At 37.5% G+C, this 144,179-nt stretch overlaps 2 protein-coding genes across 5 annotated transcripts; both read right to left on the bottom strand.

Moving 5' to 3' along the window:
• Positions 1-55,498: 55,498 nt before the first annotated feature.
• Positions 55,499-68,731, bottom strand: LOC129417202 (transmembrane protein 229b). 3 transcript variants are annotated; one of them, XM_055171710.2, is made up of 3 exons: positions 68,458-68,731; positions 62,339-62,439; positions 55,499-57,627 (listed from the first exon to the last, which is right to left on the bottom strand). In XM_055171710.2, the coding sequence occupies exon 3, from the start codon at positions 57,589-57,591 to the stop codon at positions 57,049-57,051; it is 543 nt and encodes a 180-aa protein (XP_055027685.1). In that variant the 5' UTR covers positions 57,592-57,627; positions 62,339-62,439; positions 68,458-68,731; the 3' UTR covers positions 55,499-57,048. The 3 variants fall into 3 exon arrangements, with proteins under 3 accessions (XP_055027685.1, XP_055027686.1, XP_073721020.1); XM_055171711.2 differs by lacking the exon at positions 68,458-68,731 and adding an exon at positions 67,899-68,420; XM_073864919.1 differs by lacking the exon at positions 68,458-68,731 and adding an exon at positions 66,568-67,293.
• Positions 68,732-69,410: 679 nt separating this feature from the next.
• Positions 69,411-139,224, bottom strand: LOC129417201 (metastasis-associated protein MTA1). Of its 2 annotated transcripts, XM_055171708.2 has the most exons (19): positions 139,058-139,224; positions 138,862-138,969; positions 122,142-122,209; positions 121,785-121,878; positions 97,975-98,101; positions 93,660-93,723; positions 89,586-89,703; positions 88,274-88,376; positions 88,025-88,124; positions 84,532-84,720; positions 83,179-83,253; positions 83,026-83,084; positions 82,784-82,911; positions 80,644-80,795; positions 80,197-80,386; positions 76,250-76,339; positions 76,009-76,161; positions 73,336-73,490; positions 69,411-70,278 (listed from the first exon to the last, which is right to left on the bottom strand). In XM_055171708.2, exons 2-18 carry the CDS (start codon positions 138,887-138,889, stop codon positions 73,381-73,383), a joined length of 1,848 nt encoding a protein of 615 aa, XP_055027683.1. In that variant the 5' UTR covers positions 138,890-138,969; positions 139,058-139,224; the 3' UTR covers positions 69,411-70,278; positions 73,336-73,380. The 2 variants fall into 2 exon arrangements, with proteins under 2 accessions (XP_055027683.1, XP_055027682.1); XM_055171707.2 differs by having other exon boundaries at positions 138,862-139,224.
• Between the last annotated feature and the right edge of the window lie 4,955 nt (positions 139,225-144,179).

Here is a 144,179-nt window from a genome sequence, read left to right as displayed (position 1 = left end):
CTAGGGGAAGCTGGTAGAGCCTGTAGGGCAAGAGCTTGCATAGGATTGTACTTGCTTGATCAATAATGCTATTAAAGCCTAATTCATTAAACGGCAGGCAAACCTAATTTAATACAGCGGCCCTGTTAGGAAGCAGGAAGCAGTAGCACATCAAAGACAGGCTTTGTGAAGAGAATCAGCAAATAGGTCCAGTGACGCAAGGGAGGGGGCCTCACACACACTCACACACATCCTGAATGGCCTTTCCTCCTCTTAAAGTTGTCGCTTTGGAGGGCATTATACTTTAATATCTTCCCCCTCTTTCACCCTGTAAAGAGACCACATAGGATGACTAGTTAATTCTAGTTTAAGATTATCACCACTGGACAGTCTTGGGAGTAACGCATTACAAGTAATGTGCATTACGTAATAATATTACTTTTCTGAAGTAACGAGTAAAGTAACGCATTACTTTTTAAATGTACACATTAATATTTGAGTTACTTTTTCAAAAAAGTAATGCAAGTTACTTTTTTAGTTTAATTAATTTGATTTAAAAAAATATATATGTACTGAATTCAACTAAACATAGTCACATTATGCACTCTATGCGTACACGCCTGTGTGGGAACAGTTTGAGTCCGAAACTGAGATGACAGGCCAGAGCTCGATATTTTTGTGATGAAATATGCAATTTCTGAATGCAGAACTTTTCAGTCATAAAAAACACCTGCAAGGCCTGAAAGAGATCAAGTCTCCGCTGAGAAAAAGTAACGCAAAAGTAACTAAAAAGTAACGTAAGCATTACTTTCTATGAAAATTAACTAAGTTATGCAATTAGTTACTTTTTTGGGAGAAACTTAATATTGTAATGCATTACTTTTAAAAGTAACTTTCCCCAACACTGCCACTGGAGGGAATAAAACAAGTTTTTTGAGGATATCATTTATTAGAATTACAGTAAATTACATTTTAAATGTGATTAGGATGATTGACACATATATTCAAAGGTTGTATTCAAAATATGTAAGGCACAATGACGACAGCAGTATCTGTTTTTATGATGGAATTATTTGTAACAAGTTCCTGTGATTTAATTTTCGCTTCAATCTGATTATGTACACCACATTATTTGGGTCAGTCCACATGACATTAGAAAGCTGCAGCATGCATTTTTTTAAAAGAGTTACTGTAAAGAGTGAACTCATTAAATAATGAAAGACAGTAATGTGACTGTGGCGAGAATATGAAAGCCGCATTATGTTCTCAAGCCATGTGAGTACATTATTTGATAATGAAACCTAGAAATTTCTAGCTTGTTTACTGCAAAATGTTATAGCCATATACTTTTTAGCATGAAATCTGAAATGTATAATGAAATCTGAAATCTTTAATAATATGTACTGTATATAATTGTATATGTTGTAATACTGTAAACCTGCTAAATAACACAACAGAAAATAATGGGACTGTAATGGCATAAAGTTGAAATCGTGCTTTAAAAAAATGTAGTGACATCATCAGATTTGTCTCTATGTCTTAAAGAGCACCTATTGTCCGATTCACATTTTTACATTTTCTTTGGTGTGTAAGTGTGAATTAGTACATGTTAACCTTATATAAAAGGTACAAATCCCAAAGTAAACGATGACGTGAGTTATTGTCTCCAACGTAAATCTCTTTTCTTGGACTCTATGATCTAGAGCTACAAAAATGTATGGTATGTAAAAAAAGTGTTTTTAACCATAAACCATGCGAACACATTTTATTATACCAAATACACAAAATATTTTTTTTAGCAATGAAATAGGTGCACTTTAATATTTACATTATGCATTTGTCCAAAGCGACTTACAGTGCATTACAAGCTATACATTTTATCAACAGGTGTTGTCTTTAAAGCTATGACTTTTTTCACTGCTAGTGCAATGCTTTGAGCTACTGTATACAGCCGGGAGCACATCTGTGTGTACCATAGAAAGAGCATTGGTAAACAGATTTAGTCACATGATGTTTGGTGGGACATGTGCTGACTGTGTCTCAGTCTGTTTGCTGGTGGTCTGCAAGGCCAGCAGCTTCTGACATCATTCAAGTGTTACTCCATTGTTCTGGTATCAGATGAAACAGCAGCTTTAAGAGTAATACCTGGAGGTCAGCCAACGCTGATTACACATTGAGCGAAAGTAGGACTGCTTAAGGAAGAAAACAATGCAGTACTTTCAACAATGTCACTTCCCGCCAAAGAACACCAACAAAGCCTCTTCCTTTCTGCATGCCCCTTGCATGCGCCCTCACTTCCTGTTTCGGTGCAGTGGCGGCGCTCAGACATGCGCCTGACGCCCATGCTTTTACGCAACGACCTCTCGCTACATATGCACATTTAACCCTATGACTCACTCTATTACGTAGTATACTACTTACAATACATCAACTTACATACGCACTCCCTAAGACCTTAATTTAGCCTAAAACCATTTAAATACAAAAACCCTCATTAAACCTTATACTTCAACATAAATGCATTTTTAAGCAACTTTTAAGGCTGTCTAATTAAAATACTCCGCAGTGATTTAAACCACAAAAATGTGATCCACAAAGATTCAGGTGTGAGTTTTATGTTAGCATGTAGAAAAACATGTGGCAAAGCATTCTGGGACTGCATCACATGTAAAGATAAATGCAATATTGCTTTATTTTTTGGACATAACAGGATCTTTCAAACAGCTTTTGGCATCCCATGATGTGTTAAAATATTGTATAGGTATATAGACAGCTAACTAGGTTTTGGAACAAAGCTATAGACTTACTGTGGGTTCACACCAGACGCGAGTTCAACGATTTGCGCAAGTAGATTACATACAAAGTCAATGCAAAGACGCAATCAGACGCATCCTCGCGTGGGGCGATGTGAATGACGCGATATGGGTGGTGTGTTTGCCGCTAATACACGCGCTATTCGCCTCAAACCCATCTTTGCCCAAGTTGAAAATATTCAACTCGAGCAAAAAATTCACCTGACACGAAGTTAAATCCCACGAGTAATCTAAAGCGAGTAACGCGATGCCCCACGTTTGGTGTATACGTAGCATATACACAAACAAGCCCTACGTCCAAAATCGCATATTGTGACAGAAGGTACTATATCATATGAATATGGATTGTATGAATGAATTCAGACTAACAACATTTGCCATGTTGATACATCACGTGACATACATTGTTATAACAACAAGTTAGTCGTTAATTGAAATTATGTTAAACAAGCGCAATTTAACCACAAAAGACAGCTGTTTAATATATATATATATATATATATATATATATATATATATATATATATATATATATATATATATATATATATATATATATATATATATATATATATATATATATATATATTTGGATTTTTACCACTTTGGGACATTTTTAAATAAAACAATGCCTCTCCTTCTTCTTCTTTGTTGGATAACTCCTTTGCCGGGGGCTCACGGGACATTAAAATGTCTATCGAATAAACACTTCAGGATCTTGCCCGAAGTAATAGGTAATCTGGGTAAATTTCGCCTACTGTTGAACTATGAACATGATCACACATACTACTCGCATACCTAATTTCCACCTACTATATAGTATGGAAGTAGGCGATTTCAGTTGCAGCGTAGGTCCCATTTTGGAAGTCAGATAACTTGGCGGCCATGTTTGCAACACCTCTGGATAGCTACTTTAGTCATACAAGACTGACGTTTATATATTTAAACGAGGAAGACAGATATCTACTAAATCACTGGCTAAGGTCAGAATAAAGCAACATATTTTCCACCAGCAAACTTGACATAAATTATGTTTAATGCTTATAAAAAATACTTTTTTCTGGGTTGATCCAGCTACTGCACTGACTAATGAGTGGGGTTTAAATTAGGCTGGGCCATCCAAGGTTAATGGTTACGTCATTCCAATATTTAATACTGACCCAAAAGAGAGGGCACATGAAAGATTTTTATTTTTATCTTATGTAGCTTTGCACACTGCTGGCATCTATAATGATTTTGATTAGCATTTTATTGTTTTACAGTTTGTCAACTGATAAGATTTTATAAATACCCATCGAAAGCATGTAATGTAAAGTTCTATGCTTTTATTAATGTTGTAACCTAAAATGAGATCCCCATTGTTGTATATTTAGAAAGATATCACTCTCTTTAATAGCTTCCTACTTTTTTGTTAGCAGCCTGTGGTGTAGAGCTAATTAAGTCAACCATATATATAATTAACTAAATTATAAGTAGCTTGTAGTTCAAGAGGCTACAGTTTTAAAAAAGCTTTTCTGTCGTTAGTGTGGTACCCTAAGGCTCTGTTTTGTACTAAACATAATACAATGTTTACCCTTTTTGGGTGCATTGTACGTTAATGATCTATTGTGTACCTAACTGTTTTGTACCCTTAAAATTTAACTGATACAAAATTGCTCTTTAAAGGAAAACACCAGCGTTTTTCAATATTTTACTATGTTCTTACCTCATCTTAGACAAATTAGTACATACCTATCTTTTTTCAATGCGTGCAATCTTGGTACAGGGCGTTGTGAATGTGTTAGCATTTAGCCTAGCCCCATTCATTCCTTAGGATCCAAACAGGGATGAATTTAGAAGCCACCAATCACTTCCATGTTTTCCCTATTTAAAGACTGTTACATGAGTCGTTACACAAATAAGTATGGTGGCATAAAATAAAACGTGGCAAATTTTTAAGCAGATAAAAATATGATAAAAATATTTTGTGCCACCATACTTACTCGTGTAACAGTCTTTAAATAGGGAAAACATGGAAGTGTTTGGTGGCTTAAATTCATCCCTGTTTGGATCCTAAGGAATGAATGGGGCTAGGCTAAATGCTAACACATTCACGAGGCGCTGTACAAAGATTAAGTGCACACATTGAAAAAGATAGGTATGTACTAATTTGTCTAAGTTGAGGTAAGAACATAGTCAAATATTGAAAATTGTTTAAGGTAAACAGCAGGCCCAAAATGTACAACATTTCAATGTGTTGTATACCCATAAATGTACAAAAATGAACCTTTGGTGGTACCACCCCAGTGACAGAAAAGGTAGACATTTGTACATTTAAAAAAAAAATCGGACAACTCTGTAAACTCAGAGTAAGGCATCCCAACAATAAGAAAGTTCCACACAGGATCATCTATAAGTGTACTATTGTTCTATACAGTCTTCCTCTCGGGGCCCCGCCCATTCTGGAGCAGCGCTCTTTGATGAGGAAAAGGTTTCTGTAGCTAATAAAAAGAAAAGAGAAAAGGAGAACACCAGGGCTTGTGGGTAATTATGGCACAGACGAGAGCGTTGGAGGGCCAGATGTGTGAGGAATGTTCTGGCTGGATTTATCGACGGGGGAAGGGGGTTTGGAGTAGTCGAATCGCCTTCTGCAGATCATTACAGAGCTGCCGAGCCTTCAGCAGTCTACGGTGCATTTTATAGCACTTAGCCGATCATCTCAACTCAACAATAACAAAGATGCGAGGAGACGGAGTTACTCGTGACAATGTCTGAGTTAAAAACAGAACCGAATAGATTTATTCACGCAGTCTGACACCTGGCTACTCATGCAAAAAACATTGAAAGGGTGAAGTATGTTTCGGTGTTTTCATGGGTGTGCTTAAAATAGCCAGAGATGATACTGTGAAAGTATGTGAGTCACAAATCTACAACCACTCAAGCGATCTACATTCCTCTTAAGCAACAATTAGCGACTTGGTAATTGTTCCACCCTGTCCAGAAAATAACATCCAGAGTGTTACCTAAAATTTTTGTCTCATCTGTAAAGAGAACCATGGTACCTTGGACACAACCCCCCAGCCCATACCCCCCTTTTCTCTCAGTTCAGCTATTAGTTATGTGCACTGCTATGGTTGAGCAGTGCTCCAGAACAGCCTCTGTTTGTTCAGCTGTTTAAGGCCGGCCGCAGGAACCCTGGGAGGCCGTAGAGAATTCACAACCCCAACTCATCAAATGAAAGAAGAGATGGTGGAAGGAGAGAGGAAGAATGAGAGCGATGAATGAGAACGATGGAGAGGAAGGAAGAGTGCAGAGGAGCCCGTCGATTACGTGTCTTCTTAAAATCACAGACCAGACCCCATATGCCAATGATATGCAATTTGGTAAAAACAATAACTTTCTCCTATGGAGCAGATTCTGGCACTTGTAGGATATATAAAGTATTGAGGACAATGTACTCACATTTCAATCCCCAACCCAAAGCCCTTTTAATATATTAGTGCTGGCTTCAACAAACTACAATCAAGCCAGGTCATCTAACTCATTTACAGCACTGCATGAAAATTTAAACACTATGAAAATTGAATTACTACATCCACTGGGTTTTAGCGAACAGTCGTTGTTTTTAACAGCTTAATGGTTTATACATGTTGAGGAGAACATACTGTACTGCTACTGATCTAGATACAAGCAATACACTACTACAATAATGGTTTTTGGCTTTGTCCTGCAAAATAGCCAATGTCTTGTCAGGAATTTTCTTTTCAAGGAAGGTTCTTAATGCTATTTTTTGGAGAAAAGTTATATAAAGATTACAAAAAAGGTTCTTTGTAAGTAAAACAAATGAATACATAAATATCAGATGACGTCAACCGCGTACGTCACTCACTTCTCAAACTCGTCTGCCGCCATCTTGAGTAGGCTACATGATTCGGCAAGATCGATACTTCAGTCTATTTGTTTCTGTACTTTGTTTTACATCAAATATTCAATAAACTTTGCATTATTTGAAAGCTAAAATACTCAAGATTCATGTTCTGAGCTTGTTTTTGCCATCAATACACTGGAGTGAAAAGGATTAAATGAAATGCAAACAGACCGCATAATAATATAAATATCGGTACTCACATATCTTGCCATATGGTTCTGATCATTTCTGACATATCCAATAAACTTCAGCATACATTGCAATGCAAGTGTCCACTCTTCAAAATGCATCCCACATTTTAATCCAAAACAACAAAAATAGGGCAAAATCCCGCAAGATCCTCTTTTGTTTACATGCGCGCTTATGATCATGTTTCACGATCACTGAAAATGCATCTCGTTCTGCTTCGTTAGACTGTTCCAGATATATTCCGGATTATTTTTCTGTTTTTTCCAATCAGATAATGTTTGAGAGCTTAAAATGTCCTGGAAGCGCACATTGGGTAAGCGAGGTGTCATTTTACGCACCTTTTGACTAGATCAGGGATGGGCAACTTCAAAGAAACAGCAAAGTTTTGATTTATGGTGGAAGTAACCAATCATGAAACGATTACAAGGATTCAATTTACATCAGTAAATGTACTTCTGCACAAATCTGCACTTACACATGCAGAGACATGCATGCACAGTCTGCGCACCCGAATGTTTTGTTTTGGTAGCACAGCGGACCGGCTAGCCTCTCACAGAGCCGCTGAGAAACCTCTCCAGAGGTTAGATATAATCTCCATTGTGGATCGTCGACTGCAGATGACTTTTTTTGTGTTGAGAGTGTTTTGGAAAAGGTAATAAGGAGCACGATCGAGGTGCAAAAATACCAGACTGTATAAAAATGAAATTGCGTTGTAGAGTTGCGCCGGACTGTGATGCTGCGCTCCAATAAAGTAAGTTTGTATTGTTATGTTCATCATAACTTACAGTTTTTTTTCATGTTAGCTGTTTTTGATTATAAAAATAACAGTGGAGATGACTAAGACACGAGACACGTGGGCTCATTTTTCTATGACATGACATGTAAATGCATCATATTTATGGCTATATGAATCTAATGCATAGAATATACAAACTAAAAACAAGAAAATAAGATATGTGGTGGAAAATATGCTGTAAAACGTAGCAAGCTAGCTATAGACAGTACTCGGTAGGTACATAAGATGGCGGCAGGCAACTGGAATGACGTATAAGGTCACATGACTGATAATCATGTATACACCCATTTTTTCAGAGTAGGAAAAAATGTACTATGGTAATGTGAATGAGAACAATTTTGTGGTGAACTACTCCTTTAAAGCATGATACTTTCAAAACTTGTAGTTTTCTTGCAGCGTAAGCTTTAAATATTTAGCAAATTTTTAATATTCATACTGCTTTGATTACTTATATGAGAACGTGAGGGCCGCTTTAAGAAAGATATGTTAGTTTGGGTGGCCTCTATGACAGATGAAAGAATTCCCGTTTTGCACGCTATTCCCCGTCATGCTGACAGATACATATGTTTTCTTAAGTACTACATAGGCAATTTATTTCCATAGCACACAGCAGTGTATGAGTCAATGTATCCAGTTAGTGTTGGCAACATATATGTCCCCCAAAAGCTGTGAACCTTTCATGACCAAGGCCGGTTTGCAACCTCTCTCCATCCTGTTGTGTTCCGTCCTTAAAACGAGAGTGGCCTTAAGTAAATGTCATGTCAGCAGTCTGTACTTCCCAAAAACATTTCCTTCACAAGCACATTGGAGCAACTGACCCCAGATGAAGTTAAACAACTTAAGTTTGACAATTCACAAGAGTGACCAAATGCAGCCTTGTTTATAAACCAGCCCATTCAACTAATAAACTAATGCTGTTTTGCATCAAGGCAGCTGCAGTTATTCTTGTGCAATGGATTGATGAAAAGAACAAGAAAAGGGCGGGAAACCCACACTATGCGGTTGTTTTGAGAGCCAAATCATTTATTGCCCTCGATTAGCAACGGGCTGAAATTTCAGCCCGGCTAAGCGGGGAAACTCGAACCGGCGGTCCAGCTGTCCGCAGGCTGCCGTCCCAGAGCGCCTACCGCCACACACAGCTCCCTCCCCTCTATTCTTCCATTCATCCCCTCTGTCCCACAGAGGCAGGTGATCGATTGGATGGACAGACCTAAACAAAACATGGTCCCAAGTGTTGAGCAGTTGCCAGAGCTCTGTTTCTTTCAACTCTTAATAAAATCCTGATTGAAACACGCTACTGCCAACAAATCAATCTGTTATTATGCCAGACAGCCATGCTTGTTTCTTTAACCAGCCTTCGGACTGAATACTTATGCATTAGAACTATACTATTAACTAGCTAAACCAACTATAAACTATTTCTCTCAAGTTGGTACCCTATCAGCAAAAAATGGTCCCTGCAGCCATGTTACGGCAGCAAAGGCCTTGATTATTACGCCAGAATGAGAGTATAGTCCTAACCATATCGGCCTAGAAAATCGCAACTTTTAATTTTACGTCGGTCTTAGTACGCGATGTAACTACAGAACAGTCAAGTTTTAAATAGGAAAAATATCGAAACTCTTTGGTTATTTTTTGCGCGATGCTAATGGTCTAATCAGATTCAATGGATTTTGCTAAGCTTTTGCTAAAAGTGATACCGCCAGACCCGGAGATCGGCTGAATAGATTCCGAAGCGGTAAAAATCAAACGTTTAACTCTAGGGGAGCTATAAATTTAGCATATTTTCAAAAAAAGTGGAGTGCCCCTTTAACGCTTAGGGGTTTGTTCATATCCCTAACTCTAAATATGAGCCATGGTCACAGTAATTTTTTCAAGCGAGCGCCACTAAAATTTAGTATCAGTATCAAAGACAGATAATGAAGGTTAAATGATTACAAACAACCTTTGGACACGATTGCTGTTTTACTTTCTACGTCTCTTCAAAAGCTGGTTAATTCTTTGCTCAGAACTTATGACTTAAATGTTCACAATGACCTGTGACATGTGATCCACGATGGCACCAAGGTACTTACACCAACAAAAAAAAAGGACAGAGGTCGAGTTAAACCTGCCTCCGGATTTGTCAGTCGCACAAGATTTGTGTTGAGTGTTTGAGAGGAATGCTGAGTTTTTTCACTTGCCCTGACTGACTCATGTCTAATGTCATCAATCACATTTGTGCTAAAACGCAAGCAGAACATTTTGTTATGTCAGAGAACACTGAGCGCTGTGCACAGCATCATGTGGCTCGGTGTGACAATGATGCATTTGGGCAACTGCACGTACTCTAAGCTGCAGGGAGGAAGAGAAAATTAAACCATAAAGGAAAGTTTATTAAGACTAATTTGAAATATTGGCTTTACAAGGGTGTGTCTAGTAGCTTTTAGTTTGAAGGCTGTCATTATGCGAGATCTGCAGTAAGTGAGGCCATGAAAATAAGAATGCATATTTATTTGAGCCTGAATCTACAGTATTGGGCAAAAGTCTTAGGCCACCAGAAGCTTTGTTGTTTTAGCTAAGTTTTAATGACAATTCATGTTTATTTTTTACTCTCTTTTATTTACTCATGACTGAGATACGAAAACACAGAGAAAAATGTCGTCTTCTGGCAAAGCCAGTATTTAGTGTGACCTCCCTTGGCTAAAAGCACATCTTGGACTCTTTTGAGGAGACTGAAGTCCTGAAGTCATTCAATTAGAAAATAGGCTTTCATTTAATTTAGGTTTAAGAGAGCCTGCAGGTTCCTGCTACACTGAAAAAAATTATTCATTCAATTTAAACAAAAAAAAAATAATAAAAAACTTGTTTAAATGTAGCTTAAATAAATGGATTGCGACCGCTTACCTTAAAAAAATTGAGTAAATTGAATGAATAATTTTTTTTCAGTGCTCTACTTTTTTGAAAATATGCTCATTTTCCAGCTCCCCTAGAGTTAAACATTTGATTTTTACCATTTTGGAATCCATTCATCCGATCTCCGGCTCTGGCGCTACCACTTTTAGCATAGCTTAGCACAATCCATTGAATCTGATTAGACCATTAGCATCGCGCTCAAAAATAACCAAAGAGTTTCAATATTTTCCTATTTAAAACTTGACTCTTCTGTAGTTGCATCGTTCATTAAGACAGACAGAAAATTTAAAGTTGCGAATTTCTAGACAGATATGGCTAGGAACTATACTCTCATTCTGGCATAATAATAAAGGACTTTGCTGCCGTAACATGGCTGCAGGAGCCACAATGACATAAGCCATACCAGCCTAGAAAATGGCAACTTTTAATTTCCTGTCGGTCTTAGTACACGATGTAAGAAAATGTAAGTATTTCTCTCAAGTTGGTACCCTATCAGCAAAAAATGGTCCCTGCAGCCATGTTACGGCAGCAAAGTCCTTGATTATTACGCCAGAATGAGGGTATAGTTCCTAGCCATATCGGCTTAGAAAATCGCAACTTTTAATTTTCCGTCGGTCTTAGTATGCGATGTAACTACAGAAGAATCAAGTTTTAAATGGGAAAAATATCGAAACTCTTTGGTTATTTTTTAGTGTGATGCTAATGGTCTAATCAGATTCAATGGATTGTGCTAAGCTTTGCTAGAAGTGGTAGCGCAAGACCCGTAGATCAGCTGAATGGATTCCAAAATGGTAAAATCAAATGTTTAACTCTAGGGGAACTGGAAAATGTGTATATTTTCAAAAAAAGTGGAGTGTCCCTTTAACTTTTTTGCTCGCCAGCCAAAGTAGCTATTTGTTTTCCAAAGTTATTAGCCAATCAGCATTTTCACTGGCCACAATTTTGTTGCTGGCAAAAAACTTTTATGATTAAACTTGACTTTGGCATCCTAAAATGACTTTAATTGAGCAAATTTACTTGATTTAACCAGATGCAGATTTGGCAGGTTGGCAGGTGTTAATCAAGCCCTGTGTATATGTGTTTGCTTGCATGCATTTCATTTATTGGGGTTTTTTATAGTCTGGTACCGGAAAACTGTACATTTGCGCAACCAAGGTGCCACATTTTGTGGGTGTAATCTCTAGCAGTGGTTACAGTCAGAACAGACATCTATGAGAGTTGGGGATTTTTGATCTGTTAGCTAGCCCTATTGAAAAATTCAGCTAAGACCAGCATAAGATGGTAGCTGGTTTTAGCTGGTTTAAGGTGGCAGTATGGTATAAGTTGGTCCTCCCAGCCTGGCAAAGCTGGTCAAGCTGGTGAGTCAGCTGGTCTTCCAGCTTCCAGCCAGTGACTGAGACACAGCTAGACCAGCTTGCTAAACCAGCAAAACCAGCTAAAACCAAGGTCAGAGCTTATGCTGGTCTTAGCTGGATTTTTCAGTAGGGAGTATCCAAATCCAAAATGGATATAAAAGATAGTTAGCTTTAAATCTTAAAAAGCAGTTAGTTATAAATTTTTTATACAAATTTAGCAAAACATTAGTATCTGTTTATCATCTGCACAGGTCATCATGACAAGTTCCCCATGCACATCTGTGCTGCTGCATCCGTTTCCTCGTTCAGTTTTGTGTTTACGGCCTATGGCTTAATTGCTACCAATATGGTCACCATACAACTGATATAAATCATGTTTGTAAATGTTCTTCTAAGTATGCTGCTCTTTCACACTGTGCCTTTCAATCCTTTTGCCATTGTGTTGGACCGAACGACAGGAAATTACATCAAGAACACGGCACAGCAATGTTACTCCCTCTCTTTGTCACAAACATGAGTGCTTTTGTGCTCTCTAAAGCACTTACTTATTTTCCTCACAAAGAACTCGAGGCAGACAGTAGCTGCATTATCAGGCAGTTGACTGGACGGCTACAGTGTCCTTTCCTCTGTCACACACAGTGAATTAGGGACCTTGAATGGAACAATGATGGTTTGTATGGTACTTAACAGGTTTATAATTATTCATGTCTCTATTGAAATGCTGGATGGAGTGAAACAGGAAAAAACAAGAATAAATCAAAGAAGCAGAGAAACCTGTTTCTGATGCTTAAGTTTGAACAAACGTATTTAAAGGCACAGCTGACCCAACAATGAAATTTCTATTAATGGTTATTCACACTTTCACACACTTTAAACGCCTACTTAATAAACATAATACAGTTCAATAAAAAACTGTACTTCATTCTTGCTGTGAAAGTGGAAGAGGTGGGAACGTAACTGTCCCATAATGGCTGGGCTGCTGGGAGCACAGGCTGGCATTGGATGTTATTGTACATGAAGCAGAACAGAGACTAGAAAAGAAGAGAGGAAACCGGCAGAGGTGGATGGAGTTCCAGCAGATGTTTCAGCTTTGGGTTTTGGCTGGAAAGGGCAATTATGAGGCGCTCTTAATGATGCTGGCAGCCGCCCCATAAACCTGGTTCACTGGAAGAGCTGCTCATTAGGGTGACCCACCAAAAAACATAGCAACCTGTCTAAACTTCTCCCAACATCTCCCCCCAATCCCATCAACGTCACAGCAAAAGGAAGTGCAGCTGCGAGATGGAAACGGTAAGTGTCTCATAGACCCCCAAAAAATGTACAGATGGCTGTGTTTGTCCTGTTGATCTAAAGTAGGAGTAATGTTCTGGATTAAAAGCGAGCTTGGAGTAATGATGTAGGTTTTCCATTATGCAGGTCTATGCAAGAAGTTGGCAGGACGGACTACAGAAAGAATGATAACGAGAACGAGAGAGGAGGAGAGAAAGAGAGAGAGCACGGGGGGAGCCGGGCACATTAAAAACTGTGTTAAGAGCCCAATATAAGACATCCTGTAATTTAAACGCCTTATTTTCCCACTCATTCATACATATTAACTTCACCGGGTGCCATAAATCTGTTTAATGATCACAAATCTGGGCATAGAGTTCTCTACTGACACAGCTAACTCTACAAGGTGTCCCTGTTGACGCAAAATAAACGCGACTAAAAATGTTCGCTGGCATACGGGTTTACAAGTGATCTCAGCCATTCTCATGCACCTTTGCCTGGTTAAGCTTTAGAGCTGTCTTTCTGGGTGAAAACCCTGGCAAGCCGGCCTCTTGGCACAAGACCTGCTATTGAGTTTTCATGAAAGTAGGTCACCGCAGTTCTCCCTCTGGATCTTATGCACAAGGAAAGGAAAATAAATGAGGAGATAAATGAGAATAGGAAGAAGATACCAGCCACTTCCTGTCCAGCAGTATGAGAGGATACACAAGGGCAGGAAGTTACACGCTATGTCAGGGCCAGATTAACCATAGACTGGATTGGGTGACCAAGGTCTCCAGACTGCGTGTTTGAGACAGCACGAGCATTTTTACATTTGGAAATCAAATAAAATCTAAATATTAGTTGAAAAACTTGAAATGATCATTAGAAATGTGCTCTGCGTGCACACACCGCTAGCGACTTTGTATTGCTGTGTGTCACCCATCTCTTTAATTGAGGACGTTAGGAGGAGTTCCTAATTCTGGTTGTCTTAGTAACAACTATAAACAGTTAAGTAACATCCTCTCAGTAAATTACGAAAGATGAATGACGTGAGTTCCACTGCTACTCTATCATTAGTAGTCGCTCCTGAAAGTCTCTCTTCTTGACCTGTTCAACTTTGTCGCATAGTTGGACACGCCAATTTCCTGTTGCCAATGGTAATGTTGTTGTGTTGGCGGAAGTCACCAAGCTTCCATTGAAATGAATGAGATTGTGTCACTTCGCCGTTGCTAGTCGCTGGGGTTGTGCACACAGCTTTAGCAAAAAACTGAAACAAGTTTAGGTTGAGGCACTACAATTATTAACAGAAATAAAATAAAATCTACAACTTAATAAAATAAATGCAAATTAAATAGCAATATTAATGTGGGAAATGTTTAATAAAATGACAAAAGCTCATAGCTAAAAAACTAAAAGCTAAAATCAAAATAATAATAAAAGTACAATAAAACTAAAATAAATAATGAAAAACAATGTTCAGTCTGTACAATGCATGTTATGTTTCATTTGTCCGTCTTTGTTCGAGACAAACCTGTTAAGAAACATAGCATACAGTAGTCACTATATGTTGGAGAGAATGTGTTTCTACATAACTTTGGCATTAGCTTAACCAACAAGACCTTAAAGGGATAGTTCACCCAAAAATGAAAATGATGTCATTAATGACTCACCCTCTTGTCGTTCCAAACTCGTAAGACCTCAGTTCATCGTTGGAAACACAGTTTAAGATGTTTTATATTTAGTCCGAGAACTTTCTGACCCTCCATTGAAAATCTATGTTCGGTATACTGTCCATGTCCAGAAAGGTAATGAAAACATCATCAAAGTAGTCTATGTGACATCAGTGGGTCAGTTAGAATTTGTTGAAGCATCGAAAATACATTTCGGTCCAAAAATAAAAAAAATTCCGGCCGCGCGGACCGTCGGCGTGCAGCCCAAAATTTGAGACCGCGCGGACAGTGCGCGTACAGTCCGCGTACAACAGCGCATGCGCGTGAAAATATTTAGACAGGGCACTCCACTATAAACAATTATACAAAGGAAATAGACAGCATTTGCACACACACACTATCGTTTTTCTTCTTTAACTTTTACTTCTTCCAAGAACAGAAAGCCCTGGAGCATGTTTGTTTGATTCCTGTTCTTTGCTGTCTTCTTGTTTGTTCTAAACTGTGTTTGCAATGGTGGATTAGTTACTTTTCTTCACCTATCGTAATATTTTAATGTACTGTAAATGTCGCCAAATCAGTGCTGCCCTGACAGCCTGTTAGACTAATACTTTGAATAAGAAATTATTTGTATTGCGTATATTGTCGAACGCGGCCATCCGCGTGTAGCCGCGAGGAGTATACTCGAAAAGCTGCACGGACGCATGCGCGCGCGAGCCGGACGCGGACGCGGAAAAAAGGTATACCCGGGCCTTTACAGTCTGAGGGAGACGCACGCTGTAAGTTTGAAAAAAAATCTTCGTGAACATGTCTGAGGATAACACGTCAACAGCGTCGTACGTCAGCAACATCGTACGTCAGCAACGTCACTGTGCACGTGCATAAGTGCCATGGTCCATGAGCTAGACTAGGCAGAATAAATTAGTCTGGAAATTTATTCTGGTCTTTTTGCAAGCACTTTAAACAATTCTTACCCATCTGAAATCACTGTACATCTGAGACATCTTTAAATTAACGGCAAGAGTGTAACAAACACGTTTGCTACCCATATGTTGCCATTGTCGTGCTTTTTGACAGGAACAGATGTGCCAATTAAGTGGCAGTACGTGGTGTTTGGCAGATTTATTGTAATTACAGTCGATTTACGTTAACCCTCGTGTTAAAGCTACAACTTAAATAATGTTAAGGTGAGTGAGGTTACCGATCATTCGCTGGTTCTGGCCTATGTGGACATGGAAAGACCAAACTTGTCCAGAACGTGAAAATATCAGTGAAAACGATTGTACACTGTCAATCTCGCTGACGCATGTGTCTCGCACATGTTCAGAAGGAGTGGAATGAAAAGGTGCTACAGATCAGTAAAATCATTTTTATCCCAGTTTATCTTAGCACATGTGTCTTTCTACTGCTGAAGTTACCAGACACTTCATTTTGCCTTTGTTTGATCTCGCACACAGTAAATTTGACAAGTCATTGGGGTTACGGAAACTAGGATTTAGGATCATAAGGCACAACATGAAAAACTGTTTTATGCTTGTCCATCACCTTGCGGTCATCTTCCAATATCACACAATTCCCCTGCGTGGTCTCAGGCAGCGCACGCCATAACGGCAGAGATGGATAGCACAACATTCAGCAGAAATTCAAAGAAGTTTCCATCGCCTCTTTTAGACCTGTCAAGAAAAGTAAAGAGAAAATGTGTTTAATAAGCCAAATATTAATAAAATCATTGCATAACAGTAAGCTGAGAAAGCTGGATCGGATACAGAGCATTAGGAGGTTGTTGCCCACACCCCTTTACCCAATATCCACAGACAGATGGGAAAAACAATTTTTACATGACAGTTCCAAAGTCTTGAATTTCACACAAAACACACACCAGCAGGTGAGTTAGATCATGTTGTGTTGAGATTTAATTATGTGTGTATACGCACATTCTACAATCTGTACGTTTTAGTGAATAGCACCATTTTTGTTTTCGTGATAAAACAAGAAATGTTATATTATAGTTTCGGTTTGGCTGAAAACGCAAAACAAACCCTAAAACTCACACTTGTGCACGTGAAACTTCTCATATCTGTATTCAGGCATAAAAATAATCACTTCCTCCTCCTCTGCTACACTCAAACACCCACACATATGAGATCAGTGGCATGCGGCTGTCAGGGTGTAGGATGCTACATCACCTAATGTAGTACACATATCAAAATCCCCTGATGGTCACATAGACTGCTGCATGTGAATCAGTGTTATGTATTACAAATTTTTATAAGAGTGTCAATGACATTTTTTTAATAAGTCAAATACAAATAAAGTGGATGAGTGCAGTGACAGATAATGCCCAATGGGAACGAAAAATCACTAAGGAGATCCTCTTGTTTACTCAAGATAAAATTAGATGGAGAGCAATTGACTTTTGATTAAATCTACATTTAAGATTTATCTCCAGTCCACTGGAGATAAATTTAAAATGTAGATTTACATTTTACATTGCTAATGGGGTAAGCACTAAATTCAAGAAAAATTCAAGAATGTTTATGCACAAAATCACTTAAATTGAAAATTAAATATTTTTGGTCTAAAAACTAGACTTATTTTCTTGGGTCATTTTGCTCATCAAGAAAAAGCATATTAATTTAAGAATTTTTAGATATTTTTACTGAAAACAAGACAAAAATACTAAGAACATTTTTTCTTGAAAATCATTTTTTGCAGTGTGCAGGTACAAAAGTTGTCACTAGGGTAGTACCTAGTACCTAGGGTGACAACTTTTGTACTTTTTTTCTGAGAGTGTGGAGATTTAATGGGGCGTGCACACCAACACTGCAAAAAATTACTTTCTTAGTATTTTTGTCATGTTTTTATTAAAAATATCTAAAAATAAAAAAGTTTTTGATGAGCAAAAGGATCTAGGAAAATAAGTCTAGTTTTTAGGCAAAAAATATAAACTTTAAGTAAATTAGTGCTTAAAACAACTTTTCTTGAAATAAGTTACTTTTTTCATAAACACTTAATTTAAGAAACATTTTCTTATTCCATTGGCAGATTTTTTTTTCACAAATTTGCTTAAAATTTATATTTTTTGTCTAGACTAGATTTATTTTCTTAGGTAATTTTGCTCATCAAGAAAATACATCTTAATTTAAGAATTTTTAGATATTTTAACTGATAACAAGAAAATAAACTAAGTAAGAAAGCCATTTTTTGCAGTGTAGCATTTAAACATGTTTGAAAATGCCAGGCGGACGCTGACTGTAGGCGCTTGCCAGCTTTTTTTTAGCTTAGCGCTTTGGTTGCTATGACACTTCTGCTTTGTTTTTCAGTTTTTGAACGGTGCGCTGGTTAGTTGTTGTGATCTTTGTCCCATCCCTCCTCCACTGTGATTGGACGGCCGAGTGAAAAGTGACATTGACGAGCTGAGCGTTTCACCCAATGTTGAACATTTTTCAACTCTCAACGCTCAATGCTGAGCACGGAAAAACTGCAGAGTGCCGACGCTCAGCGTGGACAAAACCCGCCAGCTGCAAACAACAAAAAACATACGTCGCCCCCCAGCGTAAACACCTTGGTGTGCACGCCCCCTAAAAGAGATCTCAACTATGTCTTAATTCTTTCAACGTTATTGACAAGTTAACTTGTTAATTATAAGAAAACGCTTCCAATGACAAATTTTTCCGGCTTTTATCCACCTTCCGGAAGTAACCCGGAAGTAACGCCTTACATGAAAGAGTAAGAGCTCTATGTATGTTTTGAGGATCACGCTGAATCTGATCTCTATCAAAAGGCCTTCACAAAAATTTAATTATCTCAGCTTTTTGCTCAAAATTTGGTGTTTTTGAAGAAACCTACCCATATTTGGGAGGTGATTACAAGAGAACTAATGAGGGTAGGATGAAACTTTTTGTTTTTTAAAGCAGAGGGTTCATTTGATATATTGTATGTTTATATTTAAAGAAGAACATTTTCTGGAAGGCATTAAACTTTTGTAAAAATCATAAAAATGCTGGTGCTGGCAACGTTTTTTTTTAAACGCTGGCGGCAAAAAAGTTAAACTGTGCTCAGATTTGCGCGCAATCATAAGTCAGAGATCTGAACATGAACATGATTCTTCGCATATACATCAGTGATCAAAAGTCATGTCCAAATATGAACAACTGACATATTCGCTCCATATTCAAACATTTTATTAAAGATACATAAACAATTAGTATGGATGTTGAATTGGTGAGTTTGGTGTATAAACTGAAGCTCAGCTTAGAAAAGAATTCAAGGAGACTTGGCAAAATATTACACACAACACGTGCAAAGTTTATATAGCCCAGGACAATAAATGCAAAATATTACCATGAAAGAGGACCAACAAATATTTAAATATATTATATATATAAATGCTTTAAATATTAAAATAAAATCTGATTCTCTAATAAGCTGTGGTTTGTGTTCGCCAAACTATTTTGCATATTGTACAAATCCCCCACCCACCTCCGGCCCACCACCTGACATCACTTTTGTCATTTCTGTATTTACATAAAAAAGTAACCACGCGTTTCACATCAAATATAAAGCCCTACACTCTTAAAATGGTTGTGTTACAACAACACATTCTGTGTCTAGTTAAAGAAAACACACTTAATGTGTTGTCCTTAGTAGACACATATCTGTATTATTGTAACAACACATTTTGTGATTTTAACACATGTTTTGTGTTGTCCCTTTTATTTATTTTAAAGGTCACGTTCTTTCATATCCCATTTTTTAACCCTAGTTAGCGTGTAATGTTGCTATAATAGCATAAATAATACCTGTAAAATGATAAAGCTCAAAGTTCACTGTCAGGTGATATATTTTCTTTAACAGAATTCGCCTTTCAAAGCTTACAGCGAACGGCCGCTTTGGACTACAGCCCTCTACTACCCGGTTGAATGACGTCAATATAAGAGTTTTTGACTAAGCTCCGTCCACAGGAATACGTCAGTTGCCAGCTAAGCTAACGGCAAGCTAAGCTGCTATCGAATCACAACAAACGAAACAAGCTACACAATCAGAACTCGATACGCATTTCTGAAGGATGGACTTCGTAGAACAAGGAAGACATCAGCCTGTTTTGAGCACAGTAAAAACAGCGGTATACAGATGAGTAAATTGTGTGAAAAATAATTTGCTTTTTACACGTGAAACATGAACACATGTTATATTGCGAACTGTAAACACAATCAAAGCTTCAAAAACACAGAAAGAATGGGACCTTTAACACAAAATCAATCAAAAATGTGTTAAAATAACACATAATGTGTTAAATAGCATAACACAAAATAATGTGTAAAAAATGAACATGTCGTTTTTTAGAGTGTATACATGTCAACATATGTCACATTTGTGTATATATTTGTGAATATATTTTTTAAGGAATTTAAGAAAAGACATAAATGAAGCAGAACTGACAACACTGTAAAGTCTCCCTAGAGCAACCTCAGAGCAAACAAACTGCTTCCTCTGGGTATTAAGCAACTGTTTCAACCACCATTTGATTAATATGTTAAATTTAACTTATAACTAGTGTAAAAAATTGTTCTCGCAATATTCAAATCACATATTCATCACTTCGAAGGCCTTTAAAGAAGAAGGGAAAGAGGAAGTGGACGGTGAAGCAAGTCACTTAATAAAAGGAAGCGAAAGTGTTTCAGAGCAACATCTGCTCCTCCTGCGGCCCATCTCTCAGTGAGACATTCTGTTTGTCTGCGGGGTTACAAACGGCCAAAAAACACAAACACCGACACAAAGCCCCTCGCGGACATGCGGACGCATAGAAAGTCAAGTTAATAAGTAAACAGGCGACGGCCATATCTGATCTGGCATGGAATTAGCAAAGAGAATTACAAAGGGGAGTGTCAATGTTATCTTTTCATTTGCAGGAGAGAAGACGAGACGTGGATCGAGACCGCGTTAAGAATGAAAGCAAGGGAGAGAATGCACATACATCTCCCCTGCCTCGCTCGCCCTCCCTTTCACTTGGCAACCTAAAGTCCCTCACAAAGAATTTCAGCGTTCAGCCAAAGGTAAAGAGCTGGTGAAGCCCCGCCCCCTCAGTCAGATGGACGGTTGCCCCTGGAAACATGAGCCTGATAGATTCAGCGTATGCCGTGAATGGGATCTGTTATAGTAAACAGGCAGGAACAAATAAAGGTTGCATATGAGCATAAACACAAATTATTGGTTTATCTTTGGAAAGTTAAAGCAACACTAAAGAGTTTTTGCTCTTTGCTCCCCCTATAGGTTAGAAGCGTAATTGTCCATTACCACTGTCGTAAATACTGCAGCATAGCCGGCTCTGATTGGATTGTAGGTCTGCCATAAAGTAAGTTTTTTTACTTTTCACTCGAACTACAGAACCGCGACCCGACAGTTGGAAACTTCTTTAGTGCGGTTTTGGCCGATAGAGGGCTGCAAAGCGAATGTGAAAGTGCCATTCACCCTGTTTCGAGTGGATGAATGACTGAAACTTTTTTGGAAACATTATTTGAAGATAAAAAAACTCTTTGGTGTTGCTTTAATCAACTGCAAGTGTAATGCTGAAAGAGCCTTTATAGCACGTTGGTCTCCTTATTAGTAGTCAAAAGATGCTTTCTTCCTCTTTCACTGCTTTACTCCCTTTAGCTCTATTCAAAAAACTAGGGAGCTTGTCTTGCTGCATGCAAGGCATAGATTGGGCGAATCATTTGGAAGAAATGAATCATATCTGACCCTGTCCATGAAAACCAAGCTAAAGTCATTCACTATTTTCTACATAAAATCATCCTATATAATGTAAATATATATATATAAATTGTGAAAATATCACCATGATATTGTCAGAGTAAGATCTTGTCAAAGATTACAATCGCTTTGAAATTACTCTTAATCTCATAATTAGATCATGAGACTTCCAAGACTTCACAGACAGGATCACGCATCACAATTAGCATAGTTTTGGAGATACCTTCGGGGTAGGGAGCATTAGAGATTGCACTAGAGATACAAGATTGCTTACAAAGCTGTCTAAATAGGCACCTCACTAGGATTTGGAACAGAGCTTTTCTCTCTCACAAATAAAGCTCAGCAGAGGTTAACTTAAGCTGATCCATCTGTTTGGGCTGTATCTAGAGAACACACATGCAGACAGGTCCAAAACACCCACACCACATTACACAACACACACACTTAGCCCGCCAACATAATGAAGTCCTAGTGGTGGACTCCTCTCTCATCACCCATTTTCATCTTGGTGTTGGCAGAATTGTTCATTTTCATTGAGAGCCCACATTTTGTGTCTTCTCTGGCCACTTCAGAACAAATGATGTATACTCTTTACCAAACTCTCTAGCGCTGGGCCCAAGCCACAGGCGTGCAGAAAAACCCGATAGTCGTGGAACCCGTGCTGCTCTCTCCCTGGGCTGGAATGCATTTCTGCAGCACTGCACTTTTCACCATATCAGGGGAACGATTGAAGGTCCCCTCCAGAGCGATCAGCTTCCAGACGACCAAACCACCCACTCGCCCACAGGCACACATACACAAACACTCCCTGTGATACTGGACAAGCTCAGCAGATCGCATGTGCGCTAGAATCGTATGATTCACAATAACAGTTTTGGGGAGTCTGGGTTTCACTTCCTCAAACGCTTCTAACGTTTCAAGAAATCAGCATCATTTTATTCCTCTGTTTACGACTTAACACTTAAGTAACACATTGAAACGCAAGTATCAAACTGTCAGTTTAGTTCAGATACCACCATAAGATGAACCATAAGATTAAAAACACACACACACAGCAGAACATTTTTAATTGATCTGATAACCCAGGGGAAGTAATGCATATCTCAGTTATGTCTCAGTTAAAGGTGCAGTGTGTAATTTTTAAAAGGATCTCTTGACAGAAATGCAAAATACGGTAATATACAAAGCTATATTTTCAGGGGTGTATAAAGACCTTTTTATAATGAAACGTTAAGTTTTTATGGCTTTAGAATGAGACGTTTTCATCTACGTACACTGAGGGTCCCCTTACGCGGAAGTTCGGAATTTTGTGGCACCATGTTTCTACAGAAGCCCTAAGCGGACAAACTTTTTTTTATTAAGTTGTCTTCGACGATGACATTTCTCCAGTGGCAGCAATCGTAGCTTCTCTATGCGTTTTAAAAGCGATGGGTGAGCAGTGGACTGAGCTGTTGGTTGCAATTCGCAACCTCACCACTAGATGCCGCTAAAATTTACACACTGCACCTTTAAGTATCAAATTTGTCTTGGAAGTTTCTTCTAATATTTATCAAAAGATATAAAAGTTGACATACAAGAGACACATGCTCATAGTACAGAGATGTAAAATAGAGATATGGATAGCATACCTTAGATTATTTGTTCTTGGAAGAATTAAAGAAGCGGTTTCCGGCAAAGGGCATATCCCTAGTCCCAGACTAAAATACATCTTAATTTAAAAACATATCTTAACATATTTCAGTGCCGTTGTTTTGTCTGAATCAGTATTTTTTTAGGTTTGTTTGTAAAAACTACTTAAATGTCCTATATAACTAAGGCCTAGTCCTGGATTAATCTAGTTTTAGTTCCTTTTGAAATCTCTTACTTTTGATATCAGTCCTTAGCATCCAGGTAAATTGTAACACAGTTTAAAGGGACATATCATGAAAATCTGACTTTTTCTATGTTTAAGTGCTTGCTATAATTGGGTCCCCAGTACTTGTATCAGCCTAGAAAATGTGAAAAAGATCAACCCAGTAACTTAGTTTTGGTAAACCATTCTCTGCAAGTATGTAAAAAAATAGGTAATTGAAATTTGGCTCCCCTTGTGATGTCAGAAGGGGATAATACCGCCCCTTTATCTGCACTATCCAACCACGACACTGCCATTTAGTGCAGAGCTCATTTGCATTTAAAAAGACACATCCAAAACGGCACATTTTTGCTCACATCTACAAAGTGGCAATTTAACATGTTTCAATAAATAATCTATATGGTATTTTAAAGGTGCAGTGTGTAATTTTTAGAAGGATCTCTTGACAGAAATGCTAAATAATATACAAAACTATATTATCAGGGGTGTATGAAGACCTTTTAATAATGAACAATTATGTTTTATTAAGTTAGAATGAGACGTTTTTATCCACATACACTGAGGGTCCCCTTACGTGGAAGTCGCCATTTTGTGCCGCCATGTTTCTACAGATGCCCTTAACGGACAAACTTTTTTTACTTTGCTAAGTTTTCTCCATCAATAACATTTTCCAGTGGCGGGTACCATAGCTACTCTATGCATTTCAAAATGAGGGGTGAGCAGTGGATTGAGCCGTTGGTTGCAATTTGCAACCTCACCACTGGATGCCGCTAAAATTTACACACTGCACCTTTAAGCTAGAACTTCACATTTGACTCTGGGGACACCAAAGATTTATTTGACATCTTAAAAAGTTGTGAAATGTCCCCCTTAAGACTTTGTTGAGATCTCTGAAACTCTAGAGGAGACATATGATGTGACTGGGGTCAGTTTTCACCAGAGAAATGTTAGAAAAGCGTGCAAAAGTCTTCATTTTCTTTTCTTTTCTTTTTTTTAATGGTTCTAATGTTGTTGTGTTATGGTATAATAAAGAGAAAACTTGTGTGATTTTCCTTTGATTTCTCATTTGAGATAGTAAACACTAGGCAAATAAAGTGAACAAAGAAACCAAGAGTCCTGTTTTTTGATTGATTTGAGGAACTGTGGACAAGACTGAAGAAGGAAATTACAATGCCGTATATGTGAGAAGTGGGTGGTTTATTTAATAAGGTCACGAAGCACATGTGTTTATAAAAATAAACAAAGTTTGTGTGTGTGTGTCTGTGTGTGTGCGTGTGTGTGTGTGTGTGTGTGTGTGTGTGTGTGTGTGTGTGTGTGTGTGTGTGTGTGTGTGTGTGTGTGTGTGTGTGTGTGTGTGTGTGTGTGTGTGTGTGTGTGTGTGTGTGTGTGTGTGTGTTTGTGTGTGTGTGTGTGTGTGCACTTACCGTACGTCTAACACACACATTAGAAAGCTATGAACTATGACATGATTTATGTTTATTTATCAGGCATGCCATTTACATTGAGTATTGTTAATGTGATTGTCTACAAGAAGAGATAACACCTAAAAATCCTCTGTGAGATCGCCCCCTGCTGGATCTCTCTTTCTCTCTCTCTCTCTCTCTCTCTCTCTCTCTCTCTCTCTCTCTCTCTCTCTCTTAATGTGATTCAGTGCCTCTGTCATTATTGTTGCTTACAAAACTAAACTTTGAAAAACACAATGTTTGATTTTTTTCAACATTGTAGAGTTAATAGTCCTCATCACACAGGCTATCAAATATCTCAGTAAGACAGGAAAGGGACACTTAGACAATCCTAAACATTATACAACAGATGATTTGCATCTGCTGCAAGGTTGTGTCATCTGGACTCCTTTTCCCAGTATGGTCAGCTCTCTTTCCTTTCCTCTTTTCCCTGAAGGTAAATAGGGAATCAAAGCCAACCTGACACCACAAATGTCTACCACACCTTGTTTAATGCCTACATCCTTATTTTGTATTCCTGAGCCTAAAGGGGCCAATATTCTCTACTATATCAGATTTAGTGTGGGATGGCTTACATGGAAAAGATAAAGGCAAACGTATGCTGTATTTCGCTCTGAGTCAAACTTAAGGTTCTTGGTATCTGCGTCTGCACAACTTTCAAAGCATAGGCCTATCAAACGCAGATACACGTGGATGGCCGCTTTGGAAAAAAGCTTGCCACAAGCTGCAAAAGCTCTAATTTTTTAAAAAAATTATCATTTATGAATTTTTTCTTGGCTAAATTGCGACCATACATTGAACAACGTTTGAAAGAAATTTTTATGGATGTAATCAAAATGTGCAGTATACAATTAGTGCTTACTACCTATAACTCTTGCCCAAATCCAAACTACATATTTTCCAATTTAAATATGTAATACTAGAAAATCCAATTTGTTTATCAAGCATGTGAACTTCATTAGATGTCTAATGTTTAGGATTTTCCACTGTAAAACTTAAAGTTAGATTAAAAAATTTGTAACACCAAAAAAATAAAATGTTCCATCTTAAGTGAAAATGTAAGTTGATTAAACAAAAAATTTTCATTTTTCTGATAAGTTTAATTTTAGCTAGTAATTTGATGCTAGAAACAGGGCATGTCAGTATGATTGACATTTGTGATTGACAGCTTCTCTGGGCGGACTCTTGGAGCTTCGAGGGAAGACGAATTATTCATTTTTGATTTCTGTGTTATTTCACACCGACAAAATATGTTGTATTTAGCTTTTAGTCCAATCTAATGAGACGTTCACGGGGTGTGGTTGAATTGGGCGCACAAGCGTTTGGGCGGAAATTTGATACCACGACTTCGCCTCCCGGCTCCACGGTTGAGTCCTTCTGTGCATGCCCTGGCTCCAAACTGACGTTTTTGCGTAAAATGTCAGCACCCATCCCATCATTGGACATTTTATGTTCAGTTCATTACAATGAAAGGAAGTGTTGTCGCGGCATCCATCTTTTTCTACAGTCTATGATTGATACCAATACTCGGTTACTTAGAAGGACATCTATCGATACCTATAGTTTTGTTTGTTTATGTTATAAAATTCCAGAAGTGCAGAGCATACAAACTGCAATTCTGTTGTCATTGTCACCTAATTCAAAATATTCCCACAGCAGTGTTCTCATACATTTTTCTGCATCTTTTGATTGTCATGATATACTGTATAATATTTACTTATCGTATGTTTTTGTGTGAAAACTAGCTTTTTCTATCGATACTGATTATAGGCTCATACATCGGTGCATCCATAATTTTAGTGCTTTTATCTTCTGTACGGCAAAAATACAATACACCAAACTTAAATTCTGATTGCATATGTGACAGATAGGGTTGTGCCGATAGACGGTAGTATCGTCAGACATATCGCCAATAGCATGCTTTCATGACAATAGTTGGCAATCGTTATTTTTATTATCAACATAGTTTCACATAAACATGCGCATTGCGTGCTTTTCCCTCAAAAGAGAGGGTTTGTGGGCACCTTGACTTAATGCACTTGGACTCTTGGTCGCACCTGAATGTGTGCGGCATGGACTCCTAGCACCTGAACTTGTAACGCGCATGATTCAGACTCTCCCTTGCACATGAGGTTGTAATACACGCGAGTCTAACATTTCCTTGCACTAAAGATGCGTGCAGAGGGTTAAAACCAGTGAGTATGTTGTTCCCGCTCCCTGGCACGCAAGAAATTTCAGAGCGCCTATGCTTTACTGACGTACTTGGGTGATTCTCACAAAACCATTGAAACACCACGGCACTAATGATTTTAGCTTTAAAATGTGTAATATAGTAACATTAAAAAGCATCAGAATTTACACAATACTGTGTTCTACCTTGCACAATGTGTGATTTCAACATAAGAATTTATAATTGTAAATTTTATCTCATTTTCTGCTGAAATTCTCTTTACCGCAATGTGTCCGGTTGTGTTTGAACATGTATGGAATTAACACAAAAATATTAAGAAAAAAATAAATGGATGTTTTGCTAGACTACTTTAGATGACAGAAAAAATATTTACTGAATATTCATGTATAATAATAATAATGAAGAAAAATTAGGAAAATGATGTGTCCATGCCTGATGTTCTCATCCTCCGCAACACTTTTTGAGAACAGTTTAAGCACACATACAGAATTTTAATAAAGTTTGATTTTGAGTGACCAAGCACATGGACCAGTTACTTCAAGATGGCTACCAGGTAAGATCATTTTTTTACAGTTAATTTGAAATATTGTCTTGTCAGAATGCTTACACGACATTTTGATTATCATTACCGCAACAGATGCTTATTAAATGTTAATTTAATTAATACAAGCATAATACTTTTATTTTAAATACTTTTTATTTTAAATTATTTTAAATGCATGTGCAGAATCTCCAAATTATGTTCTTTCAGGTTTGTCATGTCATTTTGGAAATATGTCAGTGTTGATGTTTTCTAACTGTTGCGGTAATGAGATTTTTTAGGACAAATTTTTTAAATTATGTTACAAAAAGTGTTAACTGATAAGTAAAAGTTTTTAAATTAATGTTCCCATTTACTCCAGACTTTGTTTTTCAATGTCTGGTGGGAAAAAAAGTAAATTTAAGCAATTTTTACATTTTCATGCTTGACATTTTTTAAACCAAGTTTTCGTGAGAATCACCCACTTGGATTAATAGCATCAGTTTTAAGAAGGTTACCGTCATGACAGTGTTGCCCTTGCTGCTTTTTTGTCCACCAATCAAGTGACGTGTCATAAATGAGTCAAAAATGAACAAATTAATAAAATGAGTAAACTACTGCCCCGCACCCCAAAACTATTGTGTATCAGTGATATCACAGGCTGACGATAGGACGATCTCAAAATGGGGCATATCGCCCAACACTAGTGACAGATTCAAATACACAAATGTATACATATACATTTATTGGTACTCATTATAAAGCTCTCTGGAATATTATTTTTTTATTTGGTCAATCATATCTTACTATTTATAGTAAACAGAATAGTATGTAGTTTTATAATATGGTGTATTTGGCAGTATCCACATAATTGAAAAGCTCTTGTTTCAGCTCATAAATGTCATAAAGACCTCTGCTGCCAGTTCTGAAGAAGGTAATTTTAAAACCCTAAATTAATAGCAATTAGGTGTAAAAAGAAAACAGAGAGATCTCACACCATGTTTTACATTCCCATTAGAATAAATCTGTTGAGTAAGAACTCAAAACATATAAAGATTTTCAGTCCTTTCCAAAACCTGTTCTCAATTCTATTACCACTGGCAGGCCTTGTGGAAAAAAAACAATTATGAGTCTGTGTTACAAGCAAACATTCTGGCTCGTTCACTTGTCAATCAACAAGTCGCTCCATCAAAATAATGGACAGACAGCAATGAATTGGCGGAGATTCCCTGGTGGTTTCAAGTTGGCTTGTGCTTACTGGTTTGATGGCATTATTGTCAAGAAAACAATGGGTAAGAAGAGAACGCTACCCGATAAGGAAGTGAAAAGCACTGCTGAGATTTGTTTTTCCCAGCATGCTCGGAGTGCGTCCCATTCAGGTATGGTGACTCATCGAGTACTAAGAAGTGACACAAAGTTTGCTGTCAGTCTCAGGCAAACAGCCACAACAATAAACACTGAATCCCAGCGAAAGAAAGCCAGCCAGCAGGGACAAACACTGTGAATGGTCAATGTCCAAACAAATGAACCAGCATGATGTTCACACTTTGTTGACATACAGTCTGAAACGCCTGATGAGTCATCTACCGCAAAACTTACGGAAGAGCTACAACCTTCTCGCTCTTTCAAACAAACTAACTTACTATGTAATTGCAAGACCTGTGAGCAAACAGGTTACACTTGGGTCATGTTAAAGAGATATTACAGTGAGATCATGCCCAACATGTGAATGGCTGGGTGATTCTCACGAAAACTTGGTTTTAAAAATGTCAAGCATGAAAATGTAAAAATTGCTTAAATTTACTTCTTTTCCCACCAGACATTGAAAAACAAAGTCTGGAGTAAATGGGAACATTAATTTAAAAACTTTTACTTATCATTTAACACTTTTTGTAACATAATTAAAAAAATTAGTCATAAAAAATCTCATTACCGCAACAGTCAGAAAACATCAACACTGACATATTTTCAAAATGACATGACAAACCTAAAAAAGAACATAATTTGGAGAATGTGCACATGCATTTAAAATCAAAGTATTATGCTTCTATTAATTAAATTAACATTTAATAAGCATCTGTTGCGGTAATGATAATCAAAATGTCGTGTAAGCATTCTGACAAGACAATATTTCAAATTAACTGTAAAAAAATGATCTTACCTGGTAGCCATCTTGAAGTAACTGGTCCATGTGCTTGGTCACTCAAAATCAAACTTTATTAAAATTCTGTATGTGTGCTTAAACTGTTCTCAAAAAGTGTTGCGGAGGATGAGAACATCAGGCATGGACACATCATTTTCCTATTTTTTCTTCATTATTATTATACATGAATATTCAGTAAATATTTTTTCTGTCATCTAAAGTAGTCTAGCAAAACATCCATTTATTTTTTTTCTTAATATTTTTGTGTTAATTTGATTTAATTTTTAATTTAATTCTTATGTTGAAATCACACATTGTGCAAGGTAGAACACAGTATTGTGTTAATTCTGATGCTTTTTAATGTTACTATATTACACATTTTAAAGCTAAAATCATTAGTGCCGTGGTGTTTCAATGGTTTCGTGAGAATCACCCGGCTATACTTCCCTTATTACATCGTCTCTGATCTCACACCAGTTACAGACATCCATATACAGCTCAGCTACTCCATTTTACATTAAAACTGCCTGTAACATAAGAAAAAATGATTCATGGAAAATAACAAAAAAAATTGTAGCTGAACTGGGTATATGATGCATGCATAGTAATATCCATCCTCATATACCCTCAATGTACAGAAATTCATTTAGCATAAAAGCACCTAAACAAATAATGTTGATCTAAGTTATAAGTTGAAATGCATGTATGTTTATTATTTTGGTAGTGTACACAATGTTATTCATCAGAATGTGACCAGAGGTCACCGGTCCATAATATGAGGAAATAAATGCTGGCTCATGTCAAAGGTGAGTCTATATAAATACCTTGAGCACAAACCATAACTGTAGATATGATGTTACAGAGATACTGATCACAATGCTTTGGCTCAAGTTTTACATTGTTTCATTGGCCCTCATTTATCAAAAGTGCGTACACCAAAATTCCAGCGTACACCTGGCGTACACCCAAAACCACGGTGACTTTGAGATTTATCAATATGGACGTTGGCGTACGGTACGCAGGGCCGGCGCCACGAGGGGGCGTAAGGGGGCGTCGCCCCCTCATCGGCACTCTCTCGCCCCCTCAGATCACCATTAATGTTGAATGGGATTTTAATGATAATATTTTATTGAAAAATCACATTTGCCTTGTGTATTGTCTTCCTAAAGTGAATTTTACGGTCTAATTATTTAACAAAACAAAAAAATCAAGTGTGCATGTATTCTACCGTGACATTAATAAACACACGCCCACTCCATGGCTTGTTACACTTCAAGCGGCGCCACTAGAACTGTGAGGCGATGACGTCAAAGCGCCGCGAGAGCGAGACGAAATTACACTTTGCATGATTTCTCGAATCGTTCTCGCGGTACTTTGACGTCATCCGGCTGTCGGTTCTTGCAGCGCCGCATGGTTTGAACAAGCCTATTGTGTTGACGGCTTGACGCACGTCGACAATGAGCCCGCGTTCTCAGTCTCACCTGTAAATCAAGATGTCGAAGTGCGAAAGTATATCAAAAGTTACAGAAAGGAGTGGGAGACCTGCCCTGTAGCAATGGATATATATGTAAAATAGCGCTGCAAATTCTGAAAACCGGACTCCGGATTACCACACATCATTTAATGCCGTGGCGTGGATTATTATCGGAGCATTTCAGGTGCACAGAACCAAATGTTCGGCTGTCATGTCAATTCTGGCACCATGAACTTCAGCCAGACTGTACATAGTTTCGAAAAGTTCAGATGTTTATGTTCTTCAGCATCCTTGCAAGTTAAAGTACAACCTATTATTGTTCTGCATTTAACGTTAAAGGTAAGCATACGATCTCCCTCTCACACACACCTGTTTATCAGAAGTAAAATACTTGTATTATTATTAATATTAATAGATAAAAAACAGACATTGAATTTATAATTAACGAATAGTTATTTGAATTAGCCTATCCTAAAGCATAGCTAAATGTGTAAACGAGTTATTGTCATTTTGCTATTGTGGTTCTCTATCTGCTGGTGTTTAATCGCTAGCTTATGGTGCATTACTTGTGGCAGTTAAAATAACTACGTTAAATGATCAAATTGAACCAAAATTTTGATAAAATGTTGCGTTTGGACCATTTTTGCGCTAGAAACCATTTGCAAACACTGTCCCCCACATTACGTAAAAATTATTTGCACTACGGACTACGTCTGGGTCTGAACTTCAAATGAGCAGTGTTGTGCTGTTAAGTATGCTTTTTTGTTGTTGTATATAGTAAAAGTGTTCAGATCATGTACGTTGCTCACTATAGCTGTAGTTTTTGTGGTTGTATTACAGAGATGTTTGTTTATAACACGTTTAAGCTTAAGGTACGTACCAAAGCTATATGTATTTTCTAGCTTGGGGAATTAAATGCATTTTGTGTGATCGCCCCCTCTGGTATGACGGTACGCTCAAATCCTACGCCTGCTCAGGAGGTGGTGTACGCACATTTTGAGTTAGTGCAGAAATGCGCAAACACTTCCTAACACCACAAAACGCACTGACAAACTAAAATATATGATATATTATGACCCACTGTAAAAAAAACAACATAATAATTACAAACTTCAGTGTTTATTTTTATGCAACATGGACTTTAATGTTTAATTTGAGAGACTTTACCAAAGCATTTGATTTGTATGCATATGTATTCCTTCAGTTGAGAGCCTGGGCGCTTTACCTGACGTTTCAGGGCAAAGCATGTGAGCGGAGCGGAGCGGAGCCTTGAGTGGTGCGGTAATATTACCATCAAAGCGCCTTTCTAAAAAGTCCGCTCGCACCGCTCGTTGAACCCAGAACGCCCTTTGATAATTTGCTAGTTCGAGAATCTGTAAAAACGTCTAGCAATAAGTTGTGGAATTCAAGCCTTATACATAAATGTAAAGTAAAAATCAAAGTTAAGATTGGACAGGAAGAAAACATTAAAAGGAAGTGTTGAGAAACTGTAAAAGTTAGCAAATATTCATCCTGGAATCTGAAGCGGCACATTGCAAGAAAGCACAAGGATGTGCTACGAAAACATGGTAATAATGCATCAAAAGGTAAGCTAGTTACGTACCATTCGATGATAAATAAATACATATGAGGTAAAGTAAAATGTTTGTGTTGAATGGAGCCATAAATCCGATCATGACATGCGGACAAAATCATGGCCACGAATTATCTTTTATGCTACATTATGGACACTTCTTTTTCTTATTTAGTCTAAAGTATGGCCATAAATATAAAATTCGTTCCCAATATTCAACAGTTTGTTCCTTGGGATTAATTATTATAATATTTCGTCATTACTTTTACAATTATTATTACTTCAAATTATGAATTAGCCTAGTAAAACATGTGGATGTCGTGGAAACAAATTGTTAAAATTTGAATTATATCCGGAGCTCCGTATGAAACTGGATCTTAGCTAACAAACAACTGTATGTAAATACAGAAAAACACGCTATAAAAGTTACTACATCATTTTAAAATATTATTTAAAAAAAAACTTAACCGAACCATTAAGCAGACATATAATTTAGATGTAGGCAACAGTAAATAATAATAATAATAATAATAATAATAATAATAAATAATAATTATTCTAAATATCAATTAAGCGTCATTAATAATAAAAATAATAATACAAATATTACAAAATGTCATGCAATTATTAATGTGTCTTTAATCCCGCTCTTTAAACTCACAAATAAAACAATTTTGTTTCTTTCCACTTCCCCGGTTTGTCTTCTTTGCCGTCTTCCATGTGTCAATGTCGTAAAATGAGGGCGTGGGGGAGGTGGAGACTTGAATTTATATGGGCGTGTTATTCTAATGACGATCGTTTTCAGCCGCGGCATTTATGAAGGGCAGATATTGCGTACACCTGAATATCAACGGTACGCACAGTTTCATAAATCAGGCGGTGAGAGAAGTGTAAGCATAATCTTACGCCAACATATACACCCGTTTCTACGCAAGAATGATAAATGAGGGCCATTGTGTGTGTGTGTCGGAGTTGACACAAATACAGTAAAAATATAGCGAAACTTTATCTTAACATCCTGAAATACAGCATACGTTTGCCTTTATCCTTAACAAATCTGAGTTTTCAACCTTTGCCACACTGACCGCAGACACAAACAACTACAAACCCAAAACAGGCCCGAAGGAAGAGGTCTTGATCCATTTTAATGTGGGGCGAGTGAAGATTGTGTATCTACCCAGTTGTCCAGACAAGAGATACTAGATAGGACAGATTCAATGTCTTTCACATATACCCTGAACATAACACAGGTTGAGAAAGCAGGCAGGTTACAGAGGATCCAGATGGGCTTGGGGGCGAAGGGTCGAGGGAAAGACACGGGAGAGGGATGTAAACCTGGGCTGCTGGGCAAATGTGTGCCAAAACCGGGTGGTCTGATACGTGGCTGAAGAATTTTAGAAATGCAGCGAGAACAGACGCTCTGGAAAACTGAGGAGCCCACATCAAACGTGATGACCAGGCGGGCTCAATGTAGAAGTGACCCGATACATATGTGTGTGTCTGTGTGTATCATGGCGAATATGTCGGTCACACGCGGCTCAAGCTGCTGTTCGTTGGATCACAGTGGCCGTTCACAGATCTGTTACAGGGTCCCATGAGAAGAAAGAGCCACCCACTGACAGTGCCACTGTCAAGGGCAACATTAACTCACTATATCTCAACCTAAGGTACAACCAAATGACCCCTTGCATCTTAACATAATTTGACTTACTATGAAAATGTTCACTAAATAAATTAAATATCATATATCATAAGAGATAAGAATGGCAAGAGACAGATAGATAGATAGATAGTTATGCTTCTACTGTTTTGTTCTTTTCTTTTACAAACTATTATTTATCTCTCTTGAATTAATGCTATGAACCAACTGAAAGATTTTAATTTAAACAAATGTTTCAATTTGTCCCGAATATTACCCCCAAACCATAACTTAAAGGGGACTATTTTCGGGCAGTGCGTAATATCACTACGTCTGCTGCAGCCATGTTACAGCAGCAAAGTCCTTGATTATTACGCCAGTTTGAGAGTATAGTCCTAACCATATCTGCCTAGAAAATCGCAACTTTTAATTTTCTGTCAGTCTTAGTACACGATGTAACTACAGAAGAGTCAAGTTTTAAACAGGAAAAATATCGAAACTCTTTGGTTATTTTTTAGCGCGATGCTAATGGTCTAATCAGATTCAATGGATTGTGCAAAGCTATGCTAAAAGTGCTAGCGACAGACCCGGAGGTCAGCTGAATGGATTTTAAAACGGTAAGAATCAAATGTTTAACTCTAGGGGAGCTGGAAATGAGCATATTTTCAAAAAAAAGTGGAGTGTCCCTTTAAAACAGTATTTTTAAACAAGAGATGCAAAACTGAGATTCCAATGTTTGTGCTATTAAACCAGATGCTTTATTATTAAGGTAGGCCTACCTACTTATAAACACAGATTAACTAACCTTAATAAAATTTAGTCAGCTATGGTTAATAAATGACCTGAACGTGAAAACTATCCATGGATAAGATTCCAGTAGCCAAGGAATTTGACCATATTACACTTTTATTGAGATCCTTAAATTGGCTGCCAGTCCAGTATAGAGTTAGTTACAAGATTTTGGTTCTTGTTTTTAAAGCACTACACAACTTAGCACCACCATACCTTTCCGATATGCTGTCAGTCTATACCCCGTCTAGGTCCTTGAGATCACGGAAAACCAAAACCTTTTTTGTAATTGTAAGAACAAATTACAAACGAAAAAGTGACAGAGCGTTCTCCCGAGTTAGTGTCCTCTAGCGGCAGTAGCTTATAAATACAATCTGTTGTTACGTTTTAAGGTTTTTGCTTTATACATCAGATTAGACACATTTAATTTTATGAATTTGTAAATGTAGAAACGGTTTCATAAACATTCATGGTTTTAAAGATATTTTGGAGCATCTAACCCCACCCTCACCCTAAACCCAACCACTTCTCAACCATATAAAACACAACACGTAAATAAAAGTACAGTCAGGTATTTATTGCATAAAACAGTATAAAAGTATTACAAACCATTTACATTGCGAACTGAAGCCATACCATCACTTTATATGAAGAACTCTGTGATCAAAACGCACAGTCAGATCTCATTCAAACATAAACCAGCATGACGTAGTCGGTCACAAGAGCCAATAGCGTTTCACATTCTTAGCTAACGTAATGATGCAATCGGTCACGAGACACACGAAAGCCAATGCCCTTTTCACAATCATAAATGACGTATCATCGCTTCTTCTGGCAGCAGTTTTTAAATCAGTGTACACAGGATCTGATATTTACAGCATATTGTCATCACTTTTGCATCTTTCTTTTCGATCGTTTGACCTCTATACACTTAAAATATTTTAAGTACCGTTTTAAAAAGTTGTGACTGTTTTGTATGCTGTGTTTATATCATATAATAAATAAATGTGTACGTTATTTGCTTTATATGCCTGAATAGTGTAATGTGTAATAAAATACAATTAATCCTGGTGGTTTAAATTGAAAATCTTAAAAATCTTATCCCATGTCATCATAGTAAAATTATACCGCCAAATATAATTTTATACCCTAATATATTAAGTTTCACCTGCTGCCAGTAGATGCACTACTTTAGTAAACGCGCTTCAGTAAACCATCTATTGGTTGTATTTGGTGAAATGGACAAACGACCAAAGCAATCGTATGGGTTGGAGGATATGTTGATATTTATAATATAAGTATATTTATAAAATATATATAATATAAGTATATTTATATAATAAGTATAGCACCCCTTGTGGCAATGCTGAGAATAGTACTCACTTTGGACAATTTCAAATCATGAAAATCTTTTGACTTTTGAAAATGACTTTTTCCATGTTTAAGTGCTATAATTGGGTTCCCAGTGCTGCTTCTCTGCAAGCATGTGAAAAAATAAGTCATTGAAATTTGGCTCCTCTTGTGATGTCATAAGGGGATAATACTGCTGCCCCTTAATCTGCACTATCCAACCACGGCACTGCCATTTAGTGCAGAGATCAACTCGTTTGTATTTAAAAGGACACCTAAAAATGGCACATTTTGCTCACACCTACAAAGTGGCAATTTTAACATGCTATATAATAAATTATCTATATGATATTTTGAGCTAAAACTTCACATACATACTCTGGGGAAACCAAAGATTTATTCTACATCTTAAAAAAGTCTTGTGAAATGTCCCCTTTGAATGCCCTTCCAGACTAATTCTTACAGCTATCAACTTTTGCCCAATAGATTTTTTTTACTCCTTACAGTTTCTATTTAACCTAACATTGCTTTGTCAATGGCATAACTTTATGTCTAAATCTTTTTAGTTATACTCTAATATAGTCATTCTAAAAACCAGGTCTGGAAGGAGTATTAAGACCAGCAAGTTCAAATAGAGGAAGTATCGTTGGTTGACTGAATTCGGCCTCTTTGTTCTGCTTTTCAACTCCTGCCATGTGTTTAAGAATACGATTGACATCTCAGAACAGCAAGCCCAAACATGAACGAGACGGGAATGGCAGAACTTTAATAATAAGGCAGGTTTAATGTCAGTCAGTGTGTGTGTGTGCAAGTGTATACAAGTAAATCAATGACAACAAAAAACGCTCACAGAGACTGCAGAGCCCAAGGCTAGAGCACTGAATAGACTCTTCCCACTGTTACATCAAAATATATTTTGACTTTGCTTTTCCTCTGTCTGGTCTGGTGACGATATGTCAGCCAATGAAATCCGGCTGGGAGGCACCTCATTGGCCGATAAATCTCTTGACTATTTGCAGGCAGGCGTGGAGGCCTGATTCAAAAGGAACAAAGTAAGGATTTCTGTTATAGATGAAGTCACAATGATGTGCGGTGAGATGAATGGGCTTGCGCAACTCGTCAATCCATCTTAACGGTAAACACATGAGGTACTTACAAATTAATTGGCTAATTTTAATAGAATTAAATCCGCTAGAGGCAAAACCCCAAGAGCCTGATTGTTTCCCAGAACTGACAGGCGTGGTTCAGTTACCTGCTCCAAATCACTCATCCGCACATTTCACAGGTGTGAGTCACGTACTACGGATGTAGAAATAGGTTTACATATTTGTTTCAAGTTTAGAATCAGGATTAGGTGCTTTTAGACCATTTTTTATCACTTATCATTTCCCTCGGATTTTAGGGTTAATTTATGGTAAGGGTTTGTGTTGGATTTAGGTTTTATTCACATCGCTCACTTGGAAAAATCATGTTGAGCGCAGAGGAACCACACAGTTCATTCTGTGGAGTAGCAGATATGTCAAGCTAATTTTGACACCCAATAATGTCCAAATACTTAATAATGTCTTTATTTAAACATGATATTGATTGCTATATACAGTCATTTGAAACAAACCAATTTGTGATGATGTATACAGAATGGTTAAATTTTTTGATAAAATCTTAAAAATTTTTAGAATCCAAAACATATTCAAAGTAGAAAATCTACTTTAAAGGATTAGTCCATTTAAAAAAAAAATCCAGATAATTTACTCACCACCATGTCATCCAAAATGTTGATGTCTTTCTTTGTTCAGTCGAGAAGAAATTATGTTTTTTGAGGAAAACATTCCAGGATTTTTCTCAATTTTATGGACTTTAATGGACCCAAACACTCAACACTTAACAGATTTTTTCAATGAAGTTTCAAAGGACTCTAAATGATCCCAAATGAGGCATAAGCGTCTTATCTAGCGAAATGATTGTCATTTTTGAGAAGAAAAATAAAAAATATTCACTTTTAAACCATAACTTCTCTTCTATCTCCGGTCCTGTGACGCGCCAGCGCAACCTCACGTAATTGCGTAATGACATGGAAAGGTCACGTGTTACATATATGAAACACACATTTGCGGACCATTTTAAACAATAAACTGACACAAAGACATAAATTAGTATCATTCGACATACAACAACGTCATAACGGCCCTCTTTCTCCACACTTGTAAACACTGGGCGTAGTTTTGCATACATCATCCGTGACCTCTTAACTTGATGACGTATTGTGTGAGGTCGCGCTGGAGAAGTTGTGGTTTTAAATGTGCATATTTTTTATTTTTCGTATCATAAATGACAATCGTTTCACTAAATAAGACCCGTATGCCTCATTTGAAATCATTTAGAGTGCTTTGAAACTTTGTTGAAAAAAACTGTTAAAGGTGCAGTGTGTAAATTTTAGCGGCATCTAGTGGGGAGGTTGCGAATTGCAACCAACGGCTCAGTCCACTGCTTACCCCGCTTTGGACACACATAGAGAAGCTACGGTAGCCGCCACCGGACTAACATGTCATCGTCGGAGACAACTTAGTAAAAAAAGTTTGTCCGATAAGGGCTTCTGTAGAAACATGGTGGCATAAAATGGCGACTTCCATGTAAGGGGACCCTCTGTGTATGTAGATAAAAACATCTCATTCTAAAGTAATAAAAACTTAACGGTTCATTATGAAAGGTCTTTATACACCCCTGATAATATAGTTTTGTATATTATTTTGCATTTCTGTCAAGAGAAATGTGTTACGTGTTGGTGTCCATTAAAATGAGAAAAATCCTGTAATGTTTTCCTCAAAAAACATAATTTCTTCTCGACTGAACAAAGAAAGACATCAACATTTTGGATAACATGGTGGTGAGTAAATTATCTGTTTTTTTTTTAAGAAAATGGACTAATCCTTTAAATGCAATCTTAAGGAAGCATTAAGGAAAACATCACAGTTTTTCAATATTTTACTATTTTCTTACCTCAACTTGAATACATACTTATCTTTTTTTCAATGCGTGCACTTTTAATCTTTGTTCAGTGCTTCGTGAATGTATTAGCATTTAGCCTAGCCACATTCAGTCCAATGGCTCCAAACAGGGATGAATTTAGAAGCCACCAAACACTTCCATATTTTCCCTATTTAAAGACTGTTACATGAGTAGTTACACAAGTAAGTATGATGGCACAAAATAAAAATTTTCTTTGGATCCTAAGGAATGAATAGGGCTAGGCTAAATGCCAACACATTCAAAAAGTCTGTACAAAGACGCATTGAAAAAAGATAGGTATGTATTAATTAATCTAAGTTGAGGTAAGAACATAGTAAAATATTGAAAAACGGTGGTGTTTTCCTTTAAGCTATACAGCAGGTGATAAAAATGTAAAATGTAAAGACATGATGTGAGAACAAGAGCATCTCCCTTACAAAAAATGAGCTAATGTTGAGCCAAACTTGTGGCGCAAATGCCAAATGCACGCATGATTTGCCACACTAAATCATGCTTTTTACAACCTGCAATTTTTTATAGAAACCCACATGGCCCCCTCTCTTAAGCCCCTGTTGCTCCGTTGCATTTTTACAGAGAGTGAACGAGCCCATGGGGACCACTACATTTAAGAAAGCCACCTAGATTGCAACACATAGATATGCAACCATTTTTTAGTAAAACAAAGACCAACTCCTCACCATGAGTACGGAGGATTTACGGTGTGTAGCAAAATAAAATCTTTCCCCTTCAAATATTATCCTCTCCGGTTTGATTCGAGACATATATACAGTATGGATTTTATTAAGGCCCATTAAAGACAAAGACACCATCTATACATAAACACACATGGGTGATGAGATCATTGTTGACTCCACCTTTACAGTCCATAGCACACATCATCCCGCCAGTCGTCATCTAGCAAACATTTCTTAAAATAAACCACAACATCTCTTTCTTAGCTAAGACGACCTCTCACACATTCGCTCTTCTCTTTCCTTGCTTCTCTGCGGCGAGCGGCGGAAACTTCACTGCTTTTTTTAAAGCCTCAAATGAGCACTTTAACACCGACTGAGCAGTTGAAAAAACAGAGGCAGTGAAATGTCTCACATATTTCATAATCAGACGTAATATGCACACACACCTGCAATAACACGGGTTACACTGTATCGTACACTCTGCTTTTACAGCAAACACCCCAGCCAAGACCGCTTGCCCTCTGGCCTTGGTTTGCATCCCTGAACGCATCTAAAATCTGGATTAAATCAGAATCGGGCCTAAAACTGAACAGTCACACCTTTCAGTGAATTGGCAATTCAGCAGTATAAGTTTTGGATGCTTACAGGTCTCCCCACCGCCAGCTGCTTGTCTTAATCGTTTTTTTTTTAAACACATACACACCCATTATACTTAAAACTTGGATACTAATCATAAAGTTTGTGCAGCTGCTTTGAAAGAGACGCCCATCTATCCTTTATTAAAGGACATAACCGATACCTTTATCTTTATTATAGTAATATACTAACACTAATTCTGCTTAACTGAAGAATGACTACTTCCTGTAGTTTACTTGATAAATGATTCATGCATAGGGAAAAAAAAAATCTTTCTGCATGACCTTTAAACTATCAAAGAAAACATACCGGTACAACTGTGTGGTACCAACCGTTTGGATAGCCTGGAGCGGAACAAGCAAATCTGTAACCTGCTCTCACATGCACAGTTGCTCAATGTAAACGGTAAGGATAAATATCCCACGGCCTGAATCTGTCATTAGGAGAATAAAAAGCATAATGGGAAAAAAAATCATTAAAAGCAGCCAAAAACAAAGATTGACTTTAAGAACCCACTATGACGTATTTTTAATGCCAAACACAACTATTCCCACTTCAAAGGCCGAACTTTGAGGTGGATTTGTTCTGTAGAACCAAACCATGTCCGTCAGCAGCCTTGTTAAAGACGTTAGATGGCAAAACAGGGCCAGATATTCACATCAAGTGCCTGGCACGCATATGCACCATGCCATCGCGCCAGGCCAAACCAACTACGGAAAAGTCCAAAGAGAGAGGGCTTTGACATGTATGGGAAGACACCAGCGATGGGGGTGTTGGTAATAGATGGAAGAAATTTGAGAGGGCTGGCTCTCCACCCCTGCCTGGGGTCTGGACCACAGGACGAGCAGCAGCCATTCATTTTAATAACTGCACTTATTTTCTCCCCAGCCAGGAGCCGTTACCATAATTCACGCTCTCTGTAGAGTACCTGGAGAGCTTTTGTGTGGTTTACAAGAGTCTTGGATTTAAAAGTCTGGAAAAGTCCAGCATTCAAGGATCTTGGAATTTGGAAAAGAGAGAGCGAACGGCGAAAAGTTACGCCCAGGTTTTATTCCTTATATCAGCCACAAACTGGAGACTGAGACGGTTTTAAATTCGTCATAGGGATAAGGCAGAAACGTTGATGATACCTGCAAGATAACACACTGAGTCCTTCAAATCACACCGTGGAAAGAGATTAAAAAAAAAGTTTTTATTCCACGCCAGTGCAAATGCCTCTTCCCCATCACCTCTAATCAAGTTATGGTCTTCATAACTTCATTGCTAGGACATGTGATAAGGCTTAAGAACCACTTTACATCTGCTTTACTGTTTACAATAAAGTCTCAACTTCAAGCAGCAGGACACTAAATTTAACAGAAGATAAACAAAAATGAGGGGAAGGTTATTGCTCTTATCTCAATAAGGGGAAAGAAAACAGGATAGCCTGCTGCTCAAATAAATACCCCGGTAAAAATGCAAAGCAGTGTGGGAAACCTCTGTGTAACGTTATGCAAAGCTGAGTGGGAGATAAGCGATGGCCGTTTACATAACGGCAACAAGTGCGACAGTACAGCTGCTCGCCGTTTAAAAACTGTCATACGCGGCCACAAATTACTCTCTTATTGATGCCTGTTTGTTTTGGATTTCGTAGACTTTCGGGATGCACATGAAAAATCTCTGTTCGACCAAAGACGGTAAATGGATATCAGGATCCGTAGTGTCATAGTAAAGTCATGAGATAATAAACGTTTACCCTGGATCAGTAGATTTACCATTACAAGGGGATTAGTACTATTTTTAACTCTGTGTTCAGCAACCCTGTTTTAGACCAGTAAGGGTGAAACGAGAATTGAACAGTGTGAAATAGGAAACAAGATAACCTAGTGTTTCATTGATCTAGATTTTACTAGAATCAATCTAGAATTTAATCTAGTAATCAAAACACAAAAAAACATTTGCATAAAGAATAAAAACAACGGAAACATAAACACACCTTTAGCCAGGTATCTAAATGATGAAGCCCTACAGTAATCCTGTATGCACTCTTAAAAATTAAGGTGCCTCACAATGCCATAGAAGAACAAATTTTGTCTCAATGGTTCCACAAAGAACCTTTAAGATTTGGTAAAAGCTTATTTAGATTAAAAAAATGTAAAAAAGAAGTAGTTCTTAAAGAATCTTCGACTAAAAGGTTCTTTGTGCAACCAAAAATGTTTCTTCTATGACATTCCTGACAAGAAGAACCTTTTAATGGTGCAATGTGGAACTTTTAGAAGAAATGCAATAAAATATTATCAGTGGTGTATAAAGTCCTTACTGTACATAATAAACTGTATTGTTTGTATTACTTTAGAATGAGCCGTTTTTATCTTCATACACCGCGGGTCCCCTTCATAGACTGTAAAAAATATGGATGACGCGACGACGCTTCCTTCCATTGTAATGGATTGAGCCAAAAATAGGCTTGTTCGACTTCATGCGGCACCGCAAGAACCGACAGCCAGATGACGTCAAAGTACCATGAGAATGATTCGAGAAATCGAACGGACAAACTGTTCTACACAGCGCGCTTCGTCCCTATATTGTCTCAGACAACGACATGTTTGTCCTGTGGCGGCTACCGTATGCATTTCAAAATTGAGGGGTGAACTCTGGACTCGAAATGTACACTACGGGCCCTATCTTACACTATTTTGCTAGTTTCCACCCTGCGCGATTATCATTTTCACGTTTAGCACCACGTTGTTTAAATAGCAAATGCATTCGCGCCCCCTTTTGCGCCCATGAGCGTTCTGGCAGCAGCATAAAAACGCTTTTAAATATGAAAGATTAAAGGATTGAATGTAAAAGATTATTATTGAGTTTCTTGGACATAAATGAGGACTAATTATGAGACGTTAGAAGGCACAAAGAGCTGCTTCACCTGCAGCCTGGTAAGTAAATAAATGCTTTGTTTTAAACAAATGCATTTGTTTTTAAATGTTTTTTTTAAATGCTACCTCACGGATTTATTGTATATAATAACTCTGTACCTGTGGATATGGTGGGATGAGAAATATTTTTAAGTAATGCTTAAAAAAACTGTCGCTGTCCAAGTGCTGAAATGTGCGGAGAGCCGTTTGTAAATTCTTTATCTCCTGTTTGTTACAAACCTTTTCTTACATACTTGTCAATTATTTTTTGATGATATTGGATAGCCATACATTTAAAGCAATTAAAAGCCTGCTTTTTTACTTCCATGACTAAAAGAAAACGGGTTTTAAAGGTTTTAATAAAAAAATAACAAGTTCAATACAAGTGAAAAACAAAACAATTATAGACTTAGACTTAGAAACAACTTAGTTTTTCAGTTTACAAAGTCCGTTATCTAAATAGGGATTAAACATACCGCCAGCACAACTGGCTTTTAAAGGGGATGAAAGGTGAGACTCTCATTGGTTTATTGCACGTTACGCCCAAAATACTCCAATTACTCATTAAAAAAAAGGAACAACCCTTTTTGACCATGCGCTCGGCGCACAAACCATTTTTCCCGTCGTTAAATTAGCAAAAGTGGATTTGGACACGCCCATTTAGACGTTGCGCTGTGGGCTTTAGACAATGCGCTTAGATCGTTAAAATAGAACGAATGCGTCAAATAGAGCCGCCATCTTGAAACAGGGGAGCCCTGCATCAGCGTCATTGTAGGCAATGGTGTAATGGAAATAAAATCACCATAAATCGTCATAAATGCGATTTTCTAGGTTTTCTTTTGGTTGGTTCCAAAAGTCAGACATGTATTTAGCATTGAGTCCAGAAAAAAATTAAAGCTTGGATATTTTGAAAATCTACTTTTTCTAACTATAATGCACAGTTCCAGTAGACCTAACATCCATACGCAGCACAAAAGTCCGGCATCGTCCATGAATTCGAAGTACAGGTGGAGATAGCAGTGTTACCTAGCTACTTCCTATGACAAGACCCCTGTTCCAAGATGTCGGCGGTTTTGACGCATGCTTAGAACCCCAAGGCGACATCTCACCACTAAATGCCGCTAAAATCTACATACACACAACACATTTATTTTAAAGACACACTATGCAGTTATTTTACCTTAATATAACAGTTTCAAAGTTATTTTAGTGGTAAACAAAGTCATAGTAGGGCGAATCATCCTTCTGTTGAAGCTCGGGGAGGACGCCGCTAGCAAAACCACCAATGCAAGCTTGAGAGAACCGCCCCTGACAAATCTCGCGAGAATCACGACTTGCTTTACGGCAACGACGTCACACACGTTAGGCTTGTTCGACTTCGTGTGGCGCTGCAAGAACCGACCGCCGGATGACGTCAAAGTACCGTGAGAATGATCCGAGACGGCACTTTGACGTCATCCGGCTGTCGGTTCTTGCAGCGCTGCATGAAATCAATCAAGCCTATAACAACAACTGCACGCGCGAATTTGAGACGTGAGGCTAAACGATTTAAAAGTTAAGAAAGTGCGTTCAGAAGAGAGTAGGAAAAGGAAAAGAGAATCTGACCGCGCTAGGAACCGGACAAGAGTCCCACTCGGTCAGGTTTTTACTCGGCGTGAGCTAAAAGACAGCACTGGATGGGATGTTGATCTGGCGATCTTGTTGATGGACACTAGTAAGTAAATCTCTCATTTGTAAACTTGTTTGTGGTCTATGTTTTTTTTTTTTGCGCTTGCTTGTAGTATGTCATGCGATTATCATGACAACAGTTGTCAATATCTCACATAATTATCAGGACATAAATAAGCCTAGAGGTTGTAAATAGTGTAAACATGCACAATTTGCAAAGTATTATTATAAATAGCAATAATCATGTATAGTGACATTATAAAGAACAACGTTATGAAATAATGCAACATACACAATTAACTTTGTCATGACATTTTGTAATGTTTACTTGTGATTTAGCGCAATCATGTAAAAACGTTATAAGCTAGCAATCGTGGTACTTTATTATTATATGCACTCTACACTTGGAATAAACTTCTTATTATCCTATTAACATCATCTGTAGTTTAGTAGACTATGCAGTAGCATAATATTTGTATGAAATTGTGAAACATTCCCTGGTCATTATCTTCGGAGAACTAGAATGGGAAATTACGACAGTTGCAAGTATTCTCCAGCGACTCTAGGGGTCGCTGTTTGACAAAAATGCCGACAATGCATAGAGTGGCTTTAAGAGAAGGACTTTTACTGTTCTCATATAAGTCTAATAAAAAAGTAAAATAAAACCGTTACAAGAAAATTATTTCGAGGTTCATGCATAAATCCCATAATTTAACACTCAATACATATTCAAGTTTCCACTGTTAACATGATTTTTTGGGATATTTTTCAAAACTTTCTTACTTATGAGTGTATACTTAATCTGATATATTCTTTTTGACACAACAGCACAAATCAGTCAAAACACTGATTTAAAAAGAATTGCTTGCTCTGCTTTTGGCTGCAACACTCAAAATAAAAACATTAAAAATAAAGATGCTTCACAATGCCATAAAATAACCATTTTGGTCTAAACGGTTCCATGAAGAACCTTTAACATCTGAAAACCTTGCATGAAAGGCTCTTTGTAGTGATAAAAGGTTCTTTAGATTATAAAAATGGCATTGCATGTAAAGAACCCACCTTTATGTTTAAGAGTGTATATCAGGGTTTACATTTGGAGGCTTAAAGCTTTTAATTCATAGAAGGAGTGTCTGAATTAAACCCAGTTTTTCCACAGTCTCCTCACTGATCTCCTGGATCTGCAAAACCCCACACAGTCTCACTGTTAAGCATGTTTCCTTCTTTTGTGTATTTTCATTTGAACTCTCTTCCATTTCTAACTTGCTTTGTGAACGGGTTTATGCCATGACACTGCGCTATTCAACTCGGCCTGCTCCTGACTCACCCCTCAAAGGCAGCATGAAGCTTTCTTTCGCTCCAGTGCTCTCTGACAGTGCCGATGACTGACAGGCTTGAGACGATGTATAGGGTCTCAACCCCTCCCCGCAGACTTCAGTGCCTGTGCAAGTCTTTTAATTCAAGCCCCCCACCACCACTTGTCTAGGCAAAGCAGGTTGTTGGTTCTAGCACTGTTTGAGCTGGAGTCTCCGATAATGAGTCGCTTTGCTGCTTCATTAAGCTGGAATGAATTCAGAGAAGCAGGGAAATCTGTCTATGAAAATTCACACACACATAAACGTATCTGATATCTACGAGGAAGTAAAAAGGTTTTTATGTTTTGCCCACTCACTGAAGGGTTTTTGTATTTCACTCTTCACCATGCCATAGAAGAACCATTTTTTTGCTCCGTTATGGTTCCATAAAGAACCATAATGTTTCTGTTTCAAAAAGGGTTCTTTAAAGTTATTTAGACTATAAAAACATAAGACAGAAATGTTTTTGACTGAATGATTCACCCAAATGTTTTTTCTATGGCATCACTGTGAAGAACCCTTTAAAAGCATTTATTTTTAAGAGTGTTGGAATGCTGACTTATTTCCGATTGGTTACTCTGTTGCAGGAGGCAGAGTCTGATTGTTTTTGTACAGTAGGTACGGTGACTTATTATCAGACACACCCGTACAGTCAGGTGAGTTCATAGGTGTGCTGTCACTGCAATAAGTAAACGATGAGAGAATAGACAGCAAATCACATACAAAGGATTTAAGGTGAAACATAATTGCCCTAGATAGCTGCAAGGAGTTTTGACATGATGTCTATAAAAGGCGGGAAACTCGGGAAACAAGTTGAATAGGCTTTTAATGATGTAAGGATTAATTATTATTTTGAGGCTTAGGTGACGGAAAGCAATTAATTGTCATATTTAAAACTAATAAAGCTGGTTAATATTTTGATCTGTGGTATTATATGAACATTAAACACAGCATCATTCACAGAATAACCTGCAGATTTCAGTGCACAATAGGATATTAGCTGGACGGGATATGAGGATCAGTCTGGCAAAAATAAACATTTAAGAAACGCTGTAATATTACACGGAATCAACCTAAGAGCAATACAGTGCAATATACAAGCACCAATAATGGTGCTATCAACCAGGTGAAACGACACCTTACCCCCAATAAAAGAAAAATTGTACATTACCTGAATGATAATAAACAGACCGATAACAACTCATAATGTAATATGAGCTGTTGTCATTTCTGCAAAAGTGAATTAAACCATTACATTTTTTTACTGTGGCAATCTACAGTTTATGGTGGCTAGAATACAACTACTTTGGAAACTATTCTAAGTCATACATTTCGACACTGTTTAAATTAGATCCAATATTTTTTTATAGGTCTATAATAGTAGTAGGCTAACTGCAAGAACTACGGTATTTTGGCGAGAAGCTTTACTACTTCACTTTCTGGTTTGGTGACACGTCTCCATCTAGTGGTCAGGGAACAATATTACATTTATTATTTAACCCGCATTCAACAACAAAACAGCAGCTATGATGACAAGTCAAATAAAGTGGTTCGCCGTATTTCACCTAATTCAATTACCAGTAACATGTTTTAGGAAATGTAATGGTCTTAAAGTAGATGCACCCAAACATAAAACAAAACACTGCAAAAATGTAAATGTGTAGTAGGCCTACACAGTGTCTGTCAGATTTTTGTCCAGTAAATCATCAAATACACACACTTCAGGTGAACAAAATATATAAAAGCAAACAAATGTTATGTGTCTCAATACAGTTTTATCTTACTTTCTCGCGTTTTCCTCGGGATCAGTAGGATTTCTGGGGTGTGTGGTGCATGCAGATTAAACAGTAGGCCTATACTGCCCTCCAAAGGCTAAGTGCAGTATCTACGCAAACACTGAAACTGAGAAAAATGGCTTTAAAGTTTTTTACACCAGCCAGTCAAACATGTTACTGCAATTTTGGCACACACATTTCTCTGAAATGGGACAAAATTTAACCAGGAGACTTTGTCACAAGACACAACAGATCTCACAAAGCCCATTTTAACCCTTAACTCAATTTTGACCAAATGCGTAGTTACTGCGCTTTCGCTTTGTAGGGCAGTATAGATAACAGACGTTTTGCCACCAACTACTTGTCACAGATGATATGAGTGTCGGTTATTTCTTAAAGAACAAATAGCTTTCCTATTGAAAAATCCAGCAAAGACCAGCATAAGCTGATAGCTGGTTTTAGCTTAAAAGTGGCAGTAGGCTAGCTGGTCTAAGATAGTCCTCCCAGCCTGGCAAAGCTGTTCAAGCTGGTGGGTGAGATGGTCTTCCAGCCTGACCAGGCTTGTGCACAATTTAAAATTTCAGAATTGGCCTCCATACAATTCATGAATTGGAATTGTATTGACTCCGCCCTACAGGAAGTTGAATTTGAATTGGAATGACAGGAAGTGGAATTAAATTCATGGCAATTCAAAGAAATTCCACAAGAATCTCACATATATTCAGTGTTAGGAAAGTTACTTTGGAAAATTGTTTGGTAACCATTTTAAATACTTGGTTAAAGTAAAGCATTCTGGGAAATGAATTCATGTTTCATCGTGTTCCACAAAATTACAATTACAAAAAAATCAAACTTAATTATTGGTTATGTGACTATAGTTTTTAACATTAGTTGTTGGGGGAAAACATTTCCTCTTAATGTAATCTGTACAAGTAGTTCAAATTTATTTAACTTATAGAATTTGAATGCAATCATATCCGACATATACCGAAAGCTTCATTTTTAACACTTCACTTACTGTATAATATGTATATGAATTTTAATTGAATTGCAATTCTGCTTCCTTTAATTCAAATTCGAATTGTAATTCTAGATCGTATTTTTGACATCAATTCAATTTCAATTGAATTCAGGAGTCATTCTTAGTTCAATTCTGAATTGTGCACAAGCCTGAGCAGCTAAGTCCAGCTAGACCAGCTTAAAAAGTGACCAAAACACAGCTAGACCAGCTTGCTACACCAGCAATAGCAGCTAAAACCAAGCTGCGGGACCAGCTAAAACCAGCTAACCAGCTTATGCTGGTTGGATTTTTCAGTAGGGTTTAAACATCCTGTGCGCTTCTTCCTGCATGATTACTATAGGCTATATAAATGTGCAGCTCCTGTTCTGGTGCAACTTTTAGTCGGATTCATCTTTAGAAATATAAATAGTTCTATACTATTTATAAACTGAGCTGCGTTTCAAGCCACCGTAAATTACTCCAGAAACATACACGTGACATCATTACGGTAGGCCAACATAGTTTTTTTTATTGCTTTAACCACACAAACATTACAAAAGTGCCAAGGGTATACAAGAAATAAAAAGATTACATTGGCTATATGACAGCTTTTTTGTTTGTACTCTCATTAATAGTGTTTATATAAATATCTAATTCTTTAAGTACCACAGAGAAAATAGGTTTCCGATTGCTGAATTTACAACAATGAATTATGTGAGCCTCATTTTCCAACTTCTTATCATAATTCAAAACACAAAATATTACATTTTCATATAACAAGAGAAAGTTGGAGAGCACTTTAACATTTTTTTTTTTTTCAAACCTCCCACCAAAGCATATACTGGCAATGGCAGAAAATATGCAGTAGGCTAATGTTTATTACAGTACATCAGTAGCATTGCTTGGCAATCATTCCACTTCAGAAGAACTACTGCTTGGCAGAAGAATATTTTTTTATATATTTATGTATTTATGGGTATTTCTCAGATTAAGGGCCAAATTGGGTTGCTGCAATTTTGAAAATTAAAATTCCAAATTTGACTAATTGGTATACATCAAATTATCAGTCCTTAAAGGAACAGTATGTAGGATTTTGGACAAAACTGGTACTGCAATCACAAAACTTGTGGCTAAAACTGGTACTGCAATCACACAACTGGTGGCCAATACACAAAATGACAACATAAACATCAGCTGAGGGCTGCAACTCCACTTTTTAAATGACAATATCCTGGCCAGACCACTGTTATCAGTGATATAAGTATTTGAAATGAAAATTATTTTTTAATGTCTAGTGACATATCAGAGCCATTTTATGATTAATTGATATAAATGTCTTACATACTGTTCCTTTAAGTCAGAGGCGAAGTTATGAGCTTGGTTGAGACCATAAGATAAGGGATTTTTTTGCCATTTTCTTAACTATGTCAAGTAAATGTGTCTTTAAATGGATGGACTGCATTTATATAGCGCTTTTAACAGACCTATGGCCATCCAAAGCGCTCACTCATTCATACACTGTCACTCACTCATTCATACACTGACGGCGGTGTCAGCCATGCAAGGCGCCATCCAGCTCGTCAGGAGCAGCTGGGGTTAGGTGTCTTGCTCAAGGACACCTTGACACTTGGTCCGGTGGAGCCAGGGATTGAACCACCAACCTTCCGGTTTGTATACAACCTACATGAACCACTGAGCCACTGCCACCCCCGTCTTTACCATCACATCATCAAATATATGTAATAAATAAAACTTAAATGATAAATCAGTGCTTTTAAAACCTTTTGTGGTTTCACATGTAATCTAATTTATCTTGAATTTAATGAGATTTTTACTTGCAAGATGAATTATAGTCATTTACGTATCAAAATTTCTGATTCATCAATCTACCCTGGCTTCAAATCTAAGCTTATTTTAAGTGAATGCCATATATCAAAACATTTTAATACATTGTCAGAAATGTATAATTGTAGGATGCTTTTGTTATTTATACATAATTTATTGGCAAAATTATGTATTGTGCTGGTAATGACTGTGCTGGTAATGACATTTTGTCAAAAAAGTAGCCCTACTAGCTAAGATGATGACTAAGCAAGTATAGCCAGCTTTCTACATGTAATGTACACCATTTTAACTATTAAAGTGATAAAAATTAAATGTTTAAAAATACAGAAATACAACACATATGGTAATGACGCATAATAAGTGTACATGCCCAACACAAAGAATAAAGAGTAGATTTACTTACTTTTCTGGACATAAAGGCATCAGTCTTGCAGCTTGAAATCCATGTGATCCACTATGTCATTAGGTTACCATGGCTACCAAATAAACTTTTGATCAAAAAAGTGGTAAGTCCCTTTATGCAGAGCGTGTTGGTAATGACAGCTAAACCATGGGACAGGTAGAAATTACGCAAAATAAAGTACAAAATGCATATATATGCTTAATCTGTGCATGTAGTTTATTAGTTCAAGTAACATTTAATTCATATGCATATTTTTTTTATTAATTTGTGATAAATACTGTTTAAAATATGGCACGACATGTGAAAACTCTGGTGAAGGGCAACACCAAAACATTGATATTGTACCACAAAACACCAATAAAATGTGATAAAAATATTAGTAAGAGTAGCCATAAAAAAGTCTAGGCTTGTTTTTGTTTATATTAATTAATGGTGCTTAAATTTATTAGATTTGATTAGTTTTTAAAAGAATTACACCCTGGGGACATAAATAGGCCTGAATTCTGGGGAAATACCCTTATTCATGTATTTATATATTTTTAATCAGTATAACATTTTTGTTGCTGTGTATTCATGAAACTTATGAGACAGGTATTAAGAATAAGCGTTTTATAAAAGTAATAACCCTCAAGAAACCATGATTAATTTAAAACAACTAAGTGGCAGTGGTGGATCTGGGTTTGGGCCAGCTCCGCTCAGTTTTAGTACACGTGCTGACTAAAGGACCTGCACTGATCCCTGGACTGTAACTTACAGTACTGTATCAATGTGTTTTGCCTTCCTGCTTTCAAACTACGTGGCTTCTCAGACATCCCCATAGATCATAACCCTCATGCCTGTTTCACACATACTCTGTGTGCAGTGTATCTAATGATGATGTGATTGACACTTTCTGTGGAAAATATAACATAGCCTACTAGGTTTATTCACATAACAATATACTTAGATTTTATTAAATAGACTATAACAATTGTGGATTAAGGATGATTAAAATCTGTAAATCTGGTCATAGCACACGAATGGATTAAATTAGCAGATTTGCAAAGGTTTATATATCTCCACACATATAATAAATATAAATGACATGTAGCAGGGTAACTTGCTAAAGAGAAAATGTAGGTGACAGTGTAGGTATGTGTGAAACAGGCGTGAAACAGGCATCATACTGATCTCCTATCTTATCATAAACTGAAAAATACAAGTTAGTGACATTTATAGTCCGAATGAAACGTTAACATAAAAAATATGAAATATTGTGAAATTATTCATAAAGAATATTTATTATGGGTTAACTGGACTTGACAGCAGGCAACAATCACTTTTAACGGAGAATTATCAGAAATTTGATTTGTATTATTACTTTCACAATTAATCTTTGCTCTCACGTCTGAGTATCCTTAAACTTCTTTATCCCTTTACATTGGTCTCACTTGTCATGTCTAACATAATATTTTAAATTTCAAAATGCAGTTTACGTTCTGACTAGGTCAGAGAGCAACCTATGCAGAACAAAAAGCAAAAGCTGTTTGACTATTTTTTTATAATATTTTAAAAAATCATCTACATGTGAAATCATCACTGTTTTAATAAACTAAAAAAAACCTGTCAAATGTATCAAAGGTGTGGGGTGTTATCACATTTGAAATTCAAATAACAACTAACTGTGTTCATGTTGTACATCAAATTATCATTGCTTAAATACAGTAGAGACAAATAAACACATCTTTCCAGATTATGATATGGTCCACCCATTAGGTGACTTATAGGGATGCATAAAGATTAATCGGGATTAATCTATAGCAGAATAAACGTTTTTGTTTAAATCATATGCACTGAAAAAAATTATTCACTGAATTTAATCAATTTTTTTAAGGTAAGTGGTTGCAATCAATTTATTTAAGCTACATTTAAACAAAAGTTTTATATTTTATTTTACTTTACTAATTTTTTTTGTTTAAATGTAGCTTAAATAAATTGATTGCAACCACTTACCTTAAAAAAAATGATTAAATTCAATAAATCATTTTTTTCAGTGTGGGTGTGAACTGTGTAAAACTTTGTATAGATCAATGCACACAAATGCATGTATATATTTAAGAAATTTTTACATGTGTATATACAGTCCAGTCATAGGAAATTACGTACACATAATTTTTTTATTCTTTTTCATGATACACTGAAAAAAATGATTCATTGAATTTAATCAATTTTTTTAAGGTAAGTGGTTGCAATCAATTTATTTAAGCTACATTTAAACAAAAGTTTTATATTTTATTTTACGTTACTAATCTTGTTTGTTTAAATGTAGCTTAAATAAATTGATTGCAACCACTTACCTTAAAAAAATTGATTAAATTCAATGAATCATTTTTTTCAGTGTACTGTCAAAAATTTTCGCGATCATGTCACGAATTTCTGTTTATGTGTCATTGTCCCGTATTGATTACTCAACTGTTTTGTCCTATTTTCTTACCATTTTTGTTTTGGTTTAATGTTAGATTTAAATAAAATGACATCCTTACCCAAACCCAATTCTGACCCTAACGCCAGGCGACAATGGTTTAAAATTTAGAAAATATAAAAAATTATTCTGAAAAAGGCTAAACCAATACTTAAAGGGACACCCTAATGCAAACACCAAATCTAACCCTAAACCGAACGAAAATGACTTAAAAATAGAAAAAAGCAGTTGAGTAACCAATCCGTGACAATGACACATAAACAGAAATTCGTGATATGATCACAAAAAAAAACGCAGAAATTTGTGACAGTATCACGAAAAATAATAAAAAATTACGTGACTATAGGTACATCATTTTGTGAGACTGTAGGTATATACATTTGTATATTTGTGTATTATTTATATGATATATAAATACTAGGGCTGTCAAAAGATTAATCGCGATTAATCGTCTACAAAATAAAAGTTTGTTTGCGCTTAATATATTTGTGTGTGTATTGTGTGTAATTATCATCTATATATAAATACACACATACATGTATACATTTTATGAAAAATGTTGTTATATATATATATATATATATATATATATATATATATATATATATATATATATATATATATATACATAATATATATATATATATATATATATATATATATATATATATTTATTTATTTATATATAATATAAAATATATTAAAATCTGAATAATTATTTATATACATGTAAATGTTTGTTAAATACATATACGCATGTGTGTGTATTTATATATACATAATTATTATACACAGTTTACACACATATACGACACAAACTTTTATTCTGCTATAGATTCATTGCGATGAATCGTTATGCATCCCTATGACTGATCTATCTTATTACATTGTAATAATACTCTAATGTAGAAATGGTGCTAGCAAGTACTCAACACAAAGTTTCAAGGGAACAGAATAGATCTGTCAATCATCACTTGATATGTGCAGAACACAGTGACCTTACAATGAACTGAAGAATAAGAGATGCACAGCTTAAAGGGAACATGCAGTTATTTTCATAGCTTTTGTTGAAGGATAATACATAGACAAAACACATCTGATATGATACTGGGGCATTTTAGTCCTTGTTGCATCTTGAAGTAAACAAAATGGCTTGACAAATAAAATCATTCATTCCTTTATTCAGAAAAGGACAAGACATCTGTGATTTTTATGGTTTAAATGCAATGTTTGTTTGGTCGGTGACATGACTAATACAGAGCAACGAAGCTTTCTGCAAACAATGTGTAAATCATGTGTTACAATGCAGGTAAAACACAGGTAATACCAAGGCCATTTTGACAATGGGCCACACACAATGTTTATCTAATTCTTAATCTATAACTGCATGACGTACAGTATGAGAGACTGTCATGAAGGTAAAACAATTAACATAGACGATCCTGAGGTCAATAAACCTACATATATGCCTTTATTATTAGCATTAACTCTTAAAATGACTTACTGAGAATCTAGCACCGGTTCGCTTCATTTACACATCTATTCCAGTGTAATCACAGAGGATACGGTAATGATTTTATGTACAGCACTGAGCACCAGCACTCTACATACTGTACGCATGTTAAAACAATAGAGTACTCCTATAGTACATGTATGTGCTAATTACTATTGTGAAAATTAAATAAAAGGAATTTTACAGAACATCTAAGATCAATGTCAGTATGAAAATGCTCAGAAGGCAACTTTCATGCATGTTCAATTTTTTGATGCATATAAAAACACCAAATTCAAGTACAAGGCATTGCTTCAGGGTATACAGTATATATGTACAATACAACATTTGATATATTATCATAACATTTCTACATATAGATAATAATAAATACCACAAACTAACATTCAAAGGTAAGCTTATATCCTAACAATTATTTGCTTTTGCTACCACATACTGTATGCATCATGTATACATCTGTCAAAAGCACTTGATATATTTGTTTTTAAACTCTCTACAAATGATGTCATTGTTCCCGTGTTGCGTGTTATTGAGATGACATGTCCTAAAAGGAACACAAGTAATTTTATTTTTGTCTCCTCTCGGTTTCCGGAGTGGATGAACTGGTTTGGTAGGAACATTGTGGCACAGGGATAGGTAAAGGGTTATTTCTCGTTGTTTTCATCGGTTGCAGCTGCCAGTTATATAATAGAAATAAAATTCGGTCATCATTTACTCGCCCTCAAGTTGCTTAAGACTTGTTTAAATTTCTTTGAATATGAATGAAGATATTTTGAAAAATGTTAATAACAAAATACATTTGGGGCACTATTCACTTCTATGGAGAGGGGATAATACCATGGAAGTCAATGGTGCCCCAGAACATTCTTTAAAACATTTTCATTTGTGTTCAGCAGAACATAGACATTTATACAGGTCTGGAACAACTCGAATAATGACAGAATTTTCATTTTTGGGTGAACTATATCTTTACAGAGCAATAAAACACAGCTGGACAAAAGCTGAATCAAACCTGATGGTTCCCCGCAGTCCTGTTATTTTCCTTGTTCAATTGTCTCTACATGGAAAAATGCCTATACCATGTCCAAGGGACTCTTTCCCCCAAAGCAAGAGTCAGAGAGATAAGTGTGGATAAAGTTGTAGGTGATGAGAACAGGTCAAAGTCAACTCTTCTTTCTGACGTGGAAAGGGGCTGACATCAGTCCACCTTTACGTACCCATTGGAGCTGGTGGCTCCTCTTCGTCCTCCTCCACTTCTATCCGACTGCTCTTCGTCCTGGCCGTGTTCGACGACCTCGTCAAAGCGCAACCGCAGCGTGTTGCGTATCACTAGGCGCTCGACGATAAGGGAAGCGCAGAACCAGGGCACAGCGTACTCTGCTGTTATCAGGCCCATGAAATTATATTTAAACTCAGAGTAGTCCCAGGGACAAGCATTAAACTGCCGTAGCAGGAACCCTGTGCCGAACTCCCACAGGTAAGTCCATAATGTGTAAATAATGCAGCGGAGCAGCACGTTGCAGCGATCCCGCAGGCAAAGGTACATGCGCTCTACAATCAAGATGCACGTGCCGTAGATGAAGAGCGCCCATACGCTTGTTACGCCTGGGAACTTCCAGTTGCAGTTGACCACGAACTCCCAGGCAGCCGTGAACATGACTTCACAGAAGTAGCCATGGATGGCATACAGGTACCATCGGGAGAGGGCTGTAAGTGGCTCGGGGGTCACCATGGTTGCCATCTTCCTTCTTTTAGTTTGAAGTGTGATGTTGTTAAGCTTTAGGAAGTAAAGACAAAGTGGGTTACAAATCTACATATTCTATTATTTTTTGTGTAAACGTTTAACATTGTGGCTGATATTACTTCCAGTTCATTTTGATTGACAGGATATATTGCCCTATCGGCTGAAAATTGCTTTTATTGACCGATTATTGGCGATAAATCAGTGCATCTCTTTATAGCTACTGTATAAGTATCTTACCTCAAAGAGATACATAAACAAGGGTCACGTGAATTTCATAAACTAAGAGTAAATAACTGATCTTAAGTACATTATATACATTCCTCCAGAAAAATGTGATTATGCGATCGCATGATTCAATGCATTATCAGCCAAAGTCCGCATATTTATGCGGGGGATGCATTTTACAAAAATATTCCACACTTTTGCAACATAAATTGCAGATTTTCATCCACAAAATATGCCGGGCTTGCATGATTTCCTAATCCCCGCATTTTTGTAGCAAAAATCACATTTATCTTAGCAGAAAGTTGAACAATTTTGCATTTATCGTACACAAGCGCAGCCATGTCCCCTGTTGCCATGGGAACGTTATGAAGTGACGTGATTATGTGACATGAACATCATTGAAAAGCTGCAAACAGTTTTTGCAAGTTCCCGCCGGTTTTGTAAGTTCCCGCAATTTTTAAAAGTTCACACAATTTCATTGCATAAATATCCTGCATACTCCATCGCATTTTTTAAGAAAACGTGACGCAAGATCAAGGATTTTTCCCTGCTACAATCACAAAAAATTCCAAGTTTTTCTGGAAGGACTGTATACAGTAAACATACTGTACTTTCCGGAATATAAGCCGCAACGGTGTATAAGCCGAATCATTAAAAAAATGCGTCATTAAGACGAAATAACCTATATAAATCACAGCGGACTATACGTCGCGTTTATTTAGAAAATTATTTCACAAAATCCAAGCAGAAGAACAGACATTTAATCTGGAAAGTCAAGTTATTCAACTAAACAATAGCAGACAGAACAGCAGGCTGAATAGATGTCTGTACGTTAAAAGTAATATTATCAGTTATTTAAACGATAAACCATAGCATACAGAACTTACCTGGAAGGTTGAATAGGCTAAATTAACCGAACAAGCCAACTAGCATGAAGTTCGCACACTCATCATTACACATTACAGAATCCATTGAATTACATAAATGCAGAAGCCGCATATGGCGGACTCTCGCAGCTGTAGACGGTAATGTTGTCTCTTGCCTCATAAATGTCAAAATTAATTCATACTGACTTACAAGACGCACCTGACGGTAAGACACAGCACCAGCCAAGTTATGAAAAAAAAATGCGGCTTATAGACCGAAAAATACGGTATTGGACAATTATTTGCTGTAAATCAATGTGATTTATGGGGACACCCCAAAGACGTCATTATATTCTATACAAATGATAGTATACAAACAGTATATTATATCCCCTGACCCAACACCAACACCTAACCCTCACAGAAAACTTTTGGCATTTTTTAATTATAAAAGTTATGTTTTAAGCCATTTGGTGTGCCATGTTTACACATCATTATACGCATTTGTGTCCAAGTAAACCACATATACCAGAACACACACGCACACAATTGTACTCCACTTAAAACAAAGTATTGTGTCAGAGGGCTTAACATTCTTAAAGCAGTTTATTTATGTATAATTATCAGGGTGACTTTAGAGAAGGTCAATTCTACAGCAATTATGATTTTGATACTCATCCGTTTCTAGAGAGGTTAAATTGAATTAGTGTTGAGTATGTTTCCATTATGGGCTATCAATTACACTTTGTTGACTTTCCATTTAGCAGATGTTGTTCTTAACTAAAGCGGCTTACAGGAGACTAATTGTAGGGACAGTCAGCTGGGAGCTTGTGGAGGTTAAGTGATTTGCTCTGAAGGCATCATGGGAACTGTAGTGGGTTAATCATATAATGCCTGGCTGTCAGGAAAAGTCTGGGTCATATTTTAAGCCAAAATCATGAGAAATTCATAAAAAATGTGCTTAAAAAATGTAGTACCATTAAAATGCAGTTTACCTAATTCTTATAACCACAATCCTGATGTTTAACTATTCAGATTATTTTCACTATCACTATTACTATTTCACTTAATTCTCAGTACTTCAATGCAGTAACTTTTTACTGCATCACAATAAAACAATACTGTTTTAAAATGATAAGGTTGTGATTCAAGACTATAAGAATTACAGTGGTAGCTATAAATAAAGTCCCACTGTGGGGAAAATCAGGTTTTTATTGTTGTTTATATGTCTATTTGGTGTTTTTAATATATTTTAGGAAAAGCCATGTGCAAATTCATTCAACAACATTGCTAAATTTTTCTCATTCCCACGGTTTAACATTGCCTTGTGTCAAACGTAACAAACATGTAACCAATTATATAGACAAAGTTGAAGGCGTGTTTCTGTCCTGCTCACACATGCAGGGTGAGGGCTGTAACTTGTAAACATCAGCGCTAAAATACTGCAAACGCACAGTTCACGTATGCATTGTGTGAAACCGATCTTAGCAGTTATGTGTCTGAACTGTCTTTAGCATCTATTTACACATTTATCTATGGTCTGAGGAGGTGCAAAAGAGTGGAGGTGGGGACTAATTTGCATATTCATATACAGTGAGGAAAAGAAGTATTTGAACACCCTACTATTTTGCAAGTTCCCCCACTTAGAAATCATGGAGGGGTCTGAAATTGTCATCGTAGGTGCATGTACACTGTTAGAGACATAATCTAAAAAAAACCTCAGAAAAGACAATGTATGATTTTTAACTATTTATTTGTATGATACAGCTGCAAATAAGTATTTGAACACCTGTCTATCAGCTAGAATTCTGACCCTTAAAGACCTGTTAGTCTTAGGTTGTTAGCTGCATAAAGACACCTGTCCACCCCATAAAATCAGTAAGAATCCAACTACTGACATGGCCAAGACCAAAGAGCTGTCCAAAGACACTAGAGACAAAATTGTACATCTCCACAAGGCTGGAAAGGGCTACAGGGAAATTGCCAAGCAGCTTTGTGAAAAAAGGTCGACTGTTGGAGCAATCATTAGAAAATGGAAGAAGGTAAACATGACTGTCAATCTCCCTCAGACTGGGGCTCCATGCAAGATCTCACCTTGTGGGGTCTAAATGATCCTAAGAAAGGTGAGAAATCAGCCCAGAACTACACGGGAGGAGCTGGTCAATGACCTGAAAAGAGGTTTCCAAGGTTACTGTTGGTAATACAATAAGAGGTCATAGTTTGAAATCATGCATGGCACGGAAGGTTCCCCTGCTTAAACCAACACATGTCCAGGCCCATCTTAAATTTGCCAATGACCATTTAGATGATCCAGAGGAGTCATGGGAGAAAGTCATGTGGTCAGATGAGACCAAAATAGAACTTTTTGGTCATAATTCCACTAAACGTGTCTGGAGGAAGAAGAATGATGAGTGCCATCCCAAAAACACCATCCCTACTGTGAAGCATGGGGGTGATAGCATCATGCTTTGGGGGTGTTTTTCTGCACATGGGACAGGGCGATTGCACTGTATTAAGGAGAGGATGACAGGGGTCATGTATTGCGAGATTTTAAGGAACAACCTCCTTCCCTCAGTTAGAGCATTGAAGATGGGTCGAGGCTTCGAGGGTCTTCCAACATGACAATGATCGAAGCACACAGCCAGGATAACCAAGGAGTGGCTCTGTAAGACAAATATCAAGGTTCTGGCGTGGCCTAGCCAGCCTCCAGACCTAGACCCAATAGAGAATCTTTGGAGGGAGCTCAAACTCCGTGTTTCTCAGCGACAGGCCAGAAACCTGACTGATCTAGAGAAGATCTGTGTGGAGGAGTGGGCCAAAATCCCTCTTGCAGTGTGTGCTATCCTGGTGAAAAACTACAGGAAACATTTGATTTCTGTAATTGCAAACAAAGGCTACTGTACCAAATATTAACATTGACTTTCTCTGGTGTTCAAATACTTATTTGCAGCTGTATCATACAAATAAATAGTTTTAAAAAATCATACATTGTGATTTCTGGTTTTTTTTTTAGATTATGTCTCTCACAGTGGACATGCACCTACGATGGCAATCGTGGGAGAACTTGCAAAATAGCAGGGTGTTCAAATTCTTATTTTCCTCACTGTATATGGTCCAAACTGTGCTATTGAATAGAGGCGGGGACTAATTCGCATATAAATGAGGCAAGGGAGTAGAGTTAGTTTTAAAGCTGTTTTAAAACATGAAGAAATTACTGTGGCAGGTAAAACTTTTGTATATGCTATTATGATGCTCATAAATGAGTTTTAACTGATAAAATTCTTGACTACAGGGTGACTTTAAGAACATTTGAAGGGTTGCTAGATTGTCCTGAAAATGCCACAATAATTTAAAATAAATCCTAAAAGAAATTAGGCTTTATATAATTTCCTTCTGTTGATTATAGAGTGAAATAACACCCAGACATTTTCTTAACAGCTTTTGCAAGAATCACCCAAGTATTCTTCTGGGATCCACAGCACAACAGTATCCCATCACACTTAAAATAGATCTGCTGAACTAACTGCATTTACTGCCATTAAACTGGTGAGGTGATGTTGTAAAGAGGGTGTGTAGGGAGATGGAGGAACCGAGGAAAACTCCTCTTAGAAAACTAATTAACAAAATATTACATTTGACTGATTTCACCCAACCTGCTGTCTGGCAGTGTCAACACACACTCTGCTCCGTCCGTTATGGTCCAGGGAGTGCCGGACTTCCAAGGTTTCCTGCTGGGTTGAGGTGATATCATGTGCTGAAATGACATTTCATACACAATTTGTTCTATTGTTGTCATAATCTAATAGATGAAAATATATGTAAAACATTAAATAGTTTACGTATTAATTAGTATAAAAGTATGCATGCAAGACATTTTGAAACATTATAAAACTAATATACACATGTAATCAGTTCTTTCATAATTGCATAATGCGTACACTGTAAAAAAATTGCTGTAATTATGCAGCTGGTTGCCAGTAAATTACTGTAGAAGATAAAGACTAAAAATGTTTCATGTTCATTTAAATTTGAACAAACTGTTGCTAGTAAATAACATAAATGTAAAATCTACAGTAAGTTACTGGCAAACAGCTGCCAGTAATACTGTAATTTCTACAGATTTTTTAACAGTAAACAAAAAACATCCTGTAAATAATTTTAATATAATACAGCATAATATAAATGATGCATATAGATTTTAAAAGTGAAAAACCATGTTTTTGCATCCTTGTTGGCACATTATGTGGCTTTTTTTTCAGAACCGCTGTGGACCCCATTTACTTCCGTAGTATTATTTTTTCCTACTATGGAAGTGAATGGGGTCCACGAATGGTTTGATTAAAAACATTTCTCAAATTATCTTTCTATTGTGTTCATGAGAACAAAGAAATTTATACAGGTTTGTAACAACATGAGGGTGAGTAAATAAGTAAATGATTACAGAATTTTCATTTTGGGGAACTATCACTTTAAGACTAGTCCCAGACTACCTCTTAAAATATATCAGTGCAAGTGTTGTGTCTCAAGATGCAAACCATGTTTATTTATACATTTGTTTTAAAAAAATGACTTAAATATCCTAATTTAACTAAGGCTAGTCCTGGCTTAATATAATCCCTGTCTGGGAAACCGCCCCTATATATATATAATTATATATACTCACTTTCACTTTAATGACTAATATATATATATATATATATATATATATATATATATATATATATATATATATATATATATATATATATATATATATATATATATATATATACATTTTAGATGATATAGTTTCTATTTAATAATATATATATATATATATATATATATATATATATATATATATATATATATATATATATATATATTCTTCTAAAATTTAAAACTCTAATTTAAAACTTTAAAACTCCGTGAGAGTATGACGCACTGTGCTAAAAGGATGATATTCTCCACTCTAATGGAAATGCCATTATGAAATATTAATCTGTGCATTGAGATAAGGCATCCCACAATAAAAGGCAGAAGTGCCCAGTCATCCATACAATCTAAAGGGATTAAGAAGATGCAGAGCTCCGCGCTATGGTGATTACATGTTATGCTTGTATCCCATCCCCCTCATTCGCTGGCCTTGCAGTCAGCATTGCTATTGATCGGCCCTGTCAAACCTCTATTGACCTTCTCAGGAACCTGGTCAGACCAGTCACTAATGTCAGCCTGGATATCACTGTACTAGACAGACACATAAGCCCAGCTACGCAGCATCAAAGCCGAATACAACGCGGATGTATCACAGCGCCCCTAAATCTGTTGTTCAGTTTCTTCATTTTTACATTTTGAATTCTGACTTTCATCATTTGCAATCGTTCTAGTTGAATCTATTGTGATTTTGAAACGGTTTATGTCTTGTCCAAAGAAGTGGATTTTTTAGAAGTGCAAAAAAAGCCTTACAAGTAAAGGGTTTTGCAGCGAAAAAAGAGTCAAATTTGTTAAAGGCGGAGTCCACGATGTTTGAAAAACGCTTTGGGAAAGGAGACGGGACGACTACCAAAACACTTATAGCCAATCAGCAGTAAGGAGCGTGTCTACTAACCGACATCCTTGCCGGGTTGCGTATGTGTGGGGCGGGTCTATCAACATAAGGTCCAGATTCTATTGGGGTAGGGGCGTGTTTGTTTAGGTGATTTCAAATATCAACATTGGCTTTCAAACATCGTGGACTCCGCCTTTAAATACCATAGAAAAGACAAAACTGACATTTGTGAAAATAAGGCATTTCAATTACTGACTAATAACCTTTTCATTGTCATTATTTTTTTTTAAATACATTGGATGCTCTAAGAGGGTTTTGCATATGAGCTCTTCCTATAGACCCCTTTACAGTTCACGTCACAGGCGGTTCCCACTGCGCATGTCGGGGCCAGAAAAGTTATTACAGCAGATTGAGTTGCGTATTATTCGGTATCGTCAAAAATGCCTACTTGCGTCGTGGGCTTTGAAAATCGCACCAGGTCTGCCGTTAAGTTTGGGACAATGCAAAGATCAAAGAGGCTTGTGTTTGTAGCACTTCATTTCAGGTAAGTCCTCATTTTTCAGCCCTGTTAGATTAAACTAGAAAGCCTGGATGGTATGAACAGTTTGACCCCATGCTGCGCGTGCACCGATATAGTCATTCAGTATTTACAAACCTTGAAGGGGTCTATAGGACCCCTATTTTTTTACAAGGTGATTTTGACAGTTTTACCCAAAAATCGTATTAAAATAGCTTCATACAGTAAGAGGAACTGAGGATGCCTAAATGTCACAATAGGGTAACAAAAAAAAAACGAATAGCTCTAAAATAGCTATATAATTTAATATAATATAATCAATAAAATATATAGAATTTTCTTTATGCAAAACCTTAACATTGGGATGAAATATGACCTGGACATTTCTTCACGTGGTTCATCCTTTAATCTCTTAGAAACCATGGCGATTAAAAATTTGCATGAATAGTAAATGCCCTTTTATAAGCACACAATGAAACAGAGCATCACACATAAAAAGCTAAACTATCCAGGTTTTTTTCACTGTCCTTCTTTTGTCAACAGCAACTGTACACCTGGCAGGTATGTCAACAACAGGGACGATATATTATAACTCTCATCTCTGTGGCACTGGAATGACTGGCTCTAATGCATTCTAGTCTACGCTATTTCTAAAGGTGACTGAAAGGAGCTCTGGTCATCTGCCATAAGTTCACTCTGCACAAATCTAAATGGCAATGGATCAATAGCGCACCCTCTCAGTTACTCCTAAACAACATCGTGGCTCCAGCCCTCACTCTTCCCAATCCTCATGAGACTCAGAAGGGCTGTTAGGTGATTATCGTATTTCAGATGGAGGTGAAACTGGGTTTCGCAGGCACAAAAGTAATAAAGTACATACAACTGTAATATAAAGATGTAGGTGGTAAGAAGAAGGCAATGGAAAATAAGTAAACTACTTTTTAACAATTTAAATGGAAATCTGAATGCATTAAATGTAGAATTATGCTTGGGAAAAAAATATGATAGTATTGAATAGAGGTTTTGAATATCTGGAACTCTGGATATCAGAAAATATGTTTAGGAGAAAAAAAGTACCAAAATTCGACCCTGTGTCTGTTTGAGTATGTGAACCTACCTGTGAAAGGTACTTTTTTGTGATTTACTGTTTCTACATAAATTAATCCTACATACCGTAAGAACATTATATTCAACTATATCCTTGATATCATTAATATTGTCTGAAATTTCAAGTGAAATCAATGATATTTTCATATATATTACCTACATATTTTATAGAGGGTATGCATTGAAGTCACTTTTACACGTGACTACGCCGGAACTCGCCTTGTTGAGTGGCAAACTTCAACAAAATGGCTGGTTTTCATAGCGGGTGCTGCGAAAACGCAGGTAAAACTGACTATTATCAGCTTAAATTGAATTTAGTTGGACTTGATAGCAGAGGTGGACAATACTTAGTTACATTAGTTAAATTTTCCAAGCATCTGTGCTTTATTAGGTTGTTTGTATTGGGAAAAACATTATTTAACTACATTCTAAAGCATATAATCATACTGTGTATTCTTTAATATTGCATATTAAAAAATTTTTAACACCTAATTAAATTTAAATTGTGTGCTTTTACTTGAGTAAAAGTATGTTAATGTTCTTAAATATTAAATGTAAAGCAAAAACGTATTATTTATGAAATCTGATAGAGTAAAAATTATGATAATATGCTTTGGAATGTATGTTTTCCAAAAACAACACACAGATAAAATACAAATACTTTAAAAAATATGTTTAAGTAGAAAGTAAAACCTCTGCTTGATAGTGACCCTAGCAACTTGTCAACCCACCTGTGGTCTGTGGACGTTGGCATGAACGATCAATTTACTTCTCCTTTCTGTGTTTTTTGGCAGTCTGTAAAACGATAGCTCCGAATTCTTGTTAATCTGTTATTACAGTCTATTGCACAACAGCTTTTTCCCATTTCGACACGTTTTCACCGTGTTTCCGCTTATATCACGCTGTACTCAAATGCTGCCGCTCAGTCGTTTGCCACTCAGTGGGCGTAACCGCAGTCCTTCGCCGACAGTGACGTCATGTGCATACCCTCTATACCTCGTCGAAAATAACAAATGTTTTGGTTTCCTAGGTAATCTATGTGTTGTTTATTTTGCTTGTTATATAAATAAACAAACTATGCTTAAAGTACGTTGTTGATATTTATTCTTAGCAGAGTTTACCGGAACTTACGTGTTGACCACGAAAGCCGCTTGTTTATGTTGTTACTGCTGAAATTACTGATATATTACTCCCATGATATAGTTCTATGCAACAGAGTGATTGACACTTCTTCCGTCACATACTTTGACATTGTAATATACCAACCATGGTTTGAAAAATGTATTGCATATTTTGGTATTTGTCTTGATGTAAAGTCCCACATACACACTATTTTACCAAGTGATTACAGAGCAGTCCAAGACCAGATCGTCCCAATTTCTTATTAAAAGAACCACAAGTACTGTATGTCCTGAAGCGTTCAGGCTGCCTAGCAAATGGGTTACTGCCAAAAGATTAACAGCTTTGAGTCTTAATCAAGAGGTTTAGTCACATGACTGCACCAAGCCACAATGACATGACAAGACTTATTGATTTTATCATAAACAATTCTCTACTCTCCATAATAAAACCAAGTTAATTATAATTGCATGTTTTAAAATACTATTTTGAGAAGAATTTGAGATGCGTAAAGTATGTGTAATGCAATGGTGCTGATCTGCCACACTAAATCCCCAGTTTTAATCAACTGAGCTTTAAGTGTCTTTGATCTCACTGTGCTGATAGATGTGAGGCTGAAGCTTAGCAGTATGAAATACGAGGACGAAGCCAGCGTAGTAAATATTGACCCGTCCAAACTATCCCGGAACGACCTCTTAAAGGAGACGCAATCGTATTTTTTCTACTTCACCTTGTTTGTTGTGAGGTAAAAAGTCTGCTTGTAGCCATTGTCCCATATCTGTATTTGAACTCGTTGGGGCTATTTTATGAAAGAAAGAAAAAATCGGTGTCGCAAGTGTCAGATGCAAAAATACCGAGCTGATTAACATATTAAAATGAAATGCAAATATAACTTGTTTGGGGTTTGCAAATTTGATGGTTTTTCGCGTGAGACTGAACATACCGCAGTCGTGACAGCAACACCGGTCGGATGCGCAGAGCGGGCCTCCATGACAACCGACTACTTACTGCAGAGCTGCGCAGACACAGCTCATAGAGCTGCGACAACTTATTAACTAAAGCAATAGCTGTCACACAGTGTGATACAATATCACACGGTACCGGTCTGGCTATTTTATTATATGTACATAATTCTAGAAAACACTTAACATTACGTGAAGTTTTAGCTAAATCGGGTTTACGTCAAACAAAGAAACGGTGGTGGGAGATGCAACACCACGAATACTAAAAGTTAAAGTTTAAAATACATTTCCGCAAATGTATTAGTTAAAGGTAAAAATACGTGATGAAGATGCCAACGTTCACTTCCTCCTTCATCGGTTACCGTCCGAAACAGCACGCTGATGTATGAGAAAACATTTACAACCGCGCATACATCCAGTTTTAACAGAAAACGAACGAGACCGGTTCATAATGACTCTGGCCCGAGTACGTTTCGGGATAACTCGTAGAGGAAACCCGAGTGGGTTTGATGAAACATCCTAACAGCCGATGAGACTTACCGTGTTATTCATCCGCCGCTGTAGATCTAAATGTTCCGGACCTCATTTTGTTTTAAAACAAAATAAACGCGTAACCGCTGCACCGGTTGCTCGTGCGCATTTGTGCTCGTCTCCGTCTCCTCTCGATGCTGTCCGGTGATAAGTGACATATTTTACTCCACTGCAGTAGTAATAGCACATGCTCAGACACTGGCTGCGTCTCAAAAACTTGTGCGCTCCCTAACTAAACGGCAATCGAGTCAGCGTAGTTCACACGCGCATGCTCAGCTGACGGCGGCTGCTATGATGCCCAAAGGTGTTGCACGAGCAATTGATGCCCGCAAATGCTGCCTACGAAGGCAGCTCATTGAGCATTTAAGATAGTCGCAGACTCAGCTGAAGCACTGTTAACCGTTTCACTGCTGTGTTTACATGAATACTCAGTAGTTGAGCTCATCATTAGCATGTTTTTTGCATTTAAATCGCATCTGCTTTTATGGTAAAACAACACACTATAACTGTATTAAATACTAATAAAATGTCTCAATATTAGCAATATTATTTGTAAGTCTAGAAATGAGTCTAGATGTAGTTGACCTTGTGGATTGACACTTGGATAAATAGTAACAGTATTTTAGATTTTTTTTTTAGATATATGGTGATGCCAACATGTGTTGACAGCACACACATCACAATACAAACGTTATTTTTGGTTTAAACAGTTAAAAACTACACATCATTCTTTGTGATAATCCTTAAGCCAATAAGCGTGCTCTACATGTATAAAACAAAATAATGGTGTATAAGAGAGTGGATATAAGGTTAAGTGGAAGACGTGTGCTTTTACCCTAAAGATATCAATATTTGATAAGCCCACTGCAGCACAAACCGGTTTGTTTTAGTGAAAGTGTTGAAACACGGACAGCACAATGCTGGTGCAAAATGTGAGAAATAACTTGAACACCACACTCCTGTACAGGCTCATCCTTAAGAAGGTGCATCATTGTATTAATGGGGTAGTACCTTTTCAGAGTTCCCATCATCTCTAGACTCTCCGAATATGGCAGAGAAATCTAGGGATGTTTCCTTACAAAAAGAGACATTTCAAAGAATACGTTGTGCATGGCAAGTCCATAACAACAAGCATTGATAACCACCGGAGGCTTCGAAATGCACCACTGTACAATAACGCCTCCCCCCATTTTCATTTACATATTCACAAAAGAGAAATTACATATAGAAGCGTAATTGCAATACTTGTGAAAAAGGTAGAAAAAGAACGTTCCGTAGTCTTTCCGAATAATTTAAACCGCTGGGGCAGGGCAAGCTAACAGAACCGGAGAATACAAACATCCATACGAAGAGATACAAGTCATATTATCCTTCGTGTCATGGCTGATCCGACAAGACAAAAAACGATTCAAAGACAAAAAATGACCCAGTTTGTCCCACCCTTTACATTTTGGTGTGGGAGCAAGCTGTTTCAAGAAACCTTCAAGATTCTTAATTTTATCCACAAATCAATTAAAAGAAAATGGTTACAATTGGTAAAAAAGAACAGTAATAATAATTGTAATAATTATAATAATTATAATTACAATGACAGAAGTAACAGCCAATAGTAAATAATAACAATAATAATCAGTCCTGTACAATCAGGTCAGTCCTGCAATTGGCCACAGGCTGTTGTTACCCATGGAGCCGGCAGGGCTTTGCAGTCTTTTCAATGGCTTCAGCTATTAAAAAAAAAAAAATGGGCCACTTGGACAGGGCATGCTGACCGCAGATCCTTTCTTAGGTCCATCCATTAGCGAGAGCTGGGAAAAAAATCTCTCGAGTCACCTAGAAGAGGAGATGCTGTTAGATATTGGCTCAGAGTTTGTAGTACAACACTTTGCTGTCAAGCATTTGTATAAGCAAGAAAGATTAATATCCACCATCATGTGGACAAGTTTCCTGTCTATTAAGCTTCAGTGCAATATGAAAAAATCTTAAGTTTAATATACAGTTAAGTAGTTTTCAAACTTCTTTCAAACCAATAAAACAAGTTCAGAAAATTACAGACACTGGGAGCTTGATGCTGTTTTGTGTCATGCCTGATTAAAGCATTAGTTCACCCAATTATTAAAATGTTGTCATTAATTACCATCATGTCGTTCCACACCCATAAAACATTCGTTCATCATCGAAACGCAAATCACAAATTTTAAAGGCCCAGAAAAGGCAGTAAAGGAAAATATCATACATAGATGGCCCATTTACAGCTCGCATCTATGGAGCAGTTAAATTAGGTATCTATTTATATATCTATCAATCGATCTATGATTTAGATTTCATAAAAAATATCTTTATTTGTGTTCCAAAGACGTTGTGCTTCATCCATAGACATACAGTTGTGTTCAAAATTATTCAACCCCCCAATGCTGTTAAGGGTTTTAGGGAATTTAGTGTACATTTGTAATTGTATTCAGAATGAAATCCTACAATGACTTCTTAAAGAACCATATGCAACTAAAATGACATCAATTGGTTTTGTAATACAGTAGTAAATGTTTCTTTTGTGAATTCTTCATTGACACAATTATTCAACCCCTTAAAGAACTACCACTCTGAAGAACAGAGGTTCATTGAAGTGTTTTCAATCAGGTATTGAAAACACCTATGGATGTCAGGGAACAGCAATAAAGCCTAATAAGCACCAATTAGGCAGCTTTAAAATGACTGTGATACTCAACTCCTTCTAAACATTTACTGGTGTGGTTACAAACATGGTGAAGTCAAAAGAATGGTCCAGGAAGACAAGAGAAGAGGTGATTAATCTTCACAGGAAGGGCAATGGCTATAAGAAGATTGCAAAGATGTTAAACATACCAAGAGACACCATAGGAAGCATCATTCGCAAATTCAAGGCAAAGGGCACTGTTGAAACGCTTCCTGGTCGTGGCAGAAAAAAAGATGCTAACTGCGACTGCTGTGCGCTATCTGAAGCGTAGAGTGGAAAAAAGTCCCCGTGTGACTGCTGAGGAACTGAGAAAAGATTTGTCAGATGTGGGTACTGAAGTTTCTGCTCAGACAATACGGCGCACCCTGCGTACTGAAGGCCTCCATGCCAGAACTCCCAGGCGCACCCCCTTGCTGTCTCCAAAGAATAAGAAGAGTCGACTGCAGTATGCCAAAAGTCATGTGGACAAACCACAGAAGTTTTGGGATAGTGTTCTGTGGAAAATTAGAACTGTTTGGGCCCATGGATCAACGCTATGTTTGGAGGAGGAAAAACAAGGCCTATGAAGAAAAGAACACCTTGCCTACTGTGAAGCATGGTGGGGGGTCAATCATGCTTTGGGGCTTTTTTGCTTCTGCAGGTACAGGGAAACTTCAGCGTGTGCAAGGTACCATGAATTCTCTTCAGTACCAGGAGATATTGGATGACAATGTGTTGCAGTCCGTCACAAACCTGAGGCTTGGGAGACGTTGGACCTTTCAACAGGACAATGATCCCAAGCATACCTCCAAATCCACTAGAGCATGGTTGCAGAAAAAAGGCTGGAACATTTTGAAGTGGCCATCGCAGTCACCAGACTTAAATCCGATTGAGAACCTCTGGTGGGACTTAAAGAAAGCAGTTGCAGTGCGCAAGCCTAAGAATGTGACTGAACTGGAGGCTTTTGCCCATGATGAATGGGCGAAGACACCCGTAGATCGCTACAAGACACTTGTGTCAAGCTATGCTTCATGTTTAAAAGCTGTTTTAACTGTAAAAGGATGTTGTACTAAGTACTAAGATTGAATGTCACTTGGGGGTTGAATAAAACTGATAATGATGTGAGCACAGAAAAGACATTTGTGGTTATTTCATTATAAATGTTATGTTATATTTGTCTGACCTACACATGCCTCTTTGATGTAATTGTAAGCAGGATGACTGAATGATCAAAATCAATGTCAAACTGGCCAAAACAATCAATTTCAGTTGGGGTTGAATAATTTTGAACACAACTGTATATACACCTTAGTTAACTTCAAATTCAAAGACCTTTCAAGGATTTTCCATGTCCAATACCCTCAAATTCAAGGACTAAATGTGGGGACTCATTTCAAGTGAGAGCAAGGTTACATCGTGTTACCTTTTAAGATACATTGTTACAGTTCCCTTTCGAGGGAACTCGTGCTGCGTCACTGCGGTGACACTTTGGGGACGCCTCCAAGGGTAAGTGTGTCTGAATGTGTATATCAAATTCAACCAATGGTGAGGCTTAACAACAAAGACAGGGTGACGCGGGAGCCAGGAATTATATTGCTATCTGAAATATTGCCAAGAGGGATGCAGAAATATTGCATTACAGGGATGCAGGAAGTATGGCAAGGGAGACGCAGCGTCTCGTTCCCTTCTCAGGGAACAACAGTCATATACGTAACCCAAGACGTTTTCATGTGTCAAACACAACTAGGCAAAAAAAGCATTTTGGTATGAATCAACATTCGCATACAGAAGATATAAGCATTTAAAGCGAATTTTTATGATATTATCCTACACTACACAGGGAATAATATGGATTTTTTTTCCAGAAAACTTCTTGCATAAAATAGATTCAAACACTTTCAATGACCTGTATCTATGTATGTATGTATTTTTCAAAAACTTCCCAGGGCCTTGAATCCCCCCCCAGATTCACAAACTTTCAAGGATTTCAAGGACCCGTGGGAACCTGATGAACTAATGTTTTACGCGTGTGGAATGACAAAACATTTAATTCTTGGGTGAAGGAACCCTTAAGACACAGGTCTCATTTATGCATCATTTGCAAACATGGACTGTTTTTAAAGCATCGCTATGACCGATAATTCTCTTGAATAATGCTCAGTACTAGGAAACATTTGAAATTCTCAAGAGCTCTGTACCTGCTCATCTTGTCAATGTACAGCAGTCGGTTGCCAAAGCAGAAGTCAGTCCAGTTCATGAACCTCATCCTGGAAGCCAGAAGGAGTTCGGACTGGTTCAGACACTCTCTTGGCCATAATTTCCCACTGAGGACCCAAAACTTTGGGTTTGGACCCTAACACACACAAAGCGAGAAAGAGGATGAGATAAATCCACCCATTTAGATAGGATACATTCATGTCTTCAATGGACACATTGAAAACGGAAACATTTCAAATGAACTCTTTTCCCAAATGTCACCTTCAGGCTAAATTTCAAAACTCGTGCAGCATTTTAAGGTATCACACTGTAAAACACTCAGTTATTATTTAAGAGGAATGTTATTTTATTAATTATAGAAAAGTAGCAAAAGTAAATTGAATAAAACATAAAATACCCAGGTAAAATATTATCTGTGCATGCTACACATTTTTCATGCACCGTGCGAATAGCACACTTTTAGCATTGAAAGTACAAACAATGCAATTTCAATGGCGATCAGAGCCTGCCTTGCACTTCAAATGAAGAGCACTCTTTTTGTGTGCCACACACGACACTGCCTTGCATATGTAAAGCATTTTAAATCAGTCACATGTAAGGTTTCATTTAAGTTTAGAAACTGCCTTAAAAGGCAGTATTTGAAAAAGAGTTCAGAGTATTTTTCGGACTATAAGCCGTGTTTTTTCATAACTTGGCTGGTGCTGCGTCTTATAGTCAGGTGCGCCTTGTCAGTCAGTATGAATTAATTTTGACATTTATGAGGCAAGAGACAACATTACCATCTACAGAGTTTGCTATATGCTGCTCCTGTATTTATGTAATTCAATGGATTCAGTGATGTGCAATGACAAGCCTGCGAACTTCATGCTAGTTGGCTTGTTTGGTTAATTTAACCTATTCAACCTTTCAGGTAAGTTCTGAATGCTATGGTTTATCGTTTAAATAACTGATAATATTACTCTAACGTACAGACATCTATTCAGCCTGCTGTTCTGTCTGCTATTGTCTAGTTGACTAACTTGCCTTTCCAGATTAAATGTCTGTTCTTCGGCTTGGATCTTGTGAAATAATTTTCTAAATAAACACGACGTATAGTGCACTGCGACTTATATATGTTATTTCGTCTTAATGACGCATTATTGAATGATGCGATTTATACTCCGGAAAATACGGTATTTGATACTCTACACTGTGTAGTCTCATAAGCCATCCATCCCTAAAAGGTCCCCTATTGGCTTTAAGAGGAACTACAAGCTCTGCTAAAGCAGAGTACTTTTTTCCGTGTACTATAGTCTGCTTTTTACTTGTGCGTGAATGTACGCACACAGTCGATTGCGCAGCCTTGCAAAGTATTGTTTATTTGTCATGACGTTCAACGCATGCACGTTGCGACAAAATGCAATGCATCTCCTGGGCTACATACTACATTCGCCTGTAGGCGTATGCGCGATTAAAACGTACAATGTACGCGTGGTTTCAAAAATATGTACTCTTCGGATGATGAAAACCGCACTACGCGCACTGTATGAGGACCCCCGTGTGCACGTAAAAATGGACTATACTTCGGCCTTAATGCAACCCTTCACATAGTCTCAGATGTCACGCCCACAGACCATCGGCTGAATGTCTGGTGCATATGAAACACTTTCTGGAAAAAAAGTCGTCCTCTGATTCATTGAATTTTCCAGGATTTCTTGAAGATGTGGGTGTCGCAATCTTTAACGGTCCACACGGAAACGACACAAAGCCGTCTGATCGAAGAAAAAAGCTGCCATGTTTACATCAGGAACAATGTGATTCATCAAGATCAAATAAACGAATAAAGTTATTTTAACGCGTTTGTTGTTATAAACTTTAGAGATGTTCGTGAATGATGGTCGTACACGTCTGTTATTGTGGCGACATCTCAAAATGAAACGTAATGGGTTGCTTTACGTGTCAGTCGTGTGGCCTCTTGGGCGGTCTTTGGCCATTTAAAGCTGCCATGGTTCCCAGACCTTAGGTAGGTAGATCTGGCTATGCGAGACTACCCTTTACATAATACATGTGTCTCACAGTACAAAAGCTCAGGTACGATGCTTTAAACATCATGGGCCATTTACCAATATTGTGCAAAACAATCAAACGCTACCTGCAACAATGCAAATTAAAACAGCTAAATATAATAGCAACCTTAAAAATAAGCATCCGAATGAAACCAGAAATTGATTTGCCGTTTTGGACAGAATGGTGTCAAGCTCATCAGAAATTTATATAACAGAAGCATTGGATTCTCTCCAAACCTCTCAAAGAGAAGTGAGGAAATGTGCATAAGTGTTCCTGGTATCAGCTCAGCAGAAAATTTAACACATGGTCGGGAAGCCCCCCATTGAATGTGTTTTTTGGGGTCTGATCTCCCGTAGGACTAATGATCCATGTGAGTCACTGCTGATCCGTTACCCTGGCAACCCTGAAAGCCATTCAGAGCTTGAAGTAAATGTCCGTGTGTATTTGACTGTACGAGGGCTGGTGCAGATACGAGTGGGAGAGTTTAAGACGAGTGAATGAGACGCTGCAAAAAGTGAAGGAAGACAGAATTGTGTGGGCTGCATCTTACAAACACACAACCCACATTACAATCTACTGCTACTGAAACTCTGCTAATGATTCCCTACCATCCAAGCCATTGTGCTGCTCATAGGTGCGTTTGCCCAGGATGGTCGGAGAGCCGTTGTTGAGGATGGGTGTGGATTTGATGGGCGTCAGGCTGCCGGTGGAAATGATGGCCCCTCGAGGTGGGTCTGGCCTGGGTGGGCAAGGGTGGGCTTCTGGAATATGAAAGTTTCCAGAAATGGTTATAAAAGATAAGCAAGACGAACATGGTTTGAAAGGTAAGGACGAGGTGCTTTCGCTCACCCAGGTATCTAACCACTGACTCTAAAGGCTTCCTTTCCACCTGCTTTAGAGAGGCAAGCTTTTTGGATGTATCTGGCAACCGCACAGCACCTGAAAACATGGGACCAATGAAACAATTAAAACAGTATGTAATAAAACATGACAAAGTCATTTCATTTTAAATGACAAACAGACAAAAATGTAATAACTTAATATAAACTAACATCTGCCCAGGTTTGCCTTGAAGCAAGCAAGCAAGATTCTCACGGTACGCTATGTATCACACGATACTTGGGTTGCAAATTTTCTTTTACGAATATAATTTTAGGAAAGCTGTCATTGAGAACACACCACCATATGCAAACCTTAGCAAAAAAATTGTGGCTTTCTGCTATGTTAGTACTTCCTGTCACTGTTTAACTCTTTCCCCGCCAGCGTTTTTAAAAAAAAAATGACCAGCCAGCGCCAGCATTTTTCATGATTTTCACAAAAGTTTAATGCCTTTCAGAAAATGTTCTTCTTTAAATATATAAACAAATCTGCTTTCAAACTAAACAATTTTTTTCATCCTACCTTCATTAGTTCTCTTTTTATCACCTCTCAAATATGGGTAGGTTTCTTCAAAAACACAAAATTTTGAGCAAAAAGCTGAGATAATTCCATTTTTGTAAAGTACGTTTGATAGAGATCAGATGCAGAGCGATCTTTAAAACATACACAGAGTTTTTTCTCTTTCACGTGAGGCGTTACTTCTAGGTTGTATAAGTTGCGGAAGTGCGCCACCTGGTGGATAATAACGGTATTGTGGAAAGCCGGAAATTCTCGTCATTGGCAAGGAAGCTTTTTCTCTTAATTGATGAGATAACTCGTCAATGGCGGGGAAAGAATCAAGTTCAGAGATAAGAAAAATGCTATCTAGTGGTCAAGGCGTAAACTCCAAAAGAAACAACTGGCATGAATCTTGTATGATACAATTTTTGGGGGATGCGTTAGTGTATTGCCGAACAAAATACTGTGATACTCACATGCACTTTCTTACACCCCTAATAAGAAGCAATGACTTGTAAATGAATTACTATTGAACAGAAGCTTTTCAAAGATTTGTTGATTTGATTCACAAATCTACCCATATTCTGATTCAGTTATGACTTCAGAAGACATAAGCACCCAAGCCTAGACCAATTTAATTGTGCTTTACGTCCATTTTGAAGCTTGAAAGCTACTGTCCCAATTTACTGTAATTGCATGGAAAACAGTGACTAATACACCATGCAAATTTTCTCTCGTCTTTCATGGAAGCAAAAAAATGAATGAAATGAGGATGATTTTAAATGATCATTTTTGGGTGAACCATTTTTTTAAATAAAGCAGTCTAGTTCATAATAACACAATTTCAAACATGACTCAAATCAGACGCCAAAAATAAAATAATTATTGTCTCTTTGACTCAATAATCCTTAAATGAATAATCGAAATGAACAATAAAGGTATTCAAACTATGCATTTTTAGGAACGGCCCTCTCTTGTAATACCCCTAGAGACTTTTCAGTTAAAATGTAACCGTGCACCCCAGTGAAACATCATTAAATTATTTAAAAAAGCGCTTTGTAATTGATAATCACTTAGCTGCAAGGCAATAACAAATCATTTAACAATAACACACCCAAATGTTTTAGTTTTCACACTAGCTGCCTTTGTCAATGATAAAGGAATTGGCATTTAACGTACAAGTGATTCTGGACCACAAAACCAGTCATAAGTCGCCAGGGTATATTTGAAGAGTTTGGTTCCAAAACGCAATTAATCCATTTTGACTAATTTCGGTAAAAACGTGTTTGCTAAACAAAGAAAGTGACAAGATGAAAACCACTATTTCCTGTTACAAACTTTCACATAGCATCTTTAGGTTTTTAAAACATAAAAAAATCTATTCCACAATTTGATTTTCAAAGATTTATTATAAAAAAATGCTATGAATCTATTGAATCAATATATAAATGTGCATTCATCTTTGTTATATTAATTTAGTTGACTAGTAGTATACGCTAATTAAAAAAGTAACATTATTTGGCATAAATCAAAACACTTACTTTGTCATATTAAGAACACTGTCATTGCTGCGGTTATACTTTAGACGTTGTCACTGAACTTTTTTGACAGCGATCAGCTGTAAAATGTAGGGATGCACCGAATCCAGATTTTTTAGGTTCGGCCGAATCCCGAATCCACCGTTTAAGATTCGGCCGAATCCGAAACCGAATACCGAATCCTACTCGCATCCTTATTCCAACACAGTAAAACACATTAATGAAGTAAAAAACGTCCACGGCAGTGTATTTTTCATTTTATTTAATTTTAACTGTACATTATGCCAGGATGACAAGTTGGAAAAACTATTTTGACAATTACCATAAGCCTATGCATAATGAAAGCGATGCGTTGCGACACGCTCGTTTTTCCAATAAGCAAGCAGCTCCGCGCTGAAAACTATATTTAACTTTGAGTGAGAAGCTCCGCTCGTCAATGTCAGTCTTCACACGGCCGTCCAATTACAGTGGAGGAGGGGCAGGACATTACCACAGCAACCAACCGGCTCACAGCTGAAGCATCACAGCTACCAAGCGCTCGGCTGAAAAACAGCTGGCATTTGGGGTCCTCAAGGCGTTTTCAGCGGTGTTTAAAAGTTTTGGTGTGTCCAGCTGACCGAAAGAAAAAGCTCATCTCCACGTCAGCACCCGATGTGTGTAATCAACGACTGCGTGACGTCGACCAGCGTAGCGCAAGCCTAGGGTTCGGTTCGGTGGAAAAAAAATCTAGGATTCGGCCGAACCCGAACCCCGCCAAAAAGCCCAGTATTCGGCCGAATCCGAAACCGAATCCTGGATTCGGTGCATCCCTAGTAAAATGTTTTGGTCCTGTTCGATTTTCGTTGGCTTCGAGTAAAATAATTGGAAAGTTTTTCATAAGATCCTCTGGGGTCAATGTGTTAGCATGACAGAAGCTTGATGCTGTCGGGAGAACAATTATTTGAATTTGATGGCTTACGTTTCTTGCCCGTCACAGAAAATCACCACAGGTGATCACACCAAAGTATTATTTTGTTTGTTTGTTAATCATGAAGTACAAAGTAGATGAGGAAAACTAGGATTCCGTGTGTATTTAACGCGCCACTATTGTTTTTTACAGTGCGTGGAATGGTGCGCTGTGATTTGTTGAGCGGATTTATTGCATTCTGCAGAGAAGAAGGACTGGCGTTTATTGTGTTTTGGAAAAAATTGAGAAAAGATGACAGAATAACATCGGATATGGGATTTTACATAAAATTAAGAATTTACTTTTTAATACTGAACTGATACAATACTGATTTAAATAGCGTTTGTTGCGCTTTGGAACAAAACTCTTTATTTGTAGCAATAGCCGACAATACATTGAAAGGTCAAAGTTATCAATTTAAATATTAAAAAGGATATTATGTAAAGATTATGTTTCATGAAGATATTTTGTACTAGTAGTGTGTGTTGATAAAGACTTAATTTGGGTAACTTTAAAACCGATAAATATTTTTATAATGGAACGCTTGATTTGTTTTGTTTTAGATGATGTATAAATCTCACTTTTCTAAAATTGTACCCTTATGACAGTGTTTGTGATCATATGATCTGTCATGTCACATGTACTTTTTGTGCTTAATTGTAGTTTGCAGTTGTTTTAGTGGTACTTGCTAAGGCAACAAATGTCCAAGTATGAAACATTAATGCATCAGCGGTCCCACACGGTTGGTGTTATGACCATAATTACATCAAATCTATTAAATCGCCACATTTTTGTATCAAAGGGCAATAAAAAAAATCTCTCCAACATGGCCTTCGGAACTTGACAGCTATGTCTTATGATCTTACAAAGCGCTTATTTTTTGTAGTTTTAGATCAATGTCAGGACAAATCCAACACCAGTTAGCAGACACTCACACTCTGCTTTGATGGCAGCAGTGTTGACGGGTATGTACGGATGTCTGGCAAGGTATTTGGATTTCAACAGGTCCTGGCAGACGCGTCGAGCCGCTTTCGTCATCTGAGATGTGTGAAGGTAGAACGCCTGCCTGGTCTTAACAGCAAACTTCGGGCACTCGCTGTGTCTCATGGGGAGACCGTGAGGACTCTGAAAACCAAACACAGACAGAGATTAGAGCAGGTGACAGGTATAAATATTGCATTTTTGTGAATGTTTTCAAGTTAAATGAAACGCAGTATACACTTCACTTAAAAGAAGCATCATAAAACAGAATTGTACAGTAAATGAACAAATTAAACAGACTAAATAAAGCAGGCTCAAGGGAAGAGACAGATACGTTCATGAGAAGAAATCACTCCAGGCCCTGCTGGAAAATGTTTGGAGATGATCCACTTTACACCCACCATGTTGCTGCGGTTAGGTCCAGGCCTTTCTCCATCCAGTCTGGTTGGCAACTTTAGACCTCCGTACTTCTTCCAGTAGGTCCAGCAGGAGGCACACAGTCTGCATTGCATGTTGGGTGGCCCCCATGAGTACCACTGATACGAGTTAGTGGCTACACACAAAAATACAGAAAAAAGCTCCTTCAAAATAAAGCGCAACATGTTTAGGCCAACAGTTTAGTGCAGTTACGCTTTACACATGCAAAGGTGTAAGTCAATCACAAAAAAAAAACGTTTTTAGTCTTAAGGGCTGCGTCACGTCTATGAAAACTCAGAGCGGTTTCACATGTGGTGCGATTGCCTGGTCCGAACCCGAGTTTGATTGCTCCCCCCTCCCCATGCCCCCCATGGACTGTGTTCACATATTATTTTTGCATCCGAACCGCGGTACGCTTGCATCATCAAGCTGCAGCCGGCGTGTTCTCATGTTGCTTGGCAACCGCTGTAAACGAGAAGATGACAAGCGTGATTGACGAACTGCAAGCAGAGAGATGATTTCTGAATGCCTCCGCAAAAATTTACGTCACCGGACAGCCCGTTGTCATCGAAACGACTTTAGTATGTTTGCGGCAGACAGACGAAAGTCCGTTTCAGTATTATTTATCGGAAGACAGCGTTCACATCATCCAAATGTACCGAACTCTGATGTCAATCGAACCCGGGTGCGCACCAAAATTGCTAATGTAAAAACGCCCTCAGAGGTATCGTAAACCGGAAGTGCACATTAAATAGCGTTTTCAGCCGAGTTTAAAAGCTTTGTTGTGCCTGCCCCCTAAAGGGGGTCGCACACCGGACAAAAAGCGCCACGTCACGCCACGAATCTAAAAACAGAACACATTATTTTCTATTAATGTACGCACACCGGCGGCAGCTGTCCGCTGTGACTCTGGATGCTGCTCAAATCCGTCACGCCACAGAGCACCACTCACATAGTTTAATATTAAATAACATCATATTTGTCCCAAATCATTAACGATTAACATAGGCAGCTACTTTTTTGCATTTTGAAGTATCTAACCAAGCTTGTGCTATTTCATGTGCAGTTCCGGTGTGTGATACCTGCGAGTTGTCCTATACGCGACGTGGGTGTGCAGGTGTGCAGATTAGTCAATTTTCATAAAAAAATCCAGATAACTTACTCACCACCATGTCATCCAAAATGTTGATGTCTTTCTTTGTTCAGTCGAGAAGAAATTATGTTTTTTGAGGAAAACATTCCAGGATATTTCTTATTTTAATGAACTTTAATGGAACCCAACATGTAACAGTTTTAATGCAGTTTAAAATTGCAGTTTCAAAGGATTCTAAACGATCCCAAACGAGGCATAAGGGTCTTATCTAGCGAAACAGTTGTCATTTTTGAAAAGATAAACAAAAAATATGCACTTTTAAACCACAACTATTCGTCTAACTCCGGTCATGGGACGCGCCAGCGCTACCTCACGCAATATGTCATCACATCAAGAGGTCACGGTTGACGTATGCGAAACTACGCCCCAGTGTTTAGAAAGAGTTCCGACGTTGTTGTATGTCCAATGATAATAATTAATGTCTTTGTGTCAGTTTATTGTTTAAAATGGTCCGCAAATGTGCGTTTCATATATGTAACACGTGACCTTTCCACGGCATTACCCAATTAATTGAGGACGCGCTGGCGCGTCACAGGACTGAAGATAGACGAGAAGTTGGGGTTTAAAAGTGCTTTTTTTTCTTGTCAAAAATGACAATTGTTTAGCTAGATAAGACCCTTATGCCTCATTTGGGATTGTTTACATTAAAATTGCAATTTTAAACTGCATTAAAACTGTTACGTGTTGGGGTCCATTAAACTCCATTAAAATGAGAAAAATCCTAGAATGTTTTCTTCAGAAAACATAATTTCTTCTCGACTAAAAGAAAGACATCAACATTTTGGATGACATGGTGGTGAGTAAATTATCTGGATTATTTTTAATGAAAATGGACTTATCCTTTAAGGCTCAGAGAGGGAGTGAAAAAACTGCGGAAATGTCCCCTTAATTTTTTGTTATCTGCAGTGCCTCACTGTGACTGTCATTAAATCAAAGAAGCTATGGATGAAGAAAGCAGGCCACAAACTCACTGTAACAGCTCTCACACGCCCGACCCAGTACGATGGGCTGACCCGGTATCCCTGGAACAACCCCTGCTCCGTTTACCAGCCCAGGCTTAATGCTGTTCATACTCAGCTGGTTAGGGTTGGGTTTGTTACTGTGGAAACAAAGAAAGTTGGTTATGAGGTCTACTGGAATTTAAGTCCAATCACTTAAAGTTTATGGTGAAATGCAAAAACTGGGGTTGAGGTTTGACCCTTGAGCTACTCACTAGTTGGGGATGTAAACCTGTTTGAGCTTGCTCTCAGCCTCTGCTGCTTTTAACCTTTTCTGTATCGAACAAATGAGAACAGTCTCTGTGTCAAAACTATTGTGCTTGTTTAGAAGTGGAGAAAGAGAGAGAGAATGGTATAAGATGGATTACCTGCTGAACATATCTGTCTGTGGTCTTCCACATGTAATAATACTCAATAATGCTGGTTAAAGATTTCCAAGGGAGCTGGAATACAAAGATAATACCAATGATTCCCACCACAAACAAAGAATTAGTTACACATTTATTCAGGGTCCCCACACCTTAGTTAACCTTAAATTTAAGGACCTTTCAAAGACTTTCCAGGTCCAATAACCTCAAATTTAAGGACTAAATGTGGGGACACATTTCAAGTGAGAGCAAGGTTACATTGTGTTACCTTTAGTTTTAAGATACATTGTTACAGTTCCTTTTCGAGGTAACTCGTGCTGCGTCACTGCGGTGACACTTTAGGGACGCCTCCAGGGGTAAGTGCGTCTGAATGTGTATATCAAATTCAATCAACGGTCAGGCTTAACGACAAAGACAGGGTGACGCGGGAGCCAGGAAGTATATTGCTATCTGAAATATTGCCAAAGACGGGGATACAGGGACGCAGGAAGGATGGCAAGGGAGATGCAGCAACTTGTTCCCTTCTCAGGGAACAACAGTTACATATGTAACCCAAGACGTTTTCATGTGTCAAACACAACTATGCAAAAAAGCATTTTGGTATGAATCAACATTCCCAGGGCCTTGAATTTTTTTCCCCCAGATTCACAAACTTTCAAGGACCCGTGGGAACCCTGTTTATTGGTTTTCTTGTATCAAATCAGTCATGTTTTAGGATGGAAATCAGAAGGAAATTATTGATGCTTGTTTTGATTCATATTCCACCTAATGTTTTATTCTCAACGATTACTTTGTATATTCGAGGAAACACCAAATAACCGTTCCTACTTATTACACCATGGTTTATTCTCTCACACAACATTGAATAGATGACAAAAATAGTATTTGCTATGGTGCTATATACTGAGAATGACGCCGATTGATTGTTTTAGTACTGTGGGTTCACTTTGTATCTGTGATGCACATCATCTCTAACTACTATTAACTTAAAAACATAAAAATCTTCAAAGTAAGAACCATTTCTTGATTCCCATCCTTTGTGTCCCTGAATCAGCTGGTTTACTTTAACTGTGCCCATTTTCCATGACTGGCTCCTCCCTACTTCTCCAAGCAGACAGAAGCTCAGGGCCAAAACACTCATTATTGCACTTGCACACAGCAACCACCAGGTGGCAGAGTTAAACATGAACTTGGCACACTTACTCTCCACCAAACAAAGGCAGTTTATCAGTCATGACTGCATAGTATATACAGCGCAGGAAATCATTTTTAAGCAATATATAGCACACAGTGAAGAAATTCTGTTAATTGTTGCCATTAATTGTGTTTAAACCCTCCCCTGGATGAACTCACAAAGTCTTGCTGGATATCAGTGAAGTCTTTGCCGTATTTTTCAAGTGCCTCCTCAAACAGGTTGGCTTCGGATGCGCTCCATTCTTCCATTTCATCCCGACAGAGTACAGGGCCGCCCTGGGGTACTAGCGCAGAGATGGCCCGTGTCATGTCGTAACCGTTCTTATGCATCGTGTCCATGGCATGAAACTAAAAGAAAGCATAAGAGAAAAATCTTTGTTTCCTAGGATTACATTTCAGGTAAGCTTGTTGTTTTTTAAGAAAAGCGTGCTATGTATAAGACAATACATTAAGACTGTATAAAATTGTATGTATTTTTTTGGTGAGCAGTGTATGAGTATCTGTCTTGCATTGATGCTATCTGGCATCTTTCCTTCATGTTTTGTATACAAAAGACAGGGTTCCCTTACAGAAGTGACTGTCATTAATCTAAACACAGTTATGGCAAACTTTAACTTCCAATTGCATAATAATGTTCAAAACAGAGTGTTTCAAAAGCGGTGTTGAACTTGAAACACTGCAAAGATAAATATAAATAATTTGTAGGTTGATTTCTCACTAGCAAAACATCTGAATTAGCCCAATAAACCAGCGATAGGTACCCAATGCTTATCCAATTGTATGTCTAACCAATGGCAGAGTGTTTGGAAAACCCGTTTTATGATATGATTTCATGAATATACGTCATTTACATCATTTTTTTTGTTTAAAAATAAACAAGTTGAGCAAGTACATAAAAACTGAATTCAGAACTGTCTCATTACCTTACTCTGATTCACAACGTTAAGCTTATAATAATGATTTATAATTGGAAATGTATGATTTTGCGGGAAATGTCAGTTTATTTGCGGTATTCGTGCATAGTTGGACGCTTGAACATTTTTTGTTTACTCGCTTTATTTACGTGTGAAAGTCGCGCTTGAAATTTTAGTCATAGACATTTACACGTAAATTCGCGTCATGGGAGGGGTTTCTGCGGGCCGGCAGATCCAAGCTTTCACCCACTCCTTTCTAAGCAAATGTTCAAATAGACACTGTGTTTACTAGTCGACTGCAGATTTGGTGATTTGCGCGTGGTTGGACACTTGAACATTTTGAGTTTACTCGCTTCATTTGCGCGTGAAAGTCGCGTAAATTCGTGTCAAGATCCTTTAAATTCCTGTAAAAGTGCGAAGATGTCTCGTATAGCGATGATGATTGTCCTCCATTGTTGTTTTGTATTTCTGACTCCACTCACTTCTGTAATCACTTCACTACTAGAGCAAGCTCCTGATTGGTTAGCGAAGCCCAAAAATCCACCAAAGTTCAGATTTTTCAACTCGCACAATTCCCGCGCCAACGCTCGAAACGTTCAATTCTCAAGGCGGCATTCGCATGTTTTGTGCCGCAGGATGCCTATTCCCGCCTTTGCATTGACTTAACATGTAAATCACTCGCGCTTGCCGCCTCTTCCGCGTCTGGTGTGAACGCACAGTTAAAGTGTGTAAAGAAACCTGCAATTTTATGTTATGTTTCAAACAGAGATGGAAAAAGGGAGAAGAAAGTTACTGACTGCAGCATTAAAATTGTCATGAAATTGAAATTAAAAACTTTTTTTTGAATATTGTGTTTTTTACCTTATTTTCCAGCTCTCTTTACCTTTGGTCATGAGAAATGATCGCAGCGATTAGCAACATGACCTAACAAACAACTAACAACGAAAGTAATAGGTGTAAGAGAGTATACATCACTTCAAATAATTTATGAATCATTGGTTCTTAAGAATGCACAGTCTATAGTGAGTGATCCTGATCATGTTTTATTCCCAATGTATCAACTTCTGCCCTTAGGAAAACGTTTTAGAGTCCCACTATGTAAGAGCAACCATTATAAAAATTCACTTTTACCGGTATCTATTAAAGGATTAGTAAATTTTCTAAAAAAAAATCCAGATAATTTACTCACCACCATGTCATCCAAAATGTTGATGTCTTTCTTTGTTCAGTCGAGAAGAAATTATGTTTTTTTTTTTAAGAAAACATTCCAGGATTTTTCTCATTTAATGGACTTTAATGGACCCCAACACGTAACTGTTTTAATGCAGTTTCAACCGAGTTTCAAAGGACTCTAAACGATCTAAAACGAGGCATAAGGGTCTTATCTAGAGAAATGATTATCATTTTTGACAAGAAAAATTTAAAATATGCACTTTTAAACTACATCTTCTCGTCTTCCTCCGGTCATGTGACACGCCAGCACGACCTCAGGTAATACGTCATCACGTCAAGAGATCACGGATGACATATGCAAAACTCCGCCCCAGTGTTTACAAGTGTGGAGAAAGAGGACCGTTCCGACGTTGTATGTGAATTGATACTAATTAATGACTTTGTGTCGGTTTATTGTTTAAAATGGTCCGCAAATGTGCATTTCATAAATGTAACACGTGACCTTTCTACGTCACTATGCAATTACGTGAGGTCGCACTGGCCCTTCACCAGAAGTTGTTGTTTAAAAGTGCATATTTTTTTTCTATCGTTTCGTTAGATAAGACCCTTATGCCTAGTTTGGGATCGTTTAGAGTCCTTTGAAACTCCGTTGAAAAAAACTGTTAAGTGTTGGGTTCCATTAAAGTCCATTAAAATGAGAAAATCCTGGAATGTTTTCCTCAAAAAACATAATTTCTTCTCGACTGAAGAAAAAAACACATCAACATTTTGGATGACATGGTGGTGAGTAAATTATCTGGACTTTTTTTTAGAAAATGGACTAATCCTTTAATATTTTAAATAGTAAGATGTAGTTCTTTTTTCTATTTTTATTTCTTATTTATTTGTATATTGTTATTGTGTGTTGTGTGTATGATTATGTATTATTGCAGCTTTGTCCTTTTCAGGAAAATTGTTTTGGACTCAATGAAGTATACTCTACTCTACAACGATGCATTCGTTTTAAAATTTTAAAATTTAAGTTGCGCCCTACCTTTTTTCTCATTTCAGAAACCGTTTCACTCGTCATGACGGGGAAAATAAAACAAATCTCTACGTACGTAGCAAACACAAATAATCACAAATAAACACAAATAGCCAAAATTAAATGACTGTAATAATGACAGTAGCTTGCAGGTGCTAGAATGATGATTTTAAATAACATAGTGACTGAATTTACAGATTTTAATCAAACTTTTAAGATTATGCATTGTATCGATTAGTTTGTATGCGATAAACTGAAAGATTAAATTTTTTAAATACTTTTTAAATGGCAGGATACATATAACAAGATATTTTCATTTTATCATAGAACATATGATGGCCTGTACACTAAATCAAAATAAAGCATTAAGATTAACAACCAATTAAAAAAATTGGACAAATAATTAAAAAGGTTTTAGATTTACTATTTAAACAGCTGCCAGTAATGAGTGTAAATCTGCTGAGTCTAACTAAAGTGTAAATCTTCCAGGAACGTGCGTGCGTGTGTGTGTGTGTGTGTAATAACATGAGATGTGCTGTACCAGTGTGATGTCTCTGGAGGCTGCCGCAGCGCTCATGTGCAGACTGGGCTGCCGAACTGAACTGCTGCAGTCTAGAGCCCGCGCAAACGTACCCACAGACCTGCACGGGAGGGGCAAATTTGAGAAAGAGCGAAAATATGCAAAAAAAATTAGGAGACAGAATGAGTATAGAACATGTTTTTTAGGAAAAGAAAGTAAACCAAGTGGAAAAATAAAGAAGGAAAAAATCTGGGTATGAAACACGCTTACCGGGCCACGACTAGAAACTGGTCGATCTGTTTCTCACTGAGGGGGTTGGTTGGATCCCACACCTTCTCCTCCAGTTTTTCAAGCTCCCGATCGTCACTCTCTCCTGACAAACCAACACCCACATTTCTCATCATTTAATTACAATATCCATACAGCTAAGATATTTTATCTGCCTTCTTCCTAAAGCACTTTTATTTAAAGTTTAGCTATTAAAGTCTGTGCTAATAGTTATATGAAACATATCAGGGTCCCATTCAACATTCAATTTTTACAGTCTCTCACTAACGCCAATATGGATCAAAAAAGTTTATTGGCATTATATTGCAGATACCAAGTTGTGAGGTAAACTAAGGGGCTGTGTACACTTAGTATTAAGATGTGTTTTCGTCGATCGGAACACAAGTGGACGAGAGAGACACATCACGTTTACACCTGCTATTTAAATCCGTCTCTTTTGTCCACTTTCTGTCCTGAATACTGTGAGGGGGTGGCTTGTCGAGACTGTGGGCAAGTCTCTCCGCTGTCATTTTAACACAAGCGGGAGTAATGACGAGTTTATATGCACACGAACTAATATTATGTCAGAGTCCACTGCTTTTGTTGTAAGTAAACATGCTGCACATCGTTTTGTACATGTATATGTTAGAGCTTTATCTGAATTTTCAGCGCAATTGATGAAATAGGATCCCGCAACTTTCACACGCTTGCAAAATGAAACTGCGGAGATCAGCCGCTTTAGTTTTATCAACAAAAGGCTAAAAATAGCGCTGTTCAAGGTGTGTTCGCGCCAGAAGTCAGAAAAGACGTAAAACATTGTGTTTAGTACCTTAGATTAGATAAATGGGAGGAGAGAAGGTGGTCCGTGTGGCTGTTTGAACACATTCAACCACATGTGCGTTTACACTACAAAAGCAATCCGATCGAAAGGGGTTTGGACTACCTCTGAATGTGGTTGAAAGTGGTCGAATGTGGACGACCTTAAAACATTTTAAACACCGTTTACACCTGGCATTAACGTCATCCACTTGTGATCCGATCAACAAAAACGCATGTTAATGCCAAGTGTAAACAGCCTCTAAAAGCTAGTGGCCATTTGAGAAGAAGGAGTCACTTAATATCACCTCTAGTGAAAATAACATCAAAGCATAAAAAATGCATTTCAGGGCACTTCAGAGTTTTTTATTATTTTTTAAAATAAAGACAATCAAGATGACGGAAGAGCATGAGATGTTTTAAAAATCTGAAGTGTTAGCAGTGTCAGCTGAAGAGCACTGGGTGTAAAACAACAGCAGAGCTTTGGTTGATGTCTTACCTTCTTTAAGGAGGTCAGTGATGTCAGCTTGGTACTTATTTCCAACTCTGATCTCTCCTTTATCAGCCAGCAGAGTCTTCTGCTGTGGGTCATACACCAGCGAGTAAAAAAAAGCATCCTGCAAACAAAGGACACCATGATTAAAGCTTAAATGTAAACAAATAAACTGATGGAGGGCAATGTTTGTGCAGTGTTTTCAATTCACTTTCTGTGGGAGCTAAGCAACAAGCTGACACAGGGAATTGTGGGATTGACGGTGGAAAATCACGTCACACTTTGGAAACAACATTCATAGGTTCCCACGGAGTTGAAACGGAGTTTCAAAGGTCTATAAACGATCCCAAACGAGGCATTAGGGTCTTATCTAGCGAAACGATTGTCATTTTTGACAAGAAAAAAAAATGCTCTTTTAAACCACAACTTTCGTCTAGATCCAGTCCAGCGCAACCTAACGTAAATGCGTAGTGACGTAGGGAGGTCACGTGTTACATATATAAAACGCAAATTTGCGGACCATTGTAAACAATAAACTGACACAAAGACATTGATTAGTATCAGTTGACATACAACAACGTAGGAACGGTCCTCTTTCTCCACACTTGTAAACACTGGTGCGGAGTTTCGCGTTCGTCCTCTGTGACCTCTTGATGTATTGCGTGGGGTCACGCTGGCGCATCACGACTGGATCTTGACGAGAAGTTGTGGTTTAAAAGTGGATATTTTTTATTTTTCTTGTCAAAAATGACAATCATTTCGCTAGATAAGACCCTTATGCCTCGTTTGGGATCGTTTATAGTCCTTTGAAACTCCATTGAAAAAAACTGTTAAGTGTTGAGTTAAGTATTAAATGTTGGGCTCTATTAAAGTCCATTAAAATGAGAAAAATCCTGCAATGTTTTCCTCAAAAAAACATAATTTCTTCTTGACTGAACAAAGAAAGACATCAACATTTTGGATGACATGGTGGTGAGTAAATTATCTGGAATATAATGCAAACTTTTTCCATGTTTAAGTGCTATAGTTAGGTCACCAGGGCTTCGATCAGCCTAGAAAACGTGAAAAAAAAACAGCAAATTAGTTCTGGTAAACCATCCTCTGCAAGCATGTGAAAAAATAGGTCATTCAGATTTCGCTGTAAAAAGGGGATCTTATTATAATAACACCGCCCCTTAACCATGCCACCGCCATTTAGTGCAGAAAGAGAGAACGAGAAAATTGTGCTGTCTGTCAACTCAATTGACAGCACAATTGAGTTTCAATTTCAACAAACCACCATTATGGTGATCAGTGTTTGCATTGCATCAGTTAATTTGCATTTACAGGGACACACTGCAAACAATGACTCTCTTACTTAGTATTTTTGTCTTGTTTTCAGTACAAGCATTTAAAAATTCTTAAATGAAGTTGTATTTCTTGATGAGCAAAATGACCTAGGAAAATAAGTCTAGTTTTTAGACAAAACATATATATTTTAGGTAAATTAGTGCTTAAAGGAACAGTATGTAGGATTGTGGCCAAAACCAGAGTCATATAATAAGAGAGTTACGACACTCACATAGACGTCCGTTGTAAGAATGGTATGCGGAAGTAACAGCGTGTCATGTAGTGACGCATAGTTCCAAACGCAGCACTGAAGCCCATTCATTTCAATGGCACCTGCTGGTAAATCGATGAAATTACAGTTTCTCTTTACATTTTCGGACATTTTATGAATATAGTCAACAGTGATATTTTATGAACTCTGCTGTAGGTAATGATTATCATTAATAATAACTAGTAAAACTTTTATATTTTAATGAGTTTTGTATAATGTGTGAATAATATAGATTTAATGGTTTAATATTTTATTACTGGTGGCCATCTTATCTTTTTTATATATTACGAGTAACACTAGGGGGCAACAGCGACAAGCTAAATGCCTCATAAGAAAGTCACACTGCTTCACAATGCTGCTATGCATTTAATTGTGTTTGGTAAGTAATACGAGTGATAAACACTTAATTCAAGAAAATTTCTTTTTGCTTGTTTTAATCACAAATTCGCTTAAATTTTTTATTTTTTGTCTAAAAACTAGACTTATTATCCTAGATCATTTTGCTCAATAAAAATACATCTTAATTTAAGAATTTTCTGATATTTTTACTGAAAACAAGACAAAAATACTAAGTAAGAAAGTCATTTCTTTGCAGTGCATGGCCAAAAATTGCTAAGTTTTGCTTACACCTATAACGTGGTAATTTTGACATGTTGTGATAAATTATCTATGGGGTATTTTGAGCTAAGACTTTACATACACACATACACATGGAGATGCCAAAGACTTATTTTACATCTTTAAAAAGTCTCTTAAAATGTCCCCTTTAATAGATAGAGATGAGGAGCAGAGAACACGAGTACATTTATCAAATTAATACTGTATTTATTGTTATTAATAACGCATACTTTCCTATGAAGGTTATCTTACAAAGATACATAATTTTTGGCATACTACATAACATTTTAATTTAACTGCATACATTTTATAGTGGGAACATTATGCTCTTCATTTTATGTTTTTTTATAATTTACCTATTAATGCTTTTTAGTTGAATGGTTCATTGGATTTTCTCCCAAAAACTATTTTGAATTCAAACAATATTTGAAGGACCCCTAGTAAATACCACCACAGAACCCCCAAAGGTCCACGTTGCAACCTATGCATTAAAGAATTAGAACGATACAGACTCTTGACCAGTGTTGGGGAAAGTTACTTTTAAAAGTAATGCATTACAATATTAAGTTACTCCCCCAAAAAGTAACTAGTTGTGTTCATGGAAAGTAATACTTGCATTACTTTTAAGTTACTTTTTTATCTAATTAATTAAACTGAAAAGTAACTTGCATTACTTTTTTTAAAAATTAAGTAAAATATGAATGTGTACATTTATAAAGTAATGCGTTACTTTACTCGTGACTTCAGAAAAGTAATACAATTACATAATGCACATTACTTGTAATGCGTTACCCACAACACTGCTCGTGACCATTACTAAATTGTTAGCACTGACTCAAAAACTCAAGGAAAAAGTCAGCCCTTGTGGGTTCCTCAGGTATAGGCAAAAAATAAATGGGTTTATTATAATGGCACATTTGGGACCATCCTGCCAAGTCTTGGGTCTCTGCAATTTATGATCTTTAAGGCATTTTCTGGGTAGGAAAATTAAAAAACTGAACAAATACAACAGGGTGCCAAAAGCAACTGACCATCCATCCATGCATTAAACCAATAAAACCTTTTAACCAACCATCCATCAATCCATGCAGAGAGAGAAACAAGTTTGTCTAAAATAGGGATATAACTTAAGCGCAAGTTGTATCAATCAGGCATCCTGATAAAACGCTTCCCCTAGAGCTGTAACGATTAATTGTGCAAATGCGCATTTTCTTAATTAATTTAAATGAATTATGGTGAAATCCCGACACATCCAAAAGCCAGATTTGTGCCACAGAATGTTTATAAGAATATTTATATTATACGACTCCGACTCATAATGATTTTAGATTGATAAGGACTTCTCACTGACCAAAATGTCATAGTACACGCACAAGCTGCACATGAAATATCGCAGCCTTGCAATTCAGAATCGATTTCAGACAGGTGTTTTAATGGGAGACGAAATTTATCGTCACAACCCTAGTTTCCCCCCCAACTGTTATCATGCATATGATGACTCTATTGACCATCTATTGATGGCAACATAGACCATACCGATGACAACCACACTGCTGTACATTATTCACACACACCCAGCAAACCTCTGCCATTTTTAAACGGATTTCTTCTGCGCCAGTGGACACATACCGTAAGCAGAGTCTCTAGTCTGCTCATTACTAAATATGAGAAGGAACATACTGGGTCAACATGCTGAATTATTCATTTAGATTGGGACTCAAAACCATCTCGCTCACTCACATGCTTCAGATAAACATTTCCCTTTCACACGCGTGCTGTGAACGAAGATGCAGTGAGTGAAAGGCAAATTCATGCAAAGTAGAGTTGCAGCACGTGTGCTCAAAAGCTATGATGATACTCACCTCTCTCTCTAGATAGGACTTGAGGGCTTCCGTTTCATTTAGGAGTGTAACACAGCATTTCCCCCTGAAAAAAAAACAATGACATACAAATGTTTATTATAGACTGAATCACACAGCCACATATGCTGCTAAATGGATCATAATCAGATCACACTGTTTGTTCCAAATGCTGTTGGACAGAAATGGCATTTTGCGTTAGCTCTGCTGTCTGGCCATGGTTATGAAATTGCCATGAGGTAACCGTACAATCATTTAGTGCAGTACGTGTGTTCACTACTCACAGGGATGGGTTAAATGCAGGATCACATTTCGAGTATGCATTGCATACTTGAATAGCTTGTCACTTTCATGTGTATGTTTAAAGCTTAAAGCTCACATAACACACCGTTTTTGCCTAATCTAATTTTAATCTTGGTTACTTATAGAGTAGTATTTCATCCTTCATATGTCCAAAGAGTCTTTCATGTTGTCAGCTTATTAAAAAGACAGAACAGCCTTTCCGTTTTTTTCCGGAGAAAGACGAACACTTACATATATGATCCAGAATCGGATACTGAGTCAGTAATTGATCAACAGCAGCAACGATTACAGCAGGACATCTCTCTATCTGGTAATTAATCCTTGTTTGTTTATCCGCTATTTTAATAAAAAATGTGTATTTTTTCTGCATTTTCCCATTTAAAAGGTGTAAATGTCATAAGTGCATTACAATGCCGACTGAGGCGGAAAATGTTTGCTGTTGTTTACATTACATGCACGTAAGCTCTGATTGCAAACAAAACACGTGAGATTTTTATTAAAGGAATATTCCATTTTCTTAAAAGAAAAATCAAGATAATTTACTCACCACCATGTCATCCAAAATATTGATGTCTTTCTTTGTTCAGTCCAGAAGAAATTATGTTTTTTGAAGAAAACATTGCAGAATTTTTCTAATTTTAATGGACTTTAATAGAACCCAACATTTAATACTTAACTCAACACGTAACGTTTTTTTTCAACGGAGTTTCAAAGGACTATAAACAATCCCAAACGAGGCATAAGGGTCTTATCTAGCGAAACGATTGTCATTTTTGACAAGAAAAATAAAAAATATATACTTTTAAACCACAATTTTCGTCAAGGTCCGGTCCAGCGCGACCTAACGTAAATGCGTAGTGACGTAGGGAGGTCACGTGTTACATATATAAAACGCACATTTGCGGACCATTTTAAACAATAAACTGCCACAAAGATATTAATTAGTATCAGTTGACATACAACAACGTAGGAACGGTCCTCTTTCTCAACACATGTAAACACTGGGGCGGAGTTTCGCGTTCGTCCTCTGTGACCTCTTGACGTGATGACGTATTGCGGTGACGTAGTGGGGTCAGCTGGCGCATCACGACCGGATCTACACGACGAGAAGTTGTGCTTTAAAAGTGTATATTTGTTATTTTTATTGTCAAAAATGACAAGCGTTTTGCTAGATAAGACCCTTATGCCTCGTTTGGGATTGTTTATAGTCCTTTGAAACTCCGTTGAAAAAAACTGTTAAGTATTGAATTAAGTATTAAATGTTGGGTTCTATTAAAGTCCATTAAAATTAGAAAAATTCTGCAATGTTTTCTTCAAAAAACATAATTTCTTCTCGACTGAACAAAGAAAGACATCAACATTTTGGATGACATGGTGGTGAGTAAATTATCTGGATTTTTCTTTTAAGAAAATGGACTAATCCTTTAACTTACGCATGTGGTTGCGGCTCCTAAACGGGGTATTTTAAAGTTGGGACCGCTCCATCAGTTGTAAACAAGTGGCAAATCCGGCATCAAACTGAGCATTGTTTGTAAAGCAGTCCTCTCCGAAATGCAGCCAGCGAACAAACATAAACCCATTTCGCAATTACGTTGCGCCATCCGTTGCGCCGAAAAACTAACTGCATCCACTGTTGTCTTAAGACAGGGAAAGCTAAATAAGGTTTTCTTCTACTTACATCGAAAAGACCTTCTTTTGTCCAACAATGTTGATAAAACAAAGTTGTCACATGCTGTGCAGTGATACCGGTGACTTCTAGTCGACGAAGCAATGCTAATGCGCATTCTCGATCTCGCTTGCCATGCAGGGCAGTCGTGCTTTTCCGGGGGTAAAGGCCCATAAAAGGAATATAGGGTGTCAATCAGTCGTAACGGATCCCCTGTTAAAAAAACTTTTCGAAACTTTTTGGAAAAAGGAGGCGTGAATTTGGCCCAGAAATACTCTGTCACAAGCTCAACTGCTTTTTTGACACTTTGTTCGCGGACCAGCGCGACCTCATGTAATACATCATCACGTCAAGAGATCACGGATGATGAATGTGAAACTACGCCCCAGTGTTTACAAGTGTGAAGAGAGAGGACCATTCCGACGTTGTTGCATGATACTAATTAATGTCTTTGTATCAGTTTATTGTTTAAAATGGTCTGCAAATGTGCGTTTCATATATGAAGAGTTTCGTTGCAAAACTAGATAAATCCATTTTTTTACATTTTTGTCAAAACATGTTTATTATTATGTTTTCATGTTATTATTTTGTTTTATGGTGCTACTTAGCTGTATTTTTTAAGTTATGAAGGTTTAAATCAAAACAAACCAACTGCAGTTGCATTGAAATGAATTGGAATGCAGAACTAAAAAACGCGATTTCTGAACAATTAACAAAACGGTGGTTATCTCGTTTTGCAACGAAACTCTTCATATGTAACACGTGACCTTTCGAAGTCATTACGCAATTACGTGAGGTTGTGCTGGCGCGTCACAGGACCGGAGGAAGACGAGAAGTTGTGTTTATTTGTGCATTTTTTTATTTTTCTTGCCAAAAATGACAATTGTTTTGCTAGATAAGACCCTTATGCCTTGTTGAGATCAGTCCTTTGAAACTGCATTAAAACTAATAAATATTGGGGTCCATTTAAATAAGAAAGTTCCAGGAATGTTTTCCTCAAAAAACATAATTACTTCTCGACTGAACAAAGAAAGACATTAACATTTTGGATGAAAGGTGGTGAGTAAATTATCTGGATTTTTTTAAAGAAAATTGACTAATCCTTTAAGCATGAAGGTTACAACTTTTAAACTGTGTTAATAAGTCAGAATGAATGAAATATAATTACCCCCCCCCCAAAACACAATAAATAAATAAACAAAACTTTTTTTTAAGATGTTAAGACATAAGAACAGAACTTTTATGCTCAGAACTTTTATTTGAAGTAAATCATTTCATATTGTATTAGAATTTATAAAAATGCATGAATCGGCACTCATGAGAGACCTCAAAGCAAAAACAAACCTGCAAAAATCCAATCTGATTGTACTGAGTACTTCATTGAGTAAAATCTTAGTTAACCAGACAAAACACAAGCCAAAATGCATTAAAGTCTGTGTAATTTCAGAGAATTGTTTCTGAACACATTATAAATGTTGGATATGTATTGCTGAAAGACGTTACAAAGACTGTGAACTGTGAAGTAATAAATTGTGGAGTTACACTGTTAGGTTATTTTGAATGTAGAAGTGCGGCAAGCACGCTCAAATAGAGAGCGTTGCGGTTGCAACGCGCACGCATTGGCGACCAGATGGGGCAACGTGACAAAGTTGTAAAACCTTCAAATGCAAATGAGCATTTGCAAATGAGTGACTTTCGGGAGCGACTACCAATAAGACTGAAGCGTGACGTTAACGTCATCCATCTTTCATCAGCAACTGCAGTGGATGGATACTTATTTGTATATGTTTTTTACTATAACAACAGGAATTAGGAACTCCTCCTTACGCCTCAAAGTCGCTGGTAGTGTACATGCAGCATATCCTAAAACTGAGTCACTTGAGGGAAGGTTCAAGCCCTGAGAAAGCCGTTATTTGCCATCCACCTTCCGTCACCAACTAACAGTGAACAACCTGTTTGACGAGAAAGGGTTAAATGCAGAAAAGCTCCACCCATTTTCCTAACAACATAGGATTTCATAGCAACACCCAAATAAAAACGGGCATGACCCTTAAAAACCAATTTTATTTATATGCGCAAATGACTATTTGCAAAAGCACTAGAGAAAGGCTGACTCAGTTCCTCCCTGCTAAATTCTTACCATTGAAAGAAAAGTTGTGAATGAGCGTAAGGTTAATGCACTTGGCAAAAGGGATTTCATTAGGAAAGAGACGGATGAAGACTGAGGCAGGCGGGTGTGCATGCTAGACATGTGACTCATGTGCTGACGCTAATGACAGAGAGTTCGGGTTGGCTGCCGGAGAACAGAATGAAGCACATCCTTTACGTCGACAGTCTTTTCTGGGTTACCTGATGTGTGTCGCGGGTAAGGACTCAAGCTGTCTGGAGAGGAAGAGCTCTCGGTGTCGCAGCTGGTGCTTCTGTTTCTCGGGGAGATCCACCATTTCGGGATTCTCCATCTCCTCTTCCATTTCTCCTGAAAGTCAAAGTAAAACAGCAAGATCAGTGCCACAGTTAATCTTTAAAACATTTATCCCAAGTCATTTTGAAGAAATAGTTCACCCAAAAATGAAAATTCTGTCATCATTTACTCAAGCTCTTCCAAACCTATAAAAATGTATTTGTTCTGCCGAACACAAAGGAAGAGATTTGTAAGCAAGCAGGAAGCAGAAGCACCACTGACTTCCATAGTAGAAAAAAATACTAAAAATTTGTTTTTCCTTTGAACGAAGATATTTCTACAGGTTTGGAACAACTTGAGAGTGAGTAAATCATAACAAAATTTTCATTTCTATACCTTTTCCAGAATTTTACAGTCTGAAATGAATGAAAATGGATCAAGTTCGCACAGTCTACAATTAATTATAAAGGACTATTTAGAATTGTAAAGCGTGTACCTGGCTTAATGGAAACAAGAAACTCTGATCTTCTGTACAAAGAAGTTATATTACTTTATTTCCTTAAACACATTTTATGAATAGGACTGTCACGATTGTGAAATCTGACTGAAGGTTAATTGCCTATTAAATTGTGGCGATTAATTGCCTGTTTGGGGCTTTGACGATTTTGATTATTAAAACCTGTCTGTTTTATTGCCTTGACATTTATTACTCTTTTTCTGTTCATGAAATAATTTTCACACATTGTTGTGATAATTTAAATAATATATTTTGCAATGTTTACCTGGCAGTAAATATCAATACATAACACATGTTTAAAAGTAATTATTTAATAAATACATCTTTAAAAAACTGAAAATTCTTCATAAGAAATAAACACCATAAAGTGACTGAAAAATAACTGAAAATAAAAATGCAATCAAAATAAACTGACTATACCAGAACAGACCTTAAATAGTAGCCAATCATACTAAGGTCATATTAGTACTGGACCCACATCTGTAGTGGCTGCAAAAAAAATCAATTCCTTACAGATCCTTAAAAATAGCATACTCATTTTCCCTAAATTTGGAATTGCTGTTTTGAAAATGTATGTTTTCCAAAAAGTTTTGCAGCATTCGCTTTGCAATTTATCACTTTACACTGTCAGTTAAGAAGCGCCATCTGATAATAGGGCTGCACGATTAATCGTTTTTAAACCGAAATCGCGATGTGAATGGATGCGATTTTCGAATCGCAAGAAATGCGATTATTTCGATTCAAAACTATTAAATATAACAATCATCCAGTACGCAGTTTTTGACAGTTCGCTTCATGCGCATTTTACGTTTGATGCAGTTTAGACCAATAGAGTGCATGAACACTGAGGTGCTGACTACAACGTCATCACACCATTTGGAAAACATGAGCGCGAGCAGCAGTTCAACTCCTCAACAAAGTGTACGGCCATATGATTTCCGCGATGCGGAAAACACGGACAGAATCGCGAAATGCATACAAATGGAATTAACTGCACAACGCGGAATGTCATGAAGTTGGCAGATTTTGGATTCAGTCATTTTAAAAACGCATTATAACTCATTAACCGGCAAATGAAAGGACAGAAATGCGCGAAAACATTTCCCTTTAATGTTGGACTTAAAGAAAGGTGTATATACGTCCGTTTCTCGTCATGCACCGCAAACAATGACAAGCGCCTCATCAGACTATAAGCAGGTTTCATTAAAGCCCGGAACACAGCAGACGAAACAGGTACATTATACTTTCTTGCACGCGCACATCTGCTGCACCGCTTTGAATATTTACAGGCATGAGGGTTCATGAAGCGCGCACACAGAGAGCAGTCAGCACACGCGTGATCACTAAACTTAAGTTTTCTTTCTTGTCTAAGTGAACATAAACAGCTGGATGTTTATCAGTAGGCTATATTGAAGCAGAGCAGTTTGCTGTCTTGTGTCTTAAAGTGACAGTAACCTGGTGCTTTCTGTGTCAGAAATGTTTATTACACACCAAAAATTAAAATCACTCCTTACTCTTAACTGAACAAGCTTCTGCAGCTCCACATTTAAAATCCTACAGTGAGGACTGTGCAGTCTTTTATTTGTATTTTTTGCTTATGTTAAATCATAGATTCTAATAACTAATATATTTACATTTATTACAGATGCCTGAAAAGTAAAACAAGATGAGTATAGTCTTATGATTAAAAGAAAAACTAAACATTTGCTTGTCAGATGCATTGTTGTAGTGACAGCCAAAATACATTGGCCTATATGTTATTTTAAATAAAACTTTCAAAAAAAAAAATTTTAATTGTATTTTTTTTAATGTTCTTAGATTAAAAAAAAAGTTTGTCTGCAGAATAGCAAAGTCCTGCAGACAACTTGGTACAATGTTTAAGAGGTTTTAAATAAACAGTAGCACAGCATCTTTCTTTGGTGCTATTAAAACCACCACAACAAACCTGGATGTACCTCTTTTATTATATACTAATGAATCGCACTTTAAATCGCGAATCGCAATTTTGATCAGAAAAATCGCAATTAGATTTTTTCTCCGAATCGTGCAGCCCTATCTGATAATCTCATTTATACAGGCGCTGCAGCTCTGCCTTGTGTTTTTGAAGAGAAGTGCAATCATTGCGGTGATCTGCAATCATCACGATGAGGTCAAACTATCGCAAATTATTTAATCATTGTGACAGCCCTATTTATGAATATTGTTTGCTTTAAAGAGAATACTCACCCTCTAGTTTTTACAAATCTGTATACATTTCTTTGCTCAATTACACTTATCAGACCAGGAAATTGGGGCACCATTGACTTCTATAGTAGGAAATAAAAATACTATGGAAGTCAATGGTGCCCTAAAGCTGTTTGATTACACTAGGGATGTTAACCGATGACCGTTTGACCGATGGTTGACCGTATCAACGTTAACCGGTCAAAGTTGTCGGACTACATGCTACTACAGTTAGTCATCGAAATTAAGAAGCAATTTGTCCTCCTATTCGGCGCCGCGTTTGCGGGACTCATGTTCCGCGCTGTAGGGGATTTTAAAAAAGTGTGTGAGCTTGAGGCAGAGCGCAGAGAGATGCGACAGAGTTGCGAAATTGCAGGCGCGGCTCGAAATGTTATTTCAAACAGCGTAGCATATTTTAAATTAATAGGCCTATCGGTTAACCGCTTTCAACCGGCTAATGAGGCTCGGTGGCCGGTCAAGAAAATGTTTAGTTTTCGCCATCCCTAGATTACACTGCTCAAAATATCTTACTCTGTATTCAACAGAAAAAAAAATATACATGTTTGTAACAACTTGAGGGTGAGTAAATGAAGACAATCTTCATTTTGGGTGAACTGTCCCTTTAATTTTTCTTAAATCTTAACCCCACTGACAGGTCCTGACTATAGCACACACTAAACAAAACTGTTTATTTTTCATTTTTTATTCAATTAAAATTTATTACAATTACAATCCATGAGTAACATTCATCAATCTGAAAGCCAGATCCAGTATTTGGTATAATTTGTTGCACTGATTCAAACCAATGATTTACGGTCTCTAGGCTTTTCTGACCAATTCAGAAAAAAACAGCTCATCAGGACTAATCATTTTTTAATCATAGTTATATTGTGGCATACAGCCAGTGAAGACAGATGCCTTTTTTCTGCTCTGCCTTTTTCAATTCATTGTTTGGCTTAGTGTAACTACGATACTCGTTTTACAATTATCAAATTTGTAAACTTTGATAAAATATAATTTCACTAGCTGTGGCACTATGGATTCAGCAGGGCTGTGCTGAAAACATTATCATATAATTATGTTTATTACACGGCTCATTGGAATGCTTGATTCTGATTGGCCAGTCGTGACATTTGCAGGTTTGTTTTTCCCAGATAACAACTGCTTAAAACTAATAACACACGGTAACCCGGATGCTGCCAATCATTTTGACAATTACAGTTTAATATTATACAAATTAAATATATCTCTTAAATATGTCTCTTAATACGTCTTATTTTAACACCAAAAATAAATGGGGTTTCCTCTCGGAAGGTCTGCATTCGTTAAAAATGAGCTAATAAAATATTTCAAATAAAAAATGTAATGTTCCTTCCCTTACTTATGAAGTAAATAGCAGTGTTATAAGCAGGATAATGTCCAGGCAGCCAGTTGTTATCGTTAAATAAGCCCCTTCAGTGTAATACAGGACCCGATACGAAGCAGAAGATCTTGATCACACTGTTGTGGCTTATTTCTGCGATAACAACCTGCTGCCTATATCATCACTTACATTATATCTTCAATCAGTGACCCCAATCGCAAAATATTGACATTAAAAACAACAATGATTGAAAAACAGATCACAAAAACATAACTTATCCTTTAGCTGACATTTCCATTTAAAGCAACTTAAACTTAGTCCATTAAACAAGTACGATGCCCTGGAGGAAACGTTGAAAGTTGAATCTTAACCTTAAAGTTACCGGCCCAGCTCTTTAACCACTAGACTACACCACCCCAAATCTAATAAAGACCCCGAATCAAGAAATAACTCGATTTTCACAGTCCTGAACATTTCAAACGGAAGTCCAGATGAGACTATGGCAGCCTTTCATCGAAGCCATGTCTTTGCTTTTAACCGAGCTCATCAAACACACAAATGTGAAAATTACTGTGAAAACGCAGACGATGCAAAGGCGGTTTCCTAATTCAGTTTAAACCAACACATTATCACCTCTCTCTTCAAGAGAACATCATAGAGGTACGGAGGCAAGAAATAGCTCTTTTACCAAACCTACACATGTGGTGTATGGATATAGAGTGGAGCGCAGAATGATAAGTGAGAGAGTCATAAGGGAGGGAGGAAAACCACCGAGCGTACTCCAATTCATTTAGAGTTTCATTAAGGAAGGAGAATGAGAGACATATGCAGAAACCTGAGGAGAGAGAAAGAGAGAGAGAAAGAGTGTGCGTGTGTGTGTGTGTGTGTGTGTGTGTGTGTGTGCATGTGACAGAGAGAAAGAGCGAGAGAGAGAGAATCCAGAAAGCAGAACAAAAGGAATCAAGGGATTTTAAGAGGCAAAAAGATGTTTGTGTGAAATCAATATGTATTCCCATCTCTTCCTTACCCACTCTGGCATTCAGCACACACATATCCCACTGCTCTCTGCCTGTCGTACACTCAATCTGGTTTTGTCTTTCTTTGATATGTTTATACAAATCTGAAAGTAGACCACACACGGAGGTCTACGATACCTGGAGAGAGCTATCTCTTAAAACAACCAGTTTATCTCAACAGCAGATGCTCGACCAACATGCATTTGAAATCTATACATACATACTAGTGGTCGAACGATATGTTTTTTTTATTGCCGATACCAATACCAGCTGTATAGCCGCTATGAGGCTGATATAACACAAATGCTACTACCATAAATAAGAGACAAACAGAACATTTGTGAAACTTAAAAAAACATGTGTTATTCATAACATTTATAAATTAAGAGTTTGGTTACAAAACGCTTTAAATACATTAGACTAAAGACTAATTTCAGTAAAAGTGTGATTTCTATACCAAGAAAGTGACAAGATGAAAACTATTTTCTGTTACAAACTTTCACAAAGCACATTTAGGTTATAATAACATTAACATTGATTTCCAAAGATGTATTATTAAAACGGATTTTTTTTCCGCAAAATGCAATAAATCTATTGAATCAATATATAAATGTGCATTCATCTTTGCCATGTTATATTTATTTAGTTGACTAGTGGTATACACTGATTAAAAAAATAAACATTAATGGCATTAATCAAAACACTTTGTCGTATTAAGAACACTGTCATTGCTGCTGTCATTCTTGGGACGCCGTAGCTGTAAAATGTTTTGGTCCAGCTTGATTTTCGCTGACTTTGAGTAAAATAATGAAAAGATTTTCATAAGATCCCCTGGGGTCAATGTGTTAGCATGACAGAAGCTTGATGTGAGAACAAGCAACAGTCTGCATTTTTCCTTCGCCCGAGTGCCTCTCACGTAAATTATTAGATTTTGAGGGCTTACGTTTCTTCCCCTCCACAGGTTTATCAATGCCATCAAAAAGTATTAGTTTTTGTTTGTTTGTTGATCACAAAGTACAAAGTAGATGAGGAAAACTAGGATTTCTTGTGTATTCAATGCGCTGCCATTATTGTTTACAATGCGTGGAATGGTGCGCTGTGATTTGTTTAGGGGATTTATTGTATTAAATAATCTGACTGGCGTTTGTCGCGGTTTGGAGAAAAGGGAGAAGATGACAGAATAACACAGCGGATATCAGATTTTACGTAAAATTAAGAATTTACTTTTTAATACTGACCTGAGACAATCATGATTTTGGTGGTAACTAATAAAAAAGGTGTTTATTGGTCATTTTACTGTCTGTCAGACTTTGATTTTACATCGAGTGACACTCAGTGACAGTGCCCTTTTTATTAAAACATCAAATTTAAGTAATAAAGAAATTTACTGGCTGATTGAAAAGATTTATCAGCCTCTGCAATATATTGTCCAATCACTAATATTTACACACATATTGATGACTTCTTCTAAGTAGCATTTTTTTTAATCAGGCTCTTAATGGGTTCTGCCCAGGGCTTGACATTAAAACCCACCAAATGCGGGTAGATTTCAGCTGTGGCGGGTAAGACCAATCCCACTAGCCACTTTTGGCAGGTTGAATATATTTTTATTGTAGTTTTCTTAAAAGTTATGTGAAATTATAAACTACAACTGGGAAACTACAACTCCCATGAGCACTCCCGGCACCCAGCGAAACGTACTGAGACCGTTTGTTGAGACGCGCGCGCGATCAGCGAAGGCTCGCATTGCGGACCAAAGTGTCAACTTTTTACCAGAAAGAGTGAGCGAGAGCTGATGGTTCTGCGAATGCACGGGACGCAGTCTGAGCGCATACACGTACACTTCGGGAAAGATAAAACAATTGCATGGAAGTGACTGAAGAGATTTAAAGTGCGTGCACAATCTCTGGGCAACAGCGGAGAAAAATTCATAGCGCATACGTGAATGCACACATCCCAGATTTGTCCGAAATCAAAAGGAAACCCACAAGTGGAGAGGTTCATGCATCATTTTAATGAAGGCTACTTTGTGCAACAATAATGCCCTCTCGACATTTGCCATTAAGTCTTAAATAACTTTTAACAGAAACCACGATCAAGCATATAAAATTTACTGCTGTTGATAAATATTTAAAGTGTTTGTCTAGGGTCTTTGTGATTATCTTTTCAGTTAACCTTCTACACCCCTGCTCCACTTTTAATATATTCATTAGAACTTCATCTATTGATGCCTTACTAGCAAGTTTTTCATGCACCTAAATGGGTGATTCTCACGAAACCATTGAAACACCACGGCACTAATGATTTTAGCTTTAAAATGTGTAATATAGTAACATTAAAAAGCATCAGAATTAACACAATACTGTGTTCTACCTTGCACAATGTGTGATTTCAACATAAGAATTTAAAATTGTAAATTTTATCTCATTTTATGCTGAAATTCTCATTACCGCAATGTGTCCGGCTGTGTTTGAACATGCGTTATGTTGTAATTTAATCAAATTAACACAAAAATATTAAGAAAAAAAAATAAATGGATGTTTTGCTAGACTACTTTAGATGACAGAAAAAATATTTACTGAATATTCATGTATAATAATAATGAAGAAAAATTTGGAAAATGATGTGTCCATGCCTGATGTTCTCATCCTCCGCAACACTTTTTGAGAACAGTTTAAGCACACATACAGAATTTTAATAAAGTTTGATTTTGAGTGACCAAGCACATGGACCAGTTACTTCAAGATGGCTACCAGGTAAGATCATTTTTTTACAGTTAATTTGAAATATTGTCTTGTCAGAATGCTTACACGACATTTTGATTATCATTACCGCAACAGATGCTTATTAAATGTTAATTTAATTAATAGAAGCATAATACTTTGATTTTAAATGCATGTGCAGAATCAAATTATGTTCTTTCAGGTTTGTCATGTCATTTTGAAAATATGTCAGTGTTGATGTTTTCTGACTGTTGCGGTAATGAGATTTTTTAGGACAAATTTTTTAAATTATGTTACAAAAAGTGTTAAATGATAAGTAAAAGTTTTTAAATTAATGTTCCCATTTACTCCAGACTTTGTTTTTCAATGTCTGGTGGGAAAAAAAGTAAATTTAAGCAATTTTTACATTTTCATGCTTGACATTTTTTAAACCAAGTTTTCGTGAGAATCACCCAAATATACGATATGATCTATACTGATATACCTGGTATATACCAGCTAATAAATGTAGTCTTAATTTGGGTGGTCAGTCTGCATTTGAAAGTCAATCTGCATCTAATCTAGAGTCATGTTAGGATGCTAAAGTCAAGTTTAATCAAATAAAATGTATTTTACCAGCAACATTATTGTGGCCAGTGAAAATGCTGAGTGGCTAGTAACTTTGGAAAACAACTAGCCACTTTGGCTGGTGAGCAAAAAAGTTAATATCAAGCCCTGGTTCTGCCTAAAAACTGGTATTTCTGAATAGCCTAAGGGCAGGATTAAGCGGATTTGACATGAAAGTATTTGATGAATGTTTAATACTTTGATATTGACCGAATGCCCTCGACACGTACTTTGTCAGTTTTGACACAGGTGGCATCTGAACTCTTAATATCAAAAATATTTCCTAATTTCTTAATAACAAACCTTAAAATGTCACCATTGACCAATCAGAATCAACCATTAAAGAGTGCAGTATAATAATAAAACAGATCTATCTATCTTTCAGAGAAAAGCTTATTTTTCCCCCTTAACACCAAACCTGAGATGTGAAAGCTGGCAGTCACTATAAGCAGTACACATCAGTATCTGTTCAATTAAAGCTTTGTATGGAGTACAGAAAATCCCCGCTGAGATACACAGAGAATGAAGACCGGGGGTGTTTATGCACAAAGAGGAACAGCCAGACATGTACACGAGAACCAATAAGAATAGAGAAGCTAAACTGTGTAAACTTCAGTTTTCAGTGTTATGAGAGAGAAAGACCGAGAGACTCTGTGCACTGCCTATACCTCTACAAATTACCTCTCCTTCTCACCTGTCTTAACCAATTATCAATTATTGATGAATGAATCACCTTACCAGGTGGAGGGGCAGAGAGGTAAGAGAGGTTTGAAGAGAGGTTAGGAATCCACAATCTCCTCCTATTCAGAAATACTAGCTCATTTTTTTCGACTGTAATCCAGTGGTGCATCCCTTCATGCCACCCCAAAGAAAATGTGTGAGAGAATTCTTAAAATTCGAATTAAACAAAACGTATTAAGTGAAACAATGTAGCGTGTTGTTAGTAGCCTTATTTTTTCTGAGGTTTAGTTTGAGAACCACTACCAATGATTATGACATTTAGTTAGTTGCATTCAGAACAGTGTCCTAAAACACTGACAGCATTTCCTACAGCACTTCTGAATACAGAACAAGGATAAAAAAGCTTTGCCAAGATGTGATTATGAATTGATTGGATATAAAACAATTGGGCCATCTTTTTAGTTCCTTGTTCTTGTTGGTTGCACACAACAAGCAAACAAACAGAGCTGGTTCTTATTAATGCAAAAAGACTTACAAATTAGTCTCAAACTTATTCAAACTCACTCACTGAATCACATATCATTACTTTTGGCATGTCCAGCCAGAAATGATCCAAGAAGCATTACCATGTTTTGCTGTACTTGAGGCTTGTGAGAGTCAAATCAAAGTGAAATTACTGCCTGGTTGTTCTTATAATGTATTTCAGAGAGAAACAGGATATTCAACAAAGGGAAAAATAAAATCCAGCTCTGTTCTCTATTTATCCATTTAGAAACTGTTTAGAACCTCAAAAAATGGTTTAAGCAGAAAAGCTGAAACGGTAAACAAATTTGTGATGTCATCCAAAAGCGAAAGTCATTTTAGAATTGGAGCAAGATATTTACATTAAAACACCAAAAATTTTAATAGTGTGGACTAATAAATTGTGCATGGTAGAGCCATAATGTGCGTTAAGTAACCTATGAAGCTGAATGGTTATGTGGTATCTAAATCAAAACCAGTATCACAATATTTATAATGATTCCCTTTCCTTAAAGATGTAGAGGAGAGTGATCTTTAAGGCTTTCTCTGACAAATAATTGGAGGCGCAAGATTCACAGATCACACAAATAAAATACATACAAAACCTCAGTAACCACGCTACAAAACTGCTGTGGCTAAAACTGGCTATATTTACATGCACAAATGTATATCAATCAAATGAATTGAACCTGATTGCAATTATGAAAGTACTATTTTACAGAAAAACAGTCAATAAATGGCCCCTAGCTGACACTGTAGTGGTGGTACCTTTCAAAAAGTACACCTTTGCACCAAAAATTTTCATATTAGTAGTACCTCAGTGGTACATATTGGTACCAAAGACTGCATGTTATCATGAAACCCTTCTGTTTCAGCTCTAGTCTACCTCAATATCGCTTTACAAAAATGCTACTTAAATGGGCATGGACGCTGGGAGAAGAACAACGAGAAGTGGGCGGGGCACATGATATAATAGGCTATCTAGTGTAACAAATATTAAAGTGATAGTTCGGCCAAAAACGATATTAAACCCATGATTTACTCACCCCCAAGCTGTCCGAGTTGCATATGTCCATCGTTTTTCAGACAAACACATTTTCGGATATTTTAGAAAATATTTTAGATCTTTCTGTTGATTAAATGTAATGTTACGGGGTCCAGCAATAGTCCACGACCTTCAAGTCCAAAAAAGTGCGTCCATCCTTCACAAATTAAATCCAAACGGCTCCAGGATGATAAACAAAGGTCTTCTGTGGGTAATCCGTGCAGTGTTGTTGTAGAAATATCCATATTTAAAATGTTATTAACGTTATAAACTACCTTCCGGTAGCGCCGCCATCTTAGACTCAGGAGAGAGTATTAGCGTAGTGTACGCACTTTTCTTAGTGACGTATGACAAATTCGGAGGGCGGGGGCACAGAGCAGCAGCAGAGAAACTCTGTACGCTGCGTAAGCTCTCATCCTGAATGCGCATCACTCCAAAATGGCGGCGCTACCGGAAGGTAGTTTATAACGTTAATAACATTTTAAATATGGATATTTCTACAACAACACCGCACGGATTACCCACAGAAGACCTTTGTTTATCATCCTGGAGCTGTTTGGATTTAATTTGTGAAGGATGGACGCACTTTTTTGGACTTGAAGGTCGTGGACTATTGCTGGACCCCGTAACATTACATTTAATGAACAGAAAGATCTAAAATATTTTCTAAAATATCCGAAAATGTGTTTGTCTGAAAAAACAATGGACATATGCAACTCAGACAGCTTGGGGGTGAGTAAATCATGGGTTTTTGGCCGAACTATCCCTTTAAGACTATTATATGAAGTCTTATATCCATATTAAGAATATTACTTAGAATAGCGGTATTACAGAAATAATTAAACTGAATGTAATTTTTCATTTAAACAAAGATCAAATAATACCTTGTTTGAAAAAAAGGAAAACTTGTATCCAAACTGTATCCTTGCCTAAGACGCAAACTGCCTTTATGAGCAAGGTCAAAGTCCCATGCCTCTCGAAGCTTTACAGAGAAAAATCATAGTTGATGGCAAACCAAACGCATGCAGACAACCCGAGCCAATTTGCCTACTTATACTATGCCCTTAAAGTACAGTTTTTGTTATGGAAAGGTATAGCCATTTGAGTGCATTGAAAGAGATACTAAATCTAATTTCAACTACTCTTTAGTAGACTACTAGTAGGGGTGAGTCTAGCCCAGACAGCACTGCAGGGACAACGTATTTACACTTTTACCACAGAAAGAAACACCTGCGACCCACGAATTCCTTTCTCAACTACTGCGTGTTCTTACAGTCTGTTGTGTTCGAGCCCACTCACATTTTACTTTACCATACAAAACCGTATCCGAGTGCGATTGCCTCGAGCCCCGGTCTCCCCCTCTGGCCTGCAATGGGCACGCAGACACACACACACACACACCATGTGCTATTATGAATAATTAAGCGAAACATCTTCTCATTGGATAAGAACACGCAGCCTAATGAATATTTATAAAATATGTACAACAGTACATTCCTACTTTTTTTAGGAAACTTGCAGTAAACTAAAATGTGACTGTTTTAATTTCAAGCAATGTGTGCTTTGATTTCAGTTGAAGTCAAAATGTTCAATAAATAACCTTCACACATAATACTTTCCCCTTCACTTAATTTTAAACTAAAATAACAACAAATGCCCTTTCAATAGAAAAATATATCCCACCTTTAGTATCTGAGCATATTTAAAATACAAACCTTGCCAGTGAACTATGAGGCAAAAAATAATAATAATCGCTCATTAATCGATAACCGATGTCAAATGTTAAATTAACCGAGGTTTTGATTTTAGGTCAAATCGTTCAGCCCTAGATGTGGGTGACTGCTCACGGACAATATAAAGCGTCCCTTCACGTTGAATGAGTGACTCCGGACAGGGCTGCCGCCACAGCAGCAAGCAGGCTCCTGATTGGTTAATGTGGCGCGAAATTCCACCAAAGTTCAAATTTTTCAACTCTGGCGTCAGCCGCAAATTCGCGTCAAACACAAAATGCACAAAAAGCACCATGAGGCGGAAACGAGGCCAAACGCCTCATTCACGCCGCGACACCTCCAGACGCGCGTCAACGCGTCTTCACATTGACTTAACATTGAAATCACTCGAGCTTCACGTCTCTACCACGGCTGGTGTAAACGCAGCATAACATTGTCTTTTACAATGTACAACACAACTATCCCTGTTAACATATCAGAAAATGTTGTTTAGTATTTCATGACCCTTTGAAGATACATAATAGTACCAAACCAAATGTATACATATCTCTACCTAAATGGTACGTATTCTACTCTTTCCCCCATTGACGAGTTAACTCGTCAATTAAAAGAAAACGCTTCCCTGCCATGAGTTTTTCCAGAAATCCATATTTCCGCTATTATCCGCCAAATTGGCGCTTTTACCCATCTTATAAAACCCAGAAGCAACCCTTTAGGTCAAACTGTAAGAACTCCGTGTATGTTTTGATAATCGGTCTGAATCTGATCTCCATCAAAAGTCCCTCACAGAAATGCAATTATCACTGCTTTTGCTCAAAATTAGGTAATTTTGAAAAACCTACCCATATTTAAGAGGTGATAAAAGAGTACAAATGTTTTTTGTTTGAAAGCAGAGGGTCTGTTCTTTCATTTGTTATATTGTATGTTTATATATTTAATAAAGAACATTTTCTGGAAGGCATTAAACTTTTGTGAAAATCATAAAAAAATTTGGCGCTGACTGGCAACTTGATTTAAAAAAAACGCTGGCAAGAATTGAGTTAAAAGGGTACTGCCCCCAGTGACAGTTTGGGACCGTTTTCTGATCATATTTTCCGACAGTGTTCCCTAAACGTTGCAATCCAATTAAAATGTTGGAAAGTGCACAGACAGGGTTTCCAGATCCATGTAACAAACCAGGCCAATGGCCATTTAAAATTAGCTCAAAACTTTCCCAATGACCATTCATGGTCCAAATAACCCAACAACAAATAAAAAATCCTTCCATCTTTAACCCACAGTAAAAAAAACATCCCGCCTGTAAAAGTTTAAAAGTAGCCCAATTCAGAACTCAGCCAAAAAGCCGCGGACTTGCCAACACTGCGCACATGGTGTATGGTCCAGTTCTCGCTTCATCACTGGATAATTGTACAAAGTTATAAAGTTGGTTTGGAGGAAGTTGTTCTTAAAAACTTTTTAGATCACAACTTTTTAATACACAATTTCCGAATTGGCGCAACACTATTTTATTGCTTTATGTAATGTTATTAAAGAATACATGAAACCTGCTGAATGTACAGTGCTTGCCCTCATTCACTTAAAGGATTAGTCCATTTTCTTAAAAGAAAAATCTAGATAATTTACTCACCACCATGTCATCCAAAATGTTGATGTCTTTCTTTGTTCAGTCGCGAAGAAATTATGTTTTTTGAGGAAAACATTGCAGGATTTTTCTCATTTTAATGGACTTTAATAGAGCCCAACATTTAATACTTAACTCAACACTTAACAGTTTTTTTCAACGGAGTTTCAAAGGACTATAAACAATCCCAAACGAGGCATAAGGGTCTTATCTAGCAAAACAATTGTCATTTTTGACAATAAAAATAACAAATATACATGTAGATCCGGTCGTGATGCGCCAGCTGACCCCACGCAATACGTCATGACGTCAAGAGGTCACAGAGGACGAACGCGAAACTCCGCCCCAGTGTCTACAAGTGTCTTGGAAGAGGACCGTTCCTACATTGTTGTATGTCAACTGATACTAATTAATGTCTTTGTGTCAGTTTATTGTTTACAATGGTCCGCAAATGTGCGTTTTATATATGGAACACGTGACCTCACTACGTCACTACGCATTTACGTTAGGCCGCGCTGGACCGGACCTATACGAAAACTTGTGGTTTAAAAGTACATATTTTTTATTTTTTTTGTCAAAAATGAGAATCGTTTCGCTAGATAAGACCCTTATGCCTCGTTTGGGATTGTTTATAGCCCTTTGAAACTCCGTTGAAAAAAGCTGTGAAGTGTTGAGTATTAAATGTTGGGCTCTATTAAAGTCCATTAAAATAAGAAAAATCCTGCAATGTTTTCCTCAAAAAACATAATTTCTTCTCGACTGAACAAAGAAAGACATCAACATTTTGGATGACATGGTTGTGAGTAAATTATCTGGATTTTTCTGTTAAGAAAATGGACTAATCCTTTAATAATGCGTGTTGCCGATGCTTTGCGATTACATGTTTTTTGATGAGTATTTTGACGTAAAAAAAGATTGGGGACATTGGTGACTTTGTTTCACGTTTTAAAGCTTAATTGATTGGATCACAATTCACAAATCGGTCCAAAACATGAAGGCTTTTCAGTCCAATTAAGCAATCAAACCAATTGCAAACTTTTCCGACTATTGACTTGAGCCACAAACACCCAGGTTTGTACTTCCCAAACGTTCAAAGACACTGTGTAACCTTCTCATCGATAAGGACACTGGAGTCGACACTGCGGTGAATTCAGCTCCCTTTTCCATTCGCTCTTGTATATTTAATCTTTCCAATTCAAGAACATTATAAAACACACAAACACATGCCGCTCTGACAGCCCTGACTCATAGCGTCTTAACTCAGCACAGAGGTTTGAGCAAAAAGCCCAAACAAGCGAAGCGGCCGGCATGTGAGGTGCTTCCAGGGAGTAGTTCACGGTAGAGCCAGGCCTCTCTCTCTCTCTCTCTCTCTCACTCACTCACTCACTCACCCTCGGCACACATGGCGCCTTGCTGCCTCATGCTCTCCAGTCCCGGCGAGGTGGAGCCAGCATCACAGAGAGCAAAATATTTCATCTGTGAGTCACAGCGCCCGCGCAGCGCTGATTCCTCAGACGCTGCAGAAGTGAAGTTTCCACGGATCGCTTTCCCTGCTCTGTTGGGTCCCATCAAGGGTCAGAGAGAACTAGAAACTATCTTTTCTAAAGAAAATGTGAGTCGTGCTTGTTCGTGGTGGTTCCTACTGCTAGGGTGGTTGATTACGCAGTAAAAAAAAACACCTCCTTATAATGTTTCCCAGATATGTCCAAGGTCTATCATTCAATGTCGATAGGATTTTTTTCACCCGTTTCTTCCTCCACCAGTAAAAAGTAATAGATTTAGTCATTCAGAAAACCCCACAATTTAAGGTGAGTTAGCACTTAGGGAAATTAGGTTTATTATGAAGGCACATCTGACCATCTCCAGCCTGCTGTGGTACATCGTCTTCTCATTCGGTGAGGATCTGTCTCTGCTTTGACTTCACACTGTGACTTCTTTTCCGTACGCTGCTTCACTTATTCTTTAAAGCCTCTCCCCTCATCCACAGGCAGAGACAGGATGTAGCCCACACCCATGCGGTGAACGACCATTCCTGCCATGCATTTTTTACATATTGCAAATGTCTGAAGGTCCACAGAGAGGCTGTTGGCATTGAGGAGAACTCTATAATACACACACACACACACACGGTTCCTCATAGCTTTTGTGTTGTCCACAAGCTTCACAACTTTGAATCAGACTTGTGTGTGATGTGTTAAAAACACATAAGCACGTCCAAGCACCATTCCTAAATACCCCAGAGATATCCCTGAGATACATCTCTACAGCAGCCATTTTGAAGTAACATTCTGCTCACAGCGGGAACACAGATTCTCATTTAAAACTGATTCACATCTATACTTTGTTCAAGAGAGCGTTTTAAGATCTGACAATCATCTGAACTATAATGGACTACACAAGCATGAACCTTTAATAAGATTTTAGGATTAGTTCATATATAAAATACATTCTTCTAACTGCTCTTTCCTTTGTGCCAGGTCTGACATTATTAATTATCATCTATGAGACACCAGAACCTAGCATGTTTGATATCACTGATGGCAAAAATGGGGCACCATGTCATATTCGAAATGTGAGTGGTCCTGCACGTGAACGTTTGAGGGGAAGTCTTTCAGTGAATAGCACTTTTTGTCTGTTCCTCCCACTAAGCCATTCCCATAGAATCAAAAGACTTAAAATAACATATAAACTGATATGATGATACATATTGTTTAATAAACAAAAAACTGCATCCTCAATCTGTAGCGCATGTGTATTATAGAAATAATTTACTAATAACTAGCCACCCAACTCCCACACATACAACACATTTACGGTACTATGTCCTTACTCTGTTTAAAATGCCTATGAGAGCTTTATAAACTCATCATTTTGTTTTTTCTTGACGTGACTGTGAAAATGAATACACACAACTAAATTAACGAATTACATTTAAAGACAACAAAAAATAATCAAAATCTCACAAATGCCTCCGGTATATAAGTTTACATCATTCAAAACTAATAAAATTGCTTTCACCGAAATGTAATGACTTTTTTGCCACTGAAAAGTTTTTGAAATTTAGCCAAGGCCATGTGTCTTGGGAAAAATGATACTACCAATAATATAATTATTATATTAAATAATTCTATCATTTTCAAACATGTAGGATTCAATTCCAAGAAAGCAAAATCAAGTCCCGGGCCAACATCTTTTTCAACATTAAATAAACTTCTCAATCTTTAAAGAGGAAAACATATCTGGGTCAATGACGTGACGCTAATTATTCTGTGTCCATATGGTTTAATTAAATGTAAAAGGGTTAAAAATAAATTTGCAGATTACTTGCATACACCCTTTTTTGAGGACCAAGTCTAAAATTTCTGGTTTTATTTCATTTTTAAAGAATATTTGGGGGATAATTGCAAAAATGTCAATATGGTGTAACCGGTCTGTCAATTGGTGTAACTAGTATTTTTATATAAATATATTAATAAAAAATGTTGAATGAAATATAATCATCTAGTTTAATGTAATATGATTTTTTTTACATCAATTGTCAAAGATTACTTAGAAAACAGAGCTGTTTTCAGCATATGTCCGGACAAATATTACAAAAACGCATTAAAATTTACCTTTAGTAATAACTAATAAAATGTATTTTCGTGTAATATTTAAAATGATTTTATGATTACGCTAACATGCCATCAAGGTGGATAAAACATTTAATATTTCTCATTCTTTGGGCAATTGGCGGTTACACCACTTGACATTTTTCAGGTCCATTCAGTCTTAACCTTCATAAAAATGGTGCAAATGTAATTTTTTATTGCATGTAATCAACATAAATACACTATGTGCATTAAAATATACCTGATGCATGCTTTTCTCATCTTTCCAAACCGTTTTTGTCATGGACCCATCTTCAAAATAAAGCTGACAAAATAAAACTGAGAAATTCTCAAATTTATTTAAACATATGACAACAGAAACCAGGCAGATTCAACTTTCAGGTTTGGCAAGCTGAGTGTGGGTGGCCGCTGTAGATAGATACCAAACAAACTTGGGCCTCCGCTGCCCTGTTTTAAAGCTTGTTGTCCTGCCCACCTAGGCAACATATTAAGTGGGCTCACAGTAGTAAGGGCTCCAAACAGAAAGCATCTGAAATCGAACGCAGCATCACATGTATCCTTTAACAACACAGTAATCCCATCATGCATTGTGATGACCTTGTCATAAAATAACACTTCTAGATCCTAGTGTTGGGCAATATTCTCCATAGTGAGATTGTCCTATCACCAACCTTTAAGATTGTAGGCACACAAAAGTATCAGGAGCGGGCCAAAAGATTCCTTATTTATTTTCTTTATTTTTTACTTATTTATCTATGACAAGTTACTAGATTGGTGGACAGAAGCTGCTTTACTTTAGGAGATGCCATTATTCTATGCACGCCCTGGTGTCTGGGCTTGGTGTAAATTAGTTACATGGCAGGGAACGGGAACAATTCATTGGTTTTAAATAGGGTTGGGTACCTTTCACATTTTTACCGGTACCGGTTCCGATGCCAGTACCTGGAATTCGATACCGGTACCCAGCGGTACCTTTTTCGGTACTTTACTCTGACTTAAGTGACTTTCAGTGGACATAATAAGCCCAAACCTCTCATTTTCAACATTTTGTTATTTATTTCGAAATGTTTAATAATACACACAATCTTTACAAAAAAAAACATCCCTATAACATCCAGGGCATATGTCTTACATATAAATAAAATAAATAAATAAAATATATAAGTAAGACAAATGATCAATGAACATAAACGTCCTAAAAGCAACATAAAAGTATACTTTTATGTTGAAAACAATACTAGCAGTTGATTTTTAGAAAAATCAGCATGTCAACGTTCTCAGGTAAAAGCCATGACAGAGCGGTAAAGAACACTCGCTCTGAGGATGTAGAAGAGGACTGGACACAGAGATACTTTTTTGCCAATCTGACCAGCATTGGCATTTGGTCCGCATGTGGTTAAATGTGTTCGAACAGCCACACGGACTGCCTTCTCTCCTCCTATTTATCTAATTTGAGGTACTGAGGACAAAGTTTTACGTCATTTCTGACTTTTAGCGTGAACACACAGTCTTTAGGCTTTCATTGATAAAGCTAAAAGCGGCTGATCTCCGCAGTTTCATTTCGCGAGCGCGTGAAAGTTGTGTGATCTTAATTCATTAATTGTGCTGAAAAATCTGAGAAAGCTCCAACATATTCATGTACAAAACACTGTGCAGCATGTTTACTTAAAGGAATAGTCTACTCATTTTCAATATTAAAATATGTTATTACCTTAACTAAGAACTGTTGAATCATCCCTCTGTCATCTGTGTGTGTGCACGTAAGCACTGGAGCGCGCTGCTACGCTACGATAGCATTTAGCTTAGCCCCATTCATTCAATGGTACCATTTAGAGATAAAGTTAGAAGTGACCAAACACATCAACGTTTTTCCTATTTAAGACGAGTAGTTATACGAGCAAGTTTGGTGGTACAAAATAAAACACAGCGCTTTTCTAAGCGGATTTAAAAGAGTAACTATATTTTATGGCGTAATAGCACTTTTGGGAGTACTTCGACTCGCCTGAAAAGTCCGTTCCCCTTCTCACTCTCATAATGGGAGAGGGAGGGTGTTACTGCGCCGAGTCGAAGTACTGCCAAAAGTGCTATTACGCCATACAATATAGTTACTCTTTTAAATCCGCTTAGAAAAGCGCTATGTTTTATTTTGTACCACCAAACTTGCTCGTATAACTACTCGTCTTAAATAGGAAAAACGTTGATGTGTTTGGTCACTTCTAACTTTATCTCTAAATGGTACCATTGAATGAATGGGGCTAAGCTAAATGCTATCGTAGCGTAGCAGCGCGCTCCAGTGCTTACGTGCACACACACAGATGACAGAGGGATGATTCAACAGTTCTTAGTTAAGGTAATAACATATTTTAATATTGAAAATGAGTAGACTATTCCTTTAAAACACAAGCATAGTATTAGTTCGTGTGCATTTAAACCCGTCATTACTCCAGCTTACGTTAAAACGAAAGCAAAGGGACTTCCCCGCGGTCTCCACGGACCACCACTCAAAGTAATCAGGACAGGACCGATCGAAAGTGGAAAAAAGAGACGGACTGGTGTTGCTAAATACTGGGTGTAAACAGAATTTGTCTCTCTCGTCCACTAGTGATCCGATCGACGAAAACGCATCTTAATAAGCTTTTATATAAGCTTAATAAGCTGTGCTTCTAAATACACACTGTGTTTAAATAAGTGCTTCCTCAGGTTGGATGTATTAACACTGCTTACCTTGCACTTACTGTTACAAATATTACAGGTAGCATTGTCTGCATCATCCTTTGTGAAATTTAACCACATGTTAGATCGCTTTCTGTTAGCCATTAAGCAAGTTGCAAAGGGGTGTCACTTACCACACCATCTCTCTCTCCCGCGCGCACACGCTTTCGCTACGTACCAGACTCACACGGCGCGCTGACATGTTCTCTCAGGTACCGAAATTGAGCACCGATTGATTTTATGTGAATCGATACTGGGTAGTACCGACGCAATTCGGTCGGTGCCTATAAAAGTACCGAGGTCGGTACCCATCCCTTGTTTTAAACCCCTGCTCAAATAACAACCTATCTAGCACAGTACACCTTCAGGTGTAAGGAAATGTCCGAGCTTGAGCACAATACAAGTTCACTCGCGTGAGAAGTCCGAGCCGGGCACGGGCATACTACAAGCTCACTTGCGCAAGGAAAAGCCAATAAGATCTCTCACATGAGTATAAGCATGTAATGCGTGTTGGTGTGCCAAATGCAGGTTATGCAGAAATGTTAATGTGAAACTATAAATGACAATAATAATAATAATAGCATAATAATAATTTAAAGCATAATGGGCAAACAAGCCAAATATTGTCATGAAGGCTATCACTATCGGCACAACTCTACTAGATCCTGTTCACGTAAGTTTCTTAGAGATTTCCAACAACGATGTTCTGACAGACACCAATAAAAGAGAGCTACACCATAAAGAATCTACCAAAGACTGTCTCTATTCTCTCGATAACACCACACTCCAACAGTGATTGTCTAATGTACACAAGCGGTGCTGTGAAGGTTATAGTATCAGTGCTCAATAAATTAATAGATCAAAATTTGAGAGAGACACTAGCCGACCAGCATTCTCTCAGAAACATTGCGAGCTAAATCTTCGTTTAAAGGTGCAGTGTGTAATTTTTAGAAGGATCTCTTGACAGAAATGCAAAATAATATACAAAACTATATTATCAGGGGTGTATAAAGACCTTTCTAATGAACCGTTATGTGTTTATTACCTTAGAATGAGACGTTTTTATCTACATACTGAGGGTCCCCTTACATGGAAGTCGCTATTTTGTGCAACCATGTTTCTACAGAAGCCCTTAACGGACAAACTTTTTTACTAAGATGTCTCCGACGATGACATGTTTGTCTGGTGACGGCTACTGTAGCTTCTCTATGTGTTTCAAAGCGAGGGGTGAGCAGTGGACTGAGCTGTTGGTTGCAATTCACAACATCACCACTAGTGGCCGCTAAAATTTACACACTGCACCTTTAAAATCACTGCTGCCAAAAATATTAAACTAACCAGTCAATCTCACTGACTAGGTTGCTGAATGACTAGTAGACCAACACAAAAATTCCCAATGTATTCTTTAACAACCGTAGCCTATTCAAGAAGCTTTAACGGCCTGTTAGCATATAGGGCCACAGGCAGGGTACACCCTAGATCCAGCGTGTCCAATCCTGCTCCTGAAGGGCTGGTGTCTCTGCAGTTTTGCTCCAACCCTAATCAAACACACCTGATGCAGCTTATCAACGTCTTACTAGGTATACTAAAAACTTTCAGGCAGGTGTGTTGAGGGAAGTTTCAGCTAAACTCAGACAGAGTTTGGACACTCCTACCCTAGATAGATAACCAGTCCAACACAGGTAAAAAATGCTTAAAGAAATAGTTATTCCAAAATTCAAAACACATAATTTACCCATGTGGCATCTAAGATGTATTTGACTTTCTTCAGTCGAACACAAACAAATAATTTTATATTAAAATGCAGTCATGTTATCTTCTTGTATGATGGTCAACATCAATAATGACATTAACCAAATACACGTATTATACGTTCATCAAATACTTTCTCTTCAAATCTACTTAATCCTGGCCTTGGAACATTCAGAATTCCCAGTTTGTTGGCAGAATCCATTAAGAATCTGATAAAAACATGCTCATTAATAAGACAAAATGTCAGATGCACGGGTTTTGCATATGTATTTTGGATCTGAAGTGAAACAATATGTGTCGTCACGTAAGAATCATTCAGATTCATCATTACTGATGTGCCACCATATTTGAACTTACAACGCTATCCACCTGTTAACTCTGATGTCATGCAGGGCATCCAGGTCAAAACGATCTCAAATGTCATAGAGAAATAACAGAAAAATCACGCTAATATACACTCGTATCATAATGCAAAGCTACCAAAAACACCCAATCCTAATTTTTATCTCCATAACAAAATCCGAGATGACCTTAAATGGACTCATGGACATGGAATATTTAACTGTGGGTTCACACCAGAAGCGAGTTCAACGATTTGCGTGAGTAGATTACATACAGAGTCAATGCAAAGATGAGATCAGACGCATCCTCGTGTGGGGCGATGCGAATGGCGCAATATGGGTGGCGCGTTTGCCTCGAAAACACACGTTATTCACCTCAAACGCGTCTTCGCCCCAGTTGAAAATGTTCAACTCGAGCAAAAAATTCGCATGACACGAAGTTAAATCCCGCGACTAGTCTAGAGCAAGTAACGCAATGCCCCGCGTTTGGTGTGTACGTAGCATAAGAATTATTAATATATTGCTATGTGTAATATGAATAAATAGTGCTCATAAACTGTTTAAATAATATGCTCTATTGAAATGAGTGGAGGCTTGGACCGGAAGCAGTATTCCTTATGTCATGATTTGACTTAAGCGGATGGACATGCAACATATCCCCAAGTTCAAAATATGAATTGTTTTCTCTCACAAGAGTACTGGTTTGTTTCAAAGACATATTAACCAACTGAAGTCATTAATATTACTAAATGTATGTGCTTCTTAGAGCTTTATCACGTTAGCTTCCATATATGATAACATTTTAATATATACATTTATTTTTTCTGTTCAACTGAAAAAGGAAGTCATATACATCTTGGATTGCATGAGGGTGAGTAAATTATGATAGAAATTTAATATTTAGTTGAACTATTATTCCTTTGAAGGAAAACACCACCGTTTTTCAATATTATACTATGTTCTGACCTCAACTTAGACAAATTAATACATACCTATATTTATTCAATGGGTGCACTTAATCTTTGTACAACGCGTCGTGAATGTGTTAGCATTTAGCCTAGCCCCATTCATTCTGCATGTTTTATTTTGTACCACCATACTTACTCATGTCTTTAAATAGGAAAAACATGGAAGTGTTTGGTGACATTCCTGTTTGGATTTTAAGGAATGAATGGGGCTAGGCTAAATGCTAAATGCCAGGGATCAGACTAAGGTTCAGAGAACATCTCAGCACAGGTCAGTTTCAATGAACGCAAACAGCATTGTGGGTAACGTAGTCTCTGGCAGCTACTCACGTGCATGTTTGTCCGCCAGGGTGATGAGTGTCGTTGAGATGTCTCTGCGCCGGTAGAAGCACACCACTTTGGCCTCCACGTTCCCATTGGCAGTCTGCAAACAAAAACAGAGTTGTCACAGCAACAGCTTCTGAACCAATCAGCAGCTGCAGATGCCTAATATGCAAATGAGAATCAAATCACAAGCAGAACCTAAACACTTTTAAGTGAATGATATGAGATGGTATAATGAATGGGATGTAGTGTGACGTCAGAAGAGAAGGTTTAATAGTGTGAACATGGTAGGAGGGTACACAGAAAGCCACAGCGTTGAGTTACGTCAGTCACTGAGATGACAAACGTTTGTCTCTTACTCACCTTGTTGAGCTCCTCTATTCGCCTGATCAGCAGTGGGTTACTGGAGGAGTTTTCGAAATAAACGTAATCTGCGAGGAGAGAGAGAAACAATTGTTAGTGCTCCAGCACCTACAGTCTGTCAGCGACAGACAGCATCTCCTGTCACGCTCGCGCACCTGCTGAGGCTTACCGGACTGTTTCACAGACTAAACACAACATTCTCCATCATTGCATGATGCCAGTGGCGGTACGTTTTGGCAAGTTCCCCTACGAGAACACCCGACAACAAATGTGTTGACTGCGTGAATAGCTATGGCATTTGTAATTCAACCGCCTAGACAACCTTCAGTGTCCTCGTACGATTGGCACAAATCTGACACGCCAGTACCAGAACCATCACGGGGGAAATTTTAAATGACTAGTTCACACAAAATTAAAACTCCTTGTCATCATTCTTGTCAAACCCAAATGCTGTTATTTGTCCATAATCTTTTAACCATAAAAGAAGTTCACATTGACACTGTCTTAAAAGCTTTGCATGATATCCAGATGTCTTTATTTCATGCTTAAAGCTGGAACAGGACAAAACTGTAGTTGTTATTGGACGATAATCTTCCCCTTCATTGAGTTGCGAACCTCTGCAACCAGACCATTAAGTCAGTCTGTCCAATTTGTGAACAAATTATTGAACGGCATAAAGATTTTGTTGGCATGGTTCTCGAGTTCCCAAAAACCAATGGTGTGTGTTTAAAACAACACAAGGCAGAGTAGCCTACTAGAATTTTCATTATCGTATAAACCAACTCTTCAAATTCGAACAAGAGCCATATAACCTTCAGAAGTCATGTTTTGAGGCAAAACAAATATTTGACATCTGAATAGCTGGGTTACCTTACAAATATCTCTCATGTTTTCGGTTCTCAATATCTAACTGATTCTCTATCTTGTTCTCAATGCATTTCTGCGTGTGTTGTGTTTGAGTGAGTGCTTTTTTTTTGGCTTTGCTCCAGGGTGTGTGGGCTCTGTGCAGGCTTACGGATCTGTGGGACGTCCCCGCAGGCCTCAGACTTGGTGGGGTGCCTGGTCTTAACCCTGTGTGTGCCGAGACCTCTGGGAGATTACACCCCACACAACAGACGACATGCACGCTCACACCCATACTGCAATAGTAATCAGAGGGTTTGGGGGGTTGGGAGTCAGAACCCCATGTCTGGCAAAAAAACATGTTTGCGAATTCAGTGTTTGGTAACAAAGCCTTTTGATTCTGAAGTTCTTGTTTGAGAGCGAAAGATGCCAGTTTACTAATACATCAAAATAGGACTTTAATGGGCAAAAATCAGACAGGACATACAGCATGAAGGCAAAATAATCCAAACACGTGGCTTGAAAGACTGCACACAGTCCCAATAAGGTACTAGCTTGTTTTGAAACGCAGGCCTTTTTATGCATTTTTGATTAATGCATAACACAAAACGTATGTGCTGAACTGGATTCAAACTCATTTCGTTACATGAGCACCACAGCTCATTTTTTATCAACAGCTCAGATAAGAGCAGGTTTTTTGACATTTTCAGACCTGCGCTTGGTTTTCATTCTTCTGACACAAAGAAAAAATTTGTTACAATACGGCATTTACTGTGTTTAAGATAACTTTCACGTCATTTTAATATGTAAAGAAATTAAAGCTGCAATCTTTAACTTTTTTATTAACAAATATTGACGTTTCATCGGACGCATGTGCCTTGTCGCAGTTACGCGTCTGATTGGAACTTTACTTCCGCTTTCTGTTTAACGGTCTGAGTACTGAAGAAATACCTCATCGAAAAATAACAAATGTTTTTGTTTCCTAAAGACAGGGGGAGACGGCAATCACGAATCACCAATATGTGAAGGGAGGTTTGGCAGCCGGTTTGTAGTAAACATTGTATACATTATAGTACACATTAAAGTACACATTTTACACAGTAACCTTAGTTCAGTGTGGTTTTTTTCACTTTAGATATGAAATATGAACTAAAATAATCTACTTGTTGTTTCTTTAGCTTGTTATCAGAAATAAACTACTCTAAAAGGTTGTTATTGATTCTTAGCGGAGTTTACCAGACGTTACGCATGTTCAACGAAAGACTTTGTTTATGTTGTTACTGCTAAAACCGTCTTTAAGTCGAGAAAAAGTACATGGAAAATTTTCAAAACCGTTTCCTCACCTTACCCCAATCCGCAATGGTAAGCTTATACTAATGATTTAAAATTTGAGCTGTCAGGTTCAATTTCACGGGAAATGTCAGTTTTACTTCATTTGACTTCGACTCACATTAGAACAATAATAACGGAGCAAGAAACTTGTAACCTTATGTTTTAAACAGCAATAGAGAGACAAACGGTTACTGATTTAATATTTTACATTATTAAATATTTTAAAAGTTAAGCGCAAGTAATATACCCCATTAACCCATAATGCGCTGTTACGTTTTAGAGCAGGTTATGAGTCTAATTATTGATGTATGTTTGCTGCATTAGCTACAATCCTGATTCAAATAAGCTCAGTCTACGCACCAAGATACAAGAAATGATTTTGGTACCAACTACTAGTGTTTTAGTAAAAACCACGACAAGACTAAGACCAAGATAAGATTGACCAGTTCTCATAAGAGTAAATTTTGTAATCATCCTGAATTATGTTTGGCATTTGTAATTTTTTTTACATAATCCCATTAATTTCTTAAAACAGGAGAGCAGTTACAAAAGAAATCAAATTAGAAATAAGATACTGATAGTATTTGAAGCAAGAAGTTTTACATTCAAATCACATTAATGATGTATACCCTAATAAGATGGTAGCTGGTTTTGGCTGGCTTTAGCTGGTTTAAGGTGGTTTACGCTGGTCCTCCCAGCCTGACAAAGCTGGTCATGCTGGTGGGCCAGCTGGTATTCCAGCATGACCAGCTAAGTCCAGCTAGACCAGCTTAAAATGTGACCAAAACACAGCTAGACCAGCTTGCTACACCAGCAAAACCAGCTTCCTACACCAGCAAAACCAGCTAAAACCAAGCTGGGGACCAGCTAAAACCAGCTCACCAGCTTATGGATTTTTCAGTAGGGTAATATGACAATGCACCTGCAACTTATGGTGCTTTTCCATTGCACCCCACGGTACCCCACGGTTTGATTAAGGGTCGGGTCAGCTTACTTTTGGGGGCTATTCCACTTCGTAAAGTACATAGTACCCGATACTTTTTTAGTACCATCTCAGTTGGATTTCCAGGCAACCCGAGCTGATACCAAAACGTGACGCGAAAACACTGTAGATCACTGATTGGTCTGAGAGAATCGTCACTACCAGCATCATCGCTATAATGTAAAAGATTAGCTTTACCTTTGAGCTAGCTTGCACAGTCTCGAGTAAACATGTTGTCACCTGTGCTTTGCTGTAAGTTCCCAAACTCTCTTTTAGCAATAAAAAACATCCACAGGTTATGAATCAAGAACACCATACCAGTTTTTTTCCAGACTTGCAGTTTGTGGCGGCACATTTGCGAAGCGCACGTTCACATATATGTTTAAATGCAACTTAAATGAGGCTCAGCAGAGCACGTGGACTGACGCCACAGGTGTGTGTACAGAAACTGTCATGTGAGACAGAGGTAGTGATAAACGCGATGTGCAAACATGTACTCGTGGCGGACTAAGAAATAAATGAATGTATGTGAATGTACAATGACGTTCTCACAATGATGTCACAGCAGTAGGGATGGGCATAATTAATCGACGATCGATAATTGATTGTTAAGAATTTCGTCGATTTCGTAATTTGTTATCAATTAATCTAATGCATTTTTTTATCTAACTCCTGTTTCACAAATACTCCGTACGCAGTGTGTTTGCGTATGTGTGCAGCGAATCCGTCAAGCACTCGTTGCAGTGCGCTGCTGACCGCTTATTCTGCATATGAAACATTCATGTGACACTTTCTGTGAACACTTTTTCGCATAAACAATAGAACAAAGCATCATTTTTTTACAAAACAATATATTTTAGATATTATTTGACAGACTAGTAAGTGTGGATTAAGGATGTTAAAAATCTCTAGCCTGGTGGTTAGGATCTGAATGGATCAAATCAGCAGTTTTGCAATGGTATATTTATCTCCACATATATCATAAATAAAAATAAGCAGAGTAACTTTGCTACCCTTCCACATTATATATTTCCTACTATGTATGTATATGATTTCCAAATAATAAACAAGAGTATTCAATGACAAAAAGCGTCTCATATGGATATAAATCCTCACAATATTATTTACTTTTCTCAAAACTTTGACAAAAATAAGCAACCGTATTCCTACAGTTATTCAAAGATGCACACATTATTACGCACATAATTTGAATATTATATAAAAGTATTCATATAACGGCACGTTTCATATGGCAAATAAATATCATCACATTAACATAACAGCATAATGAAATGAATAAACAGACAATGAAACAGGATTGAAATATAAATTGTATTATTATTACCGGAAAAAAGCAATATTGCTAAATTAATCTCTGAGGTAAATGCGTCAAAAACGCTGTTATCCGCACAATAAGTCTAAATGAGCAATAAAAGTGAAAAAAGCATTATTAGGCCATGTCTCAAAACTTTATATGACAAAAATATATTTAAAATAAATGTATACTTAGTTATTCAAAGATGCACACATTATTCCATATTACTCCCGTTTATGAGCATGTTTGTCTCTGGCCTCGCTCTGTTATGTAATAGATTGACAGGTGCGCATCTCCGTCTTTCAAACATATATCATTTTGTAATTACTACCTTAGGAAAATTAGCCATGATTTTATCATTGTGAAAATGTTTTTTTTTTTTTGCAGATTAAAAACGATTTGTATTTCCGCAATTTTACTACAAATACCATGGTTATGGTATATTGTGGAGTTGGAGACCATAGTACATTTGTGTCTACTGTTGTAAAATAAATAAAAACTAAAAGACTATGTTAGTATAATTATACAATGGTAAATGGGGCTCACAAAACGCACGGTGTTTCACACATACCCTGTATGCGGAATAAGTTAGCGCTGAGGTACCTGTGCACCCCGGTCAGTCTCCTCGGAGCGGCTGTTTTCGGCGGCTGGACTGACGGTCACCATGGATTGCGGTCGCGTCTGACCCCAAAACATGCTTTTATTTCTAAAAAAAAAAAATCAGTAGACAGGTGCAGAAGTTTTATGCGAGTTACTAAAGTAAAGTTTGTTATATTTCACGAGGCTTTAAGTAGCCTAATTTGTTATAGCCTAATGTTAGGAAGGCTAATTTCTTGCACTTTCTTCTGGCTTGAATAATTTTGAGTTACATTTTGACAAAACCTTTCAGATCTAAGTATTATGTATTTTGTTTAATTTAATGTTAAACATGAATCTGTTTTTTTATTTTATTTTGGAACTAATAATGAGGTCTCTGTTTAAGAACGCTGGCTCGCAGCTGCAGGTTCCGCTGCTTTAGAGCACCGCACATGCACGCACATATATGTTTGAAACATAGTTTAACTGTCTGCCACAAGTTGATCTTGTAATAAAGGTCTCATCGAGGAAAAACACGCTGTATATTTGTATTCATTGCATTTTTTAAGTATAAAAGTTAAATAACAAATTTTATTATAAAAATATTAATGATTAATCGATAGTCGATCGTTAATTCTCCCGACGATCGACAAAGAAAACTTAATCGAATGCCCATCCCTAGTAGGCAGCGCAAATATAACGACACGCCTATAATCCGAAGTGATACTAAACCCGATGGAAAAGCTTATCAAGCCAAAGTGAGGTGAGCTGACCCGACCTGACACAAACCAAACCGTGGGGTACTATGCAATGGAAAAGCGCCATTAGTGATATTGCACACTTGTGGTCTTGTCAGTAAGTCCTGTCTGTCAGAGGCCAAGACAAGACAGAGTCTATATGCAGTCGAAAACGAAACCATCAAAAAAAGTCTGTGAGTACTACACTCAACACAAATGTCCCATTTCTATCGTAGGGTGCTGGCACCAGAGCTAATACCCAATCTGGATTCATTCTGCACATTTCCACCACAGAAAAAGCAGTTCTGTGCCTAGGAAACTGGCTCTTCACTGACCCCTAAAACCTACTGGGTTTGAACCAGGAACCACTAAGTCAGAGTGCTGGGACTGGCATGCTCCACAGCATCCTCAGCCACATTACTCTCACTGTCTGTCCAAAACAACATTTTAAATACCATATAATCATCTCTAAAGGCAACAGAAAAGTGGCCTGGATCTGAGAGGTTCACAGATATCCTGGTCAAAAACCAGCTCCAGCACAAGATATGGGTTATGCTTGAAACTATCTAAAGCTGTACATATCTGTTTATTGTTTGCTTTTCTTTTACCAAGAACTGTACCGTCTGATATATCAACATTGGATGACATCCATACTATATTTCTCACATATACACTCAGACAGATCATCTCAGAAGTGCATTCTTCTTAGGGACAGGGCACTTTACTTTAGGTATCTACTACAAATGACAATAAGTGAACACACTGAAGATGCCTAAATCATCCATTTTGTCATCCATCAGCCACGTGGCATTTGACTGAATCTGCATATACAAGACTAGGACTTTGTGGTGGCCGCACCTCTTTTTAGTACAAGCTCTACCAGAGCCCTCTTGGGCCACAGCAAAACCTGACATGGAGTATGCCAGCACCTCAAGGAGAACCAGGTGGACAATGGCGAGGACCTTGCACAGGACCTAAAGGCATCACCGCTGTCAAAGCTTTTTCCATCCCTCCTGCCATCTCTGCCTGTGCCCACAGCAAATACTATGCCCCCATCCCCCCACCAATCAGCACACAACACAGCATGTGACATCACAGTGCAGTCAAATTTCATGTGATCCAATCCCTGCATGTTGCCGAGCCTCACTGAATCCGAGGGTGCAAGACAGATAGACGACACAAAAGAGAGAGATAGATGTGGAGAATCTAATCAGGATGGAGAAAGTTGAGCGAAAGACAAAATGAAAAAAAAGAGAAATGGATGAGACAAATCGGCCAAAAGTGAGTCTGTTAAAACTGCCATTTCAGTCATGTGGAACAATGCAAAAAAATTGAAATTTAGGAAACGAACAATGGCACTCACACACAGTCTGGCAGGGCATCTGTAAGTTTAGCTGCCCAGGTGCTCTACTCAGAGGATGAGGTCTCCATGACCCAGCAAGCACAGGTCCAAACAAGTGCAGCGAGGCCATTCAATCCTTGTCTTTGGACAATCAGACCGGGACCCACGAGACATCCGTTACTATGGCAATACTTGTTAATTCAGGCTTATGTGCCAAACACATACTCGCAGCATTGGTGTTGCTCTTAAGTTGCAGTCACTGTCTGCCTCTGGCTCAGATCGTTGAGTTCAACAGTGACCGGTCTGTAAATCTTTATCTTTAACTAGCGTGTAGACTAGGGCTGTGTATCGCCAACAATTTCCCCATATGATACGTATCCCGATACAAGGATGTCATGATACAGACCATTTTGAATGACATTTTTGTTCAAAGTTTATTAACATTATTATTTTTATCTCTTTATTGTACATTGAATAAGCAGTGTTGTAACAGTTGTGTTATGCCATTCATTTATTAGCTTTCGGGGAACTCGTAAAAAGACTTAAAATCTTAAGCTAGAGTATTTAACTTGTGTTGTTTCAAAGCAGTCTTAAAAAGATAGTGCCTTACTCTAGCCATATTATTTTCTCATATAATAATTATATATCTATGAATACATGTATAAACATGCTAAATACTATTTCTTCATAGAAATCAGATTATTAATGTGACAGCTAAGTAGCTCTATATCTCTCTATAGACACACACTTTTCACCTGCAGCTCTTTGTCGTCTTTCTTCCCAAATCTGTTACTTTATTATAAGAGATCGGCTAATAAAGCAACGCGTGCTTCGTTGTTTTTTAAATGTGCGCAATAGGTTTATTATGGATTGCTTACGAGACAACATGCAGTCTGTTTTGTGCAACACTACTTTACCTAAACTGCTGCAAAGGGCGAGTCATGAAGATATCTGTGCTTTCATACAGAACTCATCAAAAGAGAAAGAAAGAGACAGTGGCACGCTTAGACAAGGTGTGCATACGTGTTAGGGTTGTGCCGATAGACGATAGTATCGTGTATCGACGATCTTCAGACATATCGCCAATGGCAGGCTTTCATGGCGATAGTCAAGACGATAGTTGGCGAATGGTTATTATTATTATCATCATAGTTTTATATTAACACCGACAATGCATGCTTTTCCTCATATGAGGGTTTGTTTGTTTGCTTCACTTTACGCGGAGAGCTTGTAAAGAGAGAATTCCTTCTTGCACGTAGCTGCACTTAATGCGAGCGTCTTGGTCTCCTTCTACCACTAAATCCAGCGCGCCGCGTCATGAGCAGCTGCGCTTCTCTCTGTCTCACGTGCACGCGCTCTCGCGTCTGTCCGCAGTCTAAACATAAACTAAAGTAGTAATCCTTATTTGTTCAGTTTATTGCGTTTCATGCGAGCTGAGGCAAACTTTACTTTTTGTTTAAAATATGACCCGCTGCATATTAGCGCCTCTCTCTCACTCTCGCGTACGTGCAGAAAGCTGCGCTCTGTCCGAAGTCAGATCACTAGGTATTAATCCTGTTTATGAAATGCATTTCAATGAGTTGTAGCAACACGTCCCTCGTGTTTAATATATGATTGTGTTTAAAATATGATTGCGTTCCGCTGGACCGTTTAAAAAGGCACCTCATGAGAGCACCACTGCTTGACACGTGTAGTCTTCTGCAACAGCACTAAATAAATGCATTGAATAGTTTGTATGTGCGCGCACTTGTGTGTGCGTGCGCAGATGCATGTTTTTACAGTTATTAAGTAATCATGATAGGGTTTTAAAGACGCGCTCGCTTTAATGGCATCGGTTTTAAGAAGGTTGCGGTCACGACGGTGTTACGGTCTTGTTTTTTTGTCCACCCATCAAGTGACTTGTTATAATGAGTAAAAATTAACAAATAAAAAAGAGAGTAAACTACTGCCACGCCCCCCGATAATATCGTGTATCGCCGATCTCACAGGCTGACGATAGGACGATCTGAAAATAGGGCATATCGCCCAACACTAATACGTGTGTGCACATCAGACACACACGGAAAGTCAAGTATACCCCGCTACCTTTCACTTTACTTAGGCTACTCTGCGAGTCACATGTGTCCTTTCCATACGGATCACAGATCAACATCAAAAGTGCATCCGAATCACTAAAGAAGGTGCTGTATCAATGCATCATCAAGAGTTCATGACGATGTATCGTCGTCGTATTGATATTTTGAACACAGCAATAGTGTAGACTACAGAATCTGTAGATTCTGGAAATGTTGAAGTGGCATAGATGCATAATAAAAAAAATTGTTTATTTGATTGGGACAGTGCATGTTAATGAACAAGCATGACAATCATACATGTAAACATGCCGGATTGTAGCGAAACGCTAATTTTCATCCATAGTCCCAAGAGCTAAGATCACACTAATCTCAAAACGTTACATGATATAATTTACATCTATAATTATACATCATTTAATAATATTAGCTAAAACCTATACAATATTCACATATGACTTAAAAACTCATACAACTTCAGAGGTTCATATACACATATACATAAAAAAGAAAGACATAAGAGAGAGAAAGGAAAAAAACTTAGATTAAAGAAGGTTCAACTTCTCACACTATTTTCTAGAGTTCAACCGATAGTGAATTTTACCAATACCGATAACAAAGTTGGTCCCTGCTTGCCGATAACCGATTAATCGATCGATGCTAAAAAAAATGCTGGGTTGCTTTTAACCCAGGGCTGGGTCACCAGTGTGTTGTGTTCAAGTGCTTTTGATGTCGTACTTTAGGGAAAATACATTCACGTGAGTAAATTGTTTGACCAGGAGGAGGCTCCTATTGACTGCTAGATAGCATCTGCTAGCCATAACAGAATTTTTAAAATACGTCACACACTCCGTTGCTGATTGGTTGTATGTCTATCCAATTGAGTGCAGAGGCATTTTTTTGTCCTGGTACAGTTGAGACATGCCCCATAATCTCAGCCTAATGGAGCGGTATAAGACTCAAATTCTGACTAGAATTGAGTATGATTACGTCAGGCCAGATTAATCGGTCTACCTCTACTACGTTCATCTGTTTTAAGTTTTACATTTTACAGAGCAATGCGCTTACCACTGCAGAAGGTCATGGGTTCGAACCCAGGGAACACACATGCTGAATAAATGTATACCTTGTAATGCAATGTAAGCCGCTTTGGATAAAAGGGTCTGCCTATTAAGTAAATGTAAATGCTTTCATCCAATGCGATCAATTTCTTTTTATCAGTACGTGTTGTTTTTGAGATCAAACCCATGATCTTTGCATTGCTAATACAATGATCTACCATTTGAGCTACAAGAACCAAATTGATAGGAGCGGCTCATGCATCCAACATGAGGATCGAACTTAATTCCCTGAAAAAATGAAGAGCCTCATTCTATACGAACTGAGCTAGACGTACCACTTACACTCTCAAAAAAATTTACAAATGCTGTCACTGGAATAGCATTCTTTAAAAAGGTCTTGATATGTACAGATATGTACCTTTAGGTACTTATGTAAACTGTTTAGGTACAAATTTGTACCTTTTGAAAGCGTATAGCCCAAGTGAGAGCTTTTGTTCCTTGTTGAAAGAAAGTGAAGTTTCGATTTCAAAATAAAGGCAAAAATAAAAAGGCAATCAAAGCTTAATTTCTAAAAATCTATGCAGGACTTTCAGTCTTGACTAAATGTTAAATGTGGGAGTTCCATTAATGGCAGACCTTCTTAAAACACTTTAAAGGATGTTTCTGAGATGCCAAGGTTAAAGGTCAAGTTCACCCTCAAGAGCAGGCATTCCTGGTCCTGGAGGGCCACTGTCCTGCAAAGTTTAGCTCCAACCCTAATCAAACACATCTGAATGTCATTTCCAAGTATTCCCTCAGCCTTTGATTAGGATTTTCAGGTGTTTTTGATTAGGGTTGGATCTAAACTTTGCAGGACAGTGGCCCTCCAGGACCAGGAATGCACCCCTGCTCAAAGCATCGCAACTTATCCCATTAAACTAACGACTCCTCATTAAATCTATTGATAACTGCTATTGGTGCTATAATCTTTATTATACTACCATCAACCAACAATAAAAACTATTGCATTAAATATTGCTATGCTTAACATTAACCAATTGTCAATCAAGCCTAGAGCCCTTTTCACACACAGATTACGGACAATACACTGAAAATGCATTCGGGATTTGATTGTTTAATTTTGGTTCATTCACACTGCCCCTTTTTTCCATAATCTGTTCATGCATTCACACAGATGCCGTAAAGATCCTGTAAAGACATAGGGCGTATTTAAAGTCCTGCACATGGTAGTTTTTTCTGCAGCGTCTGAAGTTTGCTTATTGTCCGCGATTTCTCTCGAGAAATCTTGTGCGTGCATTTTTTTTATGATATGATCATAAAGGAACACGTGACATGCTGTTCTGTTATGCTGGTGAATGATCATAACTTCAACATGGTAGTGACGAGCTCCCTGAACTCTGCTTCAGTCCAGTTTGCAGATATTTCTCGTCATGAATGTTAATCTGCTTTTAATTTCCCCATGTTAAAAAGCTGAACGGTAACTTCTTGTTGCGACGACATGCCCCTTACGACTAGCCTTTTGTTCACACATGTAAATGTTATGGCAATGTTACTAGGTCCCCTTTACTGGAGTGATCCCTGGCCTTGAACATTTACTGGACGTGTTTGTGTTCACACAGAAGGCTCTCTGCCAATTTTATGGAAATTTTCCATTAAGATCAAAATGCTGTGTGAATGGGGTTTAGGTGGCATCAAACAAAACTGTAACCATTAATTAAATAGCATTTTTCTTTGGATGTTACAATGCTTTTTTGTGTGCACTGAATAAAACACTAGGGCAAGACCAGTGGTGTCAGAAAACAGCATAAGCACACACAATAAGCAATTAATAAATAAATAAATAATAAAATTGTAGAATTTTATTTTATTTTATGTAGAAACCAGTTAGTTAATCCTTGGAGCAATTCCTCAGAAACAACGCTATTCCACCCATCTCATTAAAAACTCTCTGCCAACGGATGAACTACTGAATAAATGATATAGCTGCTGTTTTAACTGTCAATCACACAACTGCACCAGCTAGATATCTGCTCCTGGGAGGAGCTTCAGGACTCAGCAAGGGGCAAAGCAGCCTGAACTGATGCTTTGCTTGGCAATGGCAACTGACAGCTGGCAATTATTGCAACCCATCATTACCTATATTCGAACCTTACGAAATACAAATCTCAAATTTGAATGCTTTATGACAGGACCCAGATGAAACCTATGGACAGATTTTAGAGGAAAGTCTGCAGAATTTCATGCAATGATTTTGCAAGGTAAAGTTTTCCACATAAAATCTTTCTACATAATGTAATGTAATGTAATTAACTACCATGTAAACAGGGATTTAGATTACCATAACCCAACTAAAGTCATAATTGAAGTTACCATAAATCGAATTAAGACGTGAAATATTTTTAATTTTAGTTGAAGTTTCAATGTGCATGATCGTACACACGTTAACAACACTATCAATGGTCCCGTTTTTCCTAATCCCATTTTTCAAACTTTAGTTAGTGTGTGTAATGTTGCTGTTAGTGCGCAAGTTATACCTGCAAAGTTATAAAGCTCAAAGTTTAATGCCAAGCGAAATATTTTCTTTAACAGAATTTCCCTTCAAAGCCTACAGCGAACAGCCAGTTTGGACTAAAGCCCTCTACTTCCGGGTTGAATTACATCAATATTGGAGTTTTTGACTAAACTCCGCCCTCAGGAATATGTCAGTCGCCCGCTAAGCTCAAACGGCTCTGGCTAAGCTGCTGTTGAATCAAAACACACTAAACAAGCTACACAATCTTAAATCGTTACGTATTTCTGAAGGAGGGACTTCATAGAACAAGGAAGACATCAGCCCGTTTTAAGGACAGTGAAAACAGAGGTATAGAGATAAGTAAATTGTGTGAAAAATATAGCGTTTTTACACACGAAACATGAACACGTGTTGTATTGCGCACCATAAACACAATCAAACACAGGAAAAACGAGACCTTTAACATTTTAGCCGCATATTGCAACAGAAGACATACACACACTGCAGTGGTCAACTGTTTGATGGCCACTTTAAGGCAAGCATGCAAGGTTAGAGTAAAAACGCATAACGTCTTTGAATGGAAGTCAATGGAGGAAGTACCACAGTAAGCTGAATGAACCACTTTTGTAAGGAATTACCTTATTATTTATTAAATCGACAGCATCTTTGTTAATCTTCAACATGTTTTTCACTAAACTATACTTTAATTGGGAATTGTATTTTCTGTGATTAAAATGCTATTTTATAAGAGAAGGCAAGACTAGGAAGCCATGTATCGAGACCTCTTTGCACTGATTGGTTGGATTACATGACTTTACCACGGGTCTGTTAAATCCTTTATTCTGATTGGTTGTACATTTTTCCATGGATGTTGATTCTTTTTCTGTAAACCACACACTTAACCTGTCAAATTTCTTAAAAAAAACAAACAAACACCAAAGCAATGTTTGTGGTAAACTTGGTATAAGTGGAAAAACTGACTGTTCATTTTCGTTATGTAAGGAATAATTGATGACTGTCTTTTGAATTATTTAAAAAATAATGCACACCAAAGGTATAACGCTACCATCTTTGTGCATTATTTTCAAATAATTCAATGGCCCGTCATCAATTATTCCTTACATAACGAAGATGAACTGTATTGTTGATGCAATACATTTTAGGGGGAATGTCAGTCAGCGTGGCATGGGGACGTAATGACATCTGCCGTCCGACACTTTTTACTCAATTTATTAATGAGACCAAACTTAACGAAACTTAATTTGCACAAACTCATACGCTCCACCTAAATATACCAAACTTTGGAAAAAACATCTAAAGTCCACCTGTTTTGCTTCTGCATAGTTAAAGTATGATGACCTCGTGGAATAGACACACATATTACGCATGCTGAGCAACTGGCAAACCCTTACAGATACCGTAGATCTTGCCATTGTTCGCGTTTCTCATCTACAGCATCACAATCGAACCTGGCCCATCGTTAACATAGCCTAGTTCGACGTCACCAATCCTAATGTGATTCAACCCATTTCCATCATTTCTGTGGCTGATCATGGTGGTCTGTTTTGAATTTTTTTCCCTGTGATTTTCTTGGCACATTTCTTCCAGGCTGGAGTCTAGGAGAAGCCTCCCTTCTGGGAGAAGAAAAAAGAGCCAGAGAAAAGCCGTTAGCTCAATGAGAGGGAATTCAGGCCGACTACCTTCTCCATCAAGTGTGAGGGAGGACAAAAAGAGAGGGAACGCAAAGGCAGGCTTTGTTTCTCACACACAGGGCATTGTTTTAACCATTATGCCTCTGCATCCGAATAAAATCTGAAAAAAGTCATTTTTTTCTAGGGGGTAAAATGACTTAATCACAATTGTATTGGAACTACCATGAGAATTCCAAATGCTATGCAAAAGAAAAGGGATTTGGGGTGCTTTTTCAAAATTCAAATCATAGTTTGGCTGCAAAACTACATCACAAACTCATTTCAGCAATCAGCTATTAGTACGATTGTGCTAAGTGTTGGGTGCACAGCAGAGGTCTGAACATGGAGGTGTAAAATTGCGCAAAACTGGCTACGCTCCAGTCTGAGGTAGTTCGATGTGCTTCTATTTGGTCCATGCTGGACCAATGGAAGAACAGAGGGAATATATAGACAGTGAGAGAGATGGAGAGCAGTAGCTGTCGATGTGTATCAGGTGATGCAGTAGCCAGAGGTATGAAGGCCCACTGAGATTCTCTGCTGGACGAAGAGCCTGGGGCTATGTTCAGTCTCGGCAGCAGAGATGTTGCAAACATTGGGAGGAGCACATAACCGAGTAACAGATATTTACACAATAATCTTGAAATCCTCCCTAAACGAATTCACAAAGCGTATTGCGTCTCTTTACAGTGCATCCACAGTGAATAAAAAATGCTTTACTGAACAGTGTACACTTTATGCAGCCTACTATATTGCATAAAACTGTGCACTGCAGAATCATTAAGCGATACACATTTCAAACAACAGCATGCTGCACTGTTTTGCCATTATCGTATGTGAATGTTTAATTTTAAGTTAACTTATTTCCCAAGTTAAATGTTAAACTTAATCCAAATCAGCTTACCTGTACAGTGCATTAATGCTAAATGTTTTATCACTATGGCTGATCCAGAATGGAAACCATGACCTTTTTGTTGCTAATGCAATGTTCTACCAAGTGAGCTTTGGAATCGAAGTCATTATAAAGCATAATAGTTCAGTCACATGAGGAAAACATGGACAGTCGAGCACATTAAGGATCCCAGAACAGTATGTTCTGTCATACACAGCACATTTTGGAAAATGTGTGTATTCTATGCATAGAGAAAACCTGCATATTATTTATAATATACATTGCAGAAATAGTAAGAATAGTATGCATATGTGAAAATAGACATAAACTACAACTACCTAGGTACCAAAAACACTTAAAAAGGTACATTTCAAGTAGGTTGCACATGAACTTCACATAGTCCCCGACATGAGACCACCTAAAACAACCCCTTTGCCTCAAGACTAAACTTCCACAGGCATTCATTACATCAATTAGACACTAAAGCACACGCTTCTCTCCCTAAACCAGCACCCTAATGGATAATTGATACCAACATGGGACCTGTGCGTTTTGACTTGCCTTTTGAACGGAGCCAGATGCAATCCCATAAATAGGTACCTGTGCTCCAGCCATAATGGATAATTAACATAATTAGACATAATTGTGGACACCTTTTAAATTTGACCCACATTTATTCAAACGGCATTGCTTTATAGGCATCACAGACCAATTTCAGCATCAATGTAGCCTACATCTCAATTAAGCTCAACCTCTGACACAACACATTCATGCAGTGTCTGCCCACATTGTCTATTCTGAATACATATTTTTATAAGACTACAACTACTTCACGGGCACAAAAACTATACTAAAGCCCATCTACAGCTTTACGTCTACGTTCATAAACTTTACCACTTTATCTATAGTATGTGCGTACGTTTAAAAAGTCAAATACAGCACAAAGATGTAGGTCTATGTCAGTAAAACAGCGTTTCTGAGCCAACAACCGGGTTTGAAAGTAAAAGCGTGCTTCTCAAAACTTAACTTTGAAAGCTCAAACGCGTCCCTTCTTTGAAAATGTAAGAGTTACACGATTGTTACTAATACTCAATGACACACTCACGCGCTACATCGTGCTAACCGCGATAAATGTTGAGCCAGTTACTATTAAAAACACTCCCGGGGTGCCGAAACGGGAGCGCTCTTCTTCATCTCACTACTCGCGATCACCATCATCTTCCTCATCCTCTCGCTGTAGTCCTACAGTACTTTAAAACATAAAAGAGGAAGGACAAACCTAAAACTGCTAAGACCTGCTGCAAAACGGCACATACGAGGGTGAAACGCAAAAAAACACGATATTTTTTACGAGGGTTGATCTCTTACCTCCGACCCGGTACATGTTGGCTGCCATGACTGCCCCCGGTCCTGCCTGCCTGGCGTATCCAGGTAGGGCTTCTCTCTCTGGCCGCTGCCGCCGCTGAGTGCCGTGCGCTGGAAAATGGTGGATTGATCAATACGAAGCGTAGCAGCGAAGAGATCTTAAAGAGACAGTGCACATATTTTCAAAAGGCGCATTTACCGGAGATTCGGTATCAGGCGCGTGTTCTGAAACACCTTCCCAACAAAGCGGGTTCCTAAGAGGAGGAGAGAATGGGACACGGGGTGAGGGAGGGAAGAGGGACTGTATGGACAAGCATCACTTTCCTTATTCGCCCGCCTCTTTCAAATGACCAGACTAGTGCTGTACTACTTTGGACCCACTAGAGGCAAAATGTCGCAAATAAACAACTGTTGCTCTTAGAGCGAGTTTCAAAAACAAACATATAAACAGATACAAACAGTATAATTCAATAGTTCAATATTTTGGATGCTGCTCCAAGGCTGCTTAACAAGACTAACAAGCAAGACTTCAACAAGAGGTATATGTTTGGTAACATAGTTGCAGTATGCCAGTGGGCAATCTAGATTCCCAGCAAACACAAAACGTTCCTATAGTTAGATTTTGGTTCCTGGGACCAAAAGAATGTGTTCTGGAAACGAAATACTTTTTGCAACCCCTACTGAAAAACCCAGCTAAGACCAGCATAAGCTGGTAAAAACAATAGAAACCATCACATAAATTCTGTTGGTTTTATTGGGAATTTTATTGGTTCTAATGGAATATGGCCCAAAACATAAAGTGTATTGGTCTTTGTTGGTCTCTAATGGTATGTATTGGTTCTATGTATTGGTTCTAATGGAATATGGCCCAAAACACACTACAGTGTATTGGTCTTTGTTGGTCTCTAATGGTATGTATTGGTTCTATGTATTGTTTCTAATGGAATAGGGCCCAAAACACACTACCGTGTAGTGGCTTTAATGGTTAAAGCTAATCTTATTAGTATTTTAATAGAAACCATTAGAATTTTCTGTAATGGTTTTATTTTTTTTCAGCAAGGTGGTCTCCCAGCTTGGTTTTAGCTGGTATTGCTGGTGTAGCAAGCTGGTATAGATGTGTTTTGGTCACTTTTTAAGCTGGTCTAGCTGTGTTTTGGTCACTTTTTAAGCTGGTCTAGCTGTGTTTTGGTCACTTTTTAAGCTGGTCTAGCTGGTCTTAACTGGTCAGACTGGAAGACCAGCTGACACACCAGCTTTGGCAGGCTGGGAGGACCAGTTTAAACCAGCTACTGCCACCTTAAACCAGCTAAAACCAGCTACCAGCTTATGCTGGTCTTAGCTGCATTTTTCAGTAGGGACCAAGAACTGACATTCCAAGAACGTTCTGGGATGATGGGATCTAAAGGTTTTAAGCTGGGTTAACACCAAACCAACACTAAACACCATAAACTAGCCTTTACCAGTTTGGAAATCCATGAAGGATCTTCTAGTGACAATGGAAAACCTGAATACATTTCTTAGTGATGTTAAATCATTTTACTTTGTACAGGGTTTGCAACACTTTCAAGGTTATGAAGCGATGCCAAAGGAATTTATGTTACTTACTTTTACATTACATGCAGGGTAAAACATGGGTTTACAATAATCCAAAACCCAATGGAATGGCAAGAAAATAGATTTAGATTAATTCCAAAATTAAAAACCAAAAATGAGCGCAAGCTTGGACACATCATATTTAGTGACATCCAACTGAAGTAGCTTGAACTGTCTTCTAGTACATAATAATGAAATGTGGTGGTTTCTAACTCTGTTTACGTAGAGAGAGAGAGAGTAGTCTAAACAGATTTTTGTAAACTGAAGTCTAAATCTTGTTGTATTTATTTGTTCAATGGCCTTAAAATAATCACAAAGTCCCAAAATGTGGTTTATATTTGCACTATATTCCATGTGCACACAACTATATACTGTAGCCTTCAAGTTTGGTCTCATTTCTAAGGAAATGTGAAAAAATGCTTTACAGTAAGGTGTTGTGGGTGGTACTTGTTCCAATAATATTCAGGCATAGAATGAGTCAGAAATTGAAAAACATTAGCAATAGACATTATACTACAATAGGAAACACTTAACCATCTACTACTATGAAACCTCTGTGGCTGGATCAGTTCTGCTAAGTGATCAGGAGAGTGGTATGACACACATTGTAATCAGGCCTAAACAAACAAACAAACAAAAACAAACAAACAAAACAGGGTTTTATAAAACTTTTGATTTAATTTCGTTCTGACTGATTATTTTGTTAAATATTGTATAGACTGTTTCAGCAGTAACAACATAAACAAGCGGCTTTCGTGGCCATCACGTAACTTCCGGTAAACTCCACAAAGAATAAATAACAACAAAGTCCTTTAAAAATAGTTTATTCATTTATATAACAAGCAAAATAAACAACACGTAGATTACATAGGAACCCAAAACATTTGTTATTTTCGACGAGGTATTTGTTTAACAGTTCAGTTTCAGCAACTAGTCAGACCATTTAACAAACGGAAACCGGAAGTTAAGTTCAGGCCAGACGCTTATCGCGTCACCACACGTGAGCCCGATGAAACGGTCTATAGATTTAAAAAAAAGGGCAACATCTGGCATCATTTTTTTTAAAAATAATTCACTCCACATTAGTTAAACACAAACAAAAAACAAGGGACTTACTTAAGCATGGGCATGAATTTTCTTATACTGTGCAAATGAGATAACATTAGCAAGCTACAGTATAACCATACCTATGGCCTTGTAAACAACTAAACCTGATCTCACAAAATACGTGAAATAGTCACGCATTATTTTGCTCAGTTTTGCATGACATTGTCACGTATTACATTTAATCTAACCCCAAACCGAAGCAACAATTGTAAGAAAATAGGAAAAACAGTTGAGTAACCAATACGTGAAACTGTCACGGAAAAGAAAGTCGTGGCAGGGGCACTTAAAATGGTGGAAATATGTGACAATGTCACGCAAAACTGATCAAAATAATGCATGACTATTTCATGTATTTTGTGAGATCAGGCTGAAACAACTATAACTTACACTAAAACCTAAATCACTGACAGAAATGTTTCAGAGACCACAGAAAGAAAATGAAAACCACAACAAAACCATCATTTGTTGATTCTAAATGGGTTCACCATAAAATTTAAATTCTTCTGTCATTGCTCACACCTGTTGTTTCAAACCTGTATGACTTTCTTTTATGAACCACAAGAGAAAAAAAATGATAAAAAACAAATTTGATGCTGCACATTGCTGTCCATATAATTAAAATGAATGAATGAAAGTGAAAGTGACATGATTGTCAAGTATTTCCATATTTGAAATGGGGACTGAAGCTGTCAGTCAGTTTCATGTTCAATGAAAGAAAGACAATTTTTGGGTAATCTTTTTCTTTAAAGGGACAGTTCACCCAAAAATGAAAATTCACTCGTATAACGGATGTGTTAAAAATAACACAATCAGTGTTAGTTTATACAACATACTAAATTGTCCTAGAATACACACATCTATGTGTTAGTATTGGAACAACACATTTTGTGTTACTTTTAACACAACTTTAATTTTAAAACAAAATGGCACATAATGTGTTAAATAGCCTAACACTTTCTTAGAGTATTTGTCATCATTTAATCACCCTCATGTCGTTTGAACCCTTTTGTCTTTCTTTGTTCTTCAGAACCCAAATGCAAATGTTTAAAAAGTGTTGCCTCTCCTTCATTTTCTGTGCCTCAACTCTTGTTTTGACAGTAGGATGCAACGTGTATCAACTGAAATAAGAGTGATATCCACAACAAGAAAGTAGAGGAATAAATGTCTTCAGGGACTCAAGGACTTTGCTGATGTAGTATGGCTTCAGCAGGCATAGTGATATTACGCACTGCCCAAAAATAGTCCCCTGCCATTGAAAGTAACGGTTAAGGGGACTATTTTCGAGCAGTGCGTATCACCTGATGCAGCCATGTTACATCAGCAAAGTCCTTGATTATTACACCAGAATGAGAGTATAGTTCCTAGACATATCTGCCTAGAAAATCGCAGCTTTTAATTGTCTGTCAATCTTAGTACACGATGTAACTACAGAAGAGTCAAGTTTTAAATAGGAAAAATATTCAAACTCTTTGGTTATTTTTTAGCGCGATGCTAATGGTCTAATCAGATTCAATGGATTGTGTTAAGCTATGCTAAAAGTGTTAGCGCCAGACCCGGAGATCAGCTAAATGGATTTCAAAACGGTAAGAATCAAATGTTAAACTCTATAGGAGCTGGAAAATGAACATATTTTCAAAAAAATTGAGTGTCCCTTTAAAATATGTGACACAAGTCAAGTGGTATTATTTTTGTAACACTTTTTGGTCATTTTGATTCTTGAAGTAACCTTTCTGGTTAGTCAATGGTGACCCACTGTTACAAAAAAAAAAAACATTGCTTAAAAATCTACATTTGGGTTCAGAAGAACAACAAAAGACATAGTGGCTTCGAACGATATGAAAATTGGTAAATAATGATAGATTTTTAATTTTTGGGTGAACTATCCCTCTGATGCATTACATTAGTTCAGTTTAATTCACTATTTTAAGTTTTATAATATTTTGTCAAGTTTTAACCAACAACCCATTCAGATCTCAAATTATTAAAGAGGAGGTGTATGGATCTGAAATATGAAACTATGTTATGCAGACTTATGTACTATATACACTTTAAAAAATATGAAAAGTTTTTTCAACCCAGCGATAGGTCAAAAAGGCATGAGCCCAGCCCTTTGTGTTGTAATTTAACCTATGCTGGGTTGTTTTAACCCAAAATGCTGGGCTGTTTTAACCCAATGTTGGGTCAATATAAAAATTTTCTGAGTTAATTTAACCAATGGCTGGGATTGTCCCTTTTTAACCCATCATACCCTTTTGAACATACTTATAAGGTCTACTGTGTCTGTATAAGAAAGCCATAACCAACATGGCAAAGTCAGATTAATATTATTTTGGTGGAGATTTTATGGAGGTGGGTGGCTTTCTATGAGAGCTGGTTTTGGTAAGAAATGGTGAAGCACCTCACGTTTGGTGGTTGTTGTTGGTGAAGACAGAAAGGAATGCTGTGGTGAGCAGCTGATTCACACCATATGAAAACCTTACAAACTGAGCTTTGCCTCAAGCTTAATCTGCAATCACATGATTGGTCCCAGCCAATGGCAGGCTTTGACTTACCCTCTATGGAGACTCACAACAAAGCCAAGTCCATACTGCAGATCTGTCTGCCTGTGCATTTGTCTCACT

The sequence above is a fragment of the Misgurnus anguillicaudatus genome, unplaced genomic scaffold (assembly GCF_027580225.2).
Source record: "Misgurnus anguillicaudatus unplaced genomic scaffold, ASM2758022v2 HiC_scaffold_28, whole genome shotgun sequence".
In the NCBI taxonomy this organism is placed as follows: Eukaryota; Metazoa; Chordata; class Actinopteri; order Cypriniformes; family Cobitidae; genus Misgurnus; species Misgurnus anguillicaudatus.
Note: the sequence above shows the minus strand (reverse complement) of the source record. Positions and strands in the feature narration are given on the sequence as shown.

Bases quoted from the DNA above. Each gene is read 5' to 3' on its own strand.
- LOC129417202 (XM_055171710.2), bottom strand. From the start codon at position 57,591: ATGGCAACCATGGTGACCCCCGAGCCACTTACAGCCCTCTCCCGATGG.
- LOC129417201 (XM_055171707.2), bottom strand. From the start codon at position 138,889: ATGGCAGCCAACATGTACCGGGTCGGAG. The intron at 93,724-97,974 runs GTAACCCAGAAA...TTTTTTTTTCAG, and splicing joins TTACCCGCGACACACATCAG to GGGGAAATGCTGTGTTACAC. The intron at 82,912-83,025 runs GTGAGTAGCTCA...TTGTTTCCACAG, and splicing joins CAGGTTTACATCCCCAACTA to TAACAAACCCAACCCTAACC.